General features: G+C 44.1%; 1 protein-coding gene across 1 annotated transcript; it reads left to right on the top strand.

Moving 5' to 3' along the window:
• Positions 1 to 54997: 54997 nt before the first annotated feature.
• On the top strand, positions 54998 to 134253 carry fut8b (fucosyltransferase 8b (alpha (1,6) fucosyltransferase)). The gene is made up of 10 exons (XM_061091722.1): positions 54998 to 55046; positions 96825 to 97429; positions 105036 to 105154; positions 106222 to 106384; positions 111437 to 111551; positions 117057 to 117294; positions 123859 to 124105; positions 131804 to 131980; positions 132508 to 132658; positions 133661 to 134253. The coding sequence occupies exons 2-10, from the start codon at positions 97227 to 97229 to the stop codon at positions 133997 to 133999; spliced, it is 1752 nt and encodes a 583-aa protein (XP_060947705.1). The 5' UTR covers positions 54998 to 55046; positions 96825 to 97226; the 3' UTR covers positions 134000 to 134253.
• The last annotated feature ends 9926 nt before the right edge of the window (positions 134254 to 144179 follow it).

Here is a 144179-nt window from a genome sequence, read left to right as displayed (position 1 = left end):
AGCAGAGTAATGAAATAAACTTCAAATAATAAATTGAAGACAATCTTAGTTAGTAAGTACATTTTAATTCTGGCTCTATATACCTTTTGAGGAGAGACTAAGCAAGCTGTGCTTTATGATGTCACTCTTCTCCGTGCAAAGGGACAAACAGACACTTTTTTCTCTTTCATTTCGTTATCACAACCTCCGTCACCATCCATAAGTATGCTGTTGCCTAACAACCCTGCGTACATACACGACATATGGAAGTATTTGTGGAGAGACGGTTACATCCGTTGAAAGGGATTTCCATAAAGGCAGCGTAAAATGAGTGGAATTGAACTAAACGCAGCTTCTGTTCATGTGTAATTTCAGCTGTTCTGACTACTTATCGTGATCTGCTCGATGCGGCAAAGTGCCAGTATGTTCCAGATGAAGAGTTATTTCTCAGTCCTCTGTAATTCAAATAAAACTATAGGAAAGAAATGCTAATTCGGAAAAAACACGAATAATACTGTTGTGTTCAACTTCAAAGACATTATTGTGCTACATCTCCACCGGTACTTTAATTAACTGGGTCAAGGACCACATCTCCTCTGTATTGTGTTGGTTTGAAAAGAGCCTGTTATGCATAAACAACAGTCCCTTCTTCCCTCCAGTCTTTTGTGTTATCGGATCACAGTCACCTTGTTCGGGGGAATGGGCAGAAGATCCTCCATTTAATTTATTTTTGTTAATTGAATATTTTTCAGATACTTTCTGCGTGTCCAGCTGGAGGCGGTGAATGGAGAGGAGAAACCGTGGCAGCCATCTTTAACCAGTATCTGGGGAAATGCTGCAGTCGTGATTCAGAAGTGTTTGGAGGCAGAAGTGGCTTCTTTTCAAAAAGCCAGATGTTGCTTTCCTGAGTGTTGAGTTTGTAACCAGGGGGTCAGAGGAAGAGAGAGAGGGAGAGAGAGAGGGAGACTTTGTGAAGGTACAGATGGATTCTGACTCTACACTGACAGGCAGATGCATCTAATCCCCAGAGAGACAGAGCAGAAAAAGGGGGATGACGACAAGAAGGGAAGATTTAGATGGTGGGGGGTTCAAAGAGAGCGACTGCCCACTTCACTGGCAACTCTTCTCCTGTGATCTATCGTCCACTGGCTCATGTTCTGGGCATCCATTCCCAGAATGTGAGGCCAGACAGCCAACTCGCTTTTTTTGTCCTGCATCTGTCCCTTTCACACTCAGTCATGCCTGCAGCCAATGGATTTATTCTGTACAAGAGTTCAGCTGTCAGATTTTTATGGTTGCTCTGATTACGGATTATGTAATATGAGATTCGACCTACAAAGCGGTCAGTGTGTATTTACACGTCAGTGTGAGCGCAGGTAAACAGTTATTATGGGTTTTCCTCTCGGACAATGAATATTTCTTCGTCAAGATTTTTATTTGGGCCTTGTAAAACACTTTATATCAAATATTATTGTGACAACTGTGTAGATATTAGATGCTCTGTGATAACGGCAAGGGTTTTTGAAACTTAGAGAGAATACTAAGTCAAGATATTTCAAGAAATGTAGCCACAGGAGAATTATGGTATACTACAGAAAAAGAATGGAACTCTTGTATTGAATTAAGCATCTAATACCTCTGCCAAGGCCCATCAGTTCACTTCCCTTTCATTCAATCAAGCTTCCCCAAATTTTAGACAATAATAGATATTAGTCCCCTAAATATGATTTCTTTTTTCAGCTAGGACCACAATTTATTTCCCTGGGAAAACCGCACAATCTTGTAAAATTTTTATGCTAATCTGTCTAGATGTTTCACTCTGATCTAACCAACCAACATACGAATGGACAGGGGTGAAAACAATCCCATTGGTGGAGTTAATGATCGGTCTTTTCTAAGAACTGGGATGATGCATCACATACCGTTGCTTGATTATTTCACAAAAGATGTTGCCACTCTTCATCTTCTCTTGCGTAAAGGGCCGTTGGCCTTTCTCTCTGCTTTCCATCTGTCTCCGCCAGTGGGTGGATGATAATTTCCATTTTCAGAGTTTAGCTCTTTCTTGACGAAATTAAAAGATTATGAAGTCCTTGGTGTGTCATTGCCTGCAGGTTTTTGCAGCATTTCCTGATTTTGAAAATATTTGGGTATAGATGAGATATTAACTTTTCCGCCTCTCATTTTCTGCTTCTGAGTTATATACTTTCCGCAGCTGCTGTATGTCTTTGTCCTACATCATTACTGTGAGGTGTGAGGGCCGGCTGGTTATTGATATGAGCCGAGGAGCAGGTACAGTGGCTGGGTTAATAAGGGTCACAGCCACTGCCGACCATCAGAGGGCTGTAAGCAGGGAGGATCCAGTACATGTTCACCCAGGTAATTGTAGCTCTAATGTAACATAGCCCAGGGTTACCCTCTGCTTGTAAAAGACCTGAACCATAACAATGGTCGTATTTCTGAGACCATCTCATAAAGTCTGGACCAACTTCTTTATTAACAAAACATGCCATTTAATGACTTTTATAGGACCAATATTACATTATTAAAATATACAGGTGTATTGAAGCTACTAGAATCCACAAGAGTTACCTTCTAAATTTGCAGTAAAACATTGAAAGTAAAGACAACAACCATTGTTTGTCCCTGAACCTGAAGGACAACACCATTTATCTGTGTCTACCGAAAGTATTACAAGTCATTGTTGAAACATTAGCCTGTTTTATGGTTTGACGCCACCGTGGTTAGGGTCAGTCTAAGGTTATCAACTGAAATGTATTGCTCAAGGACACATGGAAAGGAGCAGCGATTGAACTGCCAATAGAGTTATGGAGCTGCTGAGCTACAGCCTTGTCAAACCACAAACTGACCATGTGAACCATCTGTTCTAAAGGGAGCTCCTTGGAGAGATGACACTCTACCACTTGTGTTGGCGACAGACACCGAGCACATTGTCATTCGGGCTCCAACACACTTGCGGTCGCAGTTCTACGACTGCAAAGGGAGCCGCTCCATCATGCTCTTGGCTGTTGTATTTGCAAACAACCGCTTCCAAGTCAATGATGTCTGGGCCTCTGGCAATCAGAGTGATGCTGAGACACTGTGTTAATCAGCCTCAAGCACTGGGAGTTCCATCACCTACTGTTGTAGCTCAAGATCCGGGACACGCCCCTGGTGGCTGCAGCATGGGTCATACACCCTCCCTCTTCCATGTCCAAGTACATGTGAAATACATTTCTACAGCACTTCTATGAATGGACACATTTTCAACTGATATAATGCTTTGTCCGTTTGTTTAATTATGTAGATTCAGATGAACCCAGGCATAACTCAATAAAACACGAGTACGTTGACGTCTTATCCTTTTTTGAAGAGCCCTTACTTCTCTGAGCTCAGTGTTCACAAGGACACCAACCAATGAAATGTTATTAGATAATAGAACAGAACCTCTTTCACCCTCTACATCTCAAGGTAACTCATTATTACCATCATGTAGAGATTGTTTCATTCAAAACTTATATCACAAATAATTACTTTGAATTTGTCTGTGAGAGTCTCAATAGCAAACCAGATAAATTGAAAATCAAATCAGGAAGAAAATGACTTTGAATGCATGATGTGGTGATAGAAATCTTCACAGATGACAAATTCATGGATATTGCTGAAAAGAAATCTGGTATATTTAGGGTGTCGATATCTGAGTGTGTGCTGATGCAGCTTAATTGAATTCCAGGTGTTCAACTGTGTGTTCTCAAATCAAATAAGCTGGATTTGCCCATGGCATTGGATAATTTCGAAGCCCATAGAGGTACAGTTTATTACAAATGTGTCAAACATTTGGCTGGTGCTGTTTGCCTGGAACCTGCCAAGAAATTGACCCACTCTGTCATGTTCTGATTCCTTCTTCCATTTATTTCCAGGAGAGCAGGAACAGCGGGTGAATTGCTGCCTCCCGCTAGTTAAAAACATGATATTCATCATATTCTATAGAGCAGGACAGTGAGATTCACTCGAGATTCATGTGGAGATGCATTCTGTTGCCAGCTGTCGTACTTAGAGCCGTCCACTTGGGATCATATCACCTAAAACGCGTGTTGATGCCAGGTGCATGCCTCTGGTTGTGACTGAAATGGAAAAGACAGGGTGTGAAACAGTCATCTATACTGTTCACACTCCCGGGCAGGACTGATAGATGAAAACTGCAACAAGAGAGAAAACAAAAGGTAAAGCACAGCCAGAAAAGATGTATTTCATCAATAACCTCATTTCGTTGTCTATGTTAACTGTCATTTCTCATAGCAATGGTATAATAGATAATAGATGAATATTGCTTCAGCTGTATAAAATATTTTAATAAAATACATAATTCATTTTTCTGTTACTTTGACAAGAAATCAAGAAAAATATGAGACTGAACAGACTTTGAGGCTGACACTGACTCAACAATTTGCTACTCTAATATTCCTCAGTATAATAAAATCACTGAATGGGCAATTCATGTCGTTCCTGCAGAGTTTTTGTTAAGAACAGCGTGAAGAAAAACAGTTCGGTAACATAAATCACGGTTTATTTGTTCTGTCAATTGCCTTGTTTGAGCTGGATTACCCAGGTTTTTAAAAACCTGCGTTTACCTGGTATAAGGGCATCTTCACATCTGAAAGTCCAAACCAGGCTTCATGTCATTGTAACATGTTTGGATTTGATCTGGCTAGTTTTGCTTTAACATTGAAATTTACGGAGCAGACTAAAGATTCTTGTACGACATACATATTTCCGGAACCTAGATACTTAGATCACAATAGCACAGAGTCTGGCTTCAAATGATGTCAATATCTGGGATGTTTTAGCTGAATTTGTGGAATCGGAGGAAGGCGAGGAAGTGGAAACCTGTCAGCAATCTTTATATATACAGTCTATGTCTCATGTACTGGGTTTTAAATTTGACCTGAACACATAGGTTTAACTGTATTTCTTTACTTAAACTTACAAGCAATAAGTGTCAAAACAAAGCTGGTAAAAGATCAACTTCACCGTCTGCTTCTTTTGTAGTGGGAGCCATTAATGAGTTGGCTCCGGGATTCTGGCAAACAGTGCATCTTCATAATTTGCCTCATCTTGTGCCTGCTTGGCATCTCTCTCCAAAATGAATTAAGAGGGGCAGCCTGATAGAATCCAATGGGCCTGATGGTTTCACCAGACTCCAAGGCTGTTGCTGCGGCAGCAGAACCAGTGGAGGGAACTGAGGCATTGGAGTTAGGAACAGGGCTGGTGAGTCACTGGGGCTGAGGCTGGGCAAAGAGGAATGGATGGTGTCACAGACAATGGGGCTCTATGTCTGTAATGATGGAGAGAAGAATAACGGCTGCAATTGGTAGGAATGCTGAAAAAAAGTTATTTAATCCTGGGCTGGGTAGACAGGCAAAAGTCACGGTGCATGTCATGGGACCTGGATCTGCAAGAACAAGCGTGGAGTTAAAAATGTTCACGGCAGGCGTGGACTCATTGAGAGTGGCAGCAGGAGACAAGGCTGTGATGGTGCTGGCAGGCAGGCAGACCTCAGCAGCTGAAAGTAAATTACAGCTGGTGTCTCTGAGGTTGAGAAGAAAAAATAGTCTCCTAGAAGAGAATCTGTAGGAACTTCAGAATGAGCAGAAAATCGGTGGACTGGAGAAAGAACCATGATGTAGAATCTACAGCAGATGAACATCGACTAACTAAGGCACCTCATGCATTTTGCAAGCAGAACATGTCAAGTTGTGTATGCATCAGAAACAGTAATGTCATATCTGAACTGTTTAATCTTTCTTAAAATGTGGTTGTATGTATTTATCTCTGCCAAGGAATTAATGTTTTCAGTGTCTGTTAGGTTGGTTGGTTGGATGGTTGGTTGGTTGACTGGTTGGTTGATTGGCTGGTTGGTTGACTGCTTGGATGATTGGTTGGCTGGTTGGCTGGCTGGTCGGTTGGCAGGATAACACAAAAACAACTGAACAGAATTCCACTTTCTTTATTATTGTAAGATAAGTTGTTAAAATATTCACCAATTTTCTATGGAGTAATTCAAGGATTGTGATGAAAGCATCTGGCACATTTACGAGACTGAAATCGATGTTTGTGCAATGTGGTGCAGCTTATTTTTCCAAACAAGAAAAAAGTACTCGAAACTTGTGTTGTTGTGCCTCAGCTCTAAAGAATGTCATTTTCTTTTCATCCAATCGCGCCCCCCCCCCCCCCTCTCTTTAATACCAGTCCTTTAGCAGTTAGTGGATTTTTGATTCTTTTATATTTTCCTGACTCTCGAGGAAGGATTATCAGCTGCAGGGTGCCTCACATCCATGACACCGTGTCCTTGATCGCTCTCACACGGCCTGACTAAGCTCTTGAAGAGTTTTTGAGCACACCTGGCGTTAAGTCCCGGAATACGGATGAGCAGCCTTTACAAGCTGATGGCCCTGCCAAGCTCGGTCAGACAGTCACCACCAGATTAACCACTCTTACTATATGTGCTGCAGCAAATGTCACTTTAAGTGTGCGAGCAAGCCACTTTTGTCTTATGAGATGTTACACAGATGGATTGTAGACTCTCTTCAGGAAGTAGCAGGGTAAATACAGGAGGACACAGGATGTCTGTAGGTCCTGTAAAATAGTTTAAATTTACATTTCTGTACACTTTCATTTACAGTACCTTAATCAAAGCAATGTGAAAATTATTTTATTTTATTTTGAGGATTGTATGTTTGACTTTTTAGTTGGATCCATGTCCCATCCACTAACATGGATGAAATTGCAGCTTTCATCGCCATGGTGATTCCAAACGAAAGATTTCCTGCTTTGAAGTGTCGTGTATTCACTAGAGTAAATGATTTTAGCATGTCTTTAAATAGAATGACAGGCTGATATTTATGATGCTTATTTTCTTGACTCAGACATTCTCAGAGAGTCCTTCAGTTTTTTATTGAAGTAGGTCTTTCCTTCTTTGGAAGGACCTTTGACCAGCAAATGGATGGAGGTGAAGGGAAGATCCTTGACCATTGTATTTTCATCTTCATGTACAAAACACGTCCTTATAAGGAGGCCATAGGTGAGATGACATGTTACCCGAAGTCGTGGGTGGAACTAACCTCTCTATATAATGTGTGTGAGACCACGGCTGGCGAGATCTCAATATTTGGCCTGGGTGATTTCTCCGAGTTCTAGAGTTCGTCCTGACCTGTGAAACTTCTGTGTAATAAACATTATTATGCTTGTAAGTCCTGGGTCCGCGTTCCTTTCCTTCATCATCAACTTATACAACAAGCATCGACATCTCGGCGACGACCAGAATACACTTCAGAAGTCAAGTTACCAGCATGAACAGCTTGGGTTTAAAGGGACTCTTACCTTTGTTGCATTTGAGAATTACAGCACATTCAAATCATCCCGCCTTCCTCCAATGCCCCACCCCCTCGTTCCCATCCGCTGTGTTTTTTTGAAGAAACTTTATTAACAACCTACTGCCTCCGCGCACACACGTGAGTTTTTGTTTACCAAAGCAATGGATTCGGATTCAGAAGCACCGGTAAGTTATATACATTTACATTCACGCAGACGGAAAACCTGCTTGTCCATGCAGCAAACAGACAGGTCTGTCGGCCAATAAGGTCCTTCGGTCCGAAGAATTTTATTGGTTGAAGTTTTCACTAAATATTATGAGAGTGAAATAATTGTTTGTTTTTACTCCTGGTGGGTCTGTCTTGCATTTTAGAGTGTCATTAACTTATTAATACCAATTTAACCTTATCCAAAAAAAGTGTAAAAATGCAACAAAGGTAAGAGTCCCTTTAAGGTTCGGCAAATAGTACCTATAGTATGTGTTTGAGGATGAGAAGTGTTTAATAACTGCTGAGTCACTATGAGGAAAACTATACGCAGAAGCTTTCACTCATCATATCAAATGACTTGTTTGTCTTCCTTTGCAAAACTCAGGGTAAATTGAGACAAACAGCTGTTCATGTTCTGAGCAAATGATTTCCGCCTGTATGACGGCTTAAATGAAGGGTACACATTGTCACCGGTCTACTTACCAGCACATTTACAAAACACAAACTCACACACACACACACACACAAATACACATTCACCCTTGACTCCACTCCAAAGTAATTTACAACTGGGATGGCGGCCATCTCTGAAATAGCCTCTTGGTTTGTTTGGAAGAGAAACGGCACACACCGCCGCAGCCAGAGGCGACTTGTCTGTTCGGCCGTGAGCGAAAGCAAAGCAAATAATCTCTATTAATCATTTACAACTGATCCTCATCAATTATTCCTGCATCCTGTTCAATAACGTGCAGAGACATGAAGCTGCCGTGTCAACAGTGGTCTCAGCACAGATGCATATTCCTCTGAGCTTCGACAGGCTGTAGAGTTAGTGAGTGTTAGCTGATCCAGCCGGGGGGGGGGGATGTGTCCCCTTTCAGAAACATATTTCCATGACTACAGCTGAGCCTCTTTTTGCAGTAACTATTCTCCGTCCTGCCAGCCTTCCATCATGCTTTCTTCCACAGGAACCTGTTCTATCTGCAGGGGGCGGATGGAACAAAGATTTCATGCAGAGGAGAAATTTCTAATGCACTAGTGTACCTTGCTTTGGCTTTTTGACTGAAGGGTGTGTGTGTGTGTGTGTGTGTGTGTGTGTGTGTGTGTGTGTGTGTGTGTGTGTGTGTGTGTGTGTGCCTTTGCGTGACTTCCCACAAACGTCCTTGTTGCTCCAAATAGCCCAGCAGAGTTGCTCTGTACATTAACTGACAATTTTATGTACAACTGACAATTTGTCAGTTAATGTAGCTCGTCTTTGTCGCTGAGAGGCCTTCAGAGATCCCACGCTGCTCTGGAAATCATCTGCGTGGTCTCGCAGCTGTTAAGCACATTCTCTCATCTCGCCACTTGTGATTCTCCCCCGCCCTGGTAGTACCATCACAATGACGGTATCCCACCTTTGGAGCCGCTTTGGTGACAGAATCAGGACAGCTCCACCGTCAGCGGCATCAAAGCCGCAGCGAGACGGATTAATAAGTAAAGAAAAGTATGAGGGAACAAGAAAGGCGCCCCGATCACACAGAGGCGGTAGAGTCACCTGGGGCTTCTGAAGGAGACAAAAGTTTTCAAAGCTGTTTGTTTTGTTGTACTCGCTCAGAAAGAGTTCCTGTATGCACGAGCATCTACCGTCCCTGAGAACAGCAGGAGCGGTGGAGGACGGGAGACGGACTGCCACCGCTCGAGAGTTTGAAGAGCAAAAAGAAGCCAAGTGCTTAAACCCAAATGAACCCAGCACGCCGCTCTTCATTATTCCTCCAATCTGTCAGCTCCCACTGCTGAGTCATCGTGGTGACTCAGGAGGAGGGCGCGAAACTCCTTTGCTGTAATTTTTTGGGATGTTTGACGACATGAATGGCTCATCGATTGCAGGAGAGTGTTTGAACAACAGCGAGCGATGTGCAGGAAGAAAGACAAAGAAGCGAGTCAGGATGAGGTTTTTAATTTATCGTGTTTCGGCTTTTGTCTTGTTCTGTTTCTCCAATTCTCTTCCTCTCCATCCCTTCCTCTTCTTCTCTCATCATCCTCTTCTCTTTACCACTGTGTACTGCACCACATCTGTCAGAACTGCACTAGAAATTCTTTTAAGTATTTGAGGATGAGGCCGAACTCCTTGTATCCGAGATGAATGCCGCTGACACTCCATTTCCCCGGCAGTCAATCACACCGAACTCTGTTAAAGAGAAAACTTTTTTTTTAGGTTATCAAACATGTCGTGCTTGCAGCCGAGGAGCTTATCTGATGCCTCCAAGTTTATGAGGCGTCACTGTTTATCAGCTTATCGGGTGTTAAAGTATAATCTTTATGATACTGGAAAAACAGCTGCGACATTTACAGATCGGCGGTAAGGTGACCCCGCTGATTGGCCGTGGCTAGCTGCCACCAAAGTCAACCGCCCTTCCCGCGTCTCAGCAGGGGGGGGGGGGTGGGGGGTGACCAGCCGAAGCCCGAACCCACCCAGCCACTCGTGTCACAGCAGCCCAGCATCTGTCACAATTTATTACCGAAGACATAAACAGAGGCGAGCACGTGGGTGGACAAAGTCACCCGCTCAATCTTCGGCGTACGTGTGCCCGCTGCCGGCTGGGATCGCCGTGCCAACCGAAACCCACAAACCCCCCGCTCCCTCACTTAACTGTCCGTGATCCCAAAGTGAAGGAGAGGCGTAATGAAGCTAGCTGTGCTGCCTTTCCTAATCCGGTCTGGCAGGTCCTGACTCCAGGAGTATGATTAATGTGAGCTGCAGACGGACGCATTCACTGTCTCCTGCAACTATCACCCGCTCTCACAAACGAGCGCCCAAATGTCATAAATTCCTGTGGCACGTTGTCCATAACCATTAGTAAACAGTTTATAGCAGACACGAGAATTTTGTTGTTATTATCCTACATGCCTCTGAATCCATCCGTCAGCCGGCTCCGAGCCCTGCAGTGCCGCACAAAGTCAGAGCGTGATCGCCTGAATCCAGCCGCCATGAATCATTCCTCCGGTATTCACTCATTAACCAGGTGGCAGCTTGGATTCTGTGTTTCGTAGGAGCGGTGTGGTTCCCCCCCCCCCGAGGAAGCAACCCGAGCATATGGTCTATATGAACATTCAAACCAGAGTCAACAATTTTTTCTGTTAACTCACGTGCCCGGTGAGTAAATCAAGTGTTCAGGGCTGCGATTGGTCCGGAGCAAACTTGTAAAAGAGGAGGGAAACGCCATTTGTCAAAGCGGTGATTCATTCAAGAAGGCGGAAGTCACAGCAGCTGTACTCGTCCCAGGATTGATGGAATTCATCTGGTGTCATTAAAAAAGTCAACACAAGTGTAAAGGATAAGTGATGGGAAGTTCGGATCTTTTTACCGACCTGGTTCTTTCAATCTCGTTCAGTACAATGAACGAATCTTTTTTCGAGTCACTCGTTCATTTCAACGGGGGGGGCGGGGGGACTGCGCATCGGGACTGTTCCATAGGCTCAGTCAAGGAAGCAGAAATGATTCGTTCATTTCCCTACTGGGTCTTCGGGTACGAGTCTTTGGATCACTGACCTGCATTGGCTCAGTAGAGGAGCGCTGGAGCTGGAGCGAGGGGCGTTCACTGTCTCCCGGACAAATGAACACTCTGTGTTTTTAGTATAGAAAGACGTGAATTATATTCGTTCACAAGTCATAATGACTGGTTTTGTTATTTTCACTTTACATTTACACTTACAGAAAATGATCCAAAGACTCGTACCCGAAGACCCAGTAGGGAAATGAACGAATAATTTCTGCTTCCTTGACTGAACCTATGGAACAGTCCCGATGCGCGGCCACAAGAAAATGAACGAATCTCTCATTGAGAGGACTCGTTACTCCCGAGTCCTTGTAAGGATTTGTTCATAGCGAACGAATCGTTCACGACCGACACATCACTATAAAGGATCCATTACTGAAGTTGGATCGAAGCTGCGAGTGCGTTCTTCAATTTCATTTCAAGAGGAAAACTTTCCCGTCTCTCTCACCTGCGGTTGACCTTGGCATTCCTCAAGTGTTTTGTTTGCTTTCCCTCAATTCCCACTCCCCATTATCCCGTCTTGATTTAGTCACATTTGCCAAATAACCCACCTTAATTACATTTAGTGTGAAACATTGCCTTTCATTACTTCTTCTCGACATTTACCGGTGGACTCGGCGGCGCTCTGAAAGTTGCCGTAAACAAAAAGTGGCTCAAAAAAAAACGATCAAGTAGCAGAAATTACAGGCGAATCGCTGTTGATGTTTCACAGACATGCCCTCAATCTAGCAGGCTGCCGCATCTCGCAGCTCGTGCACCCCCCAGCCCCCCCCTACCCCCCCCACCCCCTCGCGCCAACTCAGCCTCGAAAAACATTTTCTCATTCACCGCACGTTCCCCCAGTAGCAGGCATCTTAATCTGAAGAGACGGTTCCATCTCAGCCCGCTCCCAATAACCTTCCCATTCATCGCTCCCCGTGTGCGCCTTCGATGAAAAGAGGGAAGCTCCTCGAAATAGAAATGAAAGGAGATGATTTCAGCGGCTGAGTCACAGATTTAGTGGGAGCAACTTGAGAGAGGTAGAATGAAGAAAAAAAAAAAAAAAAGAATCGTGGGGGAATAAAGAGAAGGGAGCAAGTTGAGGCGAGTAGAAAGGAAATGATGAGATGAGCGAGGGAGGAGAGGAGAGTGGCTGCCGTGTTTGTCTCTGTGGCGTATTAACTTCCTCAGGTTGGTCGGTATTAAAAGAGAATCTTATTGCCTCGGCTGTTGGACGACTCAAAGGAAGCAGGCTTTCAATATTTTGCGGCGCCGGAGAAGCGGACGCTGCACGGTGACGAATGGACGGCTTAACGACTCCACTCCCACTGTATCGTCTTGTTTAAGAGGCAATCAGTCTGCTTCGCCGTTTTAAGACACAAACCCCGAGGGAGCGTCCGGGATTTGAGGAGACAAATGAGGTTCAAATCGGATATGAAACAGTCGAGGGGGAAAGTAATGAGTGGATTGCACGTTCCTGATGAGCTTTACGCCGCTGACAAATCACTGGTGGAGCTAATATCGAGTGTTGATAGACTGCGAGGTTGTAGCAAAAAAACCAACCTTGTGGAGAATCTATAAGCCCGTAGCCTCGTTTCACTTTCTCCATTGTGTCCTGGAGTGAAAACATAAGGGAGGCTAATAAAGACTGGCCTTGATTTAAATGTCATTGCGCCGTGTTTTTTGTTGCCATGGAAACATCAGGCGGACTTTGTTCGTGTCACGGCTTGTTGATTGTTTCAAGCACACCTAGAATAGACCCTACCTGAGAATTACTGCTGTACTTGTCCCCTGCTAATATACAGCCACAGTGGGGCTTTCTGGTCAAATGAAGGCCCCACTGTGTTTGTTTAAGAGCGTTGGGGGGGAGATGTGGGCGAAATAATAACAACATCAGCCCGACTCGCCTTTTCCCTAACAGGGGGGGGGGGCAGAGCAGCGAGATGTGTGGCTTTTGTCCTCAGGCTGCCAGAAATGTCAGCAGCACACACTGGTGGGCACCGGAGGAGGTGGCAGGAGCGAGGAGGACAGAATGCTGATGAGGAGAAGCTGGAGAACATCACAGCGTCTGCACGGGCACAGAGACTCAGCCCTGCTGCACACACACGCCCGCAGAGGCTCAGTGTGTGAACATGCTCCACGTGCACGGACGCGAGCGGTCACACGCCAGCTTCAGAGGAGATAAACCCACACACGTATGTCCCTGAATGGGTGAATGTGAAACTGTACTGTAAAGCGCTTTGAGCGGTCATCATCAGACTAGAAAAGCGCTATATAAATATAAATCCATTTACCATCCTGACCTGTGACCTCCAGCAGCCTAGAACTTCCCATCACCCAGCTGGTGGAGGAGAGCAACAGGAGCAACCCCGGCTTTCTGAGGGACTTGACCTTTGTGGCCGCACCTCTGACCTTTTGTGGATCATCTGGTCAGCTCGGCCACATCTCTCAGGGAAGGATTCTCTCCCTGGAGCCGCTGTCGGTCCCTCGTTAGCCGGCTCCCGGAACACACTGTATCGCTGATGCAGGAGAAAGACTGTATACGGCTCATGAAGAACATTATAAATCATACAAGACAGCTTCAGAATACAAAAACTCAAACCGGTTTACACCTCAGACAGAACAAGTATGTTACAGAATATTCAAAATTAGGGGTGGGAATTGGCAAAAATGTGACGATTCAATAGTATTGCGATTATGCGATACTGCAAGTATTGCGATTCGATTCTGCGATTTATTGGGATTCATGTCCCCCATATTATTCAAAGGCATTACAAAAAATGAGGAAAATAAGACTGCTCAACTCACTTCAAATGTCACATTTAATTATGTGAACAACATTGTCTTCTACACATTAACTGAAGTGCAAAAACTAAGAAAGGGTAGTGCAAAAACTTTGTCCTTGAACATTCAGGACACAGGACCTTTGTGATTATTTTCTGAATAGGAGACCTCTCACATGAACGCTGAGCTCCCAGAATATAACTTACAATTATTTAAATACAATACAGTAACATAAAGCAGACATATTAGAGTAACATAAACCTGAGAATAATCATATAAATAAGAGTAATCTAGAGCTTCAGTCAAATTGAGAAAAATAAACAAATGTGTACTACTAGAGTCCAGTCCAGTTGGCTGCAAGGTTATGACACAAAATGTTAAATTCATTTGGGAATATTGTCATTTTTGTTCAGAAAAAGGAGTTGGTCAACATGCTCAGATGTTAAAGTTCCTCTGGGCCGTTACTATATCTCCTGCAGTGGAGAACATCCTTTCTGCAGACACACTAGGTATCTTTTAAACTCTGAAACTCTCCTCGTCATGCTTTGCCAGCCAGGCGCTGTTACATATATTATTGTAAATATAGTATTAAAAAAAATATATATAAATACCAAAATAAAACTAAATAAGCAGCTTCATTAGGATATAAATATTGCAATGCTTTGTGCTACAGTATCGATATAATCGCGGGCACAAAATATCGCGATACTGAACAGAATCGATTTTTTTTCCCCACCACTATTCAAAATGAGGAAGGTCTGGTTCACCTCTGCTGCAAAGTGGCTCCTTCAGGAAACACTCTCATGAGACATGAGAGCGGTGACTGACCTGTGCTCCCCCTTCAGGCTGGAGGACCTGTTGCTTTAAGAGCTCTGGTTGAAATCAATAATTACACCTGATGAGCTTCACTCCTCCGCTCAAGGTCTCACGACTTAAACAACCTCCTTAAATTTGTGAGGTGAATAAAGGGAAGCCAATCTTCTCGTGGCCTGACGCCTCTCCGCCCCCCCCCGCTGTCCGTGTCCCGCTGGCCCCGTCGTTCCCTCGCCTCACTCCCTCTCCTCTCCTGGTAATAGATGCTAAGACCTATTGATTTTCATCCAGGCAACTTCTCACCGTCTCTTTCATTTACGCCACGAGCGGAGGTCAACGATGGAGGGATTAACTACACTGAATAATGGAATTTAATTTTAAAAAATGTAATTCAACAGGTGCTGCCCGACATTGACGTGTGCTTCCTCCACATTCGCCGGAGGGAGTCTCAAGGTTTCGATGCGATGTCTTGTGTGAGTGCTCCTGCTGAGCTACTTCAAGGTCTAGCTCCTCACTAAATGATAGGACAGTTTAGAGATAACAGCCCATTTGTCCCTTAAGCACCTCATAAAAAAAAATGTTGTTTTCCCCACATTTATCCAAAAGTAGTTTTAAATCACCACAAATTGACACCCTTAAGCACAAAGGTCCCGGTTGCTCCTCGGCAAAAAAACAAAGGCTCTCGTCCTTTCTTCCCTGCATGTGGTAACCAGGGGAAATTAAGCAAAATGTGCTTTTAATTAAAAAACAGTAAAGGAGCCATATTTCATGCGTGAAATGCTCTCTGAGATTAACCAGAGATGCAAGTGAGCCACAGATAAGGCAGGAAGCTACAGGGAGCAGTGTGCCCGGGCATTAATCAGGCTGTCAAAGGGTGTCCAGATACTGATCAGAGATGACGCACAACTTTGCCAGTGTGTAGTATCCAATTGCTCGACAATCTCTGACTCTTGAACCCTGAGAGGAAAAGTGGATGAGGGCAGCGGGAGCGTGGCCGACCCGCTGCCTGACACCTCTGCGGTTTCAGCGCCGTATGATTTTTTTCTGCCGCACTGAAACTCAGTGATCATTACTCAGACTGAGAAAGGAGGCTTCGGCCCCGGACAGGGACTATTGACGAGTGTTATTTTTACAGTGCAGTTGGCCCCAGGGTTGGAGTAATGATTATAACACGTGTATTATTCTAAAAGGTTTTCCTAGTTACCCTCTGACTGTACGGCCGTCCGGTCTCCACCAGTCACTCTAAAACACATTTTTACTATAGTGGATTTTAATGAACATGAAATTTAAGTTTAAGTTCAATAAAATGTCGATACTTGCTAAGAAGGGTTATTATACATACAAGTGTGAAATTACATTTGATTCTGCTTTTTTCTCCCGTTAAACTCCTGAATCATAAATCTGATGAAAGTATCAACAAAGCAAGTGACATTCCACTTCAGCTCCTATGATGAAGATGAAGTAATACTCTTCTTCATTCCAGTAATACAAAACGTGTGATTCCAGCAAGTATCCCACAATCCTTTGCAATTAGATGCTTGCAGATAAATTAACACTAATCCACCACTATTAGATAAATCTACTGTGGATTCTTACATTCTTGTGACTGCAGATTTTTGCCAAGAGAAGATCTTCCTCAAAGTATTTATAGTTTAGAGTTTTGACTGGATCAGTGTGGTCCCCCCCCCCCTCAGGTACCTTCTTCCTGGGGCCCTTAAAGTCCCTTGAAACACTCCTGGCAACAGCGTAGCGCATTTGTGCATGAAATTTAAGTTTAAGTTCAATAAAATGTCAATCAGTAGATCTAAGAAGGGCTATACATACAAGAGAAGATCTTCCTCAAAGTATTAGGTCCCCCAAAGTCCCTTGAAACACTCCTGGCAGCAGCGTGGCTCATTTGTGCTTCCTCATTAGTTATTAATCGGAACAATTGATTGTTTGTCGGTCTCATTATAGAATTTGTAAAAATATATGATGTCTCCTTTCGCTTTGTAAAATACAATCAACAAGTGCGGTTCAACATGTGGTGGGAGTTAATGCTGCACGGCATGGTTTCCTGTTTGACCCCCTGATGTTTCACATTCATTTCTGCAGTGGAAAGTTCAATAACCTCGATTCTTAACCTCCGATATAATCGTCAATAATTCCTGGTTGTACATTTCATGCCAGTGAACACACACACACACACACACACACACACACACACACACACACACACACACACACACACACACACACACACACACACACACACCAGAGACCAAAGACATAAACCATCGCTTTCATCTCTTCTCCCTCTTTATATTTCATAAGGACACACAAGGACAAAAAGCACACACCCACACACACATACACTTCTTGTTATCAGGAAATACTACAGCGTCTGTGTGTGTGTGTGTGTGTGTGTGTGTGTGTGTGTGTGTGTGTGTGTGTGTGGGTGGGTGCACACTTTTTCACTCAATGTCTCTAGCCCAGGCAGTTGGCCATAGCAATTTTGCTGGAGTGAACAGTGACCTTTGACTCCATTACAGCTGATTGGATTGGTCTCCCCCCCCCGGCGGCTGGCCTGCTGCCCAACACTACACCCGGCAGTGACACAACCAGGGCCACACACACACACACACACACACACGCCTTCAGTCCCCTCCACTCACTCACTCCCCCCCCTCAGCCCCTCTCTCTTTTCCATCCTGGAGGCCTCTCCTCCTCCTGCACTCTCCTTCATTCTTCCATCTCTATCTCAAACCATCTCACACGTCTCTCCCCCTCCCTGTGTTCTTTTATAGAACCGCTACGTGGCCACTAGTGTGTGGACGGGATGTGTACTGCTGATCATTCTGCAGATAGAGCACTGCTCCTCCGTGAAGGTTTTCTACAATATTTTGTCACCTGGCTGTTGAGATTTTCTCCCATTCAGACCCAAGAGCTTTACTGAGGCTGAGTAGTGTTGTCGGGGGATGAGACTTGGGCGACTAAATCCAAAAGTGTGGAATGGGGTCGAGGGCAAAGTGCAGAGCAGCGGCAGATTCAAGAGTTTTCTAACTTCAAGGGCCATAAAAGGGTCAATTATATTTTCAACATCCATGTACAATTCCTGATTCAGTCACGTGCACATTAAAGTAATTCACTGTTTAGCCCCATCGCTTTGAGTACATTTTGAATATTGTTCCTTGTTTAAGCACATTGTGTTCTTAAAAAAAGAGATTTACTACTACTGACAGGACAGGGTCTCTTCATGCCCCCCCCCTGGCCCCACCCCTGGGTCCTCCCCTGTGTGCAGCACAGAGAGAGTGTGCAGGCAGATCAGATTGTAGATCAGGTTGATGATTGTCTACACGTTTGTCCTTGAGCAGGTCCGTGAACGACAAATTGTTTCTGATGTAAATGTACGACATGTGGGAAAAATGTTCTGCATGCTTTAACGGAAGCGTGTACAACACGGGACGCTGACACGTCAACTTATAGACTTTATATTAAGATGGACGAAGCATCTCCACCTCCTCCTACTGTACAAACACATGACATCATGGGATGAGAATGACGTGTAATACAGAAACAAATCTTTGAGAAAATATGATTTACTTTTTAGATTGATCCTTGATCAACTTTAATTTGATACAATTATGTTCAAGTACTAAGTATTTAACTGTTTTACAAGAAGATGATGTCAAAACACTCTTTTTGTCATGTAAACATTCATCATACTAAAATAAAACTGAACAACCAGCTTCATTAGGATGAAAGAGGTTCAGACAAAAACAAGAAGTTTTGACCACATGTCTGTCACCTTGTTACCTTCCTCTCCTTCTCCTCGCTCTCTCCGTCCTATTTTAGCACTTTCTCCCGTCATCCCCCTCTCCTCCTCTTTCTGTCTCCCATTCCTCTATGTCACTCTCTCCATTACCATGTGCAGTCTCTCTCCCTTCCTCTCTCTCTCTGTTCCAGCTCGTAGCCCAAAGCTTTGCTTCCTGGTTAAGGTCACTGTCAGCTTACATTTACTGTGGCTCAGTAAATCTATCATCCGAGCTGCACCTGTGTAGCACACATACACACACACACACACACACACACACACACACACACACACACACACACACACACACACAAGAACATATTTGGCACCCGTCAGGTGCATTGTGTTACAGTCTGTTGCCAAAATACCAACATCGCAGATCTGGTGAAAAAGATTCTGAAATACTGGAAAGTAAGATTTTAAATAAATTCCCCGATTTGAAATATGTATGTTGAGTTCAGAAATCTGTGCTCACTGACTGTTTAGTTCAATTTAGATTTATTTTTAAGTACCGTGGTTTGATGAAGGTTTGGTCAACAACATCTATTGGTGATCACTCATGAGTGAAGTCGTTATCAAGCTTCTATGACAAATAAAAGTAATGAGGCCTGATATTCTAAAGTTCAACCATAAACTTTATGATTAAAATATCTATTATAAGTAAAAAGAAAACCAATATAACCAACTATATTGAGCTGGAATTATTTAGTGAAGAATGTAAACATACTTAGTCTGTTAAATGTTTGTGAAAGCCTCATATCGGACGATAATTGGATTTTGTGTGACTTATATTGATGCTTTTTCAAACTGTCTTAGCAGCAGCATGTTAATATGCTCACAGTGATAACACAAGCAGGTTAGCAGGTATATAAAATATATAATGTTTCCTGTACTAGCTAAACATGTTGGTGCTAACATTTGCTAAATTGTATTTTTCATTCATACCAAAGACAATCTGAAATACAGTTTGATTCATTTTTTTCAAAAAATCCATAACACAAGTCACTCTCCCCCTATTACCTATTAACAATGTGAGATGTAAGAACTTGGGTTCAATGATGAGTATGACGAGTAATTTTAAAGACACCAAGAACAAAAATGAATGAGAATAAAACATTTTAAAAACAGAGAAAGAAAGAAAAAGAAGGAGGTGAATTATACAGTGTTCATCTGGACCAATACGTTTGAGCTGAGATTAATGGGAATATCATTAGTTTAAGTATTTGCGTACAAGTTTACGAGTTTCCTACTTGACACCACTCCAGCGCTGCCTCATGCACATTCATTAAATAACCGAAGAAGTGTGTGTTCCTTTCATTTGTTGAGAAACATGCATAAATATGAGGGTTGACATCCCTTCACCTTCATTTCCATCTGCATGTGAGTTGTCAACACGGTGTGCGTGGAAAGACAAATGGAGAAAGTGGTGCCAGTATACGGACTGTGAATAAATTACAGAGGAGGTTCTGTCGTTATTTTGTCGAGTTTTATTGACCCTGATGCTACTGCATAAAAAAAAGACCCAGAGGACACACGCGTGTTCACATAAAGCACACGTCGGATTCATTCAACCCTTCATCAGCCAGTGGAGGACTTTCGGTGGGATTATTATTTTTGCCGCCTGTGTTGGAATCTGATTGAAAGCTCACCTCTGCCACTGTTTACGTATGTTTTACTGTACATGCATATTCATACTTGCACTCACTACTCTGGGCGACTTTTATTTCAATGTGTGGAGTGTAAGAATTATGAGGCTGAACGGACATTAAGTTGCGTGTGAGTTACTGCTGCTGCAGAATGTAATCAGGCGTAAAAGGTTACGACACTGCTTTGTTCTTCTTTATGTCCTTAAACCGTGTTGATGATGTTTTATTCAACACCGGATTCAAGCATTTCTGTGGGGGAGCATCAGGAAATTCCTCTGTATCCGCCTGAATCTATCGTTCAACGCTGGTTTCAAATGAAGCCGTTCAAAACATCTGCACGTACATAAATGAGCGCCCTTACAACACCGTGCATGCGCGTTAATTTTTAGTGTCGGCCTTGAGTTCATCAACTGCGGGCCGCGGCTACAAGGGCACCGTTAACGAACCAGCAACTTAGCTGCTATTACCGAAATTAAAAACGCGGCGTGATTTACATGGTAATGAAAGTGTTTGCCGATCTCTGACACGGCTCCAAATGGACAGAAAACAAATATCAATTAGCTCCTTTAATCCTTTGATGTTTTGTGTATCCCGAAGCAGTCAGGATTGGCGGGGGGGAGCTCGTCCACTTCGGCCCAACAAACCTTTTGTTAAGAGGATAATCGGAATGCTAATGAAACACTAATGGACCGATGAGTGGATTTTTTTTTTTGGACAGCTGTCTGGGGATGATGCTTTTGTTTTTTTAACGATCACAGTTTTACGAGCACTGATGTAACCAGGCTGCTGTGAGGAATCGGGTTACGCAGGTAACTGGAGAGTGGGTCGACATGCACTTGCATCGTGTGGTTGTTGTAAATCCACGAGTTTTGCTGTTTGTGTGTGTGTGTAGACTGATGTAATACTGACAGGATCTTACAGCTCGGGAAGGTTGTCTTTGCAGCAACATTTTTTATCTCTGTGAGCGTGACATCCATCTATCCATCATTTATCTGCACTGTTTCATCCTTTGAGGGTCACAGGGGGGAGCTGGAGCAAATCCCAGTTGGCATTGGGCGAGAGGCGGGGGGGGAAACCCTGGCTGAGACACTAACATCCGGCCACACTCACCTTCACGTCTATGTTCAATTTCGAGTTAACGTAACCCCAGTCTGCGTGTCTGCTGCAGTACCCGGTGAAAACCTACGCAGACCCAAAGGGAGAAGATGCAAACAGAAAGGCCCAAGGAGAACCAGGGATTCGAACCAAGAACCTCAGCCCGACCTGTTGGTGCTCCCCTGCTCCCCCCACGGCACCAGATCCATTCAAACAAAAGTTCTCAAAGTTCTGAAGTCGATCTGAGCTTACACTTGGCATAAGTTTTATTTTTTCATGGTTTGAAATCCAAGGAAAGATCCCTAGGAGATGTTATCTGTCTTTTCATCCATGCTCTCTCATTCTTCAGTCGCTCCATGTTTGAAGTGTTTTTCATGCACCGGGGGTACGTTTAAAAATCTGATTAAAAACCCACAAACAGGGATCAAATACTTCTCCACAAGAAACCTCACTTGGGAAATAAGGTTTTTCAAATCCCCCAATTAACTAGTGACCAGGATTCCTGCTCGACAGGGTTGATGTTTAAGGAATCAGCTTAGTGGAGAAAGCTGAACTCGTTACTTAAGTGCATGTGTGTGTGTCTGTGTGTGTGTGTGTGTGTTTCTCTTAAACAGAATAGCGGCTGAATCTGTTTCATATCATCATAGTGAAATGAGATGGTCCTCAGAGTGAATATGACTCAAATGGAAAATTCCATTAGCTTTGAAAATAACTGTGCGATGTGAGGGGGTGTCTGAGTGTTTTTTAGAATTTGGTTAACATTTCTAAAACAGCACAAACTCCCTGAAGAGCAAAGGTTAAAAAAAGTGTGTGCCCACATATGTGTGTGTGTATATGTGTGTGTGTGTGTGTGTGTGTGTGTGTGTGTGTGTGTGTGTGTGTGTGTGTGCATGTGTGTGTGTGTGTGTCTGGGGTATTTCCAGCTTCTTCTGACTTTGCCCTCCAGTCTTTGACAAAATCCTGACTGGGCTTTGATCACTTTCCCTGTCTCCTCTCTCCTCACCCTGCTCTCTGCCTTCCTCCCCTCCTTTTGTTTTTCTCTCTCTCTCTCCTCTATCTCTCTCCCTCCCCTGCCCTATCTTGATGAGACCTTCCTGAACCTCTCGGCTTCCCTCCTCCTCCTCCTCCTCAACTTATTCTCCACGGCGCATAAGAGAGATACAAAGAGACAAAACCGTCTAGAAATCAAAAGTGCAGGGTGTTGCGTCTCCACATGAATTCGTGCACACCTTGTAATTGCTGTCAGCGAGCCCCTCCGACAACTCACTTAATTGCCTGCCGTCCAATTTATGGTGAGATTGGGGGGGGGGGGGGGGGGGTGATGTGAGTTTGAGAAAAAGAGGGATGAGAAAAGGAATGAAGAGGGCAGGCGAGGTGGCGGCGCTGAATGGAAGAGCTATGAGTCCATTCTGTCGTGGTGACGATGAACAAAAAGAAAGGAATAATGTTTTATATAAGACTCTCGGGATGGACTGCTATTAGCAAATGGCTCATTAATATTAGTGAGTGGAATGAGGGTGCTGAGGTAATGATTGTAGGTGGGAGGATTGGAGAGAAGCGTCCATTGTTCACACAGACGTTCTGCTGCAGTGTAATTCCTATAAGTGATGGCATTAACGCTCCATTGAGCTATATGCAATGTTTCATGCTGCAGCTCCTTCGGTTAATGCTGGAGCAGGATTAGAAGTCAGTGCAGCTGCAGTCTGCACGGGCATTTCACTGCCAGCTCCAGTATCACAAGGTGTAAGAAACCACAGGCTACAGTGGGAAGCTGAGAGGAAGACAGGGAGACCTTTGCTCCCGTCCTGCAGCGTGTCAGAGCTCTGCCAGGAAGAAAGAAGAAGAACAGTCAGTGGCCCATGACCAGTGGAATCAGGGGATGGAGCCCCACAGAGTTCCTCCTTAGGTCCTTCACAGAATTTCATGGAAATCGGTTCAGTAATTTTTTGCATAATCCTGCAAACAAGCAAGCAAACAGCAACAAAACCTCCTTGGCAGAGTTAATACAGGCCAAAATAATATACTTAGCATGTGCTCCATCCAAAGAAACTAAAGAAAATATGTGAAATAGAATGAATTTCACCAATTTATAAACATAATCTATAATGTTTGTTCGTTAATCGTTGTTTGTCTTGCTTCTGTTTTCATGTGGATTTTGAAGCTTGTTTTTTATTACTGTATTATCCTGCTCATAGTGTATTCATCGTCCGTATATCTTACATTTCCTGTTAATACTGTAATATTCCATATATATTTCTACTGTACAGATCGTATTTATTACATTTTTCACTTTAATATGCACGATACTCTGCACTTTTACTGCCTTTTTTGCACTTCTGGTTAGACGCTAAACTGCATTTCGTTGCATATGTACTTGTTCTGTGCTAATGACAATAAAGTTGAATCTAATCTAATCTAATCTAAAAATGCTGCTGTTAATAGAACCTCGACCTTCTCTGAATCTTCATCTGCGTCCTGATAAAATCAAAACAAGAGAAATCCAGGGAAAAGAAGACTGACATGTAAACATGTGGGCTGGTGCTAATTAACACTTACGTTGAGTGTGATCAGTGATTAAAGAGAATGTCACACATTGCTGATGTCCATGCCAATCGGGAGACAAATTATATAATGGCCATTTATTTGTCCAAAATCTATTTACGAAGCTTGTGCTTGTCATACTTTGAAAAGTAAGAAACTTTACTTTGAAAAGTACACGTGTCTGCATGGGCTGTGTGGTAAGAAGGTTCAGGGTTTGGATTTGTTCCCCTTGTGGATACGTTTGTTTTCCCTTGGTTACGCCGGCTTTCTCCCTCAGTCCCAAAGGTTTAGGTGAAATGCTGATTCCTAATTAGCCGTGGGTGGATGTAGCCGTGTCTCTCGGTGTCAGCCCTGTGATTGACCGGCGACCTGTCCTGCCTCTCATCCGCTGTCAGCTGGGATCGGCTCCAGTCCCCTGTGGCCCTCAGAGGATAAGTGTCACAGCTTATAGCAGGATGGATGGAGTCTGCATCCGGCCGCTGCTCCTGGGTCTGACTCCATTGCTTGTGCATCATCTTGTCTTTTAATGGACCTGTGCCTGCTCTTGCATCGCTCTGGCAGTGACAGCTGGGTCGTGGTGCTGCATGTGCAAGCTGCCCCACCCCCCCCCCCCCCCGCCTCACAGCCGAGACACATCGGGTATCTGAACTCAAACACAAAGACCGTGAGAGGATCTGAACGTAAAGATTAGTGCTGTGAGCCGTTGTAGAACAGGAGGTCTCACCCCCTCAGCGTTTCTCTGAGACACGACCATGAATGTGACTAGTGGCTTTTATCTGGGACTTCACAGCAAACACACAGAAGTAGCCACAGTAAACCTGCAGGCTCAAAGCAGTCACTGCTCCACTCCTACGTACACACATGCACAGTTTAGTCCCTCGGCACACATCGGTGACATAAAAACAAATGCAGTCTAATTGACAGTAAACATGCAAAAGCACACAGGAAACACACACTGCTAGACATGTCTTATGATGCGAGTCAGACTGAGGCAAGGACAGCAAGATCGAAATGAACCAAGTGTTAATTCATGAGAATAAAGTGTCCAACTCTTGCATTCCATAACATTAGCTCGGATGAATATTCATGAGCCGGTGTGTGGGCGTCGGTGGCGGCGGCGGCGGGGGTGCAATGTTTACTCTGGTGAGCGGCGTATCGAATGGCAGCTGGATGTGGAGGTGGTCAAATAGAAGGTTGGGCAAGTGTTTGTATTTCCTCTGGGGAGTGTGTGACGGCGAGGGAGACGGAAGACGAATGAAGAGGCTGCTGCCGGAGAGACAGGTGACGTGTGTGTGTGTGTGTGTGTGTGAGACGGAACGCAGGGGTCAAAGGTCACTTATATCAACTGTAAACATGCGGGCTACTGAGTCTGTGTTTGTTTTCTCCTGGATCGGCCTGTGGTGGATGTGACGGCTTGTGTTTTACCTGAGGCTTACATCAGAGCCTGTCCGGGGAAAAAAAGCAATTATGGAAAGAGGTTTAATATCATGCTGGTGTGTGTGTGTGTGTGTGTGTGTGTGTGTGTGTGTGTGTGTGTTTGTGTGTGTGTGTGTGCAGCAGAAGGACACGCTTTCTTTTCAGCATTTTACCTTTGTTTGACATTCAGCTTTAGTGAGAAACATTCACTGTAGCGAGGGGATAAAGACGTGCAGTAAAGGTTCCTTGATGGACTCGAAAAGGGGACAATTTGAGTCCATCAAGTTTAACGGTTTGTATCTTAAAGGCGACACACAGCGAAGGTGTTATGGTGTGTGTCACAACAACCCCACAAAAAAACACATTTGTGCTCAAACAATCCAGTTTGTGACACAATACAGAATAAGATCTCTGCTTAAATCTTGCACATAAACTTTGCGAATTACAAACTCAGCAAATACAAATCCTGGCATGTTGGCGCTGTCAATTGTCCGGGTGCTGCTCTGCCACATTCTTCACGTCGGGCCATGTTCGAGGCTTTCTCGAGAAGTGCTCATGTCGATCGGACATGTTGCTGTCGAGAAGAAGGAAATGCGGACAGACGGTCTGACAGGGATCGCGAATCTCGTGGTCTTTCCAGGGCGACATCTTCGTCCGCCTCTTCTTCGAGTAAAACACATCTAATTCTTTGGAGTTCCTCCGCAGGACATGTCTGAAAATGGCTTGTGCAAGACTTCATATGGTCAACTGGTTATAATATTTTAAATACGTTTAAAGCTACGAAGAGTCAATATCTGTGGCTGTATCTGCAACAGTTTTGACAACATTAAAGATTTACAATTGTGTAGTGTATATTAGGTACTGAACACAAGTCTAAGTATATTGTTCGTGGCTTCCTCCATGTATTTCTTGACAAGTTTAGTTCAGTGTTAACCCAACTTCTTATTCTTCTACAGTTCTGAAACAAAGGGAGCAGGAGGACGGAGGCAGAGGATGAATGGAGGCAGCTAGAGGGAGGCAAAGAAAGAAAGAAAGAAAGGAAGGTAGGTGGGGAAGAGAAGAAGTGAAGGCAGTCTTTGAGAGCAGACATTAAAGCTGATGTTAGATCAAAGAATATTGTTCTAGGCAACACAAAGACTCAGGCCAGTGGGACCGAGACAGAGACGGAGAAAGTCCTCCAATCTCAACACGGGGGAAAGACGTTTCAGGGATTTATTCAGCAGATCTATTTAAATCAGGGCAGAGGGAAGGCTCTGTGAAAACTACAATTTAATGATTATGATCATATAAGAAGAAATGTGTGTGTATTGGCAGTAAGTTGGTGGATATAGGTGGGGTGTATCTACAGAGGTTTGACAGCAAATACAAGCTGCAGCTGCAGGATAGAAGCGCTGATGTCCAGAAACCACTGGAGCTTGAATGGATAAGAGGTTAAAAATAGTAAAGGCCCCAAAACAGAGAGCGATTCACAGCCAATTTCAAGCTATGTGAAGGGAGTAAGAAACCAAAATGGAACACCCACCTACCCACCTACCCATCTGCCTAATAGCTACTATACAGTAGATGTCATTTTTTGCTTCAGTGAAACGTTCACTACAAGTCATATTCAGCCATTTACACAGCTAATCAGTGTGCAGTGTTTTCTCTGTTACACGTCACTCACACACACCACAGCTGTCAGTGGCAATCTGCGGTAAGTGTCTTGTACAAGGGCACATTCTGACGTGCAGGCTGGAGGAGCTGGGGATCAAACCACTGACCCTGAGCCACAGTCGCTGCTTTCAAACTACAACTACTACAAAATAGTGAACAGCTAAATACAGATCTAGATTGATGGTCCTCTGGAAAGTCTCTGAAAAACAAAAAAAGAGTCGACCGCAGAGTTGACACAGCGGCTTTGGTGGATGACATGATTTTGCAGGAGGGGGGGCACCTCTCCTGATATGACCTCTAAACCTGCTACTGCGTTACAAAAACTACTAAACCTTCTTTAGATAACCCAAACAAAATGACCCAACAGGCAAAACCACAGAAATAGCATTCTTCTGTGTCATTCACGTTTCATTCTCATTATTCACGAGTTTTGGATAAAGTCTTCAAACCTCATTTGACATTATTCAAATATATACATTCAATTAATGCAGGCACATGTGAAACATAAAACGTCTCAAAACATCAAAAAGAGATTTATTGTAATTTACATAATTGTAACATTTCCCCTGAGAAAACACAATTTTCACATGTACATTTTTTATGAGGAGTGAAGTACTAACAAATATCAGCCTGGGAACAAATAAAATGCTTTACTAATAAATGATCTGTCTCTGATTGATTGGCAACCGTCAAACGCCAGAAATACTTTACCTCCAGAGGATCCATCCAAATAAACAAGGTTTACAACGGTTGAATAGAAACTGACAGGATGAAACACTCGCAGTGATGTCATCGCTGTGAAACATATATGAGACTTTCTCCAGTGTTTTATTATTCAGAGATTCCCCTCATGAAGACGTATGATCTCATGCCCGTGGCAGCGTGAGGCGAGCGTGAGGTCAGGGCGATGTTGTCATACGCACCCTGTAGTTTGATTAGCACTGGTCTGAATGGAGAGCTGCTGTCAATGATACAGTATTCACGACTCGTGCATCCCTGATACTGTGGGAAAAGGCCAGAGATGGATTGTTCCGTGAATTGTCTAGACCTCATGTGAATATACAGTATTTCTATTAATATCTGAGTTGTATTTCTCTGTGTAAAGGAATGTAAAATGTGTAAGAGTTGTGTTTCGGTGTGGACGAGGGAAGGAAGGTTTTCTCCCTCTAATGTTAAGATAATGCATCATTATCTTCATTTGCCCTTTGCTGCAGCTCCTTCTTTCAGCCTCTTTGTATATGAATCCAGTTTTATTATTTTTCATTTCAGTGTGATGTGGAGCCTTTTTTTTAATAAGCCAGCTTGTGTGATGCTCCAGAAACAAATGTCCGTGTCCTAACCTCAACTGTGACGATCACGACCACACTGAGAAAGAAAAATCAAATTGATAAAAATGCTGGAGGAGGTTCGGGAGATGGAAGCAGCTGAAGAGCAGAGGGCTGGAGTAAGCAGAACAAACGGGCACGTGACCAGTTTGCACAAATTCCTGTTCTATAAACCTATCCTCTCCATATATATAAATGTGTTTACACTATGCCCTCTGTGTTGGGCTGATATGTAAGTGAACAGCATTTGTCCATGTCTGAGCACTGGAGCCCTGTTTGTGCTGCATTCAGCTGCCATTCCTAACTCATTGTCATGTCGCATGGCGTTGAAAATTGCTTTGGAAAACAGAGAAGGGGAAACGCGCACCCCTGTAATTTTGTCAGTGTCAGTTGTTGGACGTGGTGACAGGGATAGGTTGAGGAGGAGGAGGCGGCGGCGGCGGGCGGCGTTGGACCTTGAATGCAAGCGAGCGGGGGGCCGAGCCCAGCCGAGCAACAGGGCTGGAGCGGCAGGCGAAAATAAACAGCAGGCCTGAGGAATCAATCCAGCGTGCCTGTCAGAGGACTGTCAAACTCCCCTGCATGATGGACAGTCGGGATGTTCACAGTCTATTTGCCGGCAGGCTGTGCAGCGGTGAGTAAGTGAACCGTGCCGGGCCCGAGCAGCACAGACAATATGAAGAGGGAGTGCAGAGCAATATCTGCTGTTGCCATGCTGGATCAGCATAAACGTCAGGGCCACTCTGGCATGGCCTGAGGGGTCTACTGGGAGAGCTGTGTGTGTGTGTGTGTGTGTGTGCCTGTGGATGTGGTGTCTCTGTGTATGTGTGTGTCTGTGTGTGTGTGTGTGTCTGTGTTTATGTTTGCAGTGTGATACACATTTGCCAGTGTGTGGTTGTAAGTGTAAACTGTGAACATGAATCAAGCTCGAAAGCTTAATTAACTCAATCCATTTACTTGTTTTTTTATATGTTTCGCGGTACATACATATATAAATATATGTGTGTGTATGTATTTTGTATGTTTATATATTTTGTGGACTTTAATGAGGAGCTGAGAGTAATTAACAGAATGTTTTGGGTTCTCGAAATGATGCAAAACAACCACAGACAGCCAGTTTTGTCTGTAATTACTCAGAATAACCACCCATGTGTTAGCCCGGCTGTGCCGCACATAATAACAACAACAGGTTTTCTCTTCTTCTGCAGTTTCATAATGACATACGTGTGCTGGTTCCAGATAATATCCTGTACCCTCCTCAGGTTCTGTGTTCCACTTCTGTCCCTTGAGGTGTAACTTGTCATCACAGCTCAGTGGTGGGTGGATTTCAAAAGACGAAACCGTTCAATTTTTCCATTATTGTTCACTTAGCTTTCAAAATAAATGGTTTTGTTACTGACAGTTAATTCCAGTATAGGCCCAACCTATATAATCTATAGCCATTATTTATATAAAAAGATTTGTGTTTGCAAAATGATTGCAACTTTTGTCCAAAACATGAACATTCACTCAGTATCTGACTGATCTCAATATTTTTCCTTTACCCTGATATTCAACACTGAAGACAAACGGGTTCAGTTGAGGTCAGGCATCAAAATATTGACAGGAGGAATATTTATTTTAGCTTTTTGCACTTTGAGACTAAAGTTGAAATAAATCGAAGAAGTTTTGTGAAGTTTTGCATTCGATGAATAAAGTCAAACTGTTCAGATCAAAGTCAACTCCTCTGGTCTGTCAGATCCTTCATGTGTTGGTGTTTCCCTGCATGTGTCTATGGACTGTGTTTATGCACTGGAAGAGAAACAAATATTTCTCCACTGACTTAATTTAATGTTATTCTCAATATTTTGACTTTTTATATAATACAAACTTCTCTTCTCTTTTTTCCTTGTGTTTCACCCTAAAACTCAGATTAAAAAGCTTTCCTTTCATGATGATGATGAAATCTGGAGTCACAGTAAAAAAAGACTTTCTGCCCTAAAACATCACATTCCCACTTTGTGTGTTTTCTCTATAATGACACATTCATTCACACTGATTCGTGTCCCCGGGCTCTAATGGCAGTAACGAGGATCTTTTACCTTTAAAGGTCTCACACTTACATTTAATCCATGTTGCAGGTGGATGCTGGGTAATTGGAGCTGTTCTCAGGATGGTGTTGCATGAATGGAATGTGAAACAGAATATGTGATGGATGTAAGAGGTGGTAAAGATTCCTGTGTGTGTGACTTGTGAATGTTCACGTCTCCAGGCAACTCAGGTTTGATGAATAATGTGCCTCCAAGATCCAACTCTATATTCATTAAATTTGAACAACTACACAAGACCAACGTGTGTCATCTGTTCATGTGTTGTTTCCAGACACTTCTGTCTATTCTCCTACATCAAAGTCTCATCATTGTAATGACAACAAATGAAACTACACATAAACCCAGTATGATCAGAGGTGCTATGGTGTCCTCCATCATTATATAATATTTTAATAAAGTCAAAATTGTAAGTTGAATTGTACAAGGATTAAGTTTTCATGTGAAAAAACATAATACTACAAGAATAAAGATGTAAATCAACAAGGGAAGAAAAAAGTCATGATTTTTATTGAAAATCAAGGTGAGAAATAGTCGTATTACAATAATTAAGTTGTAATTCAAAGAGAATAAAATCATAATATTACCAGAATAAAGACAAAATATTGAATAAAGTATATTTTACAACTTTACTCTCATAAAATTATGGGATATACAATGTTTTGCCTTTGAGTGACACTAATACTTCACTGAATGTATAGATAATTGATGATATGAGTTGATTTAAATTGACCTTCACCATAACAGACATTGTGATTCGTCTCAGCCAGAATAACACAAGTGGAGCTAATATCATGATGGCGTCCTGATTACGTGCGCTCGTGCACCACATGAGTGGAGCAGCACGTAGTATTTACACCTGGGTTTGACTCGTGTGGAGACGTTTTCATGAAGCTCTTTGTCTTCTGCTAATTAGATGACATTTAAATATGATACTGTGTGTGTGTGTGTGTGTGTGTGTGTGTGTGTGTGTGTGTGTGTGTGTGTGTGTGTGTGTGTGTGTGTGTCTGTCTGTGCACCGCTTCTTATAAGAAAATGTGTCAAACTTTTCCGTTTCATTTTTATTTAAATGCACTTTTCACTTTACTCCTCTTCCACACGAAGGAATCATCTCATTCATTTAAATTCTGATCAACTTCTCGTTGTGGTCCATGCCTCCAGGCAGAGGCACCACACTGTCTGACAATCCACCCACTGATTAATGCCCGCAGTGTTGGGCAATCAGGTTAGTGATCACACCCGGTCCCGTCCATCCATTATTTATACACCTTTTCTTATCTTATCCTGTGAGGCTCCCGAGGGGGGCTGCAGCCAATCGGGTCGCCGTGCACCGTGTAGCCGGGCGGATGCATAAACACAAACAAACATACCTGACTCGAAGAAGATCCATCCCCCCTCATTGCTCTATTTGGTGTTGCACCAAAGATAAGTTCTTCAAGGGTCTGGTTTTGTCGCAGAATACTTGAGTGTTGTGGGTGGGGGGGGGGGCTGCGTGGAACTATTTATTAAAAATACGACTAGTTCTACTTAGTAATCATTAAACTACACCCTACAAAACTTAATTGCTATCAATAGACGTTTCTGATGAAAGTAAACATAAGAAAACAAATCTGATGTGTGATTATAGACGTAAACATGACAGATCTGTTGAAGTGTGTTTGTATTCAGAAGGTTTCATATCCCAGAAACATTGAAGAAGACAGAAGACACGTGGCTGCAGTCCAAGCTGTTTGTGTCCTGGAACAACCCTTCGGACGGATGATGTCGATCGTCCTCTCCGTCCTCTGTTGCCCTGTCTCCCTGTTTGTATCACATCCCTGCTCCACGGCGTTCGTGCTCCATTGCTCTGGTCTGAGCGCTCCACTTGCCTTGGGGTGTTTCGAGTCCTGCAGCACAAGACAGTAAATCCTCCCGAGTCCTGGTGGCTATTGATTACGTATTCACATCCTGCCTCCTGCCCAGGAGAAAACAACTCTCTCTCTCTCTCCCTCTCTCTCTCTCAGTAGCATCACCCCCCCCCCTTCCCTATTCACAGTTGCACTTTTATCAGGGGGCCCTCACACAAACATGACAGTATACTGTATAATGTGCAGGATGCAGCCTCAGCTTCTGGCTTTTTCTCCTCAGCATCTCCTCAGCTCAACAGACACCTCGCCTCCGCCTTTTTTTATTCGCTTCATTGTGACTCTCCTTCCTTCTTTCTCTTTCCTTCCATCGTTATGCCTCCGCACCAGCGACAGCCAGTGGTCCGAGGTTTTATGTTTTCCAGGTTGTCTGTCCGTCCCATTCTCGTGAGCATGATAACTCAGGAACACCTTTAAGGACTTCAAGGACAAACTGTTAAGAATTTGTTGGTCCAAAATTAAATGTAAAGATCGCTATGACCTCACAATCCCGGGCTTTTGCCTTATGAACACGTTATCTCAAGAACACCTTCATGGGTATTTCTTTAAATTTGGTAAAAACATTCAATATGGTTCAAGAATGAAGTGATTCGATTTTTGGTGGTCAAAGGTCAAGGCAATGCGGACCTCACAAAACATGTTTTTTGCCTGTTGAACATGCCATCTCTAGTCTACCTCGAGGGAATTTCTTAAAATTTTTATCAGTCGTCACATAGACTCAAAATCAACAGATTAGATTTCACTGGTCAAAGGTCATGGTGACCCCATATGAGTCTGGATTTTGTTTTTAGGTAGAATGACATTTCCCTGTGTAATCAAGCTTTCTTCTCTTTCTTTTCTAATTCTAGTTTTCTCTTTGTCCCTCCGCCTCATTTCTCTTTTTGTCCCTCTGTCTCAGTTCCTTCCTCAACCTTCTCGAACCGTTCGCTCCGCTCCCGTCTCTCAGGGACGTAACAAGCTCTGTGGCTGTATTCACCTCCCGCTGAGGGAGTGTGGAAGCATGTGCTTGGTGGCGCGTCGACCCCTCATCATGATAATCTATGCAGATGAGGCTGCGGAGAGGAATCAAGTGTTCTCCCCTCTGCGGAGGCGCTGAACTGAGCTGACCAGGCGTTGTCTTTAACCGCTCCGTGACACTCGTCGCTCAAACGCTGAGCGAGCGGCGCCGGTGAACACGAACGGCATAAACAAACAAACACGAGAGGAAACCCCCAGTGGAGTCCGAGAGCAGCTTCAGTGAAACATACTTCAAACAAAGGAACAGGTTGACATGTTGGTATATTTCTTCAACTTTGCGATCGTTCTGCCTCGAAACTCTGAAGCAGCGTCGAAGCAGAGCGGGAAAAAATACTTTAGGGGACAAAAATTCCCGCTGAGCTATTTATAACTGGGATACGAGTAAACAGTACACAAGTTACAATCAAAAGTGGAAAGCATCATTTTTATTTGCTCAGTGTATCTCTGCTGCACTTTGCTGTGTGTATTTACATCAGCTTCACCGTGTCCTATTTCAACATGCGGCATTTACCTAAAAATATGAGTGTGATACAGTTTACAGGTGAAATTGGATTTTTTTTTTTTTGTTGTGTTGACTGAATTGACTCAATCTCAGCAGGGTTTCCTGTTTGTGTGCGAGTTGGAGTGGTGTTTATAATGGTGTTTGTGTGAGTGTGTGAGCACTCATGTGTGCACTCATGATTTTGTGTGGGTGAGTATTTACGTGTGTGTGTGTGTGTGTGTGTGTGTGTGTGTGTGTGTGTGTGTGTGTGTGTGTGTGTGTGTGTGTGTGTGTGTGTGTGTGTGTGTGTGTGTGTGTGAAAGCGAGTGTAGCTGTGTGACTGCGGGTGTGTGACAGAGGAAATGATAGAGAGTGAGAGGTTGTTTATTCATGATCTTCTGTGTGAAAGTGGAGTTGAGCATGTGTGTGTGTGTGTGTGTGTGTGTGTGTGTGTGTGTGTGTGTGTGTGTGTGTGTGTGTGTGTGTGTGTGTGTGTGTGTGTGTGTGTGTGTGTGTGAGAGTGAGAGAGAGAGAGACGTGCTTCTGGGATTTTGTTTAGGGATTGTCGCTGTGGATGTCAATGTGTGTGTGCAAGTGTGACAGGTAGGGGGATTACTGCATGTGTGTGTGGTGTGTGTGCGTGCATAAGTTGTTGTGCCTGTGTGTGGTTGTGAGAAAGAAAGTGTGCATCCTTGGTTTTCATGTGGGTGTGTGTTTACTGGAGAGATACAGTACATGAAGATATGCGTCTCTCCAGGATTTGAAGGTCGTGTGTGTGCTCATCTTTTGTCTGCATATACTGTTTGTGTGTGTGTGTGTGTGTGTGTGTGTGTGTGTTTGTGTGCGTGCAACGGAGGATCTATAAACCCGAGTCCCGGAGCTGGAGGGCTGCCCAGGAGCCTCTGCTCACCATCTCTTATGTGATTTAGGAAGCTATCGATTTCATAGTGCTGCTTTGTTTTTCCACTTCCTCATAAATAGCAGATCAAACTCGCAATCACCCCTGTTTGTTTTGTTCTCTTCCTCCCGCCGGCTGTTTACCTTGACATTTCCACTACTATCCTTGTTACATTGTGCAAGAAAGAAAAATCATTCCATTTTTTATTTTCTTCAGCACCTTCTGTCAAAAGCAATACCGGAGTGGTTGATGATGATGACGATGGCGCAGACGAGGATAATGGTGATGATGATGATTATGAAGAGCCCGAGGACCAGGAGAATACAAAAAAATGTTTTGATGAGCACATTATGATGAACATGGTAAAGTTAATGGTGTACGGTCACATAACAACGTTGACAGCATTAAGGTAGGAAGAATGGATGTGTCTATTCATTCAGTTTTTTTCCTGTGGCCTCTAGTAGCTGATTTGCAGAAAGTTTTGGTTTTATGTCTCAAGGGACACGTCCTTCTCCGAGATGTCGGCCTCCAACTCACTACACTTCTTTGTGTTCTTTGAAGAATGACTTTGAAAAGCAGCCGTATCGTGTCCATGCGTCACTCAACAGATATCAGAGGCAGGAAATAGCCAAGCTATCTGCTGGATTACGTGACTGGTTGTTGTTTTGTCGTTGTTTGTGTGAACTAAACCTGAAAGTTTATTTTTCAAAGGTTAATTCTGCTCTCTTGACCTAATAATGTGGACATTTGAATCAGATTAGCTCTGTGACTATCACTTTCATTTATCTGTCAAAAAACTACCTTAAAGATAAATTGATTGTCAGAATAGTTGCAGATAAATGCTCCACTTTATTATTGATGTGTATGCACAGTATTGGGACGTGCCTCCTGGTCCCTTTTGGGAAACTTTTAAACCCCTGAGAGGCGGTGGAAACTTGGACTTTGGGCAGAAAAGGTCTCTAGTTCGTCTCTGGTTCGACTCCACGGAGAAACAACAAAAAGACGAACCTGGATTGATCTGTCCAAAAATCCAAGAGGATTCTCCCTACCCTGTCTAGTGCCCCTGAGCAAGGCACCTTACTCCCCTAGCATCTGCTCCCCGGGCGCCGTACATGACTGCTCACTGCTCTGTGTGTCCTGCACCAGATGGGTTAAAAGCAGAGGTTAAATTTCCCTACAATTGCATGAGTGTGCTTGTGCATGTCTGTGCATGTGTTTGGGACAAATAAATAAATGTATCTTATTTGCTGCTGGTGTGAAGCTATACTGTGCTGGTGAAAATGCTGTTTGCTGCCGGTCCAAGGTTCGATGCTCACACAGGTTTTTATTGAAGGATTTGCTCTAAACCGAGTCCTTGTTGCTGCTCCCTTAAAGAGCCGAGCCTTGTAACTCCAATCTAAATGTAAATGGTAAACGGTCTGCATTTATACAGCACTTTTAACGGCCACTCCAAGAGCTTTCAGACTACAGGTCACGTTCACCCAAACATCTGGGAGTCTGGCTCGAAGACACATTTGGCCTGGAGGGGCCTGCGATCAAACCACCAACCTTTCAACCGGTGTTCGGCCCGCTCCGCCTCCCGTGCCGCAGCTGCCGCTCCGTATAGTGCACAGTCACTTCCTAAAATTGGTCAGTTTCTTGGTCGCCAAGCGACGGCGGCGATAAAGGCAGTGAGGATATTAATAGTTTAATGATGATGACAAGGTAATAATACTGATGTAACAGCGTGAGTAACGACACTTATAATGATGATGATAATGATGATGGCGGCTGCCGCGATGAGGCTGATGCAGATGATGATGATGAGCCGTCGGGTGATAATGGCGACGGATCAGCTTCAGATGAACAAGGTGATGACGTTATCAGTGGTAATAAGGTTTTGATAATAACAAGCTCGGGATGAGTGTTATTCCAAGGAGTCAAATGTTTGTGCAGCACCAGCAGATTTCTTTCTCATGTGTCACCGCTTTGGTATTTTGGGAACTTGAAATGAGCATGACTGCAGCGAAGTGAGGAGAGGCACAGGATTTTCTCCTGGGCTATTTTTGAGGCTTTGATAGATCATGGTTGACAAGATGAAGGGAATCATTGTCATTTTTACACATTGGCCGATTCAGGTTTTTTTTAGAATTCTTTCCTCCCTAACACTTTGCCTCAATGACATTTTTGACGACTATATTCCAACAAATACACGATCTCGGGCTGAAGCACTCGCACTCAGTCGAGTTATTGTGCAGGTTTACAAGTGACACGTCTCTGCAGTAACAGTGGCTGGTTTTCCGACGCCATTAATCTGAATTTGTCTATAAAACAATGCATTACTTCTGATTGTGTGTCAGCATTTACTTGTGTAAATATCCCCTGAAAGCTCAACTAAACTACGTTAGATTATTAACTGGGTCATTTGGCCTCAGATCTTGTGATACTGTCGTTATTGCCTATCCTTACTTTTACCACATGATAAAGTGATACATTGAGGGTTTGTAAATCATGTAATGAGGGAATGATTATCACTGATGGTGAAAATAAAGAGTAAAAATACAAGCGCTAATAAAAGAATACTAACGAGTGGCAGAATAAAACTAATGGAGGCCATTCGGGGTCTGATTCTCTTGTCCAATAAGCGGCGGCTCATCTCAGTGACAGGGCGACGGCAGCAAAAGACTGTTCCCTCCCGAGGAGACAGTAATACAGCGGGCTGAAAGGCAACCATGGCAACCGCTCATCTCAGTGTAATACCACTGATAGCGAAAAAGGATCCAAATTAGTCACAAAGCTTTGATTCACACTTGCATTAAAGCTAATTTGCCACTGAATTATCGTCACAATTTATCTTACAAATGCCCGTCCCCGATTCGTCTCCCCCGTGCAGGGGATTCATGGTTTTTTTGAAGTGGGGCTGTATTTGTTTTCTGCGGACATGCATCCACGAGAACACAGATGCTGTGGCGTTCCCCTCGCCAACTGCCTCGAACACAACACCCCCCCCCTTCCCCACAGATGTGCTCATTTCCCCAGGCAAAAGGGAAATGACATGCCTCTGCACAGAATCTGGACACATTCCCCACCAATGATATAGAAATGTACGCCTAAGCAGTTCTTCCGGGACAGAGCCTCTATCATTTGGCGAGACTTTTTTTGTTTCTATGTGCTCGGCTCTGTGACTCACTTCTCCCTCTTGTCACTTTCAAAGTTCGCCGGTAATTATGCTGCGATCGGAGGAGAGACGCCCCCAAGTGATCGATACCGGATCGGATTGGAGTGATCCAGAGTGATGGATACAGTGGGACTGAACGTGAATTGAAACATCAACTGTCCAATGCACCTCATCTGCCGTCGATTGAGGTTTGTAATTATGTTTTTAGGGGGGGGGCACTGCAGAGAGCCGCTGACCACAACCTCAATGTGGGACACACTGCCAGCAGAATAAAAAATAATAAAGAAAAAGGGAATTGAGGTCACCCTGTCGGAGTCTCGGCTCTTTTATTCCACATGAGTCAGAAAGCAGAGTTTGTATCGTATCGTTTTCTGAAAAGCTAAATTAAATCTAAGTAGATGAGCCCGACACTCAAGGGACTTTGTTTCAACGCGAAAGAAACGAAGGAGGAGAATTTAATATGGCGGAAACCGGCATTGTTGATTGTATGAGAGGGCGGTTTGAAAGGAGCTAGGCCAGACCGAACCACTGGAGTGAGCTCTGGGGATGAGGAGAAGGATTAAGGGAAAGAGTGAGAACAGGGGGCAGGAAAGAAGTTTGCGAAAAAAGGAGAGAACGAGGGAATCCAGGAGAGGGAGCGAGAAATGAAGATGAAGCGAGGCAGAGAGAGGAAAAAGGGGGAAGCTGTCTAGAACGTGTCGAGACGGAAGGGATGAATGTTTGAGGCTCGAGCTTTTTAAAAACTCCAATAAAGCCGGCTGGCTCCTGGCCGCATCGGAAAATGGGAAAAAGGAGGTTTTGAGTGGCGAGTCCAGGGGCCGGTGGAGCGAGGCGGGGCCCGGTGAGACCCGGCGGTGGGGGGGGGGGCCTTCTTTTGTGAGCGAGAACTCATTTACAATAGTTAAGGCAGGGTGAGCTGCACTTAGCTCGGCCAAAGGAAGGAAAAAAAAAGAATGAAACCGCAGCTTTCATTCGCAGTCTTCAACTCCAACCCAGCAAGTATTTGCAATGAAATACTCGGTATTCACAACGGAGAATTATTCATCAATTTCCCACAACATCAACATAGGATCCTTTCTAGTGCTTCCTATTTCCTTTTTCATTGCCTCTCGTTGTCTTATGTATAGCACGAAGCCTCACCTCATAGCAGTATGGGGTGAAGCCGTAGAGGAAGTGTGCATGCTGGGTGAAGGAAACGCTCTCAGCAAACACCAACCCTGTCTGGCCGCGCTGCAGTAATGAATGAAGAATCCTGCTGTGGCCTCCCTGCCTCTTCCTATACACCTTAAATATTAACATCTCTTCTCAAAGTCGGGGAAGCAACAAAAAAAGAAGCTTCTGTTGTTCGACCTCAAAGATGGTGAAGGAGCCTCCGAGCCACTGGTTCTGAACCTTTTGATGAAGTAGCTCAGCATATCGCTTTTTTTTAAGGGGGGTGGGGTGGGGTTGGGGATAAGCTATGTTTCTTTTTCAACGCTGCTTTCATACATGCGCTCAAGACATTTTCCTGAAATTTTCCTTAGGGGCTGTATTTGAGAAGTCTGCTTTGGGACATTCTCCAGAGCTTCTCCCGCCTGCACCTGTTAGGCTTTTTCAGTATAAGGACCCAATCGCAGACCAAGAGGCAAAAAAATACTTATTTATTTCAAAAATAGCAAAAAACAAGGATCCAAAAAGGCAAATATGACAGGGGCAAAAACCAGAAAATCCAATTCAATAGTTGGCAAAACAGAATTCCAAAAAGGGAAAAAACAAAGAGGTTCAAAAATCAGAAATCCAAATAACAAACCAGATAAACAGACCTCAAAAACTTAGAATCCTGGCATGGCTTCTCACAGGCAAAAACGATACAATCCGACAGAGGACAACAGAAAGACTGGGCTTATATAGAAGGGGAAACAAAGGCAAGACAAAGGTGAACAAATGAGGCAAACAATCAGGGTGATGATAGGGAACAGGTGAGGGGGGGAAAAGAGCGGGAAGCAGCAGAGGGCGGAGTCTCCGGACAATAACAGAACACACATGGCCTGACAACATGAACGCAACAAGCACATGACAACATAAATAAACGGGGGGAAACACATGGAATAACAAAACACATGCGGGAGGCACAAGGTAAAAAGTCTTAGATCACCGTGATCTTAACAGCACCACGATGTCCGAGTGAGCCCAGGTGAGACACACAGCAGAAACACAGCAGCCATACTGGAAGAATGTAAATTTAACAGGAGGAAAAAGAGGCGTCACATCCAGAAGACACCACAGGAGACGCCAACTTGGAAACGAGATTCAAGCTTTTGGCGATTAGGGGCGACGTAGGTGTGAGTGTGCTGTAAACATCATGTCCTGCCTCTCCTTCTCAATCACAAACCATCCAAACACTGTCACAGCTGTCAGCGGCAATTTGGGTTTCAGCCTCTTGTCCAAGGACGCTCCGGAATGACTGGTGGTGCCAGGGATCGAACCCCCGACCTCCCTGGTGAACGGATGAACCTCTTAATTAATCATTTAATTCGCAACCCAGAACCGAATATTTGGAGAACAGAACACGAGGTTCTTTCTCACCTTGAGATAGATTTGAGAGTTCACACCTCAGCCAAGGCCAAATAAAATAAACAACCAGGCCAGAAAGTGAAGAAAAAAACAATCCTGCATCCATCTCTTTCTTCTTGCTGCCAGACAGACAAACAAACAGCGAGGTAATAAGCCCCTGGGCGGAGGTAATAAGGGTCTTATTTCATGCGATCGCTGTGTTTGCATTCTTTCACTCACAGTGACAGAGGGTTGTCATTATGTGGAGCAGAAGCTTTGCTCTGGAAAGGACTTGGTTATTATGTGTGTTAATGAAAAGGACGAGTCCTCCTGCAGCTTCCTTGATGTTGTCTTCACTCTGAGGAATCTCTCCTCCAGACCCTCAACACAAAACTACTTGTTTTTCACCTTTGGACAGGAAGATGTTTGATATCACACAGTTATCCAGTGAGTTTTAATTAACATCTGGAAAAAGAAATTAAATTTTGTGTTGCTGAAAGTTTTTAATGCTTTCTAGTCCTTTTTATCGTCTCCTTTACTTCACAGATTTATCCCTAGGGGGGGTGGAACACTTTATTTTTTGGGGCACGAACGAACATTTTCCAGGCCAAATGCATCTCCTGAGGGTACAATCAATGTTTGAATATATTTAGCGAACCAGCAAATGGGAGCCTATCCTAATTTTGTGATACCGTGAAGTGTGGAGAAGTAAAAAAAAACAACAGAGGAGTTATCTCTCCACCAGAGCCGTTAAAGTATTTCTTCCAGCGTCTTGCCTTTTTTGGCAAGAGGCCTGTTTGTGTGACTGTGGGCGTCCACAGGGGGCGCCAGTCGCTGCTCCTGGTCGGATTTAGGAGCTTGTGACCGCTGAGAAACTGGGCTCGGCCTGCCGTTACCCATCAATCCTGAATGCTGCCATTATTAAGCGAGTTCATCTCGTCGGAGGCCAGGACACGACTCAATTTAGGCTCCGGATTGTCATTCAGCTTTATTGACCGGTCTCTCTCGCTCTCTCTCTCTCTCTCTCTCTCTCTCTCTCTCTCTCTCTCTCTCTCTCTCTCTCTCTCTCTCTCTCTCTCTCTCTCTCTCTCTCTCTCTCGCTTTCGCACTGACGGCCGCCATCGACATCTTAACAGCTTCACCCCCCACTGACTCTGCATACGCTTACACATTATGACGGCATTGTGCTGAGTCATGGGGGTGACGGTGGTATTAGTTTTGTCATGGCGGGCCGGAGGTGAGTTGTGTGTTGGTTCATTCATCTTTTTTTCTTTTTGTTGTTCCCTTTGTTTTTGGCTCTGAAATCACATCAAACGACGGGCGGCTGAGTTGCTTTGATAATTTGATCATCCCCCCCGTGTTTCACTTTCCCTTCAAATCAATGAAAAGGACAAAAAAACACAGAACACACACACCTCCCTTTCTTTGTTGTCGTTGCATTTTCCGTGGGCGGCTTATCATTCATCTTCTTTGCATCCTCTTTAAAACATAGCACATCAGTGGGAGAGGACCCCCCCGTCCCACATCCTGCTGTTTAGCCGACCGGAGCCGGCCCGGCCACCGCTGCATCCATGCTCGTCGCTCTGGGTGTGTTATCATTAATGGAAGGCAGATAGCGGGGGGGAAACGAAACACGTGGCCGCTCGGCCGTCGATTTGGCATTTGTCTCTCCCGCTCCATGTCAGAAACTCTTTCTTTTGTGTGTGTGTGTGTGTCACAGAGTTCAGTGTGTGTTCAGATTGCTGAAGACTGTGTGATAAGCAGCGGGCAGGATTTCTCCGTGAGTGTGTTTATCCTGTTTGCACCGCAGGAAGGAAATCGCTTGCAGTTTTAGTTAATTATCTGTTTGTTCAGGCTCAGCTGGCCGCGTGCAGGTTAGAGGGCTCGAGGCGTCGGATGCTGTCGTCAGGTTTAAAGGATTAGTAGCTGTTTTTATCCAGAGAGACAGATAGTTATTTCAGAACTCCTTTAGTTAAAGCGTGAGGATTTCAATGACGTTTTTCATACTGTGAGAGCAGATGGTGCCTGGACATACAGATTATTAACCCTGTGGAGTTTTCTTCTCACAATTTTCTATCACAATGTATTGTGTGCCTTCAGGATTGTGGTCCAAGAGGATATGTTGTTTGTTTGTTTTTGTTATTTGCAGGATTTCGCATAAACCTCTCGATGGATTAGCACGAAACTTAATGGAAGGATGGGTCAGGCCAAACATTTGGGATCCGGGATTCTAAAAATAGACACTGCTTCTTACTCCACTTCAGTTAAAAATACACAGGTAACTATAAGAAATTGAAAAATGTACAATGTAAACTGAAGCTGAGAAATGTAATGTTGCTTTATAGCTCTCAGGCTTGTTTGAATTGAAGGTGACTGTTGGGCCTTGACTGAGGTATTGTGCAATTCTAGTGCAACACATTGGAAAAGCAGATTTTCTCCATCATTATCCTTATAAATGAAACCTGCACTGTGTATGTCCGTGTTTCTACTGAGCTACAAGCTTTCATTTCGATGGTGCAGCGCTGTGCCATCAAACTGGTGGAGCCTTCGGTGAATGGGTTTTTTAATTACAGCCCATTTCCACCAGAGGGGCTCTCAGTAAGAAACATCTCCTGTGTTTACAAACAGGATCTACGTTCTAAATCAAGTGTCTCAATCTTAGTTAGTGGAAGCAAACAGTCCCTGTCCTGCGTGGCGGTACTTTCTAGTATCTTCTATCAGGATCCATCAGGGCTGAGCTTCTTTAATTGGCAGAACACAAACCTTGCAGCCGCTTGTTTTCAGCTTCTCACACACGAGGATGAAAGACACTTTCAGCTCCTCGGTTTAGCTCTGTCACGATGCACCTTTGATTTGTTGATCATTATCCAAACGCTACATATGTCTGAGTGGTGAAGATGTTGTTATTTACTTATTTTGTTGTATCTTGCAGAACCCCGAGCTCGCTCTGCCAATAGATTTCAGATGTTTGTGTCTTTGTTTGATGTTGCAGAGTGTTAGCTTTTTAAATCCCTATTTGCCTTAAATTCTCTCACACTCTCGTTTCCAAAAAACAGAGCATTTTGGAAGTTTTTGAGGATAAACATAAACCCACACAGTGTGGCGTCGCCAATTGGCATTTGCAAATGGGTCTGGAACTTTTCCGCTCATTTTCGGATTTCAAAAGGTCGACATCAACAGTCACGAACAGACGAAACTTGCAATGAAGTGACAAAATATCCCTTCCAGTTTGTTTCATAGCCCACTGCCTTGACAGCAGAATCTCCCAGGAAGTGGCGGATGGTTGTGATTAGTGCGACCACCTCCGAGATGATGTTTTGAATGGGAGCTCGCTAATTGCTCTGGAATCCAGGCTCACTGCTTTTTTGTGTGATTTGGACATTTTCTCATGCAGCCTTCAACCTGCACAGGTATGCAGTAAACGCTGATGCCTACAACACACACACACACACAGAAAAACACACACACACACACACACACAGACACTACACACAACGTAAACCGTATCTCTCCAACCATTCACTGCCACTGCACCTCCCATTTACAGCGAGAGATCTCCCAGATAACCCACTATCTCAAGAATTAGAATAGTCACTCAGGCAGCTCCTCCTCAGCACATTCTTCGACAGCTGCAGATGTGTGACAGTCTCAACTGCCGGGATTCAATTTGAATCTCCACTTGACAAGCTGAGTGGGAGATCTTCCGTCTGAACAAGCTTCCCTGCCGAGGAGACGAGGAGTTTTCCACCGACGTCCAGGTCGCCGAGCGCAGCATCAGATGTGGAGATGCCCTTACATGTGCAGAGCTCGACCTCCTGTGTTTGTTTAACAATGTAGTCAAATGACATTTTCAGGCCGAGCGTGGTTTCTGATGGGTTTCGTAGCTGCAGAGCTTTACTTCCTCATTAAGTCTAAATGTCAGGAGCTGGCACAGATGGAAGAGCCCGAGTCCTTTAAACTAGCGTGTGACGGTAAACACAGCTTTCACCATCGAGCATGAAACTGTAGGTGCCACGATTTGCGAGCAGATGTCCGTTTCACTGCCAGGACAGGGCTGTTTAAATCACAAATCATAAACCCTGAAATCTCTCCATTTACTTTGAGATACTGGAAGACGCAGCCCCAGTCATTCAGTGTATTTACTGCAGCCCGCAGTGCAACGGCCGCCATGTGACTCAGCAGCTTTGATGAGAAATAAAGGTGTGAACCGCGGAAGTGCTGGGAGTAAGTGTGCGCTGAAAGTGAGCAAATACCGGGAGCTTGCAGTAAGTCGGTGGAATTAATGAGCCCTTAGGGATGAGTGGTGATGTGTCTGACAGGCTCCACAACAAGTAACAAGTATACACAGCTTTTCACTAAATGAATACGACATGAAGGTGACAGACTCTTGAATCATTTTTATCTTCCAGTAAACAAATTGTCATTATAATTTACCCAATTTTTTTTTCTTAGGGTTACAAGAACTCAATGATCAAATGAGACGGAAGAGAAAAGCTACAAATCCTCCAGTTTGAAAAGTTAGAACCTGCAAGTTCAGTAAATCATTTGGCAAGTGGCTGAGGGGTAAGGACTGAGGACGTCCCACCTACTTCAGCCCCATGAGTAAAATTGGGATTTGTGAATATGGGCTCCACAAATAAATTTGATTGATTGTGGTTAGATCAGTTATCAGAATCAACTTCAAATCATTTTGTCATTGATTAAAACACCTACTGGATTTTTCTCAGTCAGGTTTAAGGCCACTTGCATTTTAAGACATAGACTAAGTACAAAGAAGCACAGAAAGACAAAAGTGAAGTCAAATTATCTTGATCACCCCCTGGTGGTTTCTGGGATTTGAGGTAGTTATCTAACCTATGTGTGTTGTGTTTCCAGTAGGTTTGGTTTCAATTAGTTGTTTGATGCTATAAAAACCTGTTAATTTGTCATGATGATGATGATGATGGGGAGAGTGGATGGAGATGAAGGCATGTTCAGAGGTACAGTGTAAACTGCAGTGAGAGCTTCTGTGTTGAGGCTCAGCCATTCCCACTGCGAAGGAGACTGCAGCGACACCTGGCGGCAGCACAACGCCAACAGCTGTAATCTGTAATCACAGTATTTAATTTAATTTTCATCAACAGTACGATGACACTATCTTTGCACACTCACTTTAACCACCGGGCTAATTTAAATATCCCTGGTGAGACGGGGAGCGTGACATAAAATAGCAAAGGGATTCCAGCATCCACGTCGTAAAATTAAGGATTCCACAGAGTGCAATCTATGCACACGGCCCACAGCAACATGCACTTAATGACCAACATGTATGGATTCTGCTGTGGCCTGCTGCAGTTAACCATCTGCTGTAAACCATCTCCTGCACACCTACACTGTGCACATGTGATGTAACTCCGCCATCTAGTGTGCACAAAGGAGTATTGACTTACAGTTAAGGTAAATGTCAGTGAATATTAACCTTCCTAAAGGTCGCTTCCAAATCCAAAAGCAGTTTGTTGTACATGAAGTGCATAACGTTGATATTTTATTTGACAGCGGTTTTACAAGTGTAATTAGAATAAATGGGGACTGTGACCTAATAAAATTTGCTGCGCTACGCCAGGAGGCCTGTCGGGAAAACCCAGAGTGGACCAGCGGGCCCAGGACTGGACAGTGGATATGGAACATGACATAGATCATAGATTTTTATTACACCCGAAGTCCAGGATTTTGTTTTATTGCTCCCTGACGATATGTTGTGAGATTCAGTGTCAGGAAGATTGAGTGGTTTGGCTCACAACTGCATTTAAGGTCAATGCAGATTCCGTATCAATCATGTCACCTTTACACAGCGTGCAATAACTTTCATATTTATTATAGCACTTAAATACACTTTGCATTATTCATATTATTTATCATATTCATCTATATCAGTCACTTAACTCTACTGTATGCTCTTTGCACCCTTGTAACCTCAACATGGTTTTGTTTTATAACTTTATTTCGCACTTCTTTTCATTTGTATATTTTACTTAGGCATAATTGAATTTGAGGATGACACATTTCGTAATGACAATAAAGTTTTTTAGACAAAGTGCTGCACAATGATGCACTGTATGAATATGTGTGTGTAAAAGGGCGAATGGCAATACTGTCATCCAGACTAATGAGCGCTATACAGACCTTTCACATGTAAATATGTATCAACACAGTAAATATCAAATACTGCTTTCTTACAACTTAAAAACACATTCACAAAGCTACACCACATATTAAATGTACATCAAATGGGCAATGAATACAGATCCATGCTTCCAGAAGTCAAAATGTGGTTTTCAATTTCCCTCATCAGGGTTAAGATTTGGCTTCTTAATGTTTCATTTCAGAGAGGGAAGGACAAGAAAGGACTGAGAGGGAAGAAGGAGACAATGGGAGTCAGTGTGGAAGAACTGTCCCTGACCAGAGGGACAAAGTGTGACTCCAATTATTCTCTACTTACTGTACCATTCTCACATCACCTGATCAGGAAACTCACTTCATGTGATCTGATGACTCTCGAATGACTGCCGACGTGGAATCGCTCTCATGTGATGTCAACAACCCCCCCGGAAGGCTGACAAGGCCGGGAGTGCTTTACCTTTAACCTGAGCATGTGGTATAATATAATGAGTGTATATTATCTTATCGTAAATTATCCTTAAACTCCCCTTAATTATTGTTTTAAACGTGTGGCTTGTAGCTTAAATTTCAAGCACTTTTAATTCCCAAAACTAACAATGTGGTTCTGGTAGTGCAACATGTTGCTCCCAGTGAGAGTTGTTCAAAGAGTTGGCAGGAACTCAATCAAACAAAATTGAAAGAGCAGGGTAATTATAAGATCAACATCTTCTTTATCAGATTCGGACTTTATTAGATCATTTTTCACAGGTCTTTGTGTTTATTTACTTGAAGATGCGAGAATCACATGCTGCATTTACTGTGAAATAAGGCATGAAATTCTTTACACGCATAAAACAAAACTCAGTGTCTCCAGTGTCATGGGGGGCACAGAGTTAATAAAATGCGATGAGATAATTAATATTAATTTGTGCATCAATACCAGAATAATGTGTAAAGCTTGGGGGTAAAAAGGCACTTTTGAGATGCTAGGCCAACAAAATGAAAAAAGAAACAAACAAATCAAACCTCTTTATCGCATTGATATTAAAGTCATGTAAACACTAAATTGCCATAAAGCAGCTATTCATTTATGAAGCTGTGTTATATAACCAGTATAAAAAGTTAAATCTGGGACAGTTTTAAAATCTACTTATAAGTCACACTCACTAGTAATTCATCTCACTACAAACACACATAAATGCTTTTTTATATTTTGACACTTTTGTATATTTATGTATGTCCGTGGAAGAGGTCCCACTCCCATGATATATATTAAGGGCTCATTCTAAGGTAACAAATACACAATGACTCTTGTTTGAGATGACAATACACAACACTGACGAAAACACAATTATGAATAGCACATTCCATTTCTACCAGTCGATCCCCCTTCATCCTCACACTGGACCCTGATAACAAGCTAATATAACATATGGTATTAATATGTTATCATAATACAATTCTGCTAAAAATAATTTTACAGTAATATTGAATTAAACACTGCTGATTGTACAACCTTACAGGTAAATCTTCACCCAGCTGTCAACACAGGGTATAATCAGCTGCAGGAGTCTTGCACATTGTACACAAGGGAGTGCAATTGTGATCATTTATGATGATTACTTGTTAAAAAATGTATTTTTTCTACCAAAGCCATAATTCAGAGCCTTAATTACACTTCCTGGCAGCAGCAGTTGACCCTGTAACGAAATAGGGACCAGTGCTTGTTATCCGAATAGCAAAGCATAAATACTGCTCATTAATACTGCTCATTAAACCAACAATAAACATTTAAGGGACCATAACTGAGCAAGCTGCCTTACCTGGAAGCAGGTGTCTGTTCTTCTCCTTCATCTGTTCAGAAGGAATTCTGGGCCAACAAGCACATTTTGTTTTGAGGTTAGTTTGGGTCAAATATCCCAACCTGAGAAGAAACCGCTCTCACAGGGGTTCTCCAGTTTAGTTGACTGATTGATTGGTTGGTTGGGTGGTGGGTTGGTTGATGAGTGGGTCTGGTTGGTTGGTTGGTTGGTTGGTTGGTTGGTTGGTTGGTTGGATGGATGAATGGATGGATGGATGGATGGATGGATGGATGGATGGATGGATGGATGGATGGATGGATGGATGGATGGATGGATGGACGGATGGATGGATGAATGGTTGATCAGCAGGATCACACAAAAACCCATAAACAGTTTTCAAGGATGGGACGTGGAAAGAACCCATTAAATCTTGTGCACAAGATTCAGCTTCAGGAATGTTTGATCACTTTATGAATCTTTGGCGGAGGGATGCGCTTCACTGAGGGCCAGTCTAGTTTTCTTTGTGTTACTTTGAACCTACAAATGTCTGACGTAGTCGTATGTTAAAACTATCTGTGGGTATATTTTACAAATTCACACTCTCCTGCCTGCCAGCTTCTTGAGACTGGACAGTTTCACACATGGCCTGAATGTACCCCTCTCCCTCTCGTGTCCCGACTGAAGTCAACATCATTAACAGCAGACTTGACATTTTACTCTGCACACAATTAGACGAGTCATAATAAAGCTTCTGCCATGGATTACCAATATCGTCTGGGCCGCTCACACCATCAGTACCAGAGGTTGAAGGGCTCTTATTGCTCCTGACTTCATTCCAGAATTCATTAAAAACTTTTCATTTGCAATTTCCGTGTTGGCAAACCAGCCGCCATCTTATTCTAATTTCTCGACAGTTGAACTTCAGCAAAAACGGTGCAGTAGTTTTTTAGGGCCTCAGTCGCCTGAAATCTTTATTCCACTGATTTACTTTTACATCTTTAAACGAGCTCACACACCACTAGGCTGTTCAAGATGAGCTCAGTTTGCCTGGCGTGATTATTTTACCTTGTTTTTACCAGTCCAGCTTTTCACTGCTGGTTTTTGCAGTCATAGCAGCAGAGATATGGTCTGTAAAGACCAATCTTTATGCTAATTAGGGCATTAAACCAGTCCATGATACAGTGTCTCCTATACTCTACCGAAATAACAAATTGTTGCATGCTCACAGAAAAGAATTTTAATTCGAAGAGACTTCTGTTGAAAATTAACAAAATTAATTGCCATGCATAATAAGAGATGACAATAATGTGATATAAATAAGAGTCTATTTTTGAATTATTATTATTGGATTACCGTGAACACCCAAAGTCTGCTGCTTAGCAGTGGTGGGGAGGGTGAAAGAGTTGTGGATGAATGAGAGATAGAGATCCTAAATCAACTTTCACTAAGCCTTGCTCCCTTGCTAATGCCCTTCAACAATTAGTGTAATAGAACTAGAATGGCCTTACCCCTTTACATTCCTTCAAGCTGCGCCAAATTCCACACATTCATAGATATCAGAAAAGGGTGGAAAAAATGCCCTATCCCACAATTTTGAAGAAAGTGTAAAATACTTGGAAATCCTTTTTTGTACTATCGGCTTAATCCTGTTCACAAAGAAACTAACACAGGGGTGAGAGCATAACCCCCATAGCGGAGGTAATAACCAGTTGGATCTTACTTGAGATTCCAGTCTATCGCTGCTCCTCCAGTTCATCAACCTCAACCATCAACTTGCTTTGCTTTAATACCAGTCTGCTTTGAATGCATGGGATGGACTATCCTACAAAATGCTCTTCATCCACAAAGTACGTTTCTAAGTACGACAAAGATGCATTGCTTCCCAAGTGTAATATAAATTAATGTAGTAATGATACTCTAATTATACACTCTTTCTACTATTCTGTTCCAATTTGGTTGATTTGTAGCATGATATGTATTTTGTGGCATGGAAAATTAAACTTATACCAGTATGCATTTATGCAAGAATGCTCATCTCATGCAAGACTTTTTCCTGAGAATTAAATAGTCGTCCAGTCTTATTATCAGATCAGAAAACCTTTACCTGCAAAGATAGATACATTCTCCTTTAGTCTCATTAGGGAAATTAGTTTGCAGCAATAATCATGGAGCATTTTCCAAACACCAACATAACAAAAACTATCAACAGACATAACCAACAATTGTACATTCATTGCACCTTAAGCAGCTCTGGCGGTAGACATTTGGACATTTGGTCCTGACCAGCTGGACATCATCAATTTTTGTGCATGTTTAAAAGCTTCGCAGCTTATACAAAAAAGTTAATTTGTTATATCAGCTTTATCTCAATAGAGGGGAGCAATAATGTCGTCCAGATGGGCCGTGTCTGCCTCTGTGCTCTATCAAATCTATTCTGGTTCTGTGTCCTCCCACTGCAGCTTTTCACTTCACATGTTCGTCTTTGGAAATTCTACCTCAGTGTCTCAATGTGAAAAGGTCGGCCGAGACTGAAAAGGTCAGGAGTGATGGAGCTGCCTCCACCCTGCTGAGAACAGCACTGATGACGATATCACAGCTGACGGATTAAACCCTCTGGCGTGTGGTGGGGAAGGGTGGGAGAGTGGTGGGAGGTTTTTAATGAGGCCAATTAAAAAGATAATTTCCACGTGTACGAGATTATTCCGGTTGATGAAACAAAAAACTAAAAGCTCCCCTGAGTCATATTTCTGCACAACCAAGAAAACGCCTCTGTCATGACTCATTCCCTCTTATGGAGACTGCACTACGTCCTTTGCTCCACATGGTGGCGCTGCTGCATTGCTGTTAGGGGCCTCATAGCAAGACGGAAAGTATTTGTAATCTGAATGTTGGTGGGGGTTGTTATTGTGCTTCAGCTCCTCGCCACAGGAGTGAGACTCCTCAGAGGCGAGCTGGATATTTTTCAAAGATGGATGGCGAGGCAACAACAAACGAAAAGCCTTTGGCGAGTTACGAGTTTGATTTAGTGGCTTAATTCTTAAGTGAATATGAAAAAAAAAGGAGGGCCAGTAGGGAGAGAGGGTGCATGAAAACATCCATATACACAGAGAGCGGGACAGTAAATTACATGTTCAAGGGCAACAAATTGCTACCTGAACGCCTGTTTATGTGTCACCCAGCAGCCATTCACCCTCATTTTGCACGCACACGCCTTGGCCTCTCTTTACTTCTGCTCGGACACACACAGTACTTGACCCCAACTCAGGTCACAAATGGATCTTTATGCAGACTTAATAGCAGCTGCTGCGCTAAAACACAGTCGCATGCTTCACATGAAGAAGCGTGTTGAGAATTGCGTCATAGATTCTGTCAGTTACGAGTTGACGAAGTTCTGCTGCATAGTTGAGCAATCTCAAATCCAAATGAATGTTGGGAAATTAAGACGGTGAATAACTGGAGGAACAGGTTGCTGCTGTAACGGCTGTGTGATTAATGACCTGGTCTGGACTCCCCATCAACTCACATGTTCTCTATAGATGAAGTTTTCTTCAACAAATGTATACGATATATCACTTTAGGATACACCTCGATTATGCTGGGAACTGGAATTTACTGCACTGAGGATCTGTTTTAGTTTAGCTTAGTTTAGTTAACACATTTATTCTTTTATGACTGTGTTTTTATTAGTTTTTGTGTTTTGTAACTTTGTTTTGAGAAGTGCTATATAAATAAAGATAGTATAAATACAAAATACATGAATGAAATGTCAAAATATATGTGGGGTGTGTTAGAAACGAGTAATCATAAGTCAATCAATCAATCAATCAATCAAGTTTATTTGTATAGCCCACATTCACAAATAACAATTCGTCTCATAGGGCTTTAACATTGTGTGACATCCTCTGTCCTTAACCCTCAGCAAGAGTAAGGAAAAACTACTAAAAACCCTTTTCACAGGTAAAAATATGTAGAAACCTCAGAGAGAGCCACAGGTGAGGGATCCCTCTCTCAGGACGGACAGAAGTGCAATAGATGTCAGGTGTAAGAAAACATCATCAGGATTTTTAGCAGCATCGATGAGGGGTGTACGGGTTGTATATATATATGCATATATCTAATTTGCATTTCAAATCTAATGTTCACACAGGACAGTGTAATTTTGTAGATGCAAAATGACATGGTTTTGAATTTGCTCAAATATTGCAACCAAATGTGTCTGTGTGTGATGTTGTTCAACAACATCACACACAGACAAAAAAATAAAAGAATTCCTTGCTCTAACAACAAGGACCTGACCTTGCCAAGACTTTTGTTTTTTCTTGGCTGCGTGAAAAGAAATCTGGTCTTGACATTTCTGCCGTCACTTGAACACAATCGAAGTGAATGAACTGGAGTTGACATGATGAAAAAATAAGCTTTATTTAGAACTAAAAATAATAGTTCTTTCAATCTCACCACCATCGTCGCTATGAGTGTTTAATATTTATTGCCACCGTGCCTTATCTTCAGCCACCATAACTGCACGCCTCACCACAAACCTCACCCCAAAAAAGACTAGGGCCAGGAAACCACATGTTTCTCCCCCACTGTGTGATTACTACAAGTGGGGAAACATAATATGAACATACATATAAATCGATAAGCCTACTGCCAGTCGGCTAAAGGCGAATAATGTCATGCTCAACAAGGCCGGGTTTGTCTTTGTCCATGAACCATTCATATGTTGTATATCCAACTTTGAGAATAATCTGTCTCAGCAGAGCAATGACACATCCTGGGAATCGCCGATCACTCCATCACAAAGCAAAATAGTTTTGACCTGATATGTGACCATACGGAACGATGTTTACGTTAGCCAGTCAGTCATTGTTAGCAAAACCAGTTCATAATAACACAGTAGTAACACGTCTGCGTACAGTTATTGGACGGTAGTTTGCCTACGACAAATTTCACGACAGAGGTGCTAATAATAAACTACAGCTTTCACCACTGTTCATACATGGAGCAGCCATCTTGGATTTCGAAGTCGTGGGGGGTGAAGCTCCTCCGATCTTCTGAGTTGAAATTCCGACTGGAGGGGGTGTTCCAGTTGCATCTTCCGACTTGGGGTTGGTAATTCCGAGCTCCTGGGTCTAATGGAATGCTGCATAAGCCATTGCAATATCGAATGTCAACCAAATGTGCCAAAGGAGGCCAAATTTTGTGACATCCAGATTACACCTTTGCAAAAAAGGGCCCACTTTTCTATTGAGGTATTTGTGTCACATTTTCTAGTTTACAAGTTGTGCAACTTTAGGCTCACATCCCTTTGTCAGAGCCTCAAGGAGGCCAGAAGAGCCTTGACATCGCCTGAAGTGGCCCACATTCGTATGCTGGCCAACACCTGGAGAAACAGTTAATACATATTCCCACAAGTTTATCAAGATCATCTGTTTGTCTCATCAGATATGAAATGAGAAGGAGTGATGACCATGTAGAGGAAGAGAGAGATAGAGACTGATGCAACCAGTTAGGGGGGAGGCTCTTATCGGATAACTGAGGAATCAGCAGGTAACATGAGGCTCTGCTGTGCTCAGGCTGAAGGTCGAGGAGAGTGTCATCCTTCCTGGGGGTGGGGGGGGATGTCGAGCCCTTCGTCGCCTCGCTGGCCCCCGGGTCTGTGTCGGTGGGATGCAGTACTACAACCTGACACTGGTGCGCGCACTGCAGCTTCAACACCGTCCAACTGCTCCCACCACCACCACCACCACCACCACCACCACCACCAGGGTCTGCAGCAGCCGGAGTCAAGCGAGAGGCAGGCACAAACAGGAAGCTGACCGCCGTCCCTCCAAAATAAATCACACCCAAACACAAGTTCATCGTTTTACATGAGGCATATGTAGTGTATTTCAGAGGTATAATAAATGAAAATATATGAAATAAAATAAATTGAATAGAAAATAGACCAAAACATGTATGTCTTCACTTATATAGCATATATAAGGTATTAAGTACCCTTGCCTCTTGTTTAATTGTATTCAAATACAGAAATATTGTATTTAAGTAATTTAAAAAGAAAATACTCATGTACGAAGATAATAAAACAAAGTTAATGAAATAAATACATAGAAATAAATAATAGAAAATAGACCAAAACTTATAATATGGACCTACATTCAATTTTTTTACTTTCAAATTTGATATATTATTTACATTTGGGCATAAATGGAGAGAATGTTAGGGTGAAAGATTATTGGGTAAACTCTGTTAAAGGCACAACTGATACTGAATAACTGAAACTGCTCACAAGTGCAAAATGAGGTTTATTTATTATATTATTATGACCAAGTAATAACTCAAAATACCTAAATAAAAATCAACCAAAAATACAAGCAAATATCTATATTCATACCTTTAATTTAACTTGGAGTTAAACCTGAAAGCACAGTCAATTTCTTTTTTTCTTTTTTTTTTATTGTATTTATTTGTCTCTTGTTTTTTCCTTTTCTTTTAAATGTCATTTGAACATGTTCTTATGTTACTGAAAATCTGTTTCAGCATATTTTTTTATTTGTATTAACATGTTTATATTTGCATATATTCCTTGTACAAAAGGTTCTACACAAATAAGGTGTTATATTGTCACTCTTATTTGTCATCGTCCCACTCAGGGACAATGCAGCCTATTACACTGAAAGCTCCTGACAGGAAGTGCAGTGTGTCCCCTCCGTGCTGTTCCTTGACACCGGCCGTCCAGCAGCAGATCCCCACAGAGCAGCCTCGACTGCCGGATTCACAGAGCCCCAGCTCCCCTCCTCCAGTGTCTGCTTCCGCCGCAGCCTTCCCCCCTCTATTTTACCCCCGGAGCGGCGGATCTGTGCGGCCGCTGGACCCCTGCGAACCCCGGCAAGGTGAGTCGATGCTGATATAAAGAACCCGTCGTGCATGGCGGAAACGTCGGAGGAGGCAGCGGCTCCTTCCCCCGCTACATCCCGGCCTGTTGACTGCGTCGCTGCCGGGACCGCGGTGCCCAGGCAGCGGCCGCGGCAGCGGAGGGAGGGAGGGAGGGACGTGTGTTGGGTCCCGTTATCTCAGCTCCACTCCCCGGTGTGACGCTGCTCCTCTCACCGGGGTGACGCTGCACCTCTCCCCGGTGGAGGAGGTCCACCCTCCCGCACATTCACCCTCATACACTGGCTCCCTCCGCCAAGGGGAAAAGCAAGTGTTTCAAAACAACCCCCCGGGCTCACAGTGCGGGAAGAGCCGGGCAGCTCTGCCGGAAGCCGCCGGTGCAGACGGCGGCGGCAGCGGCGGCTCTTCCCTCCCCCGGGTTGTGTTTAATGTGGCAGCTTTATTGACGGCTAGCGGCGCTAGGAGCATGTAGCCTGTAAGCTAGCTGCGTTTGTTGTCTGTTGCTGGGAGCTGACTGGGAGCTGACAGGGAGAGACATGACCTCCACCCCCCCTCACACACACGCAGATGGAGACAGAGACACATGACACACGGGAGGTGTTTGACAACATGATGTGTGTGTGTGTGTGTGTCCGTGTCCTCCGGTGTGTCCCCCGGCATTGTGTGTGTGTGTGTCTGGTGCGAGGCGAGCAGGACAAAGCTGCCTGTGTCTCAGCCTCGGTGCTCCGCTGCTGGTGCCCGGCAGGACCCGGTGTCCAGAGGTGTGGTTAATGCGTAATAAGTCCCGGTGATGGGTGATGATCCTCGGCCTGGGTCTCACCTCCATCACCCCCCCCCCTCACATCATCCTCACACACACACACACACATACAGCTATCCTTGTTGGGACTTTCACTTCCATTCATTGTTGACCAACCAGAACCAGAACCTGTTCCCCGACTGCACCCCATGACAAATTCATGCCTAACCCTAACCTCCACGTAACCATGATTCACATCCTACTACAAACCTCAGAAATGTCCCATGAGGACCAGACTTTGGTCCCCATGAGGGCTACTGGTTGTGAAAAGGTCAGTGTTTATGTTAGAGCTGTCCTAAAGAGGTACAAAACGAACACACACACATAGTTGTGTTTCCATGATCTACTCTAATCCTTAATCTAACTGTAACCTATCCTCCACCGAAGCCTAACCTTTGATCCCCAAGAGGTCTACTGGTCCCTACAAGATCAGTGTTTATGCTGCATAAGATTATATATACACACACACACACACACACACACACACACACACACACACACACACACACACATGGTTGTGTCTCAATGACTGCAGAGAACAATTTACTCTAACCCGTAATTTAACAGTAACCTAACCTTAACCTCAACCTAGGCCTATGTCCCCAAGAAGTCTACTGGTCCCTACAAGATCACTGTTTATCCTACACACAAACACACAGACACGCACACATAGTTGTCTTTCCATGACCTCGCAGGATGAATTATTCTAACCAACTGTAACCTAACACTAACCTCAACGTAACCATAATTCACATCCTATACCCCAAACCTCAGAAATGTCCCATGAGCAGCAGACCTTGGTCCCCATGAGGGCCACTGGTTCTAAAAAGGTCAGTGTTTATGTTTGAACGGTCCTAAAGAGACAAAAAAACACCAAACAAACACACACACGCAGTTGTGTTTTCAAGATTTACTCTAACCCTTAATCTAACTGTAACCCACTATAACCTCATCCTAACCTGACCTAGGCTTCTGTCTCCAAGAGGTCTACTGATCTTGATCCAAGACCTTAACCTAACCCCGCTTCCCATCTTACATCTGACCTTAACCAGGACCTCAAAAATGATCTTTTGCCTCATAAGGGCAAGGCTCTGGTCTGATAAAGTCATTGTTTTGTCAGTGTGCAAACTGTCAGTATATAGATGATGGTAATATTGTCATGATCTCAGAGGTAAAGCTGAAACCAATGCAAGCGAGGGAACAGCATCATGCACGTGTCTGTGTAATCTTATTTAACAGGGCAGATTCAGTGGAAAGGAAGTGCAGTATCTTGTAAGTGCATCATCTCATATACACACCGTTGCACACTCTTCAACCCTGATGAATATGTACAGTCGAAGGCGGCACCACCAGTACACAGACAGCGTTTGTGGGTCTGTGTTCAGTGTAGCTGCAGCCGACTTCGTGCTGGTGAGGCTGAAAGGTTCAGTTCCCAGCAGGGGCTCCCATTCGAAGATGTGTGCATTCATAGTGTGTTGAAAAACAAAGAAATTGCCACTAATTGGCATTTAAATAAACGTGCAGCTCAGTCTGCAAACTCTCTGCAAAGTATAGAGATGGTTGTAATATTGTCATTGTCTCTGAGCTGAAGCTACAACCATTGTATGTCAGAACAGTATGATAGAAGTCTCGGGTTAAATCTTCTTTAACAGGACAGATCCAGTGAAAAATAAGTGCGTATTTGTGATATCAATAAACAATGACTCTTTTTTTTTTTTTTGCTCAACGGTTTCATATCACTTAACGTCCGCTGCTGATATTAAAAGACATGATATTTTAGCCCGTGAAGCGCAAGGTGATTTTTCTTTCTTTGACAGCATATTGTCCGACAGTAAATGATTCGCTCGTGGTGTCGTGCAGCACCACAATTATCCCCCAAGTTTCGATTCCACTTGCAGCCAATATCTATTGTGTTCTCATTTGAATTGTAGTTGCTGACAAGGGAGGAAACTCAACACCTATAGACAACGAATGCATCATTAATGTTATCTAATAAAGTCAGCCTTGGTAACTGGAAGTGGATTGACTGAGTTAGTAGCCCTAATCCATTCATGAATAAGTGAACAGCCATATATATTGCGGCGACAGCAGTCTGTGCCCCGGCAGGAGAGCTCAGGCTCGGATTCCAGTGGCAGGGCCCGTGCTGCTTCAGACAGACGCGGGTTTGAATATTAACTGCTTTAGCGCGTCAGTGGCCAATTATTTTACATATAGTAAAAGCGCTTTGGCCACAGTTTGCCTTGATGCGGGCTTTTGTCATCTTTGGAAACAATAGGCGTAACCATGGGTGGACACATTTGTATCAGCCGAGTGCAAATCATAACTTTAGAGCAGTTCATTTGTGGGCGCGTAATTTTTCGATGAAGCACTTAAATCCAATGGTGGCGATAACACTCAAAATCGCCCTTGAAATTCACATGGCGTGTCTGAAGGGTCGTTGCAGGAAGGACTCTCGGGTTGTGTTGTTTCTGTTCGGTGAGCTGATTGTTTTGGACAAATGTTGCATTTGCACCCATGTACCTGCTGTAACACACAATACCACATCTATAATACAGGAGACTGCTTTCCAGAGAAGTACTGAAGAACCATCCCCCCCTCTCTTGCACTTCAGCTGATCTATTTTCTCTCATTCCCCTCTCTCTCTCTCTCTCTCTCTGCCCTTTGTGCTTCCACCTTCCATACTTCATGCCACTGCCTGTCTTCATTTTTCACTAATGAGTTAATTAAACATATTAGTGTTGCTCTGCCATAGAGGTTAGATGCAGTGCAGTAAGCAAAAATGGGCGGTGACTTATTCCGTAATTTTATCTGTATTTAACACTGTGCACATTTGTCACGTGGCATTTTCTCTCTTTGGTTTCGTGCAACAATCCGCCGCCAAGTGGAGTTTTATTTAAAATAGCATTTGGATTTGTTTTTCATTTCAGTTCTGTCTGGAATACCAGCTTGTCACCTGCACAGCAACCCGCCTCTGTTTGCATGAAAAGCCATTCTAATTTCAAGCATCACAGTGTTTTGGCTCAGTGTACAGTGTGTGTATACATCCCCCTTTCGCACCCTGTTGTCCCAGATATATCCTGAGAACGTCAGACGGATGAGAAGAGAAGGCTGAATAGAGCTATGGAGGAAACAAACAAACACATTTTGAAGACACGTTCCCAGTTTTGGGGTCTCCTGCTACAAACACAAAGAACATCGAACTGAAGAAGCGTGGAATGGCAATGCTTGTAGCGAGTTCCAGTAACAATGCTACCAAAATGGGCAGGCGCATCTGGTAGCATTGTTTTGTTTCCATTGTTTATCTCTGTTTAGGGTTTTTCTGCTCCTCAAATTCCAGACAATGTTCTATAAATAGAGCAGAAGTCATTGAAAAGAAGCTTTTGCTTTTGTTGTTCCTGCTTTGAGGAAGGAAAAGATTGATCATGTATGAGGACATGGACACCCACTGATTTCTGAGCCTTACTATGAAAGAGTCGGTCTGTGAAGAGAAAAAAGATAAAGAATAACGACTACTGTAGACGGCTGATTGAACAATCACTTTACAACCAGTTTTGGCATTTTGCTGGCATTTATCATGTGAGACTGGAGTTTGGTGTCTTTTTTCTCTCCTCTCTGCCCTCCAGGCTTTAAAAACACCAGTGGAGCGATATGAAATAATCATGAACCCTTAATGATGGCAATGATTGGAGATTCTTAATGATGTCTTGTACATTATGGTAAGGGCTGTAGCGCCGCCCACCTGCAGGTTGTTTGCAGCGACATACCTGTGGTCTTTAGGTTCCTATACGCTTGCAGAATGCAGCCTTTCTAAAGGGCGTAATCTGTAGGAAAAAGGCCTTTGTGCCATCACTCTCATCCTGCCGGAGGACCATTACTATCTGTATTGTAAGACAGAGTGGCTGTCTAGTGATCGTATGAGCCAATCACAGGGCGAGTGTCAGGCCGGTTTCCATGGAGAAATGTGGGCTGGGCAGTGAGGCTGCTGGAGCTCAGCTTGAGCAGGCTAGCCTGATCCATGCTGATAGCATTCTCCAGCAGCAGGGAAAGGAAAGGCCCCAACAGGCCTGCCGTGCCGTCTGTCCGTCCAAATGTCTCTATGCCTGTCTACCTGTCTTACTCAGCTGAATGTCTAAAGACAGGGTGGAATAAGGGGGGGGTCTGGAGAGGAATTCAGTCAGACAGGCACAATAGCAGCTTGGCCCGATAGGCACGTGGCATCAGATTGGATTTGTGTAAGAGCTATCTTTGGTGGATTTGGAGGCAGTTTGAATGTGTGCTGTGTTTGGGTTGAGGGGAAGCTCTGAGTGTGCCCTATCCCTCTTAGTGATGCTGTGACCAGTCAAAGATCCTGACCTGGACTTCCCCTCAAAGAGTGTACAACCAAAGCTCTGTTGGGCCCTGCAGGAAGGCTGATCAACCGGCAGTGCACTCACGTCAGAGAGGATGTGTGTGTGTGCACTTGCTCATATGTGCTGGCTTTTGCTCTATCTCGGGGAGTTATTGCTGCTGCAGCCTGAGCTGAGAAGAGGGTTTTACAACATTTCTTCTTGGCTCATTGGAGCCTTCCAGAAATAGGCATGTACCCATCCACATGCACCACTTAAATTCTATCCCTCCATTTTTTCTCATTTTCCAGATGGAGGCATTTAACTGCCCCTTGTTGCAAAGCCTCCTATGTTAGCCTCTTTTGTATTAATTTCTATAACTAGAATAAAAACACAGACAGAATGTATCTATATATATATATATATATATATATATCCACAGTCAGTTTTTTTTACTGCCTCTGTGAATGACTGGCTCTAAACCAAGAAGAAAGAAAGATGCAGTGAAGTTAGTGCCTCCTCTCCATAAGGAACTAAACTCACATGGGTATGACACGCTGACAATTTTTAGCTCATCAAAAGTTGTGTGCAGCTTACTGTGCGACACAATCAGCCCACATGCTCCCTGCCAACCAACCACCCACCTACTCACAAAATCCCCTGATGCGCTGTACCCATGGCCCATCAAACAGCCGTGTCATTCCCTCTGAGTCCACAGCTCAGGCCAGGATCCGAGCAGAGATGGAGGACTAGTGGGATTCAGCGATGCTGCTAAGAATTCTCTGCTGCCTGACAAGATACAGCACTGTCTGGGTCTTATGTACCCCACAGCATCTGACTTAAAAACAGGATCTAAACCTACTTCAGTCTCTAAAGGGCTCTCCTGAAAGTACAAACTCATAATAGTTGCATCCACGGACGGATGGGACAGAGATTGGGAGTGCAGAAGAGGCAGAGGCATATGGAGGGGAAATTAGGAGAAAAGAGAGAGGTAGTAATTGGGACAGCTGCGCAGCTTGAGGCACAAGCAGCCAGATCACCCACCTCTTTCCCACCCCTCACTCTCCCCACCCCAGAAAATAAAAAAGAGAGCCAGAAAGCCAGATGCTGGCCATTAGGATCACAGTGACAATAACCCAAATTCATTCTGTGGCCAGACCACAGAGGGCACAAGCCCACAAAGACACACACATAGGAATAGAAAAGCTCCTCTGACAGAATGGGTGCATTTCCCACTCTCGGGTAGAATGGGTTGTGTGACAGGCCTGCATGTACATAGGGGTTTATGGATATATTCTATTTCAACCAGGAAGCACAAATTCCCAGCAGCCCCTCCACTTCTGCCCACACACATGAGAATTATTGAATGGCCTCCATTTAGCCATGGTATCTGATCCAGCACTGTCCAGGACTGGATGGCCGGTGTGTGACCCCCTCGCAGGTCCAGAGAGGGTTCAACCCCAGGGCCTGTGGATAGTAGGACTTGGCCGACGATGAAAGGCCTGCATTATTTTTCTCACAGGTGGGGGTCTATTTATTCCATTGGTGCCATTCCTGCTTTCTGAAGGGTTTGTTTGCAATGGTGGGGGTGGTGTTTGTGTATTTTTGCTGTAACCCTATTGATTCCCAAGGGGTAAATTCATTTCTGTGACCTCCATTAAGAGGTCAGAATGGAGGGTCAGCTACAGTTTGTAGTGCTCGCAGCTCGAGGAGAATCAGTGTTTCTCTTTGCACTAATCCCCCTAAAGTCTGTGCCAAGTGCACAGGAGGTGAGGTGGTTAATGTGCATGTGTCCATCTCCATATCTATCAAAGAGTTCCTTGTAAGTGTGTGTGGCATGTGCAGTGTGTGTTACCGATGGTCGGCGGTGTAGGGCGCCGGCTGAGAGGATTGTGAGGGATCGTGGAGGATTGGCCTGATTGGATTTCCGTTGCAGGAGTCCTGTCACCTGGCTCAGCGATGCGCTCGGGAAAACAGCAGGGTAGCAGTCAAACAGCAGCCACGCTGAGAATATACAGTGAAATCTGCATTCAGGCACTGCAGACACAAACACCCACTGTACAGAATAGAGATAAACCTCCAAATGCCAAGTTGCAAACATCCACCAAATCCTTGACTCAGTCCCTTTTAAGAGGTGTTAATAAATATTCCCTGTGTGGAAAAAAATCTACTTTCAGACACTTTGGAAATAATAGTAGGGGTTCGTTCCTGGAACCATTTAATTGCTTTATGATAGTTTTCTTACTTCCTGCAGAGAGTGTTATGTCATATTTTCCTGCATCTGGCAATTTAAAGCTCATATTTCAGAATCACACAAAAACGCTTTCTTTGTAGATTATGACTCATTATTGCACTGTCATAAATGCATTGTTAACCAGGCCGTGGCAGCAATTGATCCAGTACGTAGCCTCAAATGACCAGAATGCAATGCAGCGACAGCTCGTTCAGACATCAGAGCACAATGCTCTTGACTGAATAAAATAAAAAAGGTCTGATATAATCTTCAGACCTACATATAGGTCTTTTACCTGCAGGTGAGTTAACAGTCTGTTTCATGGAGCTTGTCAGGACTTTTCTCGGGGGGGTTGTTGAAAAGCACTTGGGGAAATATAAGAAATCACCAACTGAAGTCGAATTAGACAAGGAAGGGTGAAGGAAAGTGGCTACAACAAAATAGTAATTATAACAATTGCAGAATAACTCATGCAGTGAATACTGATGATTTCAGCAGCATAAGAGTAGCTGGGGGTAGATTATTCTTTTTAGTTCTTTTTCTCACATTTCTCCCAATGGACATCAGCAGAGAATCAGGGTGGTCAAAAAGTGGATCAGTTAAATAACTTAAAAGATGTGACTTAAAATCATTTCCGGGAGCTTCCCCTCTTGGATGATTGTTGAAATATCTCCCACTGGACTTCTCAGTTATGTCCAGTTGTGCAGCCTAATGGTATTGCTGTGGAGTTAAGGAGTTGTGCGTGCCAGAAAACTCTCATTCCCCAGTGTTTCAGTTATTGATTGAGCTACGAAATGAATTTATAATGCTCATGTTGCAGGCTTTGCGTTTACAGTTATCGAATTCCTTTGATACTGAGACATCAATATGAAATGTTCAGCCCTTGCACAGCGCAGATGGAGGGTATCTGTTGGTTGCTAGGGCAGGTCATAGAAGTAATGTGCATGTCTAGTGAAAAGTAACTTGTATTACTCTCAAGGTAAGACGGACCTCATTGGTCGCTAGGGCCTTTCCGGCTAGGCAGATTGATTTTTTGGTTTCACATTGCATTTGAAATAAATAATTGCAAAAGTGAAGAGGGCTGTGCATTCCTGTGTTAACAGAAACCATCATGTTAACGTTACTTGAGCTGCACATGTGCTAGAAAACTAACATTCTTTTGTCATTATTTTTGCCACGTCACCGTCTGGCCTTTGTCATCTGTCCTGTCATGTCACAAACTCAAAACAATTCTTATTTTTTACAGCTGAGGTTGAGTGCATTTTGAGATTTGCTGCTCAAAGTGGTTGCCCTACAGTTGCAAACTTGGCCATTGTTGGTTTGTGTGCTCTCTGCAAACCACTGTCAGTACTACTGCGAGTGACCTACGTGTTTCTGCACTTCCAACAGTGATAGCTATTGTCCATTGGCCCAACACTACTCTGAAAGATGTGTCAGATACAGCTTATCTATAGTTCAGCTGGTTACATGTGGGGAGACAATTTTGAGACTCAAGAGGATAGTGTGGGCTTTTATCACTTTGGAAGTAGAGTTGCTTCTTCTTTTATGTGTCATTAGGCTCCATGATTTTCAAGAAGGGGAAAAGTACCAACAACCCTGCAACACTAAATCTTTAGTACTTTGCCACATAAACACTTTCCTATCATGCATCTGGCTGCTTCTGTGCGCTTGATGATGCCCCTCAGTCCTCCTTTAGCATTTGTGAGAGTGGCAGTACTGGCATTCACCTATGGCAAAGCCTTTGGCGAACCAGCATGAGATAATTAGCATCTGACATGGTTGTCATGTAGCCCAAGGGCTGCTGCAGTACACAGTGTCATTTCCTCCCCTTTCCTCTCCATTTATGTTATCATAGCCTAGTCCTCCACAACCCCACTGCTCCCTACCACCAGTGCCATAAATGCAGAGGGGACTTAAAAGGGCCTACTTGGCAGACCAATTCCTCAGTATTAGCTGTGTTCTGGGAGAGCAGTAACAACATGCCAGTCAGATATAAGAGCCCCTAATAGGACTCAATGAGATGACACAGCAGTCCAAGGCCTATTATTCTGCCTGAGCTGTGGGACAGACAGGAAGGGAGCAGGAGAAAATGACTGACCATAAACCCCCAAAAAGATGAAGCATTCCTTATGGAAACGGTATTAAAAAGGACTGTGTAGAAGAGATTGAGGTTCTCTGAACTGGATGCATTTTGTCTTTCCTGTCTTTGTTGGTGGCCGAGGGGCAGTTTTGACGTGGATTGAGCAGACATTCATGTTATGCCCGCCCTGCTATCAGGTTTTCAAACATGCATCTGTAAAATTGCAGTGTGACAAGCTGCTCCAGAAACCGAAAACAGCCTTTCCCTAGCCTATTTCTTTGTCTACTCTTCTTTGATCTTGTGACAACAGCAAAGAATTGAAGTTGACACATCAACTCAGACTAGAGCTTTAAACACACAGCAAGGGCTTTGCCCCCTCACTTTGATTTGTCGAGTAAATTGAGGATTATTATAGATGAATACGTTGTTATGGTTGTCCTCCAACTCTTGATGTTTTAACAAAAACTAAAACAGTGCAACTGCTGTGCTGTCACATTAGAGGAGGAATAAGGCAAACCTCAACCCTGTATGGCATACTCACTTATCATCTTTCCACAACAGCATCGAGAATGTGTTTTTAAGAGACATAATGATACCATATAGTCTTCACTGAATAAACTCCCCTGTCTGCATTTGAGAGCTGATTACATGTTCACTCTAAAGGTACTTGTCCCAGTGTGAGGAGGGAAGTGGGGAAGTTTTTACAGCATTGAGAGGCTCAGGCCCGGCCAAGGTCAAGCTGTGAGGGTCAAGCTTCATCTGTAAGCTTACCCCTCGATTTGAGAGCTGACCCAGCCACTCGGTTGAAATGACAAAACGCCTCTGTTACCCAGCCTCTTTTTCGTTCATAGTGGCATCATCCGCCTCACTCAGTCTTTGCTCTCCTCTGGCAATTGGCGCCCTAATTGAGGCACTCTTGAGCCATGTTTAGCACCGTGGCAATGTTGCCCTGCAGATAATCATTGTCTTGTGGATTAGCATTACAACAGAGGAGAGGCTTTGCTTTAATTCCACTAACACTGGACCAAGCTCCTTTGTGTCGACTCGCCTGCCGGGGTTGTCTTAACTGGGATTAGAAGGATGGGCTGCTAGCGCCCACCAGGCCCCCACACTGCGCTCATGCCCCTGCCTTTGTTCTTGATCTTCGTGCCCTTGTATGTTTCTGTCAAAACCAAAAAAAATCACAATTATTCCCTCACCATTGTGTTTTGAACCTTACCTGAATTTAGAACTCTATCTTGAAACATAACTCGAAAAGAGAAGTTCACCATTAAATATTCATGTCAATTGAAACCAATACAGTAAGAATTACCCCCAGGTTCGACCCGGCATACCTTCTGTCAAAGGACTGAAGATAACAAGGCTATCTTTGTATTGCTAAAGAAAAGCAAAAATCTCAGACAAAGTTGTTCATGAAGCTTGTGCATTATGCTCTGTGCCAAATAGTTTGACTTTCCTCTACTTGTAAGTTACCCTGTCCTTCAATATGTGCCAAAACCTCAGCCTTTCTTTATTATTTAATTATATGTACAAGCATGCTTCCTCCCCTTCACAAACATTGAGCCTAGCGTTAGTTCAGGCAAGCTCAGCTCACCTGACAGCTACAGCTGCTGATCTCAAAGCCAGCCCACATCAGCTGATGGCTCAGCTGACTCTCTTCAACACATTTGTTGGCAAAGCTCAAACAAGGCGCCTCATTTAAGCTGTTTCAGTCTGCCTCCCCCGGCTGCTTCCTCTGCGAGTCGCTTTGCAACCCACCTCCAGCCCAGCTCCCCCTTTTTCAGTCTGTGTTTGATTCATTCAATTACGTTCCTGTTGTCATTGATGCCCACTCTGTACTGTTCCCTTTGGGGGTCTTGCTGCTGCTCTCCCTGTCTTAAGCTTTCCATGTAGGCACATGGAAGGACAGAAAGGTGTGATCTCTCTGTCCTAGGCTTTCCACGTATGCATGTGGAAGGGCAGGGAGGTCTGAGAAGAGAGCCATAACGCCAAATGTAACTCATGCAGATGCAAAGTGGTCCTGATTAAACTGACCATACTATGCAAGAAGTAGATTTGCTATTTGGATTGGCATTTTCAGAAAGTTACTGGAATTGTTGCATGTGGTCCCTCCAGATCTGACTGCATAATATTCAAATCTCTCGGCCTGACGATCTGATCCAGTTTGAAGCCGGCTGATTCATTAATCCTGATTGGAAATCATGTGCTATTTTACACCCAAGAGTAATCTTAAAAATATCACTAAACAAATACTGTACTGAATCACAGTGGGTAACAAGTGGGTTTGGGTGGTGGCAAGTGCCGGCAGACGGGGCAGACGTGAAGCAGGCACACGCCACGCTGTCCTTTCCTCATATGTTGGGTCAATATTGGAGCTCCCATGGGAGACTGGCTGTTTCCACTTGTCTGTTTTTCGTGCTGGCTGGAGGGCAGAGGGGAGCTGAGAGCACAGAGATGGAGGAGTGAAGGGGAGAGAAAGGGCGTAAGGGGGAGTGGGGGCAGCTGCTGACCCTGTAAGCACATAAGATTAAGAGGAATAATAAAAACGGGTCTTGGCAGTGCATCACTAATACGCATGATAATTTGAAGATGCTTCGAAAAATAAATGTCAGAAATGTGTGGGTGGGCACATTTAATATGTGTGTGTTTGTGTGAGGAGGAGACAGATGCACACATCAACAATCTCCATGGAGGATTCCTGTGGCAAAGAATTTGAAGCTTCCAAAGCAAACAAGTGGTGAGGCGTGCAAAAGGAATTTCAGGCCCTCTCAAAAAGATGACCACACCATCACAGCAGAGCTCCTTTGAACGATTAGCAGAGTCTATTTGCTTTTACCACACACGCGCACACACGCTTCTTTGTCCTGTTGGTGGAATAGTGGTTTCACACTTTTTCTTGTGGCTGGCATTATTCAAATACGCTTTCCCCTGCAAGGCTTTTTTTCATGGCAAATTTGCTGTTTGAGGCAACCGACCTACCAGCCAGCAGTGTTTAATTCAGTTCAACTTACAGTGTCGGAGCTTGGCAAGGCCACGGTGACACAACATAGCCGGTAGCACCGCATAGCATTTCTCATACTTAATACAAAGGACTTTTATGGTGACCCCTGTTCTGATCCCATTTTGGAAACAGGACAATATGATTCAATCTAAATAACAACAACACTGTGGGCCGCTTGTATTTTGCCTCTGGTATAGTGGGCCGCTTACAAGTGTGGGGGGGGAGGGCGAGTTGTGTGAGGCAGCCGGCTGGAGCAGGTGACATCTGTGACCCAGCACAACAGTGGTGGATGCTGGACACATGCTCCTTCCTCACAGGCTACTGGCGCCCTTGCCGCCTCATTAGGCTCGTGCCCACATGCATGCCCTCAAATACATGCTCATACTTAGTCTGAATAAATCCACTGTGCATAAGTTTATGTTGAAACAATGACCTTCAGAGGCAAATCCCTAAGATATAAAGACTAGAGCCAGGCGGATATGGATTTGTGGGGGATGATGCAAATGGGAGTAAAAATTATATTTAAAACATTATCTAGAATCAGAAAATCCTTGTGTTTGTAATGTTAACACAAATGCACACCTACTCTGCAATGCTTTTTCTGTCAAAAAACTTTTCACATCAGCAAATCGCAGACAATGATGTGGCTATTACTGGAGGATTTTATCAGCCGATTGATACACTAGTTGTTTTCGCCCTACATAGTCTTTTTGTCTGCCCGGAGAGCAGGTTTTTCTCCCCTCCTTTATTGTAGACAGTTGACCTACACTCAAAAAGCTGCTAACGGCTACTTTGTGAACACGACCGACTGCCAAACATCCGGATCCACACAGCTTACAGGAAAATACTCCTAACATATGCAGCTCAGAGCTGATACTAGGTCTGTTTGTCTATTTGACATAAAATCTCTCATGGAAAAATACACATCTAAGAAACGGCTGATGTTACAGCACACACACACATGCTCACTCACATAGAACATACTGTACAAACACAGGTGCTTGTGTCTGGTGGGACTTTCTTCAGCAACACAAAACAACAATCAGATGATCGATCTTGCTTGCCGGGTTATTAACCCTTTACATTTACCAAATCGTTAGCTGCCTGATAAATGAACTGTTAATTAAAACAATGGCCTCGGTTCATCCTTTTGAATCTCTAACTCCCCTAACTGTTGTTGCTGGAACACTTAATGATTCAATGAATGATTTGAAATTAACAAATATTTTGGTTGGTTGATTTATTTTAACAACGCGATGCACACACAGAAATCTTGAGGTCACCTTATTAACCCAGTTTAACAAGGTAGACGGACAAACCATGATTTTTCCCCCAGTGCCAATGCTCCACATCACGTTGCCCCCATTTACAGTGATTTTCTGTCTGACCGCTCTGCACACACGGTGACCATCTTCCATCATGTTTTCTCACAGCATCCACTTAAAACCCCAAAACCACCACAGTTAAGTCTTAGTCATTTCACCAAGGATGAAAAAATATCCAGAGCGCTGTCACTGCCTTGCAGCGTGTGTTCATTGATGCTGCTGCATCTGGGAGTCTGCTAACTGGGGCTGATGTCGGACAGTATTTGAAAACGCAGATGCTTTCAATGGTAATTACAATAATGCAATTATTATTAATTTCCTAAGGTTTTCCTACCTAATCCAACAGAATTCACACACATGTGTTTGTTATGACAAATATTACAGTCTTGCAATAAGTCAAAATGTAATATTGTTTAATTTTATTTTAACACGGCAATGCATGATTCATAATGCAGTTTTAGCAGTCTCCCTCCACATTGCCCATCCCTCCTCCTCCCCTCTCCCTGGAGGGAGTGCATTTCTCCTCCTGGGTTCTTGTTGCACTGTGATAAAGCAGACTCTCCCTCTGATGTCTCTTATCTCTTCTCATCTTCTGCAGTAAAGACTGTCTCTGTTTGTTTTATGCTTCCTGCCAGTTTTTTCTTGCGATTTTTTTCTCTCCCCCCCCCCCGACTCATCTTAGGTGACGCCCAGTGCCTCGTCCCAGTTTTGTGTGCAATGGATCAGAACTGTCAGAATAACTTAATGGAGTGCTGACCCGCCGTCTGACCCCCGCTGTTTATCAAATTCTATCATATACTGTTGCTAGATACCCCCACCCCCCCACCCTCCCATTGTGTGAGAGGTATAGATTTGTTGCTCCGTATTTCTGGCAGTGCAGCACTATGCTTGCTTACTGCCGTTGACAGAGTGTGTGTCCAGTTCAGGCTGTGCTTGGCTGCGTCAGGGTAATGCTCCTGGCTAGCACAGATCAGGCAAACAAACAACATATACTGCATTAGATTGGAGGCAAAGAGAGTGGTTCTATAGCCAAGGGGCTCTCGCTGTGTATGACCACAATGCGGACCACACTGCAAGAAGCAGTAGAGCCAGACTTTGTCAGACCTGCTGTAACCAGGCTCAAGGCAGTGGTGTAATATCAGCAAAGTCAAAATTTGCCTGAAGTAGAAGCTGTTTTCATTGTTTTTTTTTATATGCACTCTCTGCCAGTGGCGGTCCAGGAATAGAGGTAAACGTAACCAATGGAAACTGGAAAACAGAAGTGAAGTGATTAACCTTTCAATTTCAAAAATATTATGTTGCCTTTCTTTGATTTCTTTGATATTAAAATGATTATATTTCACTATATTCATCGACAAAATGATTAAAGAAGACATGAATTAGTTATTGCCTTCAAATAAAAACATTTGGAATTTTGAACGAAGGTCACGTTGGTCTCTAAATGTTATTTTATATACATTTCATAGACCAAACAATACCTTAAATAATCTGCAGGAAATAACTGATCCTGACAATAGTATCATCATATTAAACATTCTGTGTGATAATGAGTTTCGAATCTGGTATTAGAGACAGAAAATATTGTCTCCTTATGCTGAGTGTGGGAACTGAGTTGCCTCATCAGCTGTTCCAGATCCTGTCGATCAGAGCACCTCTGAGGTTTTAGTCCAGTTGCACTGTGGCAAACTGTGGAGCCCTGTTTGTAAAGGATTTGCCTGATCTAACCGGTCTGTCTGCCGGTCCACACTGTGGAGTCTTACGCCAACTCAAGGATTTTGTTTCCCTTCACTAACCTAACTCTAATGCTTCCCTCCGTCCAAAAGAAACGGCTGAAATGAATTCTACGGTAAGTTTCCTATTGGTTTTAGAGGCGGTGAAGTCAAGTTTGCCAGTAGTAGTTTAACCTATTTCCTTCTTTTATGTGAAGTATGATCCAATTTCATTTTCACATCCATTCCTGCAGCATTACTCTACAATTTTCTCTAATCATATTTGTCATTCATCTTCGGTGCACGTGAACACAAAAGCCTCAGGTGATGGGATTAATATAAAAGGAGCAGGAGTTGTGTGTAGAGACGCCCCTGTCAATACGATGTGACACACTTCTGATGTCTCATTTTGTCTCCATCTGTCACTGTCCCTCACGCAGTTTCCCTGTGCTGTGGTTTGCTGTAGGAACACCGGTGGCTGACAGATTTATTGAGATGCGTGTAGTCTTTATAACCAGAATATTCCCCGGCTCTGTCACCATGCACAGACACACACACACACACACAGACAGAAACGCACACACACAGTGATCAGGTTTGTGCATGAGGTGACAGTCTGCTCTCTCCGTGAGTTCACCGGCTCCCACCAGCCTTCCAGATGGCCACAGCGTCGACCCCCCACCCTTTCCCCACATGACACTCGTCCTTCCATCCCAGCACACACACCCCCTGCTCTCTGTTACAGAGTACGCAATTACAAATGAAGTGAAAGACGTCTTGTACAAAAGTTGCTTATTAGCATTAATGCCGCAGTGATTGTAGTTAAGACTGTTATAATTGTAATAATAAACTTAATTTATATAGCACTTGCGTGTGTTACAAGGTGCTGTACAAGGACGAAATCACACCAGACAGAGATAAAGACAGTAGATAAAACAATGGAACACGAGCGGAGAAAATATAACGATGAAATAGACAATCATAAATAATATTATACTGGTGACTAAGAACTCAAGAAAATACAGCATCATCGCATTTGAGAAGCACAAAGCATCACAATTGCAAAGCTCAATTATTGCTTTGAAATGAGCTGAACAAATATCAAATATGAATTATTATAGGAGGTGATGATTATTATGTTGTTGACTGATTAATCGACGATTCAAACTTTGCCTCACACATGGCAATAGCAGCTCTAATTATGTTTAAATATAACCTTTTTGAGCCGAGGCGAGGAAGGAGCCACAGTACCACGCACTTAATTGTTCTACAAGAGCAAATGAAAAAGCTTTCACACTCCCGTCTATTGATTGAATCGCTAATGCTTTGGATCAGTCGGCGAAAAAAGAAAATAGAAAAAACCCAGACTTTTTTATTTATTTTTTTAAAGCACAGGTCATTAAATTATTCAGTGAAAGTTTGCAGTGGATGTGCGCTGTTCTTCTGCAATGCCCTGTTTCACATTCATGCGGCAGCTCGAGAGTTGCTCGGGGAGTTCTGCAGGAGAACCACACATTTGTTTTTTTTTGTTCTTGTGCTCCAGCGCAGCCACACTGGAGCAGATTGGACGGCATGTGCTGAGGGAGGGTGGGGGAGGGTGGGGGGGGGGGCGTAGGGTGGGGGTGGGCTGTTTATCCTCAGCTGGACCACTTCTGGTTTCATCTCTCGTGACTTGTTGCTCATTTCCATTTCTCAGGCCACTTGTTCATCTTTTGATTCTCGCTCCCGCCCGTCACACTCTTTAGTCGTGACTGCTGCGAGGTTTTTTGCGATTCCGAAGACGTGTTCCCATTCAGCCTCTGTGCCCGGCAGCGCCCCTTTTCATTAACGTGCTTCAGTCACTCCATGCTGTTCTCTGTTAATACATTCATTCACTCAGCTCCCCGGTGAATTCCTTCGACACTGTATATATAAACTCCCCATTTGTTGTCCTTATCACGATCATCTCTCCTGTTGCCCTCTCCTCCTCTTCTTGCCGCTCCCCTCCCTTTCAATCTTCTCTCTCTGCCATGTGCTCTCTCCGTATCCCCTCCCCCCACTCTTGCGTTTCTGTCTCTCCCCGCCTGCCTCCATCCTTACTGCAGGGTTGAATCATCCCCGTTTCTGCTTGCCTTGTCACGTTTGGCCCCCGTGTGCATCCGTCCAGGCCTCATCACGGAGCGATGGCGCGAGCCGGGCTGACATCTCGCCGCAGCGCTAAGGGCCTCTGATGTCCGTGACGCCAGCGCTGACCTGTCCCTCACTCCTCAAAATTACTGACATCATCAAAGTGGGACTTATTTCTGACCGGGGGGGGTATTAATTGCTTTATGGGATGAGGGATATTCATTCGAAGCCGTGTCTAAATTAGAAGAGAGGAGTTGAAGAAGCTTTATATCATTGTCTTTTTTTTTCATTATCAAAGATGTATTCTAGCCGGCTGCGGATTTTTCAGTTCTTTTCATGTAGTTTGTATCCTGCCGACTTCTCACTTGGTATTCTCTGGCTGTTGTGAGAAAGAGGGACCACATCAGCACTATTCTCCTCAGAGCTTTCCCTCACAGGGGAGCCACCGTTTCCCCGACGCACTCGCGCTTCAAACGCCACGCCTCACATCACACGCGTCCATACGCTCACATGCGCACGTTCACTTCCAGCAGCAGAACCTCCGTCCTCTATGCAAAAAAATGCACACAAATGAAAGCCCCGGCATCCTCCTTGGTGGAAAATTGAGTCATGGTCCTTCTGCTCGCGTAAACAAGCCAAGACAAGCCAAGCGAAAAATGGAATCAAAATGCTCCTATATTGGGGAGTGTGTGGGAATGAGCACTGGCACCGTGTGATTCTATAACAAGCACATGTAAATCAAGTCGACCCAACCCCAGGCTCATTAAATAAAACATGGGACTAAGGACAAAAGCCTGCTTCCACAGTTACCTTGCATATTCATAATCAGCGCTCTTTCCTAATGGGGAGTGGAAGGATGTGACGAGGGGTTACATTATGTGGCTGGATGCTCCTTGTGTGTGTGCTGTTGTTCCACGGACTCCAAACAGAACCAAGTTCAACAGTTTGTCGAACCAAAAGTTTAAAATGTCAAATTTCAGTTCTGTACAGTCCTGAGCTAACTTCTAGGATGTGGAAGGGTTTTTCACTTACAAACTGCAACACATAAATAGTTCCCCAAACTGTGCCCCAGTGCGAAACAAAAATGTATCTACTCAATCTATTTACAGAAACTGCTTGTTCTTCACATAGAAGTGTTAAGTAACACATTTTTTTAGATTTCTTACATCAGATCATGTGTTTCTGAAAGTATATAAAATGGGACCATTTCATTTACAGTGTAGGGCACAACTGATTCAACTTTTTATTTTGCACTGCTGAGTTCCTGAGAACCAAACTCATCCCTCACATTTGGTCAATTTTAAATAGTCAATGTCATGCACCAATGACTTCCATTATTTTATTTCTTCCCCCATTCATTTAGCTAAATTGCGGAAGTTTATAAATGTTTAAGTGTTTTCCCATATCACAGCCTGATCCGAGGATGAGACTCAGTTCTCTTTGTTCTTTCATTTCACACGAACAACACCAGGCTAGCTGTAGCAAACACAAAAGGGAGAGGAGCCTGGATTAGATGCCTCCAATGATCTTGGTGATCCAGAGCCGGCAGAGCTGGCCGCAGGGAGAGGAAAGTGAGAGAGAGAGAGAGCCCGTTCAGATCAGGCCACGTTGATCCGTCGCCCACAGTGACGGCTGAGAGATCTGCACAGAGGACTGAGACTGTGACAGGCAGTGTTCATTAATGTTCCTGCCTCTGCTGTAGGGTCCAGTCAAGGGGCTCCACACAGGAGCACCCTTAACCATGAGCGCTCTCTTGCTCACAGACACACACACACACACACACACTGCTATGAAGTGAATGAGACAGGCGGGCTAAAGCGTGGGTACTGATGGCTTCACTGCCTCAATTGATCGGTGCTTAGAGGGGACGGAAAAGGGAAAGCTGGAGATATGGCACCAGTGAAGCTGAGTGTGTGAGAGATCCAGCGGTGGGTCGGCTCCGTGGATGGCTCTCTGATAGCCTGAGCTTAGCACCACTCCTGCTCAACATGCAAAGCCATTACATTAACCCACATTGCGGCCCAGCTGTTTTCATTAAACGCTTCAATCCCGAAAAAAATCTCTTGATCTGTCACCACATACACTAAAACCAAAATAAAGTGTTCTCACTTCCAGGTGCTGAATGACATGTGTAAAGAGCTGTGTTACATTTTGTAGATTTCAGGCATTTGGCCAATTCTTGTATTCAGAGAGTCAGAGCGAGGGCAGAAGTAGAATTTTTTACGTTTAGTTTTTGTAATAAATTGCAAACATTACAGGCAACGAACTCTGCATAAACAATCCGTAAGTAGAAGGAGCTGGCAAAGCTCCGCTGTGGCAGAATGCGATGGTGAATCTACAGTTGCTGCTGTGTGACCAGACTTGGCACGGCACGGAGAGGTGTCTGTCACACTACTGTGTCTGTTTGTACTGTCATTCAAATGTTTACCTCCCCAAATACCCAGCTGAAATGTGATCAGCAGTGTGTGCATTGACTGTAAGCCCTGTTTGGTGGCCTGATTGACTCAAATCGCTGGACAAACAGGCAGAGAGGCTGCGAGCGATTCCCTCAGATGAAAAAGGACAAATGCTGACTGCAGGCGTGTCGCCCCTGATCCGTCCTTGACCCAGCCGGGGAGAAAACCAGACTGTGTAAAGCAGAGAGCGAGTGCACAGGGTTGCTTTGTGAGCAGTCTGCTGGATACAGGTATTCACAGCTTTTGAGCACAATGCCAGTTTACAGTATTTGATCATTCTCTCAGGACATCCTCTTGACAATAGATGCATGCTACCTACTTTCTATTATCATGGCAATAAATCTGCATAAATAACACAGTTTAACACCTGGTTTTGAGGATATTTTAAGCCATTATCATGTACAATAGAGTTTTACTTTACAGTAGTATCTGATAGCATATCTGTTTTTGTCAGTTGTCTAAAAGAGAAGATGGACTCATAAGCATAAAAGAGGAAGCAGGACATTTCCTCTTATTTCTTTTCATTTCGGCTCTCGCACGCTTCTCAAATTAGCAGATTTATAATATGACACTGATGCCTTTCTCTCAAAGTGATTCAATTTAACAAAATGGATTAACTGAAATTCAAAATCTCCAGCGTTCCAGGTAGAGATTTGGCAAAGTAGTTTTGAAAATATCTTAAATCCCGGCATGGAATAGATTTAAAATTCTCACGGAGAGAAAATTTTAAATAAGAGCAAACCCTGGAATTCTCCTTTTTAGGCAAGTGTGATGTTCCCTTGAGAGTACTTAAATCTGAATGGTTTCAAAAGTAGTAGTCTTTGCTCTCTTAAATAAAAAAGAAAAGATTTTTGGTCAACTAATTAGTGACGTTGTTAGTAACCGCCTTCGTCAGGTCCTGCTTGAAATGCTCTCGTCATTTCTCCTTTAATCTGCCTTCCTCAATTTGCATGGATCATGCTTTTCCCTTAAGTGTCCGTGTGTGACCACATGAGACGGACGATAGCAGGGATGAGACCAATCCCTCTCATTAGATAAGCTGATGAATGTGCATCCACTGTATGCGAATGAGTAGCTTTGAGTGGCAGCTGGATTTGTCGCAAACCAACCTGCCTGGTTCGGAGCTCCCCCTCGGCGTGTGTCCCCGGGAGCAGTCGGGAATGAAAACAGATCAGGTTTTGCTCCGTCAGGAGTGCGGCACCGAGCGCGGTAATGAATTCCAGGAGGCTGAGCAATCTAACGGGTTCATTATTCCAGCTTGGTTCAGGAGTAATTACCATTTTGCATCCAAAGCCATCCAAGACTGGGTTGCTTTTGTCAAATTAAGTCAAGTGTGAATTCAGATAAATATTTGCATAAGCGTGAAAGCACAAGGTGGGGGCTTAGCGACAGCCAGAGATCAGTGTGGACGTGTTGGGTAAATTGTTTTCCCATCCTAAGTGGTGAAGGTTTGCAGATATCCACATCTGTCCAGGAGCTGCGGAGCAGAAGCAGTGTCTCTGATGGGCTGATCGCCTCCAGGTCCAGAAAGTGATGATAAGAGCATCTCTGAGAGGCCTCACGTGAACCTGCGACTCCCCTCCTTTCATCCCAGTCTGCTTTCCAGCTCCATCACACTCTATATCGTTTCTCTGTCATTTCCATATATTTTCACGAGATTGAATATGACACGATCCTAATAAGCAGCCATGCATAGAGCCTACATCTGATAAGCAGACTCATTTAGGTCTCAGAAGAACATCATTAATTATTTAAGAAAAAGTGCAGGCTCTCTCCAGTTGTCTGTTTTTCATATGGTATTCCCTCACTTCCCGGGGTGCATAGTCACGATGGTGAATCTGCAAATGTATCCACTTTGAACATCAGAGCTCTCCTATGCGTCATTAAATCCTTTCACAGGTTTCCAATCAATTTTACTGAAAGGATTTATCAAGTACAACCCAACTGGCGCTAGAGAGACTGTCTGATTATTGAAAGTGATTTGCCATCCTCCCCGAGCTAAATTTGTCATATTGGCAGAAAAAGTAGAAGGTTTTTTTGGGCTTCTTCACCTTCACCAGGACTGTAAAATTTCAATTCACCAACATTTCATCTTCATTTTACAGAGCAGTTGAGATATAAGTCCAACTTTTCCAACTAGTCTGTGGATTCCGATTTTGTACATCATAACTCAAAAGTTAAGTGTGTGTATGAAAGTGTTTTCCACTCTGTAGTTGTTGTCCTTCATACTCGGTATTAAACGATGTATCTACCCATAGACTGTGTATAAATATGCATGAGGTGAAGCCAAATTATCTTGATAGCCCCCTGGTGGCTTGCTGCAATATTGATCATAAACCCTGCCTCGACATGGGACTATATGTCACACTGATCAATGCTCAAGTGTTTATTTTCCGTTCTGGGTTTAACTAGTTATTTGGTGCATTAAAACGGGATGAAACATCACGTATGACAGATGTGTCTCAAGTTGGTAGCGTCCGTATCCTTTTACAACATTCGAGGAAGTGGATACACCATCGATGGTTTTACCAAAAATAACATCTTTCATTACACATGCAAGAGAGACTGTAGGAAGCTAAAATACACTTGAGAACTATCAAACTTCATTATATGCTTTACCGTACATTATGTGTAGTTTTCCTCTTTGTGTGCAGCTGCAGTAATGTTGTACCCATGATTAAAGTAAGTTACACATCCTCAGCCTTGATTAGCACACACATGATGTGTGACACAGACATGCTGTTCACAAGCGTCAAACATGAGGCATCACAGCGTAACTGTTCCTTTCTTAGAAGAGCCTGGAGTTAACAGTCAGCGTAACATTGCATTTTCACAAATAAATTGGCAATACTGCGCCTGTGGTATGAGGCACATTCTGCAGCGACACAGATTCGTAATGGAAATGGTGCATTACTACAATGCTGACTGTGTGCATCACCAGTCCCTCCCCAACAGCATTTATCACAGGGCCTTTGTTGTCTTGAGTAAATAGCCATATTACTGAGAGTCCAGAGTTCAGACCTCACTGCCACCCAGCCACAGGCAACACTCAGTGTGAGAGAGACTTGAGCGTTTGAAAGGGAGCGTCCCATGACGGATGAAATATTACTTTAACCCTTATTTCATTATTAAGAAATGTCCAAAATCCAGATGCTTAATGAAGGAATATGAGACAAAGGTTCTGTCTGGGCTGTATTCAATTTATTTAATGATTATCAAATTTGATTTGTAAAGCCCATATTCACAAATCACATCTTGTTCCCTGTCAGTAAGGAAAAAACTGCCAAACAGTAAAAAGATATTGTGAAAGCATCATAAATACAGCACCAATAAAGAGTTACTAACTTGAGTTACTACTACTACTAACAGCGGGGGAAACTCTGGCAGTGTTGAGGAAAGAAATCCTGGACACATTCTGTTTTGTTCATGTCTCAGGTCAACAGAAAATAACCCCTTCAAGTCCAGAACCTCATTATAATGTATGGTAGTTTGACCTAATCCACACAGCAGCTGCTATGTGGTGCTAAGCAACAGTACATTTGAGTGGTTTTTAAAACTGTACTAATTAACTTATATCTAGAGTCTGTAGATGTCACAAGGAGGGATTGTGCATTTCATTTTCGAGAGCCATGCTACAACTGTTTGTTCACTACTGGGATTTGTAAACTTTAGATCACACAGATATCCTTTTCTCTCAGAAATCTGAAGAATGTAGAATAAATAATAATCTTGCTGATTTCTGCAGGGTGAATATTTAGTTGCTAGGCAACAGTTGTTGGCATTCGACAGGAACCCTCAAGTGTAAGAGATGGTGAAAGAGGCGGGTGAGCCGGGGCGTGTTTGTGGCAAAACGGAAATATTGAGTGGATGAAAGTGGACTGTATGGACAAAATGGCAATTTCCCCAAGCCTGAAGTGGCTATGTTGTTTCGAAAATTGGCCCACAGGCAGGACAGTTGTTTACCAAACCAAGGCCATTTTAACAGCGTGGCCAACCATTACTGCAGCCATTTTAGAGTGCACTCATTCCAAGCTCTAAACTTTCACATCCATCTTTTTTTCCACCGATTTCCAATCGTGATAACGGTGATTTTTAACAGTGATGTAAGGCTGCTCTTCATTTAACTGTGTTGATTGCTCTACTCAACTTTACATTATTTATCTTGAACACAGCTCCCTCACTGAACCAGTAGCATCTGCAACTGTCCATCTTCATCCTCTCTCTCTCTGCTACTGTTTTTTTAATCTGTTCTGAGTTTTCGTAGCCATTACCCGCTCCTCTCTGTCCTCCGGCAACCAGTGACACGGCCGTGGAAATGATGCAGGATTTTCTTAACACGATTCCCCATCCAAGCCCATTTTCTTCGTCACATCGGTAGTTTGGATATTTATAATCTTGGGGCACCAGCTAATGGTATTTGTAGAGAAAAATCAGTTTAGCGCTTGTTTTCCGTAATGGCTTTGACTGCATGGCATTGCCAGAGGCCCTGTCGTGAATGGTGGAAGGATGGCTCTAATTTGGGCTAATGGGTGACTCAGCCGTCATCATCATGTGTACCTCAGTAGGATGCAGATGGCTGGTGAGCCATGGGTGCAGCGGCGCCACCGTTACACACACAGCACAACGCCATGCATCAAGTCAATGACACATGCAGCCAATACTGACATTTGTAGAGACACATCCAGTGATGGGGGGGGGGGGAGGATGAAATGAGACTTGCTCAGCGATAGTTGCACAGAGCACAGAGGGAGAGGTTAATCAGTGGCCAAGCTAATCGAATCATTTGTCATCAGATTAGATTAAAGTGCTGAACCTTCCCTCGGGCAATCATCTAGGGAGATAGCTGCAGATATGTGAGGCACACAGGTATCCAATTGCTGTGAAATGATGGTGCGTGGTAAGTGACTGCTCGCCTATGTTCAAACTCAACTTATCGGCTAGGTAAAGAAATCTGGAACGCAACTGGAACGCAAGGTTGGTGCTAGGCAGAGAGTTTAACAGGGATGCCGGCACTTTGTGGTGGATGCAGGACTTCATGGGGGGGGGGGCACACTGAGCAACATGACGGATCCCTGGTGGGCAGAGCTTTCCATAAGCGCTGGCTGCCGGCCAACCAGCGGACTACTTATTAACAGTATGTCTACCCAGCTACTTTATTATATTCATTTTTTACTCAAGAAAATTGTTTTGGTCACCAACCTGTGATTCACTATGCATGTACATGTTAGACCCGCCTCTGCTTCAAATCAATACCAGCGATATGATGATAGAGAAACGCACCTCTGTCAGCGTCAGTCCTGCCTTTAAATGCTCCATATTAATGTGTGTGTGTGTGTGTGTGCCCTCAGCTGAGGATGTGTCCTGCCTGACAAAGAGCGGAGACTATAGAGGGAGAATATTATCAAAACACTTGACAACTGGAGACATCCACGTTAGACGAGCTACTTCAGGAAAACACCGGTGGCAGCAACTTGACGACTGCACAGTCGACATTAAAAGGTCCACTTGTAGAGCTGCATATGCAAAGTAACACCTCAGAGCATATGGAAAGTATAAGGACCTCTGTCATATGAGAAAAATGTACAGTACATATCAGGCCCACGCGGTTATTTCACATTTAAAATGGCGTAAAGCACTTTTGTTCGCCAATTATAATGTAAGATGTCCCACGGTGTAAGAAGGAGAGGTTCCGCAGGTCCTTCATCCCGGCTGCAGTCAGGCTCTACAACACCAGCACCACCTGATAATGTTGTAGTCCCTGTCTATTATCTTTATCTCCACTCAACCTCTCACCATAGCTGTATTTGTATTTTTATTTTTCTTATTTATTTTTTATTTTTTTACTCAGATCACTACTATGCACAATAATATTCAACACTTTACATCTATATTTATATCATGGTCACTTATAATGGTTACATTGCAATATTTATATTTTCCTTTATACTATCTTGTAGTATTATTTATATTATGGTCACTTACTTTTAATTATTTTTTCTGTATCATGGTCACTACTGTTGCAATATTACTTATAATACTTTTGTTTTCATTACAATAACACTTACATCACTCCACTTTCTCCCCAGTACCTGCTTTTGCACAGTGTCTGTTTTGCAGGTTGTTTTTTGTTTTTGTTTTCTGTATATTTTTACTCTCATTATGTGTAGTTTAGTAGTGTATATATTTTGATCTTTCTTTTTTATTGTTGCTTCGGCACTGTTATTTAAATTCTGTTTTTCTCTTTTTTGCTGTGTGGATAAATAAAGAAATCTAATCTAATCTAATCTAAGTCATGTTTGAAAAATAGAACATGGTGTAATTGAACTGCTGTAATATACTGAACTCAAGTATATGCAGTCGCTTGCCTACTTCCCTGAGTTGTGGAGTTTATCAGTAGAGAACAAGAGGAAGAGGGAGAATGCCACCTTAAAGGAAGCTTGAGTGTAGTGGAGAATCTCACAGGCTTCTTAAAGAAGAACATAGTTTAAAAATTGAATAATTTGAGTAAAAAGAAAAACAACAATACCCCAAAATAGAATGATGTCAAGGTCCGTCTAAACAGGCATGGTTTTAAATAGCTATATGGGTTACATGAGTGCACAAGAAGTTAGATTCTGAAAACAAACAAAAAACACATCACATCTTCATAATCAGTGAAGGCAAAGTCATTACGATCAGTGTATACAAATCTGGGCTTCTGCAACCAAAGTCTTTCTATCGGTGGTGGGGGGGCATAATCCCTGCACCCCTCCCCAGGTCATTACTTCCCCCCCCGAAGGCTGTCTCCTCCATATCCTTGTGGAATCCCCTGACTGAGGCCAGGCAGGAGTGCTGCATTGGCTAGTTTACATTCCACAGAGTCGGCTAAGCTTCACCAACCTCTCGTCTGCTCAGACCACATACAAACACACACACTGACACAAGCACGCACATGTACAACTCCCGTGTGTCCATCGACCCATAGCTGCCCAAACCCCCGGCAGGCAATTCTTCTCACACCAACCATGTATGCAGATAACAAATCAGCTCATCTGTACAATCAAACGGCCGTTCTCTCCCACACCTGGGTAACCTTGGCAACAGCGTCACTTTGCTCCATTGCAGTGCCGGGTAAGAGGAGGGGAGGGTCGGTGGGTTTGAGGTTGCAGCACGGGGGAGTCAGTGAGTCCCAGAGGAGGGACCAGCCAGTTTACAACTGTCCAGAGCAGCATAGACTTGACTTGACTCCCCCCCCACCCCACCCCATCCGCAGAGACTAAGATTACGAAGGGTGCGTGCAACTTGTCAAAGATCAACCACATGACCTGAGTATATATGAGGAAATAACTGGTGTTTACTGAGCATCATCTGTGTATGAGCTCCTGAAGGAACCAGTAGGTTACCAGCTGTTTGCACACTCTGCAGTTCTACACATATTCATTTGAACTGGGCAGCTGGTCCAGGTAAATTAAAGCCTCCTCATGTTAATATTGGTTCTATATTTATTTTGGCTTCCAGGATGTCGTTAACTGGTATTCACGCGTGGTGTTCTTCAAACAAAGATGTTCAAGCTGTATTTGGCAACTTTGCACTTAAAGGTCAGGTCATCCTCCAGAGGTTTGATCCCCAGCTCATCCTGTCCAAGTGTCTTTGGGCCAAGAGACTGAACCAGACGTTGCTGTTATTAGTAGCTCATTGCCATCGGGGGTGTGTGTGAACAGGTGAATGAGAGACACATTGTAAAGCCTTTTCAAATAATGGATAAAAGCGCTGTTTGAATTAAGTTATTTACATGTAATGATGGCTGCAGTTGCAGACAAAATGCATAATGTGTATTATAGTTAACACAGAGTAAAATGCTTCTAACTGACTGTTTTCGTATTTTTAGGTAGAAGTGGTCTTATAATATTTCTCAAGAGACTTTTATGTTAGTAAGTTTTCAGACATCACATTCAGTTTTTCAACATAAGTAAATCCCAGCAAGATTTTCTTCCGGCCAACTGGCAAAAATGTAATACTCACGCAAGTGGAGGAAATTGGATCCGCTTTTTTATGTCATCTTTTGTGGTTGTGGGCTGCAGCATTGTTTGTTGTTTTTTTTATACACAAGATTTAAAGCTGCCAAGCAGTGAAAGACTTATTGAACTAAAACACACTGCACGTATGATGCAAGATGCAGGGGTTGGAAAACGAGTACATTAATACTTTTAAACTGCAATGCAACCGTGTGCAAGAGCTCTGCAATGAATGCCACTTTACCTTTTGTGAAGCTTTTGGTGTTTTATTCTTTTAGAGACTGTGTCAGAGAGATGCTGATCCGACTGTGCAGTCAATTTTGAGGTCACACTTGGTTGTAATGTACAATGCTTCTGTGTTTTCCCAGTGGAAAATAAATAACTTCCAACAGCATAGTTCAATAAAACACAAAGGTTTTTCTGTTATGCTGAAAAATAATGGAAACAAACCGACAACACAACAGAAATATACACAACCGCAAACTGCAGCCTTGGAAATTACCATAGGGTTGAGTTAACACCTTTCTGACACAGTGTCAACAAAAATATATTACCGCCTTCACCAAAGTGCTATATATATTACAGGACTGTTGCACTGAGTTGCATTAGACTTTATTCATCTTGTGAGTTTTTTTTCTCCACCTCTTGTATGGTGATCTTTGAACCATAGCCTACACGAGATGCTGTAAAGATAACCAACTGTAAAGCGTGTTTGTTGCACAGTATGTATGGGAGCGTCATAGTCCACTTAATTCCCCCGAGCCAGTTAGGAAACACTGGTCTCATTAGCTTATAATAGAGGGAGGGACTTTCCTGCCCGAGGAAAGATAATATATTGAGCTGACTAAATTAAATGTCAACAATAGTGCTGCCAAAATACTCTTCGATGTGGACACCCTGATGAAAATTAATGAAAACTCCTGACAAACAAGTGGTGGACTGAGGATTTGGGGGTAGTTTAAAGTCGTTAACAAACATTCCCCATGCATCGGTCCCTGTGTCATTCAGATCAACCGGGAAATGCTGCAAACACCATGAGTTTGTTGATCTTAAAGAATACACAGTGAGACTCTTGTGTGTGTGTGTGTGTGTGTGTGGGTGTGTGTGTGTGTGTGTGTTTTGGATGATTGTCTTGTGAGCTTGTGCGCCTGTGCATTGGTTTCCTTGTATGCTTGAGTACACTCGGGCTCTGTAAGTCCAGTCACCCCCTCCCTTCCAGTGTCACCCCCGGCTCCGGCGAAGCCACCGAAATCAAATCCAATCAAGTCAGACTCATTTGTTGTCCCCCTCCTCCTCCGAGGAATTTAGTCTGACATCCCTGGCACCAACAAAAATATAAGATGACATTAACGCAGTGCATTTAAACATCCAGCGTACGTAAGATGACAGAGAACACATGTATGGAACACACACACACCATGTAAAGATAATTCAAAGCACTGGCATGTGACAGGTTGTATACATAATGTTCCTCCATTTCCACCCATCCTCCTCGTACAATGCCTAGTTGAAAGGACCTGTAGCCCAGCGTGTACATCTTGTTTCCAGTAGACAGCATATAATGAGAAAGCACCATTATGGGTCCAGCAGGAGCCTGTGCCTCTGTGCTGCTGCCGCTGCTGCTGCCGCTGCCTCTGCCACTGTTACCCGTGAGGTCTCTCTCTTTGTTAGTTAAGGGGAAGAGCAGCCGCAGACGTCCCCTGCTCTCTGCTTGTTAGCCAGCAGTAATGACTAGGCGGTGGGGAGCCAGGCAACCAGGCCAAGGCGCTGGCAGCCCGTTCCCCTCTGCTGGCCCTCAGCTCGCTGACAGGAAGGGGAACAGAAGCAGACACCACAGTGGACACACTGGGAGGATCCGATTCGACAGACTGAGGAGGCAAGAAGGGAGCGTAGGGGGAAAGAAGATTTTTGCCTGCGGACAGACCAAGACTGAACTATACCATTACTGACACACACAAGCACACGGGGTCCAGCTAGCATCCTTCATTCTAAATCAATGCTAGTTGAGCGTAGTTAAGATTAATGCGTTCGAGATGCGCCATGCAGGTCTGTGTGGTTCACCAGGATCATGTTTGTGCAGGGATGTGATTGGCTTTTTCTCGGTTGTTAGAATTGGAGCATGTTAGCCGCAGTATCTTCAAACACAATCAAATGAGAACAACTTTTATCTCAAGTTACAAAAACAAAACCCTGCTTGTCATTTTTAGTTTATTTAGTTCACATCAGAGAAATTTAGCGAATGCATTTCACGGCTCAGTTCGTTCTATGAGCTCATGTTTTAGTGGCTTCCAGATGGTCCATGGTTATCAGTGATAAGAGATCTATACACACCCTCATATCCTGTGTGCAGTGGCAGCGAGATATCATGGTGCCTGTTAATTGTGTTTTCATTACATCAGCAGATCAATAATTCATAGACGGACGCACAAGCAGTCCGTGTAACAAGGTAATATAGAAGCAATAACATGGAATTGCCTGTTTGTCAACATGCCCATTCCATGGCCTTCATGAAGAGCAATGGTTACAACTCTTGTGTCTGCCATATGCTAATAAATGTGTGGATTCAGATGTTGTATGGATACTCATATGCAGTTTAATGCACTCACAGGGCCCATAAACAATAATCTGTATGAGGGAGAGAATCTGGATGACTTGCTGTTGTGTTGATTGCATTTTTCACACGCCAGAATTTTGGTTTGCTGAGTTGAAGATGAAGCCATCGATGCTGCCTGAGGCGCAGATTAAACAGCGCGGAAGCATTTCGTTGCTCGGCTTGACCGGTATCGATAGGTTTGCATGGGGTAAGTATTCAAGAGCCACACCAACAGGGCTCGGGAATGAGAAGAGGCAAAGGCAGGCTTCACTTTTAGTAGTAAACATCAAATGAAATGAATAGGAATTTATTTTAATGTCAGTACACTGGAGAACATGGCTGTCTTTTTCGATTTATAATTGTCATCATCATCATCCACCGCCCCTTCTGGTGGATGCAGCTCAAGTTCAACGACGCACAAACATCATCCGCACAAATGGAAAACAGGCTCTCCCTCTGGGACTCGTTCTCCTGCCAAGTCCACCTACGTCCTCCCTCATCTGCTCAGGCCATCGCCCCCCTTTCAACCCTTCCTCACTGTTCCTCCTTCGTCTGGACTGTTGACTGTTGACACCGGCCTGGTCTGTCAGGCACTATGAACTTAGTTGAATGGAACTGAGCTGAGTGCAGTGCCGAAACACAATAGGCTGTGCATTATTGATTATGTTTGTGATCTAACCTTGGTGCACAGGAGTACTCTTCCCCCTCTGTCCCAGTGCCCATGCATAATTTCTAGAAAAAAAGGCTGAAATATTTCGGCGCCTTAATGGAAAGTTGAGGGTACTGTAAGATATTCCCTATAACTGGTTTCGGAATTCAAGTTCAGCTCCCTCTGTTTACCCAGTTGTGGAGAGTTGTTCTGGGCCTGTTAAAGGTCACCATGGCAGAAGTAGAAAATAGAGAGAGAGTGTGAAATGGGAGCAAAAAAAAATAGAGAGGTCCATTATAAATAGATGCCATCAATCAGGGGAATGTCCTTCATTTGGCATGCATCAGTCCTGGAGGGAGAAATGCATATTCAATCTTGAACAATGACTGTCAGTCACACCGCTTTCACCAGACACATGACAGCTGTGCACAGTAGCCGGGCGCAGACCTGGAGAATAGAGGCTGCGAGAAAGTGAGGGGGTGAAAGCCCAAATTATTGCACAGGGGAACTGAGTAAGCAACAAACAGAAGAAGGAACAATCGAAGCAAGGAAGATTGATGGACTTCCCTGTGCTGTCTAGACTCGTGTCAGCACCATTGTGAAAGGCAACATTACATGTAACACCGCGATCATATCGGAGGTGTACAACATGGCTGACACGTAACGTCCTAGTGCGCAGTGAAGGAGAGCTACAGTCAATGTCCCCACAGGTTGTCTCTCCACTAATCTTTGCAACTGGAAGGGCGGGGGGGGGGGGGCAGGCACTGTGTTGTCGGTGTGTTATTGAATCAAGGATGCAGCTGCTCCCAGTTGGATCACAATGTTCTGCCAGCAGTTGAAGTGTTTAGTCTCTCCCTTCACTTTAAGCGTTTACAAAGTCACATTGTGTAAACTCCTGCTCTGGCTCGACTAAGTCCTAATAAGGCCTCAGTGGTGCCTGCACAGGATATAGAAGGAAGGCGTGTGAAGAAATATTCCCGTTTGAGGTGATGTGTGATATTTATTTCCCTATATTCCTTTGTGAGAGACGCAGCAGTAAAAGGTGATTGCATCAGCTCGGCGATAGCACTGCCCGGCACTCTGTGTATTGAGTTCTTTCATCTGCTGTTAGTTAATGTGATTTGAGCAACAGGTCCTGGTTAGTGGCAGGCTGTGTGGAGAGGAGGCGGTTTTCTCAGGATCCTTTAATTGGGGGTCAGGGAAAACCGTGTGCCAGTATTTCTCTTTAATCGCATTTCGGAAATTTCTTCCTCCAGAGGTGAAGTTTCCCCTTTTTCTTCCCGGTGATTCTTGTGTCTTCTTTATTTTACTCCAGAGGAATGCATAGTTGTACCATTTAAGGCCAAGCCCGAATGACTACTCTAAAAAAAGCCTGTGGTTATGAAAAGCCACAGTAGCCTGTAATTGCCAGTTTCATTACGCTAACAACCTATGGTGTACCCAAGTCAAGCGAGTCAAGGCTGAACGCAGTGAATGTGAACAGCCTCTCAAGCGAAGCAGAATCACTTCATTCTTGATGACAGGATTGTTTTCCCACAACACCAGAATAAACCCTTGTTGAAACGCTTAAATAAAATCATGTCAGCCATTGCTGCAGTGCTGTATCTCCTTCCAAATGAAGGTCCACACATGGAGCTGTGACACATCTATACGTTCCAAACATTAACTATGAATTAGTCATTGACTAGGACAGACTGGTAAACAGGTCACATCAAGCTGAAGGGGTATTCAAGTGGAAGCTGATGGGCTCAGCAGACACACACAGTGTCAGATGTAGAGCCAGAGTCGAGGAGACAGAGGAGAAGTCAGGCGAACAAACAAGTATGGACCCAGAGCAGAAAACACAACCCGACTGCGACGAGGAGCTCTGTCAATATGGCTTTTGTTGTGACGCATGCAGGATGCTTCTGTGGAGGGACAGGGAAGAAGCAGGAAAGAACGAAGACAAAGGAAAGAGTGGTGTAAAACAAAGCTTATTATGTGAAAAAAAACTGAGATCTTCGAAATTGGGCACAAGCCAGCCCAAAATCCAGCAATATCTGTCTACTCCCATCATCGCTCAGTTATGTCTCATCATCAAGTGAGGTAAAGTGTATTTTAACATTTTCAAACAAATCCTGACCCAAAGCAAAGCAATTAAATGGAAAATTCAGTGCAAGCTTACTCAAGTCTATTCTAGGCGGGTCCCAGTGGATTTGGGTTTAAATGTCAAGCTCTAACAAAAATCTGTAAAGATGAGGAAAAGTAAAATTGAGATGAAGCCAGCAACCAAAATCAAGCAAAAGGGAGTCGAGCAGAGAGTTGAAAGAAGGACAGAGGCGCAGCCGCGAAAAGATGCAGTCAGGCGGGAGCGCGGCACAAAAGCACCCATCTCAACTTGTCAATTATTAATTTCGTAGTCCGCTTCAACATTTATTCACGCCAGTCGCCAGTCCATCACAAGGTCAACACAGACAGGCCAGTGCACGCAGCTGTGGGCAATTTCCAGGGTTTCATTTCATCTCACATGTCTTTGGATTGCGAGAGCACCTGGAGGAAACTCAAAAGGAAGAAGAGACACGGGGGTGAAGTCGATGCAGAGAAGTCCACAGCTGAGAGTTGGCGACTTCACCATCTGAGGTGACGTCCTGACTTTGAACTGCCGAGTTGTTTTCAGCATCTGCAGCAACGTCTTTAAACACATTTATGCGAGGACGGAGCCAGCGTAGAATGGATGACATTTCAAAAGGTTTGGAATGGTGCTTTTTTTTTTCCCCCCAAGATGAAAGCAATTGTTGGAACAAATGCTTCGGAAGTTATCTCGCAATCAAGCTGCCGGATATTTTTTTCCTCCCCTGTCTTGGAAAAGGCACGGTTTTGAGGCCCAGCAGAGGATGAATAAATCTGTCACTTGTTAATGCTGACGTGTTTTGGCAGTCTGGGGGATTTAAGGTCACAGAGCAAAAGAGCTAAAGGTTGAAGACGAGAATGGAGGTAATGTAGCAGAGAACGATGAATCGGTGGGAGCTGTGTGTTATTGCTGTTTATAGAACTCCTCCTCTGTATTAGTCAGGACTCGAGCCCCTGGGGGGGGAACACTCTTCATTCTCTCCCTCTGTCTCTGCATCTACAGCCGCCATCTTTCTTCTGATTACCACCTCCCTGGCTCCCACTTTTTCCTTTTTTCCCCTCTCTCTTTCTATGACTATTTTTTTCTTGGAGCTTTTCTCTGTCTGGGCATTCTTGTCCCTTTTCTCTTCCCTTCTCCTCTTCCTGCTGCCTAGCTCTCTTCTGCCACAGCTCTCCTCTCCATCTTTACCCCTCCATAGCCATTGCTGTATCATTTAATCCTTGGCCTTGGAGAGGGCACTTTTGCCCTGAGCCAGGATATAATGGGAGTTAACCACTGACGGCAAATTCTGGCGCAGAAGATGAGTGAGTTAAGTAGTGTTCAGGAGAATGGTACACTGCCTATTGTGTTGGAAATGGAACTGATTGCTCGAGAGGTAGCCGAACCCCACCCCCCCCTGTTTTGCTCAATCCTGGGTTTAATGGAGGACGGCAACAGGAGATCAGGACAATTTTTTCTCACTCTCCTCCTCTGTGGTTTGGTGTCCCCTTCACCGCCGGCTTTGGCACATTCTTTCTCTCTGTTCTCAATGTGGTGCCATTTCTGATTTCACTCTCTTTACCTTCCTGCCAAACTGTGGTTACAGTCCATTTCCGTGTGATTCATGATATTTGATCACTGGTTAACACAGCCGTGCAGCCGATGTTTAAACTGGAAATGCCTGTTGTACTATCACACTAACATTAAAGCAACCTTTTCCCTCGTGTAGCGCTCATTGTGGACTGCAGCCAAATGACATAGAACTGTTATCACAATGTGAGCCTGACCACTTCCAAGTCTTCTTTCAAAGGTCTGATTGTAATCTGAGCAAAATCCATATTCAGTGGATCTGGGCGTATCGCATTATGCGTCACCGCATATTCAGAAGATAAAAATCACAGAATTTAGCACAGTGTAACAGTAGCTGCTCTCTCTCTCTCTCTCCCTGTCCTCATATTCCTCCTCCTCTCCCTCCCTGGCGACTGATTTATACTTCTACTGTTCCTACTTTTCAGTCTCTCTTTTCCTCGTGAGCATTCAAACACTCATTAAGTGACCGAATGAAGGTTGGCACCCTATGTATGAGGTCACCACAAGTCCCCCCCCCCGCCCCCGACACCCTCCCTCCCCCACTGCCTCCACATCTCTGGCTCGTCCCGGGCACCCCCGGCCGGGAAAGGTCAGCCGTCATCGGGACTCATTATGAGGAAGAGAAACTGAACAGACAGGAAGTGTGTGCGTCCCTGGGTGTAGATCTGAGCAGCCATATAGCTCAAGCGACGTGGTTAAACCTTTTCTGTTTCTTATGAATAACGATGGACAAGTTTCTGTGCGGCTTTCTCAGGGGAATATATTTTTTTCAGCGCTGTTGTGCAAAAGGAAAGGATCAATTTGTGATGATGCTTCATTTCAAGATTTCCTTACAACTCTCCTACGCCTGAATCAACACTTACTCTTACTTTCTCACACTGACACACACACACTTGGACACCTAACGTCCTTCGTGCTCCAGGCATGATACATGCAGCTGCTGGAGTGGCACTGGCTCTTGCTCTTTTCCAGTCATTCTCAATGACCCTCTCTGACACAGAGAATTTACAATGCCGTCCTTGACCACATCTCTAAGCTCCGTGGTAGGCTGTCACTCGTCAGGTGACGCATTGGGTTTCTGTGGCCCTTGCACAGGCCTACATTTTTATTTGGGCATAAAAAGTAATAAAACAGAGGAATGATTGGTGTGTTTTTACTGCTAATCACATGTTCCTCCATCCCAATTATAAACCTGTTTGCATAAACCATCAGCATAAACAAATCGCACCCCCTCCCTCCCTCACACACAGAGACACACACATAGAAGCAGAGCCAAAGAGTTTGTTTGTGTGTGTGTGTGGTTGAGTTTGCCTATCTGTGTGTCACCGTGTGAGTGTGCGTGTGCACGTGTGATTCCGTGTGCATGTGTATCCTGCTGTCAGCGAATTCTCCACAGAGATAACCTTGAAGGAAAGGCTGTGTGCTCGGCTTTGATACCGAATGCCAAGCTACCGCGGGCTCAGCGGTGGCATGGCTGGAACTTCTCCGAGACCTTTAGCCACTTCTGCGAGACTTAATCCCAAAGTTGCGATGAGGTGGGCGGGCTTTAGTGCTCAAGAGGGATGGCTGCTCAGACGGCTGGTGCCAGAGGATGAAAGTGTGTCACTCTTTGAGAACAAGACCCTCTTTGAAAGGAGCTGACAAATATTTGTATGGTGTCCTGAATGCTGTTTCAAAGAACGCTTATCTGTGCCAATAATGCACATACTATTCTATAAATCCCTTGATTTCAATTTCAGTTCAATTTTTTAGAGCAGCATGTTGTTACTAGGGGTGGGAATTGGCAAAAATGTGACGATTCAATAGTATATATAATAATAGGAGACCTCTCACATGAACACTGAGCTAAATCATATAAATAAGAGTAACCTAGAGCTTCAATCAAATTGAGACCTGCAAGGTCATGACCCAAAATGTTAAATTCATTTGGGAATATTGGCATTTTTGTTCAGAAAAAAGAGTTGGTCAACATGCTCATATTTTAAAGTGCTCCTCTGGGCCGTTACTATATCTCCTGCAGTGGAGAACATCCTTTCCGCATACACACTAGGTATCTTTTAAACTCTGAAACTCTCCTCGTCATGCTTTGCCAGCCAGGGGCTGTTACATATATAATTTTAAATATTGCAATACTTTGTGCTTCAGTATCGATTATAATCGCGGGCGCAAAATATCGCGATACTGAACAGAATTGACTTTTTCCCCCATCACTAGTTGTTACAGTCTGTTGCATCACAGCAAGAAGGTTCCCGGTTTGAATCCGGGTTTGGCCAGGGTCTTTCTGTGTGGAGTTCTCCCATCTTTTCTGTGGGTGCTCTAGCTTCTTTTAAAGACATGCAGATTAGGGTTAATCTGCATGTCCCCCCCCCCCCCCCCTTCTAGACCCTCAAAGGATAATCGGTATAGATAATGGAAAAGATAAATAATCCATTGTCACAAAAAGGATGTAATTTTTCTGCACTTTGCACGTCATGTGTTTTACTCTCTCGGCTCAGCATCCCTCTGCTGCCTTCTCTCTGCCCCGGCTTGTCCCCCACACCAGGCTTCCACTCTGCTATTTAGCCCAAGATAATGGACTCCTGCACATTCAGCTCCGAAATGTTGTAAAGTAAACAGCAGCTCATGAAATATTCACTGCTCTCCTGCATGTGTGTGAGGGCGCACATCTGTGTATAAAACACTGGAGCAGCCCGAAAAGCGAAGGGTGTCTCCGCATCTCGGCTCTGAGCCAGCTGAGAAGCGAAAAGAGAGCGCTGGGAGATGGAGCACTCTGCTGCTGAGTGAGTCAGATGTTCGCTGATAGTCATATTGCAAAAAATCACGCAGTCACACTCCAAATTTAATCGTGATGTTTTTGTTGCAAATGGCAGGAAACAAACATTTCAGGATACAGTCCTTCTCCCTGAAGCATCTGTGTTGTTTTCCCATGTTGCTGCTTTTTTGTGGAATAAATACATTTTGCTCAGTTTTTAAGTGCCATCTCCTGATTTTATATTTTTTTGTCTCCAGAAGTGTTGAAATGTGTAAAGCCTTGTTCTCCTGATAGTAGTGTGGTCCATCCCTTGGGAACAAGGCTAGAAGCTGAAAGGTCACTGGCTTGAACCCCGGACCAGCTGGGAAAATAACGAGTAAAGCTGCTCGGTGACCATTTTCCACACCAGGCAACCATCAGGTTAAAATGAGTGTTGCTTCATGGCTTTAAATAAGACTTTGTGTTTCTCAGAGAGAGTTGGGGTTAAAAGATTCCTGTGGCAGCTGATGTTTCAGTTATTTATACACCTGCGAGCTGCCCCTTGGTGAGGTGGAAGGTTTTATTTCTTTCCAAATAATCATCTGCTCCACAGTCATAGGTCACATTCAGCTTCATGTGTCAACTAGATAACATTGTAACTACAGATGTGTAAACACCTTTTTTCATTTTTTGTTTTTTTTCCCCATTGGCATTTCATTTGTTCCTGATCTCCTCTGTTTGTTTCCGGACACGCACACTAACACATCATGTCTATGTCACCACGTTACATGTACACCTCCGGGCTCCCCTCCTGTTGCCCTCCACCTGTAACGTCCGTGTTGGAATAACAGGAGCTGTCCTTCAGTGGTGGGCCTCCTCGCAGTGCTCACCGCCTGGAGACCGCTACCCGCTGACATGTGACCTTTGCTTCGGCCTGAGTCACGTTGAGCAGTGAGAAGAGGTCGTCTGTGCCGATGCCTCGGGTTCCTGCCTGCTGCTGCGGCACGGGGGCATTTTGTGGCAGCGCTGACAGGTCGCCCCGTAGTCCCACCTGTACCACGCCAGCCTCTGCCCTCCGAGCCGTGAAGGTCACCGTGAAGGGCAAAGATGCTGAGTGATGATGTCGGAAACTCGAGGTTGAGGGCAATATTTGGGGAGTGAGTGTGTAGGTGGTGCAGATGAGTGGTCCAATTTCTGAACCGCATAGGCCTACTTATTCCCTCCACCCATAAAGTACTAGAGGAAGCAGGCACGTATTTCATTTTGTCTTGAGTAGCTTAGGCTTGGCAATCATATTTCCACTTTACTTGGAAGAAAGAGGAATAAAAAAGAGGTACTATATGAACAATTTCTCTAACATCCTCTGTCAGCACATCTGTCACCGGCACAACTTAGAAACGATCACGCCACAATAGGGAACTTTGACATTATTGTAATTTGTATCATGTATGTAGCCCTGTGTTCACGGCAACTCGAGGGCAGATGTGAGAGTTTTCGAGAAAATGCAAATATCAGCGTTTGGTTCCCTTGCTACCGTATCTCTGGTGGAATATTACACTGCCAAATCGTTATCAGTGGAATAATTTGTAGTCGAGTATCCCTTTCTCTTTAATAAGACCACGTTCTGCTGACACAGGGCTCGATAGATGTCTCCTCATTCTTTTAGTTACAACGCAGCAATCTCAAGCTGTTGAATGAGGGGCCGGGATCGTGTTTCCCTGCGTCTTTGCGACTTTATCACAGCCAAGGCCGAGCTGAAAGGCGTATTGAAGATGAACAGTAAAACCTCACTCCTCTCGTTTTCGGAACCCATCAACTGGAGTTGATAATTGTCATAGAAAAAGTAGTCCTCCTTCAGGATTTGTACCTTTTTGAGGTGGTTCAAAATCCCGTTTTTGAGTCACATTCACTTTCCGGCATTTTTGTATTTGTGTTACCTTCATGCAGATTTCCATCCTGCATCCATGTTGTGTGGAACAACAGAAAACCTGCCATCCAAATGATGACACATTTTACTGTAAAGAATTAAGATTTGATTTGCAGCACAATGGAGTAAAAAACGTTTTTTTTATAGTCGTACAATATGCTATATTGCACGGCCCTGTTTTGTGTGACAGTGTTATAGTTACGTACACAGCAAATTTTTGCATTCTTAGCTTTGGCAGTGTACCAGGTAAACCATTAGGACTATGCTGGTGTTGACTATATTGGGTTTGACTGACAGCTCCACTCTCCTGTTAAGTTTTTATCACCCGTTTGTGGGGGTACGACTTGTTGAGCAGTTTCATTCCTGCTGGTACTTACAGTTTTGTGTCATCATAAATTTTCGCCATCGGTCGAGACATTTTCATCCTGACCAGGTCCAATCAGCCCGTGTAATAAAAAGATACTGGTGTGGGTGAGCAGAGATTTTGGACATGCGTAATTTTCTCTAATATACTATGCTAGTAATGTATAATTAGCGTGACTTGACTTTCAAGTAAATCCAGAACCCATTTCCTACTTGGTTGCAGTTGCGTGCCTCATCCAACTCTTTTATATTTATATGTTTTTAGTTTGTTGAGCACAAACATCATTATGGCTCATCAAATATAGTGACGAGAGTTGTTGCAGCCTGCTTTTTACTGGGGTCCCAGTTGTGCAGAGCTGGTGGAGTGCCGCCCTCTCACAGCTCTTATTTTCCATAATAAAACACAGCTCAGCACATCCTCGTGCTGCATGAATAAAGAGGAGCCACCCTCGTGTCAACCCAGGTTAGTCACAACAGGAGCACGGACGAGGAAGCGGCGACTGCACAGATTTCACAAATCCCATATCACTCAATAAGAAATGAAAGGGGAATAGTTTACTCCTCATTGTTTTAGTGATCTCAGCTGTTGTATTCTGGGCGGTTTGCACCCAGTGAAGCATGAACGTCATTACAGCACGGAACCCTTTATGTTCTACATAACAAATATTGTGCCATGGCAAACATGATGAGCTACAGGTTACCCAGTCCTGTTCTGCCAGGAGGAGCAGGAACACTCTTCTGTGTCTTGAACACTCTCAGGCAGAAACACCAGAGAAACAGCAGCACGTCACTCATCCCCACCACACCACCACTACTCTCCTAAAGTCTAAGATACCTGATATAATTCCAGTGTGCCGCGGTACATACTCGAAGATGATAGCACACACACACACACACACTTGGATGTGGCGCACACGCCCCTGCCAGTCTTCATTTCATCGCACGACTGGTCCCGGTTGCGTGGTAGGGCTTCGTAGAGGAGTTGACAGCAAAGGTTTCTTCATAAACCCGGCACGAGTCCATCTCCGTCTCCCCCACTGCTTTGAGATGAAGGGATGTGATGATCCAGGGATTTTTTTTTCCTTCTCCCTGTTCCATTGATCTCACAGTATCACCTTGACAATGTGGCATTCTGTCACGTAGGCATCGAGGGAGGCAGCGAGCTCACAGGAAGGAGAAAAATACTTGAGGAGAACTTCGTGGGATTTAGTTGTCTCTAAACAAATCCATTAACCGCCAGGCTTTCAATAATAGTAGGGGGGGAGTGGGAAAGTGTCGGAAATGTGTTGTATCAGGTTGTGGTCGAGAATGCTGTGTGGGTTGTTGGGGAAATAACAGATGTGGCTTCTCTCGGTGTGTGTGTGTGTGTGCGAGAGCTTTCAAGAGACATGGGTGTGTGTGTTTGTGTGTGGACCAAGTGTGTTTGTGTGTAATGTGCAAGCCGGCAGGACGTGGAAGTGGAACATCCCTGTCCTGCCTCGACAGCACTGCAGCACAGCTCAGGGACTACACGTCACTATGTAAATGCAAATTGCAGTGTCATGCTGATCAATCCTGTAGGCTGCTGAGACAGGGTTATGTCAGGACCAGTCAGTGGCATCTTGGCTGTATCAGTCGCTCTGTCTGCCCTGCTCTGTGCTCGTTTTCTGTGTGGCACTTTATGAGGCACGTCACATGATTTGTAGTAATCGTCAAACCGTCTTGCGGGCCTATCCCTCGAATGGATTTCATTTGCCGCTGTTTGAACGAGACAAAACGTTGTGCAATAAGCTCATCTAACCTCCCATGTCTTCCTTTGATTCAACAGGATGCAACACCATTAAAAGAATCCTGTGGGACTGGAAGGCAACAACAAGACGGTGTGGGACAAACCCGGGTCCACACGGAGCTGGGTGGAGGGGAGAACAACACAGACTTCTCACCATGTTAGCCATGCTTTAGCACACACAGGAAGGACTAGCTCATCTCTGGAGAAACACCATCTGCCTTTTATCAAACACTCCAGAGCCACAATTGCACGCATCTCCCTCTCATCCGTCATTTACTGAGCGCCGCCCCCCTGCAAAGATGCCGATGCCAAGGGTGATGCCGGGGCACTTGTGGTGACGGGGGGCACAGAGTGTGTGCACACATCCGGCACGCAGGCCGGTGGGTCGGTGGGTGGACAGGCACACCAAGAGGCTTTTTCAAGGGCGGGCGTGGTTGAACCATGCGGCCCTGGGCGGGGTCATGGCGGTGGATTACCCTGGTGCTGCTGGCCTGGGGCACACTCCTCTTCTACATCGGCGGCCACCTGGTGAGGGACAGCGACCATCCGGAGCGGTCCAGCCGGGAGCTCTCCAAGATCCTGGCCAAGCTGGAGCGGCTCAAGCAGCAGAATGAAGACCTGCGGCGCATGGCCGAATCGCTCAGGTAACAAAAAATGCTGTGTTACACCACAAGGCTATTTTTATGCAAATATGTGTACTGTGTGTGCTGTGTACATTTGCAAAAATACTGTGCAAAGACCTATGTTAAGAATGACACAAAGATGCAGAAGCATATAGTCAAGTGCCCAAAGTTTCCTCAGGGCTCAAATCAGCCTATGACACAACAAAATGTCTATATTTATGTCTGTATATGACATGGTAAATACAGTTAGTATAAATTACCCACAACATTTCCAGTTTATTCCCGTTAATTCCCGTTAATTCCCATGGAAAGTTTCCAACTTTGAATATTCCCGGAATTTTGCAACCCTAGTTAGTTACACATCATCATATGCTGGTGTGGATATTACCTTGATTTGTGAACCTGAATACTAATTGGAACACTGTGTTTGAAACCAGTGCAATGTAGTGGAATGTATATAAACTCTATGTGCTCTTCTTTATTCATAACTGGTGCCAAATCCATACAGAGGTAACTACATGAACAATAGTCTTTTGAAGTTTGATTTGTATTTGCGGGTTCGGACGATGTTTCGTCAAAGTTCAGAAAACGTTTTCATCACTGCACAAGCTACAACTGTACTGCACCCCCCCTTTTGCTTTCCTGGTCAGTATCCTTCTGCGTTTGGTTAAAGTTTAAAGAGCTGTAGTGCAATACATCATCTCCCCTAGATTTTTGCAAAGTCCAGCAATTAGATTCAGCCTCGAGCTCCCCGCTAGTCCAATCAGAGTAATTTCACAAATGTCAGAATGTAGCAATGAGATGATTGTTTCTGCTGGTTTTTCTGAAAATGTAATCAGCATCTGATTAAATTAGCTCCTTCTGTGTGACGTACAGTTAAACAAATGCTGCTGCGAAGTTTCATCAAAAGCTGATCAGTAGTGTCAGAGAGGCTGCGTTTGACAGACAGATGGATTGACTCTCACACTCTCGTTATTTTGGCAGACAATAGCACATTGAACAAGCCCATTAACCACAAGGTGTCTTTCACGCAATCAAGCTATGTGTAATGGAGAGACAGATGGTGTTGCTCTTATCTCCACACACTGACGGCATTCCTCTTTACACACTAAACACTGGGTCTGAACACGGGCGCGTGCCTCCCGGAGCACGCATGCATGTGCGGGGATTGCAGCAGTGTGTCCTGGTGTGCGCCATATTAACTGGGAACTTAGGCTTCAGATGTTGCCACGGCTGCTCCTCTGTGATATCCAGATTCACTTTGATGCGAGGGCCCTCGTCAGCGCACAGAAACATAAAAAAAACACACGGACACGCTGCTTCAGACAGCTGGTCCCTGATTAAATCCCTTGCTTTTGTAATTATTCAGAATTGGCAGAAAAACAAAGGTGGAATTCATGGCATATAAAGAACAAGTGCAGCTTTCAGTTGACCAGAGTCCAGATGGGTCCCCGACACACTGCATGCTTGCTGCTTGTTCATGAGTTCGCTTGCTGATCTGGGACCGAGGCCTCAGCAGTTGTTTATGGGGCCCGTGCTGCAGCGCCTCCTCTAACCTTCGGCTAGGGATTCGGCGCACCAAGTCAAAAAGAAGGCTACTGGCACCAGAGGTTAAGCTTCATGAGCTATCGGCATAGAAGGGGTCGGTTTGTCTGATACAGACCCCGGAGAGAACCTGCAGTGTCCTTTATCCTTGTATTGGAGCCCTAATAGACGCAAAGAGGTCGTTGGGGAGGAGCCCATCACTCGTGCCATAGCCCCTCCCATCTCAGCTCGTTGCCTTCTCCGAGTCCCCTCCTTCACCTCCCTCCTCCTCTTCCTCTTTTCCCCCCTCTACCAAAATGCTGACAGAGGCACGGCGCCAAGCCAGACTCCAGCCAGCAGGTTGTCACAGACTGACTGACTATGTAACAACTCACTAACTCGCTGATCGACCATCTCGATGCATGCCCAACTCGATTTACACGTTGTGCAGAATCTGATCGGGTCTAAGAGCATGACCCCTCTGGCATTTGATAATAAAAGCTTCACCTAGAGACCCCAACCTTTGCATTAATGCATTCATTTTTCATGAGCGGCCTCACAGAGATTTAAACCATTAAAACTCAAATTCTTACACCTCTGTGCCGGCATGTTATGCAGTAGAAACCCACTTCAACGAGGCTGATTTATAGTTTATAGTCGGGTTTAACTAAGTTAGTGTTTTTGCAGTAGAGACTATTTTATTGATCACAAATTGTAAATTGAATTGATTCAAATTAGTATCACCCGATTGGCCTGCGGATTCACTCCAGTGATTCAGTGATTCAGGCCGTTAGTGAGTGTGTTGAGTGACAGGCGCCGTGCCAACCTACCAATCACCCAGCGGCATTAATGAGAGGTGAGCACGAGGTTGACTTTGCCTAGTCTGTCTGGCTCCGCCCTCTCCACAGCTGTCAGTCACCTCGGGCACGAAGCCACGGCTGCTGCGGAGACAATGACACGTGCCAGCCGGATGGTGCAACATCGGGGGGGATCGAGGGTCGAGAGTGACAGCTGGGCTGAGCGATGAGGACCTGATCGATCCCCCCAGGCATGCCAACACAGGGAGGGGGGGGAGGGAGGGGGCAATGCAGGGGAGGCAAAGAGGTGGTGAGCATGATGGATGGCGTGAGGACTGAACTAAGTAAAGAGCAGCAAGGAGGAAATGGAAAATGAGGACTCAGGGGGCAAGAAGATTTGCAGAGACCACAGTCATGGCGCTCATCTGTTTTATATCTTACTCTTCTCAGTTCAGTGCCAGCATGATGAGAGGTTTGGCGTTGTACAATACTATCACAAACTAGGTGATATAAGGCAATGTTGCACACTTTCGTGTGCGATCACGAATTGATTGCGTCTGTTTAAGTTGACCTGTTGCAGTAAATGGTGTTAAGTTCGCTGCACGCTAATGCAAAGAATGACTTGCACGCGCAGTACCACATGACCAGGTTCACGGTCAGACAGAGAGGAGGGCAAGATTGATGCAGATACTTTTCTTTGCTCCAGTAGAATTGTCTTTTAATGGAGCAGGCCATTGACCATTAGACCTCAATTACTCTCCTCTGTGCCCTTGTGTGTTTTATGGTTTGCTTCTAGCAACATTAGCTCATTAAAATCTACACATGGCTCTTTTTGCATATGTCAAACTCATTTGGTTTCTCCTCTTTCCAGTTGCATGGAAATCTAAATGTAAACTGTAGAAACAGATGTATAGTTTGAATGTGAAGTAGCCACTCTCTCACTCGTATGTAAGGTGAGAGGACTCATTAATCCTCTTATGGTTTTCACAGCTCCACCAAACACACTCCCCTGAATTCCCATCGCCCTGGCCGGCACTCAGGCCGGTTAAGGGAAGGTCTTCTATTACACGCAAACACATAAACACACACCAGCCCCATTGTGGGATCTGTTGTCAGGACATCTATGATCTATGATGATAACAACTAGGGCTTAATCTGGTGTCAAAAGCATGTGAGGCAAGAATGCACCATTCAGAATCCGTTTCCTTGGAACTGTACCGTTTGAGTCAGTAAGGCAGGAGACTTACAGATGAGACTAACTGATTCCATGCAATGCAGAAAGATTCACACTAACACAACAGATGCAACTAGAATTGCACTCAGTAGAGAACATGCTTCCACCCAGGCCTTGCAGTTGCCTTAAATTAAAATAAACCTTACAGCTAAGGCCACATTACATCTCTCAGCTACACACGTTGGATGAAGTTACAGGTTTCCAGTCCTATTTGTTACCAAAAGCGGCTGAGAAAGTTTATAATCCCTATGAAACCACATTTAAATCGACTTGTCACAGATTTTTATATGAATTTGCACAAAATTGCCCACACTCATCAATAGATTCACACATAATTCTCTCAAAATTCAATCTTGCCATGTTAAAGAAAGTGAAAACAGTTCCTTGATTCGCCTTCAATCCGTATCTGAATGATCTGCCTTAGCAAGAGATGATAATACAACTGATACAGGCCCCGCAATGTTCCTATTTCTATTTTCGTTCCGTTTTCATGGTGATTTGAGTCTTTTCCACTAATTTGTAGTGTTTGCTTGTGTCTTCCCCTTGCCACATTCCTGTGGTTTACTAGCTTGACTTATTGGAGTCAAGTGGTTTGCTGCACTACACAGTCTGTTCCCAGAAAATGGCTGAAACATATCAGTCAAGTCTTTGATGCATCACAGTGTAGAGATGCACGTATGCGCACATACGCAGGAATAGCAAATCAAAGTTACCCCTTAATCTAAAGTCAAATTGTGTTCATGTGCTCTTCTTTCATCTTACACCTCCCAGAACATTTCACATTGGCATCCATATGTATGGTTTCCCCAGCCCAGCACATGGGTCTTTCCTTTTGAAGTCGACCACAGTATATTCAATCTTCCCACGGAAATATGCATGCGTCGCAGTGCCACCTAGGCCCCCCCCCCCGTTCCGTCTGCTCCGCCCGGGCTCTGATCACCCTGTGAACTTCACGGTGACTGGGTGCAGGGGCGGGAGCCAATGAAGCGACAGCTGGGGCTGCATTTCAGAGGAAACTGGGTTACATGCTAAACCTCACCTGCTTTCCGACTCGCTGCGTAGTGCCGGTGGGTCTCATCACCCCCCTCTGCTTTCATAGTTTGTCTTTCACGCTGCAGTATCTCCCCCCTGCCTCCCCCAGAGTCAGAGTTTTTCCTCATCTGTTACCTCTCGGTAACGTTTGATTAAGACGCTGTTGAATCCAGCTGCCGCCGCGTCTAGTCTCCGCTGCGGATCCTCTAGAGATAACGCCAGGAATCATTTGTGTATGGTGTTTTCCTCCTTCCTGTGTGTGTTTGTGTGTGTCTGGGTTTGATGCCACTGATTGTTTGGATATATTTTATATCTGCATATATCTTGGTTCAGGATGCTTGTGTTTTGTGTCTCAGCAGATTATGTTAGCTAACCTCTGTGCCACAGCTCTGCTCCTCAGCCTGTGCTGCCCTGCCCTATTTCTTTTGCCTTGCTCAAGGGAGTCATCAGGCTGCGTTATATATGACAAGTTTAGCAGCACTTAAGACCCCTGGGAAATGATGTCACTGAGGAAATAGTCCTACTTCCTGTGGCGTGGTGTAACTAGCACATTAGGGTGTGGCCTTTTGGGGGATCCCGTTGAATATTGTTTAAACAGACCTAGTGGTGAGTATAGAGAGTAGAGTTGATTCTCGCAGTGGAAAAGCACCTGGGTCTAATTTCCAAAGATCTGTGTCATGCAGCTGAAACGGGAGCACCACGGATTTCACAAAGGAAACAAGCGTGAGTTTAAGACATTCATATAAATATCCGTGAGGCCTCGGAGGTAAGGAAAGGTTTATCCTTGTCCATCACACGGTTACATAATGTGAAGAATTAAAAAATCCTCCCTTTCCTCCTCAGTTATTTCCATGGCTTTGAAGCACAACGCTCAGTTAGTGCTCAGTGATGTGAGAGGCCGGGACTTCGGAGTAACCGGGGCTTGAGCACTAAAGGGGGAGTTGTGCAGCAGGAAGGGCTGCTGCAACTTTAAAAGTCTCATCTTTATGCCTGCCAGCGACTGATGTTCTTCACTCAGGGAGCAAATTGAGTTTGCATGCCTTGATTACTCATTAACATGGCCTTTGCAGCACTCCACCAATGCCCCTGTGCATTCAAACATTTTCCATTTTTAATAGTTATATGTAGAGGAACTGATATAGCACAATGTCAGTGGCAGCTTCTTTTTCTCTCCTTGGCGGATCTGAACTCTGTGTTCTGTGCCTGAGCGATTGCTCGTTTGGGTTTTCATGACATGCACTCAGCAGTTACTACACAGTGGTGTGAAAATGCTTATTCACAGCTCTCATATCTATTTATCACGGAGCCAAAGTTGGCAAAAAAAACCTGAAAATATACAATAATAAATAGATTTGTTTGAATCAATCCTTAAAGGATGGCGTATTGCATTAGAGTAGAGTGCATTTAATGAACAGGAAAGCTACACAGAAATCAGCTGTATATTTACGAAACCAAACCAGTATCAAGCTTTTGACCTCGGACCATGAGTCATTCATGTTCCCATTCAATCCAGAAACAGCCACAGAGAGCTTCAGGAATGAGTTGTACTGTGGCTCTGTGACAAGGAGCCCTGTGAATGATCCATTGTCTGGGATCTTTGTTTGTTCCTTCAGTCCCTCCTCGTCACACATCGTAGAAGGAAGAGGCCACCATGGCCACTGCAGCATTAATGCAGTAATCAGAGGGGATTTCCATTTGAGCTTCTTCTAAATGGTCGAAGTGAAGTAACAAATTAAAGTTAATCTATTTACTGCACATGAATAGATTTAATGTACGAGTCTGTTTCTTGCTATTTATAAGTTATTATTACCCTTTGTATGGTTTTTGTACAAAATAACTCAAATTTTTAACATGTAGAAAAGTTAGCAGTACCTCTATGGGCTGTATAAAGTTTGTACCACTCGATTCCTTTTCGTTGGCTTTGATTTCTTCCTTCTTCTATACAGACTGTTCAGTGGATATTGACGAAGGATGCAGTGCTTGGTTGTTTGTACAATGATGTAATGCGGCCGTCCATGATCTTGAGCTGAAAATAAATAAACCAGGACAGAGCTCCAGGAGGCAGCACTGTGGTGTCTTAGCAAATGAAGTAGACTTTTCAGTGGTGAACACTAAAAGACGCCTTCACAGCTGCATGTTCACTGCAACTATTTGACTCCAGATGAGACCCGCATGAGCCCACATGAGGGCCAGCATGGATCTCACGAGTCTCGTAAACATTCTCTCTTCTTCTCAGAACTCCTGCACCTCGTTAACGTCTAAAAAGAGACGAGTAAAAGAAGCGGAATGCTGCAAACGTGTGGCCCGCAGTATTTCTCCCCAGATTTATGGGGAGACAGATTTAATTTTGATGGTGTAGGAGGAATTTCACAATATTTGCAAAACAGTAAGCCTGTTTTCATTTTTCAGATTGCAAATCATGAGCAAAAACTAATTACAGCCAGTGGTGTGCATCCAGTCAGTGTTCGGGAAGGTTAATATTGAAGTCTATATTATGTGGTCTATTTGAATGGTGCCTGTCACAAGATAATTCATCCACGACGCTGCCACACCAAAATGAAAAATGCAAAAACTGGGGGTTTGCGAAGATTGCAGAGATTAATCTTCGTCTAGTATGTATTGAGGTTGAATAATCACATGATGCAAGGTGTTTGTGAGGGTCCAGTAACTTTAACGTTAGGTGAGTGGTGTTTACTTCATGAGTGACAGCAATTTTAATTACTTTTTTAAGATTATTATTTGAAGAAATTCAGGAGTTGACGACAAACATCTGGTCAGAGTTTAGGATTTGCTGCTTTGCTGTGTGACATCATTATGAATATATTGTGTTTTGTTATCAAAACCCAACTTGACAGCTTTTTCACTGAGTAAGCATTGTTAAATTGTCATCAATTACATTTATTCGTATACAGCTTTACTATTTCAGCTGAAGGTTTTTAAAAAAAAGAATATTTCTTTGATATTTTCTCCTCTGACGATCAATTCAGACACGCTCCCATGCTCAGTCACCACAACCTCTGCCTGTGTCTTTCTCCCCCAGGATACCAGAGGGTCAGGCGGAAGCCGGGTCCCTGGCCGCCGGGAGACTTCGCTCTCTGGAGGACCAGCTAACCAGAGCCAAAGAGAAGATCCACAGCTTCCAGAAGCTCACTGGTGACGGTAAGCAGGGCAGGGCCACCTCAAAGGTTTGTGGGAAGGATTTGGCACAGTGCTTGGAAATATGAAAGCATCGATTTTGAAGGTGTTGGGGCTCTACATTTTTTTATGGTAGGAAACCAGTCGATGGCTCTATTGAGCTTTTGCCTGCAGCGAGAATCTCAGTCTTGTCCAGTGTTAAACCTGCTGTGGCTCAGCAGCGATGAGATGTGCTGTCGGACGTTCAGGGTTATGTGTATATTTGCTGCTCTAAGCGGCAGTCAAAGGTTCACGAGAGCTGTCAGGTGAGTGGGGAAAATGTGTGAATGAAGTGGAAGCAGTATGAATGCCCCAACGGCAAATAGGGAGAGCGGGAGGGAGGGAGGAGAGAAAAGAGTCGGACAGAAAAACGAAATAAAGAAGGACATGTGAGCGTGGAGGGCAGCACAGGGTCAGCCTTTCCATCTTGCTGCAGGGGAAGAAAATGCTAAAAATACCCTCCAGCTTTTTCCACCAAGGGAGGGAGCCAAGAGCGAGTGTGAGATAGGAAGGTTAAAAAAACAGTGATTTTTTTTTTCCTTCTCCACCACCTCTTTCTCCTGCTCCAGGCTGTTTCCCCTCCCTCTATTTTCTTTTTTTCTTTTTTCATTTCTCTTAGCAGAAACCAGAGCAGGCAGCTGTGCTTCCATGTGGGTTACTCAACATTGTTTTGCTGGGGTGGAGTGTAGAGTTCTTTCCTGTTGTTGAAACCTTGTTAGGGTAAAACATGAGAGAGAGAGAGATGAGACACAAACACCGTGATCAAGTTGTCTTTAATTGGGTCAAAGCAACACCCAAGGACAAAGGATGAAAATAAACATTTTCACGGTTGGTTAAAAATGAAACCATGCTTTGGGCCTTTAGCCTATTTACACCTGTTGGCCTCTGCCACTCCCCTCTTCCTCCCGGATGTATTCCCAAGGAGGTGCTGTGAGGTCACCGTCATTGATTCATTGTTTTGGATCGTACTCGTGCCTCAAATGTCACACCAGCTGTGTATCTTTGTTATGTTGTGTTTTGTTGTGAGCTGTTCTCTCTTACCTCCGCCGCAGGCCCCGGCCCCACTCAGGAGGAGCTGCGGAGAAGAGTGGAGAACGGCATGAAGGAGTTCTGGTACTTTGTACGCAGCGAGGTGAAGAAACTGACCACCGTCGAGCCCGGCGAGAGGCAGAAGTACGCCGACACACTCCTGCAGGACCTGGGACACCAGGAGAGGTGGGCAGAAAATGTTAAAAAAAGGAAAAGGAAGCTCAAATGTTCCAAAAAGATAATTGGGAAACCAGTAGATCCATGGAAAAGTTGACGGTGAAGAAATACAAGTCATAAATGGGGCAGTGCTTTAGTGAATAACACATCATCTCCCAGTAACTGACTGTGTTTCTGTCAGAGTTTATTCTCATTGTCCACACTTACTCTCCGGAGGTGTGAAAGTGAGAATGTACGAGTCAGTGAGTTTCAATGGGACTTAATATGCAGGATTAAACAATTAACATTACCACAGTACTTTAAGCATTACTTCAATAATGGGATATCCTGCCCTGTTTAGTCTATACAAAAGCCAACGTTTAAAGTTGCACAGTCAACCACATAACCTCACCTATTTGTAAAGAACAAACAAATCACAGAAAGCCCAGCCCAAGAAAAATAATTAAAGTGTTGATTAATCTTCGAAGTAAATCTTTCAAGCAAAAACAAACAAATCACAGCTTCGGAACTTTACCTGTTATAAACACTAAATAATAATCTGTCAGTGAAAAATTATGGATATTATTGTTGCTTCTGCCTAAGCTCGGGATCCTTGTAAAACAAATATTGGCTCTTTCCTCCTTTGTGTTGAAGCAACATTAACAAGATACAGTTAACAGCCTGCCGATGGTGGCAAAGGTCAAAACTAGAACTTTGGCCAGAGGCAGGACTTGAAAGGAGCAGTCGCGCTGGTTGCTGAGAAACAAAGGGCAAAGGTCACAGGCACACCCTCTCTGTCATCTGGATGGCCGGCTTCCACAGAGCTGAGTGAAGAAAGGCCTGTTGTCATATGGCCAAGTGGTTCATTGTAATCCCGGTGAAGTGGTTTACACAGCCCATTGTCTTAGTCTTTTCTGCCCTAAGCAGCTTTACCAAAGACTGAGTCCTCACCAGGTACACACACACACACACACACAGACTTCTATATGCTTTCACTTTCATTTTAAGCCCCTCAGATCTCTTTGTATGTGCTGCAGGCAAAGGCTGGGAGAGGCAGCACAGATAGGGGCAGAGGTGGAAAGAGCAATGAAATGTTTGACTCGAATAACTGCACCGCTCCTTCATTTAAATTCGGCTCAGGGAGGAGGTAAGGCCCTTGTCTAGAAGATTTCCCAAGTAAAATAAAAATGTAGCACATTAAAGGAAAAGCGTGCATTATCCGGAGCCGTTGGTTTCACAACATATTTATAGCCGGGTGATGTGAAACCGTGTCAAAGTTCATTCAGATATGAAAGTAAAACAGAACACTTATTGCAAGCAGGATATGAACACCGCTGCATCTACGGGAATGTATCTCTATATGCGACTCTGCCAGTAACATACACTGAGGTAAAAAAAAAACAACTATACCACAGTGAGTCTTGATATCATAGTCTCTGTATGAAGATGAACGATGCATCTCCACTTCCTCCCACTGTACAAAAATGAAGCCAAAATATCAGTGTAATTACACCTACACTGAAGTAACAGAAACCATCTGTGGGAAACATGTACTCAAAATATAATAATGATTTATTATCTGTAGCCAACCACCAGGGGGCAATCAGGATGATTTGGCTGCACTTTTGGGTGGAGCTGTCATGTCGGTGCTTGATACCAAAACCCATAGATTTTGGCTTTATATAATTATAATGAGGTATTTGTAAGGTGTATGAAACAGTACACGCTAGAAGAAGACAGACCATACTGAAAATTTATTTCTGTCAAACTATAGTATATATCTTATAACTGTAATCTAACAGGGTGGACACAATGGCGATCCGATATGGCTGAAAGTATTGTGTCATATGTCGTGCAAGCCACAAAACCCACGTTAGGGGCTCAGTTTCAAACTGGATGGGTGTTTACCAAATGCATCATTATGTTGTGTCATTCAACTGCACATCATAGGGCTATAAACGGGCAAAACCCACATCTAGTCTTTCTTCCCTGTTGCCCATCTTTTGTCTTACAATACGCCTGGTGATACTCGCGCTGTAAATTAAACCCGAAACCTTCTCCCATCGGCGCAACATCAATACTTGGATCTCCTGCGCTCGGCTGCCAAGCCCAGCGGCTGCAGCCTCAACATCAGTTAGAGACAATCACAAGCGCTGGGGGAAGACCGCACATTATTTACATGCACACAAGAGAACACCTCTTATACATATGCGGTACGTCATAGATGTGTGGTGTTCCCATGTCTTGCTGCCAAATCCCCTCAGGGCTCTGCTGTTGTTAAGTTTTGCGGCCGGCCAGGTTTGCTTCTCCTTCCCACAGAGGGCCGGTGATGGCTCCCCTGTGTGCCACTGGAGGAGAGTTTGACATCCATCACACACTGCGGTTCCAGCTTCAGACCAGGAAATTGAGTAATAATACCGTGTTACTTGTCGAGGAAGGGGCTATCTGCCAATGCTGCCCTGCTGAAACGGGCCGTGGTGTATCTGTCTGCTTTGGATGTGTATCTTTGCATGCACTACTTTATATATGCTTAAGAAGTCACACTGGATGTGACTGATTTGGGTCAAAGGAGTGAGCAATAAATTAAGCTTGCATAAGTGCATGTGTGAGTGTGTGATTTGTTTTGCATCTGCCCTTAGCTGCAAATATCAGAGCTCTTGGGCTTGTTTTTAAGTGGATGGCCACAGTATTTGGCAGAGTGTGTCACGTAAACAGATTCGCTGTCAGAGGCATGAAGATTGCGGATTTCTTAAAAAGGGCTCAACAGCCAGAAAGATGTTGTTGTATGTCGGCATAACAAAAAAAACAACACTTTTTGTCTATAAATATCCTGAAAGTGGAGACTTGTCAATGTTTAACACACGTCACACTGTATATGCTGTCAAGTGGATGTTCTTATCACACGTGTTTGTAGTCCAGGGGGTTGCCTTCACTCTCTATCTGCAGGAGGACACAAATCACATGATTTAGAGGTTTTCTGAAACGTACCAATAATTTGTGTTGAGGAAAATCTCTGTGGAAGGCAGCCACAGAGGCTGAAGTTGTGCTGTAGGGCAGGAGACGTCTGCCCTGATTCGAAGATAAGCTTCCTGTCTGGACAGAAATAGTGTCACAGACCGGAGCTGCAGATATGTAACGCAAGATATATAAAATATGCATGATCACTTGGTCAAGAACATAATTAATCTGCATATCCAAGCAGGCGTGGGCCATATTGATAAACTCTTCTGTCGCAGGATATATGAGCTACTATAAGATTTAGTGGATTCCTAGAGGTTCAGTTGAGAAGCTGTTTTTTAGAGCGGCTAGTGGGAGTGTTTTTTTTTTGCCTAATCCAGTTATTGATGTGTAGCAATCCTGTTGATTACGTTGCTGTGGTTGTGATGCTCTTGCACAGCCAGAGATTACAGGTCCTCATAGGGATTTTGGCACCCATCAGAAAAGGACCTCTGGAAAATCCAACCTTAACCCAGCCTGTATAAATGTATCTAAAACAACAGACCTGCAGCAGCACCATGGGGGCGCTGTTGCTCAGTTAAATATTACATAACATTACATTACATTTCATTTAGCTGACGCTTTTATCCAAAGCGACTTACAATAAGTGCATTCAACCCCGAGGGTACAAACCAAGAACAACAAGAATCAACACAGTACAATTTCTTCGAAATAAAGCAAAACTACAAAGTGCTATAAGTAAGTGCCATTTTAGTGCTACCAAAGTGTTAGTTTCAAAAGTGGTTAGTTTTTTTTTTATTCAAGGTACAGTCGGAAGAGGTGTGTTTTTAGTTTTCGGCGGAAGATGTGTAAACTTTCAGATGTACGGATGTCGAGTGGGAGCTCATTCCACCATTTAGGAGCTAGGACAGCAAACAGTCATGATTTTGATGAGTGTTTAGCTCGCAGTGAAGGAGCAACGAGTCGTTTAGCTGAAGCAGAGCGGAGTGAACGTGCTGGTGTGTAGTGTTTGACCATGTCCTGGATGTAAACTGGACCTGATCTGTTTACAGCATGGTATGCGAGTACTAGTACTAATATACATAGTGTTGCCTCATGTCAAAAAAACTAATTTTCAGCTCCTGTGATGATTATGAGTTCACTTTGACTCACATCTGGATCCCACTGGATATCATTTTGACCCGTTCATAGAGACCAACATTGATCTGATGTATGAAGACACATTTTTACCTCCAGAACCAATAGTCAAAGAAACATTTGTCTCTTCCTCATAATTAACCCAACCAGAGTGTTTATAATGTCTCTGTTTTTAACTGTGTGTATTTAAATTGAACGTGTGCCTGAAAACCTGTGGATGGTTTCGCTTCCTGATCTTCCAGTTGATAAATATAACGGTTTATGAACTCTCTCCGAATCAGTATTTGCATGACAACCACAAACCTCCATCCTTCCCATTTGCATCCTTCTGAATGGCTGCTATGTGAACAGTGAAAGCTTCACTCTACAGCGCAAGGCTATTCATCGTTTTTTAAGAATGTACACGTGTTGCCTCACAGCTGAACAGTTATGCCAGACGTTGTCATTGTTAATGAGAACAGAGGAGAAGTGATGTGAGAGTGGGGAGGTATGTTTGTTTGCGAAAACGTTCCCTTGCAAAAAAGCTATTAAGTCCCAACCTCTCTGAAATATAATTTTGCTGTTTGAATATGACCCCCGGCTGCTTCTTGTCTTCGCGACAATAATGTCTGTAAATTTCACAAGGAATGCGTCTCACTTCCCACTGATGGCAGAGGAAAACGTTTTGGCGAGGTGCCACTCCGTGTCTGCACTTATTAATCATCTGGAGAGGATGGAGTATTTTTGTAGATAAGAGTCGCACAAGGCCAAAAAAGTTTGTATCACGCACTGTTTAGGGTTGACCAAACTTTCTTCTACCTGGAGGATGCAAAGGTGATGTAGTACATTCAGTGCAGGGACACGGGTGGATGAGGACATTTATGTCACTAGGACCAAACCAAAATCAGACTGGCAGACGCGGAAACTACGACTCGGCCCTTGATGTTCAGCCGGTTATTCAAAAGTGAACTTGCATAATCATTTAAGTATGAAAATGTGTGTCTGCAGGTCCATCATGACAGACTTGTACTACCTCAGCCAGGCGGACGGAGTGGGCGAGTGGAGAGTGAAGGAAGCTAAAGACCTGTCGGATCTGGTCCAGAACAGAATCACCTACCTACAGGTAACTGCAGACGCACCTGCTGCTTCACCAACTGGCCCTATGTTCTGTCACACACACACACACACACACACACACACACACACACACACACACACACACACACACACACACACACACACACACACACACACAGAGTCACAGAGGACATCTCTCACACATGCTTGTCTCATTTGCATCATCCATAACTGTCTGCATCAGTTTCCAGGAGGAGCAGGTGAGGGCTGTGACAGCAGACGGCTCCAGCAGTGGGATCTGAGCAGCAGGATTCTTGTTGCCTGTCAGCAGTTTAGTGGAAAACACATTTTGAAAAACACAAATGCAGACCGGGGAAAATGACGGATCGGGGGGGATTGTAACACACATGTACCTGCTTACTCAGGCTTAAATGGACGCACCTATGTTTACAGCTCCACATACACAACCCGAGACCCCGAAACACTTCCTCTCACACCCAGCAGCCCCCCCCTCCCCGGCTGTGGTGCTGCGGGTGCTCTCGGGTGGGGCAGTGCGGCGCAGCACCGGGCCCTGCAGCTTTAATGAGCCGGTGTGTTTGATGAAGAGGACCCAGTCAGTCTGGCTGGGCGGAGACAGCACCACTAACAGCTGCTGTCACCACCGCTGAGGGATCACACCGCTCCACCAGCTGCCATCACTAATTCATCACACATACACACAGAGCGTCCTGCTCACATGGACTCGCCCACACCTACGCAAGCAACACACACACACACACACACACACACACACACACACACACACACACGAACACACACACGCTCAGCCCCTTGATTGATGCACATGCTTGTACGCAAAAGCAATGCTCTGTGTGTGTCTCACACTATCTCAGTCACACACACTCACTCACACATCTATATGTACACACACAGACAGACTCCTCCCTGTATCCTGCTGTCTCTGCCACCCGCACCAGCCTCTCCCTTCACTCCCGGTTTAACTAAGTCCGTCTCTGCGTCTGCTCCATCTGTCCACTTTCATTACTCAGTGAACATGGTTGGCGTCTTCTGATGGATTTTTGTAGGACATGCTACCTATAAGATCCCTATCACTCAACACATCTGTACTTTAAAATGGCAATTATTCACATTTTTAGATATTAATAGAGTCTATGTTTATTTGCCCCCGAAGAGGAGAATCAGCCACTTGTTCTTGGCTTTACAGAGCTTTATTCTGTCTTTCAGCTCTTTGTTTCTGTTTTCTAGCTACAGCTTTACAGATTGAGCCCACTCTCATAGTGTTTGGTCGCAGCAGACACCTGGCAGCCGCACACCAGGCTGCATTTGCAAATGATTCTGGAACACTTCAGTTCATTTTTTCGATTTTTCCAAGGGGTGTTATCAACGGTTGCTGATCAAACTGCCGCTGGATACATCGGAATAGTTCTACAAGCAATCGGAGCGATGAAACACAACGTGACAGAAAGATGTGAACAGTAAACAGCGTGCTGTGAAGAGCTGTGATGTTGTAGCACATGTCAGTGAGTGAGTTTTTGCCACCAGATTTTGGCCATTCCCCCCCCCATGGCTTCAATAGACCAATCCACATCAGCGACAGTCCTCTTGCTTGTTAGCGGAAATGCTTCAGCGGTGCCCCTGTCAGTCATTCCATCAAACCCAGCCCATTTTAGATAATTGACTGTGATTGGCCCGACATGTCTGGGGATGGATGGAAGTCTGTCTGAGTGGGCAGGGTGCCAGAACCATCTGCGAGAGTGAATAAACATGAGCTTGCTGATCTGGTCTGGTCTCCACTCTACTCAGAAAGCTTAAAAAACCCAGTCGACGTTTACCTGCAAGGCACCAAACAGGCAGAGAGACACAGTGGCTGGAGCTTTTATCACTCAATTGCCAGGTTTTTCATTCAGAAGCTGGCAGACACAAAAAGGCTAAAAGCAATGTCATTATTTGTCTATTATCATAAGATGGCCTCAAATGTGACTCTTAATGAATGCTCATGTGTCTCCATTAATGCTTGATATGTGATTAGTGTCCCATACCAAATTAAAAAGGGCTATGTCAGTGATGTATCACTTCAGTCCTGGTGGATTTTGGTAACGGTGGTTACTATTGGTTATGGCAAAGTTTTGATAACTCAGGTCCTAAAGTTCCATTCAAATCCCCATATTCCACACAGCATCTATCATGTTCATTTTGAAGATGCATATGAACTCTTGATTTCCTTCTGAATCCACTGGATCTCAGCTCCACATTGGGAGTTAAAGGTTTATTGCCCTATTTGTTACCGTCTTAGCTGAAACCATTAAATCCACTAGATCCAGACTTGATTTGGATCTCCAATAAACCCATGGATATCGGTCTCTTACATATTCATGATATTGTTTTCATCATCAAGATGAATTAATTATTGCCTTGATAAACATCTTGAAATAATGAAGAAAGTGGATCTGGGGGTCTTACTTTGTTGGAATCCACCCCAACCTTTAATGACTTCTTTCTTGGCAGATGTCCCATCCTTCCAACTTGTTTTGTGGAAATCCGTTAAGTAGTTTTTTGCGTAATCCTACTATAAAACAAAAAAAACGGACTGGGTTGAAAACACAACTTAACGACATGCAGCAAACATCGGTTTAGCTGATAATCCTTTAAAAGGTACAGCACAATCAAATACAGATGGATTGACAGTTTGTCGTGCATGCATCTTTTTCTGTGAATGCAAATTCTAAAGTTGCAGGAAAGGCAGACTGAGCCAGCAACAATGAAATCAACCACAAGTAGAGGCAATTACTGGATGCAAAATATTAAATGGCCGCTATAGAGAAAAATTGCCAGCAGCAGCTCTGGAGCAGAAGTGGGACTTGATGTCCTGCACTGTATAACTGTTTTCACTCAGAAGGCAAAAAATGTATAATGAGCTGCTGGATTTACTGTAAATCTACAACGGAGAGTAGCAGAAATGTACCTGCACAAAACGTTGTGGAGACTTCAAGAGTGCGGGCATCCCAGTGGATAATTACCCGAGCTTGACATTCTCTTCTTCATTTCCAGTTGTTCCCCACGTAAACAATATCACTGTGCTCTTTCTCTCTCGGCTGAATTTCCCTGCAGCTGCCTATATGTGTCGCACTCAAAAAAAAAGCAGAGCATTTAAACCAGCACTTAACCCACAGTGCAGAGCGGCACTCAGAGGCTGCCTTTGTGCGTGCGTCTGCCGTCATTACCCTTGAACCGAGGCTCTCTGGGCTCTTCTGAGTCATTCCAGCCTCATCATTATCCAGCCCGGGATCCAGAAGCAGGCTCCACGCCACGCGGCTCGCACCCTGCATCGATCTCATGCCGACACGGTGGTTCAGGAGCCAAACTCTGTTGACAGAAAACAAGCTTTGTACGCGGGTCCCTTTTGTCAGAGTGCCACTGTAGATTATTAGTTTAGTAAGTTGGTTTTTACACCTATGGGGCCAGTAGTGAGGCTGTGTGTGGCTTGTTCTGTCACCTCGATGCTGGTCTCTGTTCATGTTCTTCAACAGCAGTGGTGGTAATCACTTTTCTGCACATCTCCTCCTTCCCTTCTTTCTCCTCTCCTCTCCTATGTCCTCTCCTTTTTCTTTCTTCTCCTCTCTCCTTTCCTTTTTTCTCCTGTCAACTCTTCTCTTCTCCAGAGGTGTCAAAAGTATTCACATTCATTACTCAAGTAGAAGTATAGATACTAGGGTTTAAAAATACTTTTTTTTCAAGCTTTTTACTTAAGTAAAAGTGTAAACGTACTGGTTTCAAAACTACTTAAAGTATAAAAGTAAAAGTAATGTAAGGGAAACATTTTTTCCATTAAGGACAAACTCTTAAGCCGCGTCTCAGGGGCCTATAGTGCACTACCCCCCCTCCTCCAAAAAACACATTTTTCTAAAGGCCATTATGACTATAATGTTATATTAAAATGTTATGTTGAAAAATGTGGGATGCACTAGGCTACCCGTTTGAACTGCAAATATGCCCATCGAAAATTATTACAATGCAAATACATATATTGTTTGAAGAGACCTTTGGACTCAACACTACCAATAATCAAACATGACTATGTAGAGGAAGTAAAAGTCGTAACAAGGTCGTGTTACCTTTTTTTGTGTGTGTTTTTGAACGATGACAAACCGGAATGAAAACAAGCCAAAATTAAATAGGAGTAACGAGGCTATTTTTTAAATGTAAGGAGTAGAAAGTACAGATATTTGCGTGAAAATGTAAGAAGTAGAAGTAAAAAGTCGTCTGAAAAATAAATACTCAAGTAAAGTATAGATACCCAACATTTCTACTTAAGTTACTTGACACCTCTGCTCTTCTCCTCTCTTCTATCAATCTCCTCTCCTCTCATATCCCCTCCTCTCTCATTTTAGTTTCCTCTCCTCTCATCTCCTTCCCTAAATCCTTTTGTTTTTCTTTCCTCCCCCCTCATCTAGTCGCCTCTCTTCTTTCTTTTTCTCCTCATGTTTCCTCTCATCGCCCCGCTCCACAGCCTCTTTTTCATTTCCTCTGCGGGTCTTTATCCTCTCCTCTCTTTCCTCCTCACTTTCCTTGCCTTCCCTCGCCTTTCCTCCTCCTCTCTTCCTTCCTCTCCTGCTCGTGTGAGATAGGCAGCGCTCACCGGTGGGTGCCGGGCGGCCTGATTACTGTGAACCATCCACAGCTGCAGCACCCTAATGAGGAAAACACTCCCATCATCTGGTAATTGCTGTTTAGGAAGCTGGTTGGCACGAGCGTTGCGGAGTCACTCAGACTGGCTGCAGAGCGAATCGCAATCCGCCCGGCAACTCATCGACAACCCAGCGTGTGTCACTCTGCTGGTTCCCACTTCTTTTCTCTTTTTTTTTGTTTGTTTTATGCCAAAAAAAAGAGAAAGCCTTGTTCTTCCTCCAGCGTCTCTCAATTGGTATTCATCCCCTCAGACTTTGTATGATATCGAAACTAATTTATGGGATGAAATGGTTGAAAGAAGGCGGTGGAGAGAAAGTGAGGGGGAAAAGGAAAAAATAATGAGAATGAGTGTTAGCAAAAGACAGGAATGAACAGCGGCAGTGAAGAGTAATGAGGGCAAGAGCAACAAGAAATGTTATTATAGATTGTTCAATCTTTAAAAAGTGGCTATAGATATGTACATTCGTAAAACAGCTGGGCACAGTGACACAATGCTGTGCGGGAGTCTTGTAAAGAGGTACAGTTCATTTTTATAGTGTCTGGATAACAATGGCGAAATAAACACAGACAACGCTTGTTAATATAAAATCTAGGAGAAGAAGTTGCAAGTGCATCCCAGGGAGAGAGAGAGTTGCAGGTACAGAGAGAAACGGAGAACAGGATTGAACCAGGCTACATAAAATTAGAGTGAAGTGGAGAATGAGACAGACAGGCGAAGGGAACAAAGAAAACAATATCTGCCGTGAGTTATTACAAGTCAGGGAGCAGGGCTTCGAGAGATTCGAGACGAAGGTCAAGCAATAAGAAAGAATGTTGAAACACGGTTTTGCTCTCCTCCTCCCAGAACCCCCCCGACTGCAGTAAGGCGAGAAAGCTGGTGTGTAACATCAATAAGGGCTGTGGTTATGGCTGCCAGCTCCACCACGTCGTCTACTGCTTCATGATCGCTTATGGCACCCAGCGCACGCTCATCCTCGAGTCCCACAACTGGCGCTACGCCCCCGGCGGCTGGGAGACGGTCTTCCTTCCCGTCAGTAACACGTGCACCGACCGCGCCGGGGCCACCACTGGACACTGGTCAGGTAGGTGCACACATCCTCACGCACACACTGTGTCCTAAGCAGAGTCATAGCCACAGTCCTGTCTGCTACTGCTGTGATTGGTTGCTTAATAATCTTATAACCCTTGTTCTTTTTCTGTCTGGACCGGCCAAATCTGTCTTTTCTGCTGCTGCAGCAGGAAAGAAGTGTGAATTCCCTGGCTAAGCAGGACTATGCAATTTCTGTTAAAGCACTTTGGCAGCAGCAGGTCACTGCTCAAAGGTTTCATTGCCAACAAATGCCTTTCAGTAAACAACCTACTCCTCTGACCCTCGGTCAGTTTCCACTTGTGGCCTCTGATAGCAACAGAGATGGTTGGAAATATGTTTTGTCCCCTGTTTGTTATCCCGGGATTTCACTCAGTTTTATCTCATCATTTCCTGAGTAGTGAGAATATCTATATCTCTTGGATCCTCTTTAGCATCAGTATTCAATTAAGCTTTTAAATGTGAAAAACATGATAATAAGTGTCAGTGAAAATCTGTTTGAACAAACCTCTGAATCATGAAGCGCGTGCCTCCTTTTTAATTTAAACATCCATCCATTGTCCTCCACTGTTTGGAGATCAAATCAAATCAAATCAAATCAAAGTTTATTGTCACATGCACCAATGACAGTGTCATCGGAGCAGTGAAATTCTTGTGACATGACAGGCAACATCTACGCAGTAGACAGGCTTTTTACAAAATTTAAAAAAATGACATACTATATAACATATAACATATAACATAACCTATAGCAGAACGAAGCAGCAACATGTCAAAATGAAGCAGCAGATTGCAAAAAGAAGCAGCATCCGTGATGAACACACCGAGGAAATTGAACTCGGAGACTCTTTCCACCAAAGCTCCATCGATGTGTATGGGATTGTGACCCCCCCTCTGCAGCTTCCTGAAGTCCACGATCATCTCCTTGCTCTTGCAGACATCTAGGAACAGGTTGTTCTCTTGGCACCATGTTACCAAGCCCCTGACCTCATCTCTATAGGCGGTCTCATCGTTGTTAGAGATGAGGCCCATGATGGTGGTGTCGTCTGCAAATTTGAGGATGATGTTAGAACTGTGTGTTGCTACACAGTCCTGCGTGTACAGGGAGTACAGGAGGGGGCTAAGGGGCCCCGGTGCTCAGGGTCAGTGAGGAGGATGTGCGGTTGCCCATTCTCACCACCTGGGGTCTGCTCGTCAGGAAGTCCAAGATCCAGTTACACAGTGGGGTTTTAAGATCGAAGCACATAGGCAGCCAGCTATAAGTAGGATATTCCGCACATCCCCCTCCCCTGCCACACTTCCCAGCTCCTCCTCAGGGATCCCAACCGTTCCCAGGCCAGATGGGATATGTAGTCCCTTCAGCGAGTTCTGCATCTACCCATGGGTCCGCTCCCAGTTGGGCGTTCCTGGTAAACCTCCAATTGAAGGCGCCCAGGAGGCATCCGCATTAGAAGAGCGACAACTGCTCCCCCTGTAAGGAGCAGCGGTTCCACTCCGAGCTCCCCCCTCGGATGTCTGAACTCCTCACCCCATCTCCAAGACTCTCTCAATCTGAAACAGACAAAAGTGTCCTGTTTTCAGGATTTAATAACCTTCTTAATTCTAATATTTTGTTCACCCCATTTATATCATTAGCAGAAAAACTTCACTGTAAAATTAAATACAACTCAACAGCCCCAGACACGGCACTCTCCAAAACAATCATCCAGTTGAATTAATCCTTCTCTAAAACAAATTCAATATTAAAATGATTAAAACGTTAATGAAGGCAGGATTTACTGCAGCACTGTTAAATTACAGCATTTGTTTCCTCTGGATGGACTGTGGATCCTAAACTGCTGGATGAGTCTATGTGAGAAATTCAGTGTGTGTGTGTGTGTGTGTGTGTGTGAAAATCTTGTGAAAGGAGTTCCCTCTTCTTGAGCCAGGTTGAAGAAGGCAGGTCCACTCTTCACAGGGGGTGTGGTCGGGCAAAGCCTGAAAAATACTTGGGGATTGTGTCAGGTCTGGAGAAGGGATTAAATTAAGTCAGTTTCTATAAATGTTTATTAGAAAATTACTTGTCAAGAATGTAAACGATCACTAGTTTCAAGTCTTTGTCGATACAGCACGATGTTCAATTTGTAAACTCTGGTCCCGTTTATTGCATGGATTCCTTGTGATTGACATTAAGTTCTGTCCAATGGGTGCAGGTCACACGGCACCACTCCATTGAAAGATGAGAAAGAAAGAATCAAATGGCTGTGTGTGGACCAGCAGAGTCATAATGGAGAGTCTGGGGTGGAATCCCCTCCTGTAGAGGGTAGTACCTGCATGAGGACTGCAGAGTTGGGGGATTTCAATTTCAAAAATGATGGTAAAAAAAACCTGGAGCTCATATGGAATTGGCTGCGGACATTTGTGTCGTCCTCAGGCAGATTTTTTTGGGCAGCAACTAAAATTTTATCTGGTCTCCATGAAGTTTATGAACAAATAGCAGCAAAGCTAATAACATTTACATCCAACCCCAGCTGTTCTTTATATTAAGTGCATGGTAAACATTTTACCTGCCGATGTCAGCATCTCGGTTTTCGCTGGACTCGCTCGTACGGCTGCAGACGCTTAGTCTTGTTATTTATGTGGGTAATTAGAATTCTGCACCTCTCATCGACTGTCCATAATGAACACCATGTTCAGGCGCTAGGTAGTTCATATGTATACCAGGTAGCAGAGCACCGCCGACCAGAGATCAATGTGCTTGTTTGGAGTATAAATAGGTCTCCCTACTAAAGCAAGGGTGGCAGAATCCTGTATGAAACGATGTATGAATTGAAATAGTGTTTTTCAATGTGATTAATGGATTATCTTACAGTGTACGTGTGTTTGCTTCTGCAAACCTGACAAAACCAAAGCATTTGTAACGGAGATCGTGATGATTCCGAGGTTTTTCTATGTGACTGTGCTTGCCGCCCCCCCCCCCGCTCCGCTCTCTCTCTTTCCCTGTCACGTCCTTCCTCGGTGCTTTCTTGCTCTCATCGCTGCATCCTTTCAGCTCTTCATATTTTTCGTATCGTTTCATTTGACTTGTGCTCTCCTGGGCTCTCTCCCTTCTTATCTCCTGCTTTCCCAGCGCCTTCCCCCCTGTTATCCTCCTGCCTTTCATGTGTCCTTTTCCACTATCTAATGTCTTCCTCTGGTGTCTTGCAAACAGCCTCCTATAGATCCATATAAGGCCATCTGGCTGCTTAGTAGCCACCAGCTAACACACTAAAAACACCACAGCTTGTCCCTATAGAGTCCTGGCTACGCCTGTGGTCATTCCTATTTTAACAGTGCAGTGAAGAACGTTCCTCTGGGTTCTGGCCCACGAAGCGATACTAAAACCTTGGATTAATAATGAGATACACATGGAATATCCAATAAGACGTACAGTGTTTGAATGTAGTGAATACTGATCTCTTGAACTTAACTAGTGTTCATTACATTCAATGCAGATGACGACACCTGCGACCAAAAATCTGTGCAGAGCGTCTCCGATGCACCAGACTCTCAGCTGGTCTGTCTGTGTATTTGATTGAGTTGTGTCGCTTCCTCATCTCGTGACCTCTGCTGAGTTTACACTCCCACACTCTGGCCCCGCCCCCTCGACGCGGTAAATGTCGACCAGTGGCAACAGAAACTGTGCCCTATGGACCGCTAAGCCAAAATGATTAGCGCCGCTGTTTCGGGATCGGAGCAGAAGCTGCAGTTGGTTTGAGTCTCTGTCTGAGCTTCCTCCCTCCTCCCTCCTCCTCCACACTCCTGCTGACCTGCGCTCACTTTACACTTTAACAATAAACACCAACACTCATCACAAGGTGTTAGCACCTGAACAGGGCTCATGTAAATCATAACCATCCTATCCAGTTTACTGAGCCGGTGGTAACATGTATCTGAGCCAATTGTTTCATATTCATTCAGGAGCCAACAGAGCCTTTTTATTTATTGTTTTGGTTTTCTGTGGTTTATTTTATTATGTCGTTATATAAGCCCATGTTTTTTGTGCCCATTTTCTGCTCAGCATTTCCCCCAGAATGTGAGGCATATGCAGACGGAGAGAAAGATGATGCATGATGTATTCATCTGTGACAAGGACCCTCAAAGATAGAAATTAATAAAAGTTGACCTCGTCCTGCAAACTGTGGTTGAATTTTTATGGAACTAATGCTGGTATAACCAAATACTGATATAAAATGCAAATATATTTTATGATAATGTCATGAGAATATTCAGAAAGGTTTGATACTAGTGCCTTTACAATATTTAGGACACCACAATAATATATCTTTTAAATTAGTTGTTCTGCAAAAACCATTTAAATTTACCGGAAGAAGCTGAACGTCGTCAAATTTTCAAAGCAAACGTCTAAACACGAGCAGCTGTACCAGTACTCGAAGTAGAACGCCTTAGAATAAGCACTGCATTTCAAATTGGCAACATTTAGATTTTTAATTAGGAACCACAAATACGAATCTGAACAGCCGTTTGCTGCCAGGGTTTTTTGTGCTTGACAGTTTTTTGATTCTCATCGCTATGGACACATTTCTGTCAGCACCAAGAGGCAGTAATGAGTTTTGACAACAACAGCTTTAGTGTCCGTTTAGCCCGCGGTTGCGTTTGGTCGTTTACGGCAACTTTTGTGTTCAAAGGACAAGATTTAAGCCCCCGGCACCATCTCAGAGCTGGTAAAAGAGGAAATTCTGAACACACGCACATTGGGAAACCTGTCTTCTTCTGGAAAACAATGGGTCGATGATCAAAGAGCTAATTTGCCAAAGAGAGTGTATTCTTTTGAGGTCCTCTGAGGAGATATTACTTCCTTATGAGTGAGTCTGAGGGCAGCGGGCGAAACATAATGTTCCCTGCCACGGAAAGACTGGAACAGGATTTCCCTAAGTTCATAAACTCAATCTCAAATGTATTATGAATAGAGAGGATACGTACTTCTTCTTCTTTTTTTTGTATCTGGATGGTATCACACTCGGTTCTCCGGTTTCATAACAACATTAATATGAAACATGTATTAGACTTGGCGAACATCATGGGTTTAAAATACAGGGATTCTGCGTCAGTGCGGACAAAAATGCTTTTTAAGTCATGATGCATCCGGGAAATATATTCAGAGGCTTTGGAGATGAGATGAAATTTAGAAGAGCTTTGTGATCTAATTAAGTAGCTGTGGGAGGAAGACATACTGGATGTCTGTACATTTGTTCCAAGAAGTATATAGGCCTTGAAATATGCCCGTTCCCCCTTATGTGAAGCATGCCAATACTGTTATATAAGCAAAGACAGGCCTGGGAATATCTTTTCTTTTCAATATTTAATGCTTCTACCAATTTATATTCAGTGCACGCTCCAGTGTACACACACACAAACACAAGCCTCTGTTTCTGTCCTTGTTTTTGACACGTTTTTTTTTTTTGTACGTACCCTCTCTGTGAAAGGCCATTTTTAATCACTCATTATGCCCTTTATTTGGAAGTGTGTTGCAGATGCTGGGTTTTGCAGCTGCATTAGGGCTTGTCGGTGAAGCTTCTTTCTTCTGACAGAACACAGGCCTCCAACTCATTTTTACGCAAATCAGGGGTTTATGCACGCAAATAAAAAAATAATAGAAAAAAACAACTCCTCTGGTTTTAAGACTGAAAGAGAGTGAAGGTTGTGTCTGCCAGGCATATCCCTTCTGGTGAGATGAGATTAGCTGGGCCCTTTGTGTGTGTATATGTGTGTGTTTGTGTGTGTGATTGCACATTTCTTTTATTGTTATTTTATCTGGATCCCCCACTGTTGAGCCACTTTTCTCCTACTGTTCACAACACTTTGTGTTTGCAGTGTTGGGCACACGCACATGTTGCTTGTATGTTTTCCACCTTTGTTCACACATGCGGCTGTGCGTCGTGCACATGTGTGTGTCTGTGTGTGCAGAGAGTTGGCCTTGATGTATAGGGAGCTCTGGCACTGCATGGGGGCTTTCTGCCCTCTGCTCAACCCTCAGGGCTTCTGCCAGGCAGGGCGAGACTGGAGGGGGGCAGTGCCAGACCAACACCAGACCAATCCCATCCCACTCCATCCAGGTTCCTGCCTCAGCCCCTGGCCCGACACAGCCGTGATAGAAAGGAGCTTACTTGGCCTTTGAGCAAGGACAGGCAAAGAGCAGCTGTCGGTCACAAAAGCCGGGACTCTCTTTGCTCACAGGTTTTATATTTACACTGGAACAGAGCAGCAATAAACATGACTATTACATTATTATGGGTTAGATTATAAATGGAAAAATCTTTGGAATTATAACTGTTGATCCGCAAAACAAGAAATATGAAGTCATCATTTTCGCCTCTGAGAAACTGTGATGAGTGTTTTTCACTTGTTTCCCACATTTTATAGGCTCAGCAATCAATGAAGAGAAAAAAATTGAACGTCTGCAATAAAGATGATGAACATAATCATTAGTTCCAGTCTGAAAATTCCGCTTTGCTTTTTGATGAAGTGTTGAATCCTGAGTGTCTCACACTGCACCTGCTCTTTTCTGTGATACCTTCAGGCGAGGCCCACGATAAGGACGTCCAGGTAGTGGAGCTGCCCATCGTGGACAGCCTCCACCCCCGGCCCCCTTACCTGCCCCTGGCGATCCCCGAGGACCTGGCCCCACGCCTGCAGCGGCTGCACGGCGACCCCTCCGTCTGGTGGGTGTCCCAGTTTGTCAAGTACCTGGTGCGCCCTCAGGCCTGGCTGGAGAAGGAGATCCAGCAGACCACCGCCAAGCTGGGCTTCAAACATCCCATCATCGGGTGAGAACACTCAGCTTTCACATTTCACTCTCTGTGTGTGTGTGTGGTTTTCTCTTTTTGTTCCGTGGTTATAAACACTTAAGTAGTAATGGCCTTGTCTCTATAGCATTTTTCCACATTTACATTTACAAAGTGCTTCACAATCACAGCAAGCAGAAGGCATAGGAGGAGGAAAACAAAGACATAGCCTCGAGGGCTGTGGAGGAATACAAACACAGCTCTGGGTGAGGTTAATACGAGGCTAATACAATAGTATTAAAAGTAACTTCATTTGATGGTAGCGTTTTGTTTGGTTAATTTTCTACTCTTGTTTATGCTTGAGAGGCATTTTCACTTTCATTACTTCACAGCTCATGAGCCCATGAGTTGATCATTTTAATATTCAAGTCAAATCCAAGCCAAATAATAATGGATACCTCTATATGAAATACTGATCTATTTTTTTCTTCTTTTTTGTTTAAGCGGTTTTATAGCTCTGAACGCATCACTGGCTGTTTTTAGAATTGGTAAATCCAGACGACGTTTACAAGACGTTTATGATCCCATTAACAATGAATGGCCTGGTATTTTTATTGCCAATAGTCTTGGTCAATTAAAGGATAAGGATGGCTTTACCCCACATTTCTCTTATTGTCAAATCCAATGAAAAGACCGAAAACAACAAAGAATCTATCCGACTAACAATTACTGTCTGAAGCTGAAGCCGGATGTTACCTCTTTCCTCTTTGCCACAAACCTCCATTGTAGTCAAAAGACTGTGAGCCACACTGATGTTTTCCATCATGACAGGGAACACAGGCACTGTAGTGTATACACAATGCTGGTAGTACAAGTAGTACAAATACTGTCTGTCTTTAAATGAACACAGACAGGTATGGAGACATGGATTTAAAGCCTTGTTCACCATACACAATTTTTAGTAGTTAATTTCTTCTTGCTTGTGTTGTCGTGATTAAACATAGTTTGGAGACCGGACGTACTAGTCAGTGGTTTCTCCTGGTGAAAGATCCTGTGGTGTGTGACCCTCTGTCCCCAGTCAGTCGTGTAGTGTGAACTGACAACGACCTCAAGACTGCAAGTCCAGTCGTGTGAACTCTGATGATTCATCCTGAATCTCTGGCGCAAATATGACAATTCTTGTAAGACATTTCACTCAAAAAAGAGAGAAAGAAATATCTAAAGCAATTCCAAATTAACTTATGGGTACAGAACTTTTTAAATATCTATATTTGACTCGATAAAAGCTTTTTTTCCTCTTCTCACCGGCTTTATTCTGATAACATTTCAGTTTCAAATGTAAACAGCCAAGTCCTGAGCCACATATATGAACCTGCAAGATACATGACACAGGTTACAACGCTCAATCATTTAAGTCATCATCCTCTGGGGACCATGAATGTCTTTGTAGAATTCAATGGCACTCCTTTCAAAAATGTCAGGTTTGACCATAATGGTGGTTGAATGTTCCCATCCCCTGGAGCTGGAGCTAAAAGTAATAGCCCCACTTATTCTGCTTCAATCCACACTGCAGACCGGGTGCAATGCATCACCACTAATTTCCTAATATCTGACTACACCTCTGAGATGCCTTTCATGAAACCTGGCACAAATAGTTCAGGTTAGATGATAGCGATCGTTCTAAATATGCCATCATTAGCTCTTACTTCGGTGTTTGATCTCGCCTCGGCTTTTATTCCGACTGCTCAGAGCTGTGCCGTCTGCCGAGACTCTCCACTCACCGTCTCTTACGTCCGGTGCAGCATAATTGGAAAGTGTTGAGGTGTTCAGTTCCCATGAGAGCCGCTGACTCTGTGTGTAAATGTATGCAGTCACAGTATTCCACAGTTAGCCAGCTTCCAAGAAATAGCTTGGACGTGTTTTCCATGTTTATTTACCCGTGTACTTTTCTCTGCATCCCCCCATCAGGTGCTCAAGTCTGCAAATGATCCTATACAGTTGTTTTAACCTATTTGGTGAAGCAGAAGTGCACACAATTACTGGCAGAGGGAAAGTACGTGGAATTACTTTCGGGTACTTCGCCGAGGTTGTCTGAAACTTCTGTATCGTCCCACGAGCCTAACTCCACCCGCCTGGTCAAAGGAGCGCTTTAAAAACAAACGCTAAGAATTATATTGTACGGGTTTGTGAAGGCTGCCTGGTTTAGTGCTGTCATCCACCTCGTAAATCCCACATCCACAAGTTCGTAGTCCCCGAGCCAGCTTCTCTCGCCCCCATAACTCTTCTCTTCCTCACCTTCTTCATTACATTTCGCTGCGAGCCATCGTCACCGCTCTTCCTGTCCCGCTCCGCTTAGTCCTCTCTCCCTCTTTGTTACGCTCTCATTCTTTCTCCAACCTTTTTTTTCTCAGATGCTCTTCTCTTTGGCTTTCACCTCTCTTCTTTCATCACCCGAGCAGCTGTCATATCTCTCTCCCAGTCCTCTTTGACTCTCCTCCCCCTTTTTATGCTCTCTCTCTCTCTCTTTTTACTGTGACTCATGCCAACTTTTTTCAATCTCCCCCCGTCCTCTCACATCCTCTCATTTTTTGATCATTCCTGCGTCCTCATTTGTTCGTAGCTGCTCCCAAGATTTTTCCAATTTTTATATTTCACACTCGCCTCTCCCTCACGTCCCTCCGGGGGGCAAATCTGTACCCACAATTCTCTTGCTCTCATAGTTTCCACTCCTCTCTGTAAGTGCTCTTTGTGTTTCCCACCCCACCGGCCTTGCACACGCACACATGAACACACACGCGCACACACACGTATATATACGCCACCCTTTTCTCCACTCATAGCACTGGGGAAAGGGGTATTGAAATGTAACAGTGGGTAGAAGAAAGTTTTTGTCCCCTCTTTTTTCCTTTCCTCCTCAGCAGTGTGCGGGAGGGCAATATGTGTGTGTGTGTGTGTGTGTGCACGTGTGTGTGTGTATGTATGAGGAAGAGAGAGAGAGAGAGTGGGGTGTGAAGTGCAAATGAAATCCATAGCGTCAGTGCAAGAGAAAGGCGAGAGCACAGTGGTGGTGGGAGATGGAAGGGTTTATGGAGACAGTACCGAGAGGGACAGAAAGGCGGCTTGTCCCCAGAGCACCCAACAGCCGCCCGCCGACCCCCACACGCCTCAGTTCCCCCCCGGCACTCTCGAGCTGCGGCTCCTTGAGGACGCCGAGCTGCAGAGAGTCTGAAAGCCACCCACTAAAAGCAACTATCACTGCAGCTCCATCCGCCACCATTTAATGCAGCCTAATGGTAGCTAAGACAAAGAGAAAAGGAAAATAGGCCGCTACTGCCGCTGCTGCTGTTTCTGATGTCTTCCACTGATACCATAGAAGCATTATCACCATGGCAATGCAGTTTCCAAGAGGTGAATCCGCTGTTTATCTTTCATAAAATCTCTTATCAGATTTATTTCCTATTTATATATATATTTAGGTTCATGAAAAGGGTTTGAAACAAACAGTTTTTAGAAATCATAGAATCTCTCGGTGTAAACCACAGGTTAAACTAGAATGGCACTGAGTAGCGCACACACCTGCACCAAGGCCAAACTTTCCCCTGACCGTAAATCCAGTGCACCTAATTCACACACTCATAGATATCAGTTCTCTCAATGTGTCTGTTTTATTGCATCAAGGTCCATAGATCATTGCCCTGGAAAACTGTCAGATGTTGTTTGTGTCGTACCTTCAACAAAGTTTGTTGGAAATTCGATCAGTGGTTTTCGTGTAATCTTGCTTACAAACGAACAAACAAACATCCAAACCAACCAAAAAAAATGTTTTAAAGATCATTAATCTACAATAAAATTCTCTGAGAGAAATCTTATTAAATACAAAAAATTGCAACAGCAACTCTTTCTTCACAATAATTAGCAGCTCATTTTCATCTCATTTTCATTGTTAACAAAACAAGGTTTTCGGATTTCAGCTCATTGTAAGAGAGCCTGTTTTACAACCGTGTACATCAGCTGACATGTTCTTACAGCAGAGAACACAACAAGTGTGGCTGCACGGGGACCGAGAAGACAAAGAGGACAAATGGTCTGTATTCTCAAAATCACTAAAGGATTAGGGGTTACTTAGGAAGGGCAATAAACAAGCATCACTGGAAATGTTCTGAATAAAGAGAAATACATTTTGGCCTCGAGGAGACAAACGAGAAACTGTAAAAGACGACATAACTTGTTCAGGTGATACAGCAAATCTTTAATAAAACAGTTACCTTTTCTCACATTAGGCAGATATGAGTTTCGTTAGTATTTACGACCTCTGCCGAGGAGGTTATGTTCTCACCCCTGTCCCGTTGTGTGTTTGTTGGTTGTTGAGTTGGTTTGTGTGTTTGTTTGTTGTAGTAGGATGAAGTATGGGTCAGAGAGGGACACATTACATTTTGGGGCGAACCAGAAATAATTCCCAGGCACATTTACGGGACTACTTTTTATGAGAAATCTGGTGCTGAATTTAAGGGGACTGTTGGGCCTCTGCTGAGTTGTGGGCTCATTGAGTTCAGCCATTCTAGTTTTTGAGTTGTGTTTCCTGGTGGTTAACACTGTCGCCTCACAGCAAGAAGGTTCCCGGTTCGGATCCTGGTTTGGCTGAGGCTCTGTCTCTGTGGAGTTTGCATGTCCTCCCTGTTCCCTGTGGGTTTGCTCCAAGTAATCTCACTTAGTCCCATAGTCCAGAGACTTCAGAACCAAGGTCAGGTTGATAGGTGGCTCTAACTGGACCTGTGTGCCTCTTTTCCAATGTCTGCTGGGTTTGGCTCCAGCCCCCACAACCTTCATAGGAAAACTCTATAGATATTGGATGGAGGGTTTCCTGATGAAAACAGATGAAAGACGCCATGAAACCAAAACAGTGAATTAAGCTGAGATTAATTGTAGGGGCACTGATAATTCTTCATCAACACAATCAACCACGTTCACACACACACATTGTCATTTGATCCTTTTTTAATATAAAATATTGATAAATGCAGCTTTAAAATGCCATTTTGCTTGAAAATTGTCCCATTTTCCACTGACACAGATCAGCGCTCGCACTAAATTTGATTTACAGCACATCACACGGAACAGGTTTGGGTTTGTCGTCTATTATTTTTCAAAGAGTGACAAAGGAAGGAGAAATCCGAACACCTATGGGAGTTTTCAGAGCGATGTGAAGGCGCTCTCCATCATTAAAATAGCAAGTGAGATAATATCCTTCAGATAAATGCTGCTCATCCCATCAAATGCCAGCGGTTTATGAACCAGGAAGTTCCCTCAGATCCTCTGGTTCTTCTCTTTAGTCGTTCCACTGGAGCAGAAGCTGAGAATGATAGTCTGGCTTTATGTAGTCTTTCACCATTTTATTGTTATTTAAATCTCATCATTATAATTTATCTACATCTGTTCTATGTTCTTACACTAGAATCTTAGAGTTGGTTATATCTAGTTTGTTATTTTAACTTTCTTTTGTTTGTTTTTTTATTATTGATTGATTGGGAAAGCATTTTGAATTTGTATTCAATTGTATCATCCTATTGTTTGTCAATCACTTGTGAAGCACATTCAATTGTTGGAAAGGTGCAATATAAAAATTGATTGATTGATTGATTGATTGATTGATTGAGCAGTGGAGGTCCACAGAGTTGTTTGTGATAAAGACACTGAGGCTGTGGAGGCTCATAGTCGCTCAGCACCTTTGATTCAATGCCAAAGTAGATGTTGCATAAGCAGTGATTCTAAACAGGGTAAAGATACGATAAGATATGAAATTCAAATGCAGATTGAAGCTACAGTTCGAAGCCATGCGGCCAAGAGTTGCTGCACCGGCAGCTGACAGGCAGCCAGAGCACTGAGGTCAGCGTCGAGCAAATAATTAATTCCGTCTATGTGCCTGCGTCACAGTCTGCCAGAATCAGCTCTGCATTCGGCGTGGGTGCGTTTGATGCCTTTTAATGTATGCTTCTTACGCCCACCTCCAGGACCCGCTCTGCCCTGCCAGTACGACTGTGGCGTTTCAGTGTTGGAAGGATGAGTGCTGGATCGGGTGGGGGGGGGGCCGAGGGGAGATCGCTAAGAGCCGAGCTATGTCTCAGCGCGGCCTCTGCTGCTCTGACAGAGAGAGAAAGGGACGAGCCGACGAGGGTTCACGGGGACGAAAAAAAAACAGCGGACATGAAAGAATCAAGGAAGCAGGAGAAAAGGGAGCCTGACAAAAGATGGAAGAGCCTGGAGTCAAGACCTCTGTCCGACCACAAAGACGGGGACTGAATGAAAGGCTCCAACGCGCTCCGCTCACCCACCCCCACCCCCCCCTCCGCTTCCCGCCTTCACTCTCTGGGGTTTTGTTTGTCACAGAAATAAAGGGTCTGTTTCTCCCGAGCTTCCCCGATTCCTCACTGATGGATCTCTGGTCAGCGGGAGAAAATTAGCTCCAGCTTGTTTATTCTCTGTCTCTGAACCTTCCTCTGTTTCCTCTTCACTCGTCTCTGCTCTCGCCTCTTACAAAAGAGTCGGAGGCGTCGTTGATGTGAGGGAAACAGCTTCAATCCCTGAAAGCGAGTGGAGGCTCCTGAGAGTGAAAGGTGTAATGTTCTTAACTGAGCTGCAGCTCCTGACCCTGCTGGACGTTCCAGTGGAGCCGCCCTTTGCTCCACACGAGATAACTGGTTGGACTGGGTGTTGCTCCGAGCGCAGACGTGTTGCGGCGTTCGTGTGCCGACTTAATTCTCCCTCCCTAGGTGAAGGCTGGAAAATGCTTTTACCCATTAGGTGTCGGAAATTTCTGTTGCTCCTCAAGGCCAGAAGTCATCATGCAGATGTGGCTTTTGTAATTGAATAGATCCGGCTGGAATAAAATTGTGTTTTTTTCTCGGCGTCCATCAGTTTGAGGGATGCTTCTGTGTCAAGAAAAAAAAGAGAAAGAAGAGAAAAAAGGGAATCTTTCCGTTCTGGCCCGTCCTTTGTTCTGTTTTCAAGCTGTGCTCTTTTTCTCGTATATGCTGGTGACAGCCGTCTGTCTTTGTCCTCGCTTACTGAGAGCGATGACAAGGACACTGGGGGGGGGGGAAGCTCGGTTGTGTTGGTTATTTCTCTTTCTGACCATTGTTCTGCTTCGATATATTTCTTCTCTAACTTCTCCTTTCTGTCACTGTTTGTGCCTTTTCTGTTTGTTTTTCTTTCTTTGTGCCATCGGAAAGACAATGGGGAATATTCCCTACACACGTTTAAGTGCCGCTTCTTCTGTGGATTTTACTTTTGAAGGGAAAGAAGAAAAAAAAAACACACTGTTGTGAAAAGGTAGAACAAGACATGGATTTACAGCTATTGTCAAAAACTGTGTTCAAACTAGGTTCTGTCAGTAAAAATAAGAAAACTGTCAGTCATTTATTTCTACCTTCAGCGCTGTAGTTTTTTTTTTCTTTATACCGAAACAAATGTCAGCAAACTTCACCTTGTTTCTCTCAATTAAGATCGATTTGTAAATCCCTGACATAACCCTACAAAATCGTTTCTTGTTGATCAAGCAGTCAACTGCATCTGAAAGTGTCAAAAAAAACTATGGACAATACTAAAGAGACAGCATACTCGATAGCGTCTTTCATTTAGTTTGGAGTGAATGAAAAACGACATGTATCCACTGCTTCGACCCAAAAGTACTAGTTTGTAACACTGTGTATGTGTGTGTGTGTGTTCCTGTTTGTGTGTCTGCAGCGTCCACGTGAGGAGGACGGACAAAGTGGGGACCGAGGCGGCCTTCCATCCCATAGAGGAGTACATGCTGCATGTGGAGGAGCAGTTCCAACATCTGGCCCGACGCGTCCACATCGACAAGAAACGAGTTTACCTGGCCACCGACGACCCCTCCCTCCTGCAGGAAGCTAAGACCAAGTCAGTGTGTGTGTGTGTGTGTGTCGGGGGGGGATTTCAAAATTTGTCCTATTATAATGACAGTGATGTATAGGTAGAAGAAAATTAAAAAACAATTCAATTACCCTTTCCATGAGTCAGCCACCTAAAACAAATACCTGTTCTACACTCACATGGACCGGGGCTCACACTGCCACCCACACTCTAATTCACTGTAACCATGGCAACATTACACTTCCTGCTTCTTGTGAGAGTGTATGTGTTCACACAGGTGAATACTGTTAACGTGACATCTCACACAGCGCATATTTATTTACATGAGGTCGCACCATCACCTGAGTGTATTTGCTGCAAAGTGATAATCAAGTGCAACACAGGAAGAAGTCGGTAACTTCCTGATCACACAAAGTGTTCACATGGAATATCAAATGTGGTTTCGACTTTGATTTGGGTAAAAATTATTATTCTTGTTCTTTCTTTTTAATCTGAAAACAAGGAATGATGCTGATTGTGTCTTCGTCTGACTCTGTTCTGTTTGTCCCGTCCAGGTATCCAGAATACGAGTTCATCAGCGATAACTCCATCTCGTGGTCGGCAGGTCTCCACAACCGCTACACTGAGAACTCGCTGAGAGGCGTCATCCTGGACATCCACTTCCTGTCCCAGACCGACTTCCTGGTGTGCACTTTCTCCTCACAGGTCAGTACTTCAAAACAAGAGGATATAAAGTGCTGTTCTGATGTGTTTTCTCTGTAGAGTAGAAGTCGGGTTTGATGTCGGGATGAAAGCCGTCAAAGCTGAAGAAAAACTGACTCAGGTTTTGATGTGCGCTTGTTTTGAGACAAAAAATTAATATGTAGTTCAAACAAACAGTATTTGATTTAATTTATTCTTTCATTAGGGGGCATCTATTATTAACTACACATCCATCGTATGTAAATATTAACATTTGACTTCCATAATGTTCCAATAACTCTTTTTTAAATCCGATTAGAGATAAATTGTTAGATTGACAAGACAAAACAAAACAACACACACAATTCCTCTGAAGTTGCACGTTGCTATCATGGTAATACATTCTCAAAAATAACGGTGAAGTATTGCACCACTGACTTCACGCCTGGGTTTAACAGTTTTGAACACAGACACATCCACGGAGGAAACTATCACACACACTCTGAGCTGCTGATTGAATTCACAATTACCACGAATCAAAGAGCTAAATGAGATTGTATGAAGAAGAGTCAGAATAAACAAATACCAGTGATGGGGCTTTATTCAATAGCAAGTTACTGGGCTCCTAATAACAATTGATGAGATGTAACAAAATTGCTTTGATTTTTCATTATAAAACAAAAATCAGGTCCTAGCTGCTGTGTGAAGCAGATACACTGATCAACTCAGCTGCTCTATAGCAAGTTCTACCAGTGGAGTGGATGTGCTTCCTGCCAAACCTAATATGAGCGTGTTAGCCACGTAATTCCTGTTCACACTCTGGGCTTATTAGTGCACTTCAAGGATCTAACTGGAATGAGTCGCTTAGCACATTTTATCCCTCTTTAAGCGAGAAGTGGAAGGAAACGTGTTCGTCTTGTAGTGAGAAGTCCTTTGTGTTCCTGCAGCTCTACTGTATTTCCTTTAAAATATGTTCCTTTGCATGCACAGATCTAACAATGAGAATAATCCCTGCCTCCTCTCCAGGTTTGCCGCGTGGCCTACGAGATCATGCAGATGCTGCATCCGGACGCCTCCTCCTTCTTCTACTCCCTGGACGACATCTACTACTTCGGAGGCCAGAACGCCCACAACCAGATCGCCGTGTTCCCGCACCAGCCGCGCAACAGCGAGGACATTCCCCTGGAGCCCGGCGACGTGATCGGCGTGGCGGGCAACCACTGGGACGGATACTCCAAAGGCATCAACCGCAAACTGGGCCGCACCGGCCTCTACCCCTCCTACAAGGTCAAAGAGAAGATCGAGACTGTGAAGTACCCGACGTACCCCGAGGCGGACAAACTGCTCACCTCTCAGAAGAAGTAAAAAGAAGAAATGAACTCAATTTAAAAAATAAAATAAAATAAAGGAAGCGAAGGAGCGAGGAGAAACACGCAGACTCCGATTCCAGGGAAGGAGGCTGCTTTTGTACAGAGGAGAGAGAGACATACTTAGTGCACTAAGCTGAGAAGAAAAGAAGACGCCTGTACCCAGGGGTGATAGGAATGAGAATGCACTGTGTGTTTATGCCTGAGTGCGAATGTGAGCGAGAGTGTGTGTGAGAGCGTGTGTGTGTGTGTGTGTGTTCAGGCGAACGTGCGTGCACTTGTGTAAATGCCTGTGCATATGTCGGGTCATGGAAGACTTGCACCCCACCACTACTCCCCCGCCCGGCGCTCTGACGCCCGGTCTGTAGAGATGTAGACGTGAACATTGATTTTAAGTAAATGAAAAAAAAAATAATAAAAAAACCCGCGAGAAAACAATTAAAAAATCCACACGAATGACCGAGCCCACTCTGCCGTGACGCCACCGGGGGACGGACTGAGCGACCGGCAGGCGTCACGCCCGGGAGTGAGCTTCCAATCGATGACTGGGAAAAAAAGAGTAATGACAAACTGGAAGAATCTGATTTTTATTTAATTCTTTTTCGCTGGTTTTGATTCTAATCTTTGCCTTTTGTTTTGTTTTGTTTCGGGTTCTTCGTCTCCTGGTTTATTGTTTACTGAATGTACTGTATCCTCTTCTTGCCATGCTCACCGCTGCCCCCCGCCCCCCCCCCTCGACCCTCGACCCCTGCGCCACTCACTGTACTTCCTCCATCTTGTCTCTACATGTGCAATTAATTTTATAATACCATATTGTGCTTTTATTGCGTGTTTTTAACCGTCTTAATTTTTGGTGTGTGTGTGTGAGTGGGGCTTGTGCATTCTAAACTGTACAGTGTGTGAGTGAGAGACGACAAAGTGCGTGTGTGTGTGTGTGCCATGTGACGACCTGGTGCCTGGTTGTGTGTGTGTGTCTGTATGTGTGTTTTTATTCCTGGCTTTTCCTCCTGACCGAATCGTGTTTGTGTGGCCGGCAGCGGGAGGCTGGCTGTGACAGCGGCGGGGGGGGGGGGGGAAACTGTCCTCACTCCACTCCACCCCCCACCCCACCCCCCCACCAGCACTTGGAACAAGGGTGATCTCCAGTCGCGGCGCTGGTGACCTCTAGTGAACAATGGTGAGACTCTTGTGGGGTGACGCACCTCCACCCACTCCCGGAAACAGGAAGCCGTCCTGAGACTGAAAGCACTCCACTGAGAGACTCCTCCTCTTCTGTCCATCTCTCTGTTTGTCCTTTTTTTAATTTTTTTTTTTTTTTTTTTTTACTTTTGCTGTTTTAAAAAAAAAAACGAGGAAAAAATCTGTCTAGAAATGATGATGCTGTGTCGAATCAAATCTCAGAGTCCCCCCCTCCCCCCCTCCCAACTCCACCCTCCACCCACCACCCACCACGCCCCCACCCACACCATGAAGGCTTTTTTTTCATAACTTATGTTCTTGGGCATTGTCTTTGATAACCACAGATCGAATAAACTTGAGAAACCAACACGTCATTTTCTCCCTTTGGCCTGATTCTGTTTTTTTTTTTTCGCCATCTGCTGCGTCTCCGTCTCTGTCGGGGGGGCGACACCTGCTCGTTCAATCAGCCTGGAAACGCTTCAGATGCATTACGCACCTTCCAGAGCGAGAAATCAAGTCTCTCTCTCTCTCTCTCTCTCTCTCTCTCTCTCTCTCTCTCTCTCTCTCTCTCTCTCTCTCTCTCTCTCTTCTCTCTCTCTCTCACGTCTTATTTGGAGAGTTCATCATTTCCTGAAGGGTATCCATCTATTTTAGAAAAGTCATTACTTGAAGTTCATCTTTTGATATCCTCACCCCCCTCCCAAGAAGGAAGACCCTGCTTCTGAAATTGAAATCAGTTTTGCATCCGAGGATTAGAGCGGCCTCTCGTACCTTTGGAGTGAAAAGAACCAGCAGTTTGTTTTATGAATCATTCAGAGAGAGCGAGAATTCATTCCCCGAGCTTAAACTCGTTCACGATTTTACATTTCAAACTGACGACTGAGATCAGAACCTTCCAGCGGCGACATTACCGTCTTTCATTTCAATGCGACTCCTCACAGCTGCACAACATGTCTGCCCCAAATTCCAAACATTTCTCCGCATCGCAGGTACGTCATTAAATCACCGGGACACTTCCTGTTCGAGTGTCCCACTTCCCGCGTGTGTGTCGGAGCCGCTTATGATCTCGTTCTCTGTGTCTTATTTATGGGCTGTCTTGTTACTTTCTTACTCGGGGGGCTCTGGGAGTTTCATTACAGATCGCTCTTTTTATTTCAACGCTGATCTGCATGCTTCATTGGACACCCATAAGGAACGCCACAGCGGTGGTAGCGGAGATTAGCTTTTTGTCTTGTTTGTGTGTCTCTGTGTGTGTGTGTGAAGGAGGGAGAGAGAATAATAGTTTTATTGCTTTTCCTCCCTGCCTGACAACAATCCACAGCAAATTGAGGCATTCACGGTGCTTTATGAACACAGTTCTGTTCTCTGGGATAGAGCAGCTTCATCGGACGAGAGTCTCTCATGGGCTTTATAAAACGCACACTCCGACTGGAGGGCACTCTGATTAAAATACACTTGTTGCTGTCACACTAGCCGGTAACAGTCGTTTAAGAGAGACGTTAGTTCAGTTCATTATTCCGTTAATTGGCTTCTGAGCGAGAGCGTTCAGGTTCTGTCAGCAGCCGGGTTTCACTCACCGTCTTTATTGTTGAGAGAACGATGAAGTCGCCCTCATAAAGTTCACTAAACGTGATTTTTACCTGTCAAATTGAACAAACAAATAGTTATTGATTGAAACAAGGCATCCTCTCATCACGAGACACAATCCTCAATCGTCTTTTCATGTTGGATTCTTTCAGTTCTCTCGTGTGGAGGTTCGCTGGGGAAATGATAACAGTGAAAAGACGGTCCAGCCTGTAGTAGCAGGGTGGGATGGAGAACAGGAACATCTGTGCTGAGCACGGATTTGAAGAACTAATCATACGACCAAAAGTGATTGATAAGAACACAGCTAAGATCCTGTGGGACTTCAAGATCCACACTGACACGCAGCTGCTGGCGAAGCAACCACACACACACACACACACACACATAGTGGAGGTGGAAGAAGGAAGTAGTGATGTTTGACAGGAACATCAGGCAAAAGGAGAAGGTTGAGAAGTACCAGTGAAGAAAGAACAGCTGGAGCAGATGCAGGCGGTGACGTGGTCCCAGTGGTGATACAAACCAAACTGTCTCCAGCAGATTACAGGTAGAACCTCTGAGGCTGGGAGCTTGAGGAGGACCCACACGCCACAGCTACGAGAGGGAGATTTAACATTTGTTTTTTTATCTGGTATGACTTCTTAAAGCAACGTAAAGGGCAAACTTCAATTTGAGAAAATGTCATGAATGTCAGGTGATCATAAAACCTTTATCGTCTGCACACCACGATTTACCCACATAGAGCATTGACTGTATATAAAGATGGAGGACACGTCTCTACTTCCACCCACTGTACAGAAGTGAAGCGCAAATATTCCAGGTACGAAAGCTGCAGCTAATGAAACCAAATCAAACATGGGGAGCTAACTTTGCTTGATGGATTGGATAGACATGCAAATAGATTTTGTGCATCTTTTCGACGTGACCTTAGTGTCCGTGATCAAAATGCTGAATCACGGGTTCAGACTATTCATGTTCTCTCACTGTACAAAAAAATTGAAACCAGAATATCGTCTTTAAATCTTATGTTCACCCCGTTTCTAGCATCAGATAACAAACTGAAATCCAACCTATTGGGAAAATGAACGAGAACTCACTAAAATATGTATTTGAAATGTTTTCTGACTTTGAAATAAAGGAGACATAAAGGAGGCGGATTCATGACCAATACTGCAGCCAGCCAGCAGGTGGCGATCAGGACGTTTTGGCTTTCACTTTTGTCGAGCTGTCATGTTGTCCATCCTTAAATAGAATCTATGCTACAGAGTTAAAGGGCAGTTCATGTAAAGGTTGAAGTGTTTCGGTGGGAAGCTCAGGGCTGTGCTGCTGACCGACGCTGCCATCCCTAAAGCTAAGAAGCTAATGTGGCTACAAAGATCGTAGCCTCGGAAGATCCCGACTCAGCGAAACCAGAACTGACGCTGCTGAAACCTCATTGTGTCTGACTAAGCTCGAAATGTAGGGCTTTGGATTTTGTGTCTCACCTTTACCACCGGAACGCTCTTGAGAAGAGGTTGTGTGTGTACAGATAAGGATGAGTAACCCGCACAAGAGTATTGTTTTAAGGCAGATTTAGAATAAAAATATGCTTACTTATCCTTTAATGCTTCCGAGAACACAGCAAGATTTCAACGCGGCTGCAGAACTCTGATGGAATTCATATTATGTGGAGATAAGTGGGTGTGCCGTCGCCTTGTGGAATTCTAATCCCGTAAAGGGCAGCTGAATTAATTCTGAATGGCTCATGGAAAAAAAAGAGTGAGAGGAAGTGGAAATGATTATTGTCGTCCCGACCGGCTCATCGCTGCCGAGGGGAGGAACCGTCTGGTTTTCACAAGGCAAAGAGGATTTTAGGGCGTCCATCTTTCTGATCCTCAATCAGACAAAGTTTGGCTTTTATCAGCTCAGTATGTTTTTTTATATTTATCCAACCTTTTGTTATCTGGACTCGCTGTAAACCTGATACTTGGCACAGAGCAGGTGACGCACATCATCGCCCGGAGGCACAAAGGCTTTTTGTTTGGCACTTAAATGTGATCTCTGCTGTGAATCCACTAAATCAGTGTCTCTAATGGAGCGCGTACACCCCAGAGGACTGAGTTGTTGTTTGGAAAACAGCGTTTTGCTTGATGAATCACCTCCTTTCATCATCCAAACGAGGGAAGTGTGCCTAATACTGCAGATTGTAACATTTCAACAGGTCTCAAAGTAAAATAAACCGCTTATTTTTCATTTTTAGACAATTTGCACAGAGTTTTTAATGGATTTACGACATCGTAGGACGTTCAAATTGATTTGATTGTTGAGAGACCCTTTTTTAAGTTACTAATTGTATTCTCAGCCGAAGACGTTAAGCTTTCACCATCTGTTGGTTGGTTTGTTTGTTGTCAGCAGGAACACACAACATCGAACAGATTTCCACGGATCATGGTGGAAAGATGGAACATTTTACTGTTGATCGAGAGAAAGGTGCAAATCCAGGATTTTAGTTCTTTCACTTTATTTAACTTTGTGAGATTGTGCTGTGGCTTGATTGAATTGAAGGGACTGTTGAGGCCTGTGGTTAATTAAAAATGAACTGTATTTAAATGGAGCTTTTTACAACCACTTGAAGCATTTTACATTACACGTCACATTCACACACACATAAAGTGCTTCTATACACAAAACACAGTCGTAATTGGCAATTTGGGGTTTAGAACCTTACCCAAGGACACATGGTAGTCGAACTGAAGGAGCCGGGGATCGAACCAATGACCTTCTGGTTAGTGGACCACCCTCTCTACCTCCTGAGTCACAACCAGCCCCTCCTCCCATCCGAACATCTACATATGAACCTGTGACCTACAGCGGCTCTTTAGAAGAGTTTAAAACTCTGTTTTCATTTTTTGATATTTTAAAGAACCAAAGCAAAAAGAGCTGGGTGCTAGAGGGAATACTGGATAGGTATAATACTTTTTGATATCCATAAAAGTGCATATTGAAATCATCCTGCAGGTTTCACTGTAGGTGATTAAAGATGAAACAAGATCTGAAGCACCTGAATAAAAATCACTGTGTTGGGAGCAGAAGGTTGTTTTTTCCGGCGTCACAACAAGGTCGCGATTGTTGCGTGAATCAACAATTGGATCGTCGGCGGTTTCATGAAGAACGCAGCTGAGCTCTGAGAGCTCCGTGACGTCGCTGGGATAATGGAGCCGCAGTCGCTCCACTCTGTGGCTTCCTTTGTTGTCGAACAGACACAGAGCTTTGTATTAGCATCGAGATGAAGAGCGAGAGTGTTATTAGCACGGTGACTGTGATGTCACAATAACAGTACAGCAAGACATGCTAATGAGGGCAGTGAATGTGAGGCTGTGACAGCACACGCTTGTGTTTTATAAGATAATTGTGGTTTGTTACCTATAGGTGTTATTTTTTATAGTTCGGGCCATTACTGTAAAGTCGTGATTTTAGAGATTTGGGAAACAAACATGAGCCGTCAGATTATTTCCCCTTCTTGGGTATTTCTCTACAACATTAAATATTTGTGGTGAAATCAAACCAAAAACATCCTCAGTTATTGTTTATTGAGACTCAAACAGTGAAGATGTCCGTCAATCGGCTTCATCAGGACTGGGAGAGTGGTCACATCACATTTGATTGACATGGACCAAACAACCCACTGTTTTCAGATCCTGATTCAAATGACGTTAAATCCTGATTGCTCCACATGAAGCCACAGAATCGTATCCAGCTGACCCCTGATCTCTGTAACCCCATGAAAACACAACAAGCCAGAGATGGTTCATGGCTGTAAAGGAGTGTGTTGATGTAAGACCCCATCACTCAGAGTCACAGGCTGATTGAGAACATTGTAAAGGCCTTTAAATAATCCCCTCTGATGGCCAATTAGTGTGGGAGGAAAGAAATAAAAGCAAACAGGAAAATAACTGCCCAGCACTGCAAAAAATATTGTCTAGATCATTTGCAACAAGGTAAAACGATGGGATTTGACCGAAATATCCTTTTATACAGACTATTTTTACAGTGATAAACACTGTATAGGTCATAAACCACACTTCCTCCGTGTTACAGGATGGGACCGAAGTAGCGAGTCAAAGATTCAAATTAAGTTTCTGTCATTTTAGCTCGTTCTATCACACTTATGTTAGTTAAAATGTACATTTTTACAATAAGTTTGATTTTACTTAGTTATTTTATGCTTAAAAACATTAAAAGTCATTTACAGCTTGATTGCTACTCAAGATATTTGAGGTGAGGCAGTGGAGATCGGTCCTTCGTCTCTATAAACAGTCTATTGTCACCATATTTGTCATCAGCAGGCAATGTACCCAGTCTTTCATCAGCACCTTTCAGCATTTAGCAGCACTTGGAATCTGTTTCTTTCCAATTTGCTTAGGAACCATAATAAAACACAACCCATTATGTAACTTTATCTTTTAGAGTGAAAGTAATTAGCTGCCACCAGCACCGCTGCGCCTGGTTTAGATTAATCAGGTTAAACTCTTGACTTGTCTCTCGCCCCAAATGGAGAATATTGTCCCCTCCCCAGATACCAGCTATTAAAGTGTTATCACAACCAATAGAAATGATGGCCAACACTCTGATAGTGAAATCCAATTTGTGAGAAACAGCATCCTCCTTTAAAAAATGCAGTTTGGATATTATACTTCTTCCTGGATAGTGGAGTCACATTTAATAGTAACCTAATGGGCTGCAGGTCGATGGGACGTCCGCTCTACTGTACAGCACAAAGACGAATGCTCCTGTTGAGACATCCGCTATCACTCTGTGTGTCCACGTGCAGCCTGCTGCAGAGCTGGAGAGGAGCGTCCAGCCTCCGCTCCCCACCCCCCCCCCCACCCCACCCCACGCCTGCAGCTGTGATGACCATTAGCGTCTGGCTGAGGCTGCGGGAGATAACAGGTGATTTAAGGCCCTGTACCCCGACACAGCCAGAGAGAAATGGCCGGCTGCTGCTTATCTCTCCCTCCGCCATACTCCACACACTTTTACATTAGGCTCCCCTATTCAAAGCCATCTGTCTTCCCAGTCAGGGTTTGATAAAACCGCCTGCGTACCTCACGTAGCAGGGGGAGCAGAAGACTGAGGAGACGCACAGCACCACTCCACCTGCATACTTATACACAGAGCAAATCACAGGATCAACAGCACTGCACTGGCTGAATACTTTATCCACGCTGACTTAGAGCCCGGGGCGAAACAGTGGGACGCGACAACAATAAGCCGAGCGCTGCACACACAAGATACTGTACCTGGTGGTTCCAAACAGAGACCTGAGCTTACCATCACCCTTGGACTAATTGCAAATCAATGGTCTCGGCGAGATGAATGTGGTGGGGATAATAATCGCCTCCGGCTGCAGTGGATCACCCGTTCACGCACAAAGCCAAACACTAATCACAGGAGGCGCACCAATAAAGCTCTGGAGATGTTATCATTTCTCAACAGAAGAAAAGGCATCATATGACGTTCAGGGTTTTCTACCCAGGAGCAGCCCAGTGACAATGACGGGAGTATCGTTCCCACTGATTGCTCAGAAGGCTTTGACAAGTCTGTGGAGTGGTGATTAAATCTTAATGCTGTAACATGTTGGGCCGCCTCCGGCAGGAACGGGGATTACTCCATCCCTCTTGGAAGTGCATACGTGAAGAAATATCCCCCATCTTTGGCGCCACCAGAGAAAAACACTTGTGTTCTTAAACAAAACCCACTGCAGATCTGGAGTGGATGTAAAGATAGAGCTGTGGAGCCGGAGCTGTATAGCTGCTGTGTGTTTGATACGCTGAAGGCTAAGCAGGCTTTCTTCCTCCGCTCTCTGCTCTGTAATCACACTGTCATTGTGTGAGGAGAGTGGCCTCAGCTGCAGCTGAAGGACAGAAAGTTCTCTCCTGTCTGGACGTAAGAGGAGAGAAGAGTGGGCTCTCTCTTTCTCGACCTCTCTTCTCCACATCTATCTCTTGACTTCCTTCAGCCAGGCCTATCTAAGAGCTCTCAGTCGCCCATCTCCCCCCCACTCCCTTTGGCGGTTGTCCCCTCAAAACCTGATGGCTAAGCACAAGTGAAAAGAGCTTACGCTATTAAGTGCATTGCAGAGCATTTCCCCCAATGGCAGATTATGATCCAAGTCTTGAGTGCATGTCAACTTTGAGGAATATGCTATCATCTCTGTGAGGAATAAATCAGACGAGTTGGACGGCCTCATTCACGTTGGTTTACCCTTTGCTGTCCAGCATGGGGGATGCAGCCTCAGTGGGAAGGCACAGTGGTAAGCTGGGTGAGGGGGTTTCTGACCATGGTGCAAACATGGCCGACCATTGAATTGAATGGGTTCTGATGATTATCGATACTGTGGAATATTAAATTGTTCTCAAGGGACCCTCTCATCTCGAGGTGGCTGCCTGCTTCCCCGACTCTGTTACAAGGCCCCTGAGGCTGATGGCAGTAATGTTATCATGAAGCTAAATATCGGACAAGTTACAATTTTGGCCCGATGATGACCTTCGATAAAAGGTTAAAGGGTCGCCCAAGTCATCACAGATCAGCCTGCGGGCGACATGAATCACTGAATATAATCACAGGCCGGGATCTAGACCTGCTCACCTTTTGAGCGATTTTCCGAGTTGGAAAGAAAGCGTCACGATAGGAAATTCAACCAAGCCGTAGTATAATAATAATACAATAACAATAACGATAAATCCATTAATCTATCTATGGAAACATGAAAATAAGCTGGAACATATAAATTATGAAACATGAAAATAAGAGGATAAATGCAGTTAGATGCAATTCTTCATTTTGAATGCGTTGGAAATTGGATACAAAGGAGGAATAATGTCTCACAACCCGCTGCCAAAGGTGAGGATTTGTTTTATCAATTTGTTTTGGGCTTTCTTCATCTTCATCCTCTTATTCGTCACTACCACCTGACATCGGACCTTATCTTCATCGCTGACGAGAAGCAGTAAGTGTGATTTGTGTTTAATAATTATTAGAATGTCTTAGTTAGGATGGTATAAAACTTTAAATCAGCTTCGATAAGAAAAAGGTTCCCCACCCCAGGTAAAGATATTTAAACTCCATGGTGACGTTTAAGGATCATGAAAGTCCTTAGGATACATCATCTGGAAAGAATATATCTTGGTAAAAAATTTGTGAAAATACCTCTTTCACTGCTGCCTCTCTTCACATGTACTGTACATATGTTTCGAATAAAAATTGCAGACAAACAAAATTCAAATTGCGCAGCATGGAGTCATGAACTGTGGGAATTTAAGCGGGCGGATAAAAACATCTTCCATCACCACCAGGGAAAAAGATGGATTTTGCTTGTGTCATTTTAATGCAGAAGAATCAGAGGGAGCCGTCCCCCTCTGCTCTGATTGGTCCAG

The sequence above is a fragment of the Limanda limanda genome, chromosome 18, assembly GCF_963576545.1.
Source record: "Limanda limanda chromosome 18, fLimLim1.1, whole genome shotgun sequence".
Taxonomy (NCBI): domain Eukaryota; kingdom Metazoa; phylum Chordata; class Actinopteri; order Pleuronectiformes; family Pleuronectidae; genus Limanda; species Limanda limanda.
Note: the sequence above shows the minus strand (reverse complement) of the source record. Positions and strands in the feature narration are given on the sequence as shown.

Excerpts from the sequence above, each read along its gene's own strand:
- fut8b (XM_061091722.1), top strand. The coding sequence starts at position 97,227 with ATGCGGCCCTGGGCGGGGTCATGGCGGTGGATTACCCTGGTGCTGCTG. Across the intron at positions 124,106-131,803 it reads TTCAAACATCCCATCATCGG|CGTCCACGTGAGGAGGACGG; the intron begins GTGAGAACACTC and ends GTGTGTCTGCAG. Across the intron at positions 131,981-132,507 it reads CTGCAGGAAGCTAAGACCAA|GTATCCAGAATACGAGTTCA; the intron begins GTCAGTGTGTGT and ends TGTCCCGTCCAG.